Source organism: Schistocerca americana, chromosome 10 (assembly GCF_021461395.2).
Source record: "Schistocerca americana isolate TAMUIC-IGC-003095 chromosome 10, iqSchAmer2.1, whole genome shotgun sequence".
Classification (NCBI taxonomy): Eukaryota; Metazoa; Arthropoda; class Insecta; order Orthoptera; family Acrididae; genus Schistocerca; species Schistocerca americana.
In genome coordinates, this window is record NC_060128.1 from 191607214 (window position 1) to 191751392 (window position 144179).

A 144179-nucleotide genomic window follows, 5' to 3' on the forward strand; every position below is an offset into this window, starting at 1 on the left:
CTGAAGACCTCAACAACAACGACTATCAATGGACCACTCTGTATAATGAAAATATTGTGAATTGCTGGGTAATAGCCAAGGGACCTTTCGTTAAATGTATCGATAGCAGCGACGAAGTGACAGTAGGGATGCCGTTGTTTATCTTTGCGTATGGAGAGTGTCTGTCGCGTTGCGAGGCAGGGCAGCTTGAGTTGTAAAAGAGTGCGGAAGTGCGGTGTGCAGCTATGCTCGCCCTAGTGTAGACGCGCCTACTTCGCGGCCCCGCGAGTATTGAGAGCGCGGTAGGAGTGGAGAGGCGGAGGAAGCTGCGACTGCAACCACTGCCTGTCCCGTAGCTACCCCTGGCTCTGGAGACGACTCGGGGTTCGCACCTAGCAGCAGCAGCAGCAGCAGCAGTAGCAGCTCAGCATTGTCGTCCGTACAGCTACAACACCGTAAGACTGTTAAGAGAAAAATTATAAACTTACGTAAGCATTACTCACTGACATTTCTTTCACAAAGTATGACTAACTTTAAAAGTAACGCGCAATAGTAAAAACCAGTAGGGCACCTGTGTTGCCAGTCCTCAGACGTTATTACCAGCCAGGGTCCTTTTCCTTTCCATGCAATCACCGAGTGTCGTAGGAATAGTGTGAGCGTGTGGGTGCTATTCTGTCATTCTGCGCAATGGATTAACCTGAGATGTACCCTTCACCCTGTGGCTCCTGCAAGATGCAATTTCCACCCACACACTACTATAGAAGTCGGACAGACGCTCCTACCGTTCTAAAGAGAAATGCCTGAAAAACTTTCAGCAATAAATATCTTCTGGAGTCGTTCGCTGTAAGGAAATGACACAAAAATTCACAAAATTTCTTATGTAACTAGTGGGATACTTGGGTATTAGAGTAGTGCTAGTTAGTGTAAGAAAAACATGAAACTAACGAAAATTATTATTTATTTTGCTAAAATTCTGAGAAATCACAATAGCACTTTTAGTTATGAACTGAACAAGTTATTTCCAGGTTCTTTTCAGAATGTGAAGTTACCTCTTAAGGATAGGATTCGCTAATGAAATTTCTATACAAAGTTTAAGATTGTTATTGACTTGGCAGAATGGCTGAGAGCCGCACCTATTGAACTTCAATAATTATCCGTTAGAATGTTGCTACATACGGTTGAGGCTGTCGCGTGTGAAATGCAGTGAAGTGTGCTGTTGTGGAGGAAATATGGGGCTCACAACAGCTGTAGCACACAATACCGTAAGCTGCGATGACTGCTGTCTGCGCCGCTCGCTGCTGACATATAAATCTCGTTCTATCTGGATTCACCTTTGCCAGTCAAACTCTCCCTACGCTTTGATGAAGGACTCCTATTCGCCTCTAGTCTAACTATTGGCGTGGTACACCGGTCAGATAACGATTCCACCGCGATGCCACTCAAAAATTCGCTCGCAGGCGTTGAACTATATATAACTCTGTCCATTCACACCGCACAAAAAGTGTGGCGGCCAACACAGTGAACGACGCTTAATAACAAGGAATCAATATAGAGTCGCACTCCGATTCGCTCTCGACAGAGGTGCTCTCCCAGTGAAGTACTGACGAGAGACTTTGTTCCTCGCTCTTTGAGTACACATACGAGCGCACACGCTCTCGTTACGTGTTCTCGTTCCAAGAGTGACCATGGAACGGCCCCTCTCCACACCAGACGTGAAGGGGTATATCATTCCGTCTCTTCCGTTACTCCTTCAGCTCAAGGCTGCCAATCAGCATTACTCTTCTAAAACAGGATAATGACGTTTCGTTTAAGGCGACCAATCCGGAAATCTGTAGCATTGGCGTTTGGCGTTTGCTGTCTCCCTGTGCTAACCTCTGACACTGCGTGCTATGTTTGCACTTTTGAGTATTACTTTCACTCACTTAAAGTAATGTAAAATATCACTGGCAACATTAATAACCACAGGTACAGCACAAATTAAAAGTGCACATTTCATTTATTCTGTATTTAGCTTAGCATGTGACTTCTGCTGGCTTGGTATGTATCTTGTTGTTGTTATATTACAAGTAAAATCAGTTGCTCATTTGCTTAAAGTAAACTTAATGCAATGTTTCAATAATCTAAAGTGAATTGCTTGCCTTTTTATAAATTTTGGATGAAGTTATACTGAGGTTACTGAAAGTAATTTTTTTTCATAACAAAATTTTAGTTACCTTTACTTAACCAGTAAATCCATTCAATTTTACTTCCAAAATTTAGTATTTCAGAATAAGTAACTGCAGACTCAGTGTTTTATGAATACTTTCTCGTGAACTGGTGTGCTGTGAAAAAGCGTGACAACCTTCTGTTGCTACGCCAGTGATTATTGCCTAAATTTTTTGCCATTACCTTTCTGGAATTCATTGCCCTAGCGTTTAACTATCCGCTATTTAGCTAATCAGTGTTTTCTCTGTATTATCAGTAATTTTTGTAATAAACATTACGTGGTATCCTTTTTCCCCCTGTGTGGTTCGTGAGAGGTTGCAGTATATTCTACCCACTTCAAAATTTCCATCAGTATTTAGATTAGGTTTAGAGTAGATTGTTCCTTCGGGACGGTCTGCTGTACACTTTCCTCCAAATAACCGGTGTTACTCTCGATCGATAACGATAGCCTTACTCACTGTAAAATTTCATTATGCATACGCGATCGCAGTCAGTTATATCGCAATCCAGTAAGCCGATCAGGAAGGGGGAGGTTACAAGTCGATGATGTGAATCGAGAGTGGATGAGAGGAAAGGGCATACATGAGGAAAGGTGGAGAACAATGAATGCAAAGTGAGACAAGAGTGTCAGTTAAATTAGAGAAAGAAGAGAGACAAAGGCAGTGATGAAATGGATCTGAGATGCAGAGGCAGAGATGGATTTTTTCAGTATGTGTTCCGTGGTTTTGTAGTGTCTGGTTTACAATATTTACCTGTTCATTAACTATCTGAGTATTGCATGTTAGTCTACTGGTGGATCAGATCGTCGCCCATTTGAATGTGGGACGTCAGGAACACATTTCTGCCACGACCACGCGAAGACAAATGCACCGTATGCTGAGATCTACGTATAGTTTGTTTCAGATGGCGTTAACTCAAGCGCTCATTTATAATGCAGATTCCCAAATCCATAACTCCTGTGGTTGTTCGCAGCTGCAGGATCGGGCAACCATTTTTGTATTTGAGAAACAAAAGCTTTGTGTAACCTTTGTTCATTCCGCGCCTAAAATAACAACAGCAGTAGCCAAATGTATCAACTATCACATTGCATCATTGTTGCTAATTTCGTACTGGCCAAAAACAGTTGAGAGCCATCTTGGAAAAAAATACTTCAAATGGCTCTGAGCACTATGGGACATAACTTCTGAGGTCTATCAGTCCCCTAGAACTTAGAACTACTTAAACGTAACTAACCTAAGGACAGCACACACATCCATGCCCGAGGGAGGATTCGAACCTGCGACCGTAGCGGTCGCGCAGTTCCACACTGTAGGGCCTAGAACCGCTCGGCCACCCCGGCCGGCTTATATGTGCACTGTTGTAGCTAATTCGTAGAAAATACACACATGTGCATCGTTTGAACAAAATAAGTTAGGAATTGCTTTCCGCTGAATCAAAGCGTGATATTATATTTTATTCATAATTAATGATGCTACTGTACATGCTTTGAAAGGGGTTACAGGCTCGAGCTATAATGAATCAATTTTTGGAAATGTGGATGAGACATGTGGCAGAGGAAGATAGACAAGTCGGAGGTATGGATATGAATGAATGTGAATAAGATGATAATGGTACTCAGGAAGCTACAGTGAGGTGACAAGTCAACACAACGTGGCAGGACTCAGCCAGTCGTTGAAAGTCTCCTGCAGAAATATGGAGCCATTCTGCATCTATAGCCGTCCGTAATAGCGAAAGTATTGACGGTGTAGGATTTCGTGCACAAACTGATCTCTGTTGTGTCCCATAACTCTTCAATGAGATGCATGTTGAGCGATGTGAGTAGGCAAATCATTCGCTTTAATTGTCACGCATGTTCTTCGAACCATTTGTGGTTCGGTGACATGGCGCATTGTAATCATAAAAATTGCGTTGTTTCCTAACGTGAAGCTCGCGAATGGATGCAAATGGAATCGAACTAGCCGAACATGCAGAGGACCCAACCCATTCCACGTAAACACAGCTCACACCATTGTGGAGCCACCACCAGGTTGCACAGTGCTTTGTTGACAACTAGGATCCTGTGCGGCTGATCCCGGCGGAGGTTCGAGTCCTCCCTCGGGCATGGGTGTGTGTGTGTGTTTGTCCTTAGGATAATTTAGGTTAAGTAGTGTGTAAGCTTAGGGACTGATGACCTTAGCAGTTAAGTCCCATAAGATTTCACACACATTTGAACATTTTTGACAACTAGGATCCAGCGCTTCGTGGGGTCTGCGCCACACTCGAACCCTACCATCAGCTCTTACAAATTGAAATCGGGACAAGGCTGAGTAGGCCGCGGTTTTCCAATCGTCTAGGGTCCAGCCAAGATGGTGAGTGGTGCTGTATGTCGTGTCGCTGCCATAGCCCATTAGTGCCAAATTTCGCCGCACTGTCCTAACAGATACGTTCGTTGTACGTCCCACATTTCACACAATGTTGCTTGTCTGTTAGCACCGACAACTCTAGGCGAACGCCGCTAGTCTCTATTGTTAAGTGAAATCCGCCGGACACTGAATTGTCCGTGTGAGAGACAATGCCTGCAATTTGATATTCTAGGCACGTTCTTGACATTGTGGATCTCGGAATACTGAATTCCCTAATGATTTCCGGTCTTACCTGCTCCCGCTTCAACTACCATCCCACAGTCGAAGTCTGTTAATTTCAGTCAAGCAGCCTTAATCACACGAAACATCTCAGTACTAATGACAGCCCCGCCAATACACTGCCCATTTACACTTCGTGTACACAATACCACCACCATCTGTATAAATATGTGCATATCTCTATACCACGCCATCTGTATATGTGCATATCTCTATACCATGCCATCTGTATATGTGCATATCTCTATACCACGCCATCTGTATATGTGCATATCTCTGTACCACTGCCATCTATATATGTGCATATCTCTGTACCACCGCCATCTGCATATGTGCATATATCTATACCATGCCATCTGCATATGTGCATATATCTATACCATGCCATCTGTATATGTGAGTATCTCTATACCATGCCATCTGTATATGTGCGTATCTCTATACCATGCCATCTGTATATGTGCGTATCTCTATACCACGCCATCTGTATATGTGCGTATCTCTATACCACGCCATCTGTATATGTGCATATCTCTATACCACGTCATCTGTATATGTGCATATCTCTATACCACATCTTTATATGTGCATATCTCTATACCACCACCATCTGTATATGTGCATATCTCTATACCACGACTTTCATCATCTCACTGTATTACTCCTATGCTGTAACATAGAAGTGGAGGGATAACACATGGCACAGTACCGAATGATATGTGCAAGCAGGATTCCAGTAGTATAATACATTAAACTGTATGTATTCAGCGTCACGTTAGACCACAGTTACAGACAAGGACGGATTCTCTCAGACTTCTTTTCATGAATCACATGCAGAGTGAAATAGTAAAGCATACCAACAATCGTACAGATGAAGTAAAATCGTGCACCCATATTTTAAATGCTGGATTGAGCTTGACTGTACAGAACTACAGGCATTCTTTGGGCTACTAATAACAGCTGGTTAACACAAGTCACACGGGAAATCTTTCAGTGAATTTCTGTCAGATGAGTGTAACTTACCTGTTTTTCGAGCTACAATGAGCCTTTCAATATCTGGTGATATTCTGGTGTGCCTACGGTTCGATGGTAAACTTAAAAGAGAAGAAAATCAGTTTCTTGATCAAAAACAGAACCTGTAGAAGCTGTGTTTGAAATGTTCATTGATGCATGCATTCCGCTTGTATCCATGGGTCTTATATAGCAGTTCATTAGCACCTATATACTTTTAGGGGCGGCGACTACTCAGGAAAGTTCAGGATATAAGTCTGCACTGCTGTATATTCTGAAACCAATCATCTCATAAATTCACATCTGTATGCAGGTAAATCAGCTGAACTTGGGAAATAAATCAAGGGCGACGGACGAGTAGTGCATGATTTAGTTGATCACTGGAGGGAAGCGGTAGGAACATTTACCACTGATAACTTTTTGTACAATTTTACAACTTAATTGCAGCATGTAATAATGGAGCTGTAATTTCAAACATGTTCACGGGTATTACCACAAGGAGTTACTATTTTTGTGGGAATATTTTACACTTTATTGCCACTTAGTTGTTAGAATCACTTTGGGGTAAAAAAGACCCCTTATACATGTTTCTCCCTAGCTGATATCATGCTAGGATTAAAGGAAAATTCATTAACGTAACTGCTGTGACAACTAAAACGCCAGAAAGTAGGCGACAAATAATAAACATATGTCTGTAATTTACCTCCTGAGGCCCACGGTCCAGTATACTGGACTACGCACAAAAGCAATGCTTGAGACCCGAAGTTCAGTACACTGTACCAGCCGTTCTGAAAAAAGTAAAATTCCAAAAAACAGTCCTGTTTTAATATTATTTTAGGCATATCTGGCCCCAAAAAGAGTATATTCTAAATGAAATTAAAGAGAAACCCCTTTGGGCCTCAGGAGGGTATGGAAAACAGCAAATTTTAATGTCACTGAGCGAAATCGACTGTACAGTGTGACACTGGTAACTGCCGCGTACTTTGTATTTTACATGCAGCAGCAGGTGAGTTTCAGTCCTGGTAGCTGCCGGTGTAGTTCGCAGACGCTGGACACCCGAGTAGTCGCACACGCTACACGTGTACCGACTTGACAAACTCCCAGATGTCCTCGGCCAGCACTTTGGGTTCCTCGAAGGCGGCGAAGTGTCCTCCGTTGGGGAAGACGTTGTAGCGCACCAGGTTTGGGTGGACGTCCCGGGCCACCCACTCGGGAGTGAAGAGGATGTCGTGCTCGAACTGCGCCACGGCGGTCGGCGGGTACCTCTCGATGCTGCAACACACGAGTACAGCCGGTTACTGGGGGGCTCACGCGTATTTGGCGCGACACCAGCCTATCGACGTTTCGTTCCTTGTACCACGGTGCTGACAAGTGTGAATACCAAAATGAAACTTCCTGCAGATTAAAACTGTGTGCCGGACGGAGACTCGCGCTCGGGACCTTTTTTGCCTTTCGCGGGTAAGTGCTCTACCGCCTGAGCTACCCGAGCACGACTCACGCCCCGTCCTCACAGCTTTACTTCTGCCAGTATCTCGTCTCCTACCTTCCAAACCAGTTTCATATCAGCGCACACTCCGCTGTAGAGTGAAAATTTCATTCTAAGTGTGAATACTGTTGAACTATCAGTTTAAGAAGTCACGGTTACAAAATACTAACAAGAGTTCTATACAGCAGAATGGAGAAATGGTACAAGCCGACCTCGGGGAAGATCAGTTTGGATTCCAGAGAAATATAGGAACACGTGAGACAATACTGACCCTGCGACTTCTCGTGAAGATAGGTTAAGGAAAGGCAAACCTGCGTTTATAGCATTTGTAGACTTAGACAAAGTTTTTGACAATGTTGACTGGAAAAGTCTCTTTCAAATTAAAAGGTGACAGGGGTAAAATACAGTGAGAGAAGGCTATTTATAATTTGTGCAGAAACCAGATGGCAGTTATAAGAGTCGAGGGACACGAAAGCAAAGCAGTGGTTGAAAAAGGAGTAAGACAAGGTTGTAACCTGTCCCAGATGTTATTCAATCTGTACATTGAAGAAGCAGTAAGAGAAACCAAAGAAACATTTTAAGTGGAAATTAAAGTTTGTAACACCGTGGTTCAGTTTTCAGTGATAAAGGCTATAGAAAGAATAATTTAAAATTAAGAATAAAATTTTTAGAGGGGAAAATAGTGTAGATTCAGAGTTCAGTAATTGCAAATCAAAATTATAGTATATCAGCAAGTAGTTTAACGTCTAAGTACAGCAAAGCCACGGAAGCTCCGTCATGGAGAAGGCAGTTGTCGTTAAACTCTTGTGATGAAAAACCTATAAAAAGGCCTGATCGTCATTATTGCCGCTTTTTTTCCTTGATTGTTTCGTTAAAGGGCGGGGAACCCGTGTCAGTCACCGAGACAATAATTAGATTGGACTTCATCGTGTTGAGATTCACGATAAACTGTTAGAATATTACGGAGATTAAAAGTGATGCAGTGTACGCTCTCTGACTGTTGGTAGCAACGGAGTATTAAGGGGATCTTAGGACTTTAGTGCTAGATTGGAACTTTACGGACATATAGACGACAGAAACTGAAATTGTCTGCTGATACGAGTGAATTCAGAGGTACCGGTATTCAGATATTAACGTGTGGACTTTTGAAAGTGTCGTGTGCCGTTAGTTGCGAATGTGGACGTAGAGCGCGTGCATATCGGCATTTGCGGACTATTCAGATTCCTCCAGGCTAGGAACCTTTTAAATAGACCATCATCCATCACCATCTTAATCCTTGAATATAGAGTGAAAGTGAGATCAAAGAGTGTTGTACTTATTTCATTTACCTAGTACTAATCAGTGAAGGTTTTAGGGAACCAAAGCTATTCAGCAGTAAGTCAGCGCCATCTAGCGGAAAGCGTAGGCATTAACTAACACGCTAACTGAACTGAACGTTTGCGTGTTTTGCGGACTGCTTAGTATGAACTTTTGTGACTCTTTGACGTCCCCACCCCCTCCGAAAGGTGGCGCAGGCTGTCTTCATCATAAAAGGGGAGAGTTTTAGCCGGGAAAATTACTAAATAAAAGCGATATTTACAAGACTCGCAGTAATGGCAAGACACAAGGCCCGTACCTCATCGAAGAGACGTCGCTGTCACGTCGGGAAGTAAAGCCAGAAAACCTACCAACGATACGTATATACGAGCAGACGTCGACGTGGAGTACCTAAAAAGGGAACCACAAGAGAGTTGGGGATGCTTCAAGTTCAGAGAGAAGTAGCAAAACCTTTGAGGTTTGCCGATGACATTGTGATCCTGTCGGAGACAGCAAAGGACTTGGAAGAGCAGTTGAACAGAATGGACTGTGTCTCGAGAGGAGGATACGTCATGAACATGAAGAAAAGCAAAATAAGGATAACGGAATGTAGTCGAATTAAATCAGGTGTTTCTAGGGAAATTAGGTTAGGAAAGGAGACACTTAAAGTAGTAGATGAGTTTTGCTATTTCGGTAGCAAAATAACTGACGATGGGCGAATTAGGAAGGACATAAAATGTAGATTGGCAGAGGCAAGAAAAACGTTTCTGAAGAAGAGAAATTCGTTAACATCGAATATACATTTAGGTGTTAGGACATCTTTTCTGAATGTAGTTGTTTGGAGTGTAGCCATGAATGGATGATAAACAGTTTAGACAAGAACATAATAGTCGCTTTTGAAGTGTGATGCTACAGAAGAATGCTGAAGATTGGACAGGTAGATCTCGTCACTAATATGGAGGTACTGTATAGAATTGCGGAGACAAGAAATTTCTGGCACAACTTGACTACAAGAGGCGATGGGTAGATAGGACAAATTCTGCGACATCAAGGACTTGTAGGTTCGGTATTAAAGTGAAGTGTGAGAAGGGGGGGGGGGGGGGGGGTTGGGCGTAAAAACCGCAGGAGGAGACCAAGAGGAGGAGGCTTGCACAGGATAGAGTAGCATGGACAGCTGCATCAAACCAGTCTTCAGATTTAAGACCACAACAACAACAACGACAACAACAACAATACAGTGATCCGAAAAATTATCGGCCTGATAGTGGAAATGAGAATTTACGTTTTGAAAAACCTTTTACTTTTCAAGGAACATGGGAACACAGCAATCACTCGCAGTCACACTGCCTTTTTAATTATTCTTCCCTATACAGATTTCAGCTATAAATAGCCATGTTCCGTGCATTTGATAGAGCTCGCATCCAACAAACTCGCAGCAGCACGTGACAACATTTGACTTTACTGGTGTATGGACCTGCATGTACGCCAGTAAAGTCATATGTGGTCACGTACTGCTGCGAGTTTGTTGGATGCTAACTCAGTCAAATTTCTTGTCCTTCCTTAATTAACCTACAGTGGCTGTGCTTTATGGAATCAAAATAGGCTCTTATATTTCAACAAAATTTCGTTTAGCATGAGTACACTTCATCCAGTGGTGTTCCAGTAACAAACATCCCACATGCGTAGCGTTCATCTGGAAGCACTGCAAGACACTCGTATATAACTGTGATCGCTTCTCAGTTGGACGAAAAACTGGCTAGCAAGGTAGACTTTCAGTTTTGGAAAGATGTACAGGTCTGGGGAGCACATATGGGAGAAAATAGTGGATGTATCAACGCTTCACTTTGCTCAGACACTTACGTGGGCAGTTGCAAATGAGGAATGATCAGTTTTTTCAGACTGAGTCTGTAATTAATGAACAACCGTTGTTAAAAAGGAGTCTACGGATACCAGTGAGTGTATCCTGGCCCCTGTACAAAGGGTGGGATTATTCCTACGTGTCGATCAGGGGGGCCTGAAGATGGCGTAGTCCAACGCCGAAACTGGTAGCGAAAATAAAATTGGAAATATAGACGGCTGAAGGTGTTTTTGATTCGATACTTTATACTGAACATCATAGGTGTGAAACGATCCTGTCTAAAGATGGCCTTAATGGCTAACAGTCTGTGCTCCCCTATTCTTACAGGACATTTGTTTCTACACGTCCTGGAAAATTGGCTGACGTCGCAATTGGAGACAGATAGTGTGGACTTCTCCCACCACCAGGATGGTGCTCCACCCCACTTCCATAGTGATGTTCGTAAATTGAGAAACCGATGGATCGTGCACGGTGACTTCCATGATTCGCAGTTCATGCCGACACCACACCCTGCCACCCTAAAGCCAAGGTATCTTTTTTTTGTGCGATATTATGTGAAAGGTTCAGTGTTCACCCCTTCTCTACAACAAACCTACCCGAACTACGACCTCGCATCAACAGTGCTTCTGGATAAGGACATGGCCGGCCGGTGTGGCCGAGCGGTTCTAGGCGCTGCAGTCTGAAACCGCGGGACCGCTACGGTCGCAGGTTCGGATCCTGCCTCGGGCATGGATGTGTGTGCTGTCCTTAGGTTAGTTAGGTTAAAGTAGTTCTAAGTTCTAGGGGACTGATGACCTCAGAAGTTAAGACCCATAGTGCTCAGAGCCATTTGAACCATTAGATAAGGACATGCTGTGCCAAATGCGAGAAGAACGTAATTATCAGCTTGATATCTGCAGGATCAGTACTGGAGAGACACACATGGAGCACGTGCAGTAGTATGTGAGAAACCCTTGTGTGTGTGTGTGTGTGTGTGTGTGTGTGTGTGTGTAATAATATAGCAGCAGTAAATATGTGAAATCATTTATAGTAACCTTGTACTCTATTTCAGTGCAAAAACACGTCGTGCAAATTAAATAGAGCAACGAAACAAATATTTTCTCTCTCTATCTCGCCCTCTGTCACTAAGAACAATACAATATGGTTTAGATTTTAGCCTCTTCAAAGTTTCCACCCTTTGCGCTCAGAACAGCTGCACATTCTGGAGGTACGATTGTGTAGTGTTTTTGCGGATATTGCTGTCCAACACCTCTGCAAATTGCTGTATAGACCGTCACCATTAGGCGACCTTAGTCTTCTGACCTCCCTGCTAAGTTCATCCCCTAAGATTTCAGTGGGTTTTAAGTCAAGTGACTGACTTGCCGAAACGATATTCTTCAGTTCCCCGCATTTCTGTTTTCTACAATTCTCTCAGAATTTAGGAGGATCGTTAGCAATCCGCAGAACAAGCCCACAACCAGTAAGTCGACATATGTCATCAACTTCGATTCGAGTCAGGAACCGAAGAACAAATTCAGAACTGTGCTGGGGACGATGAGACTTCAGTTGCTCCACCGTGAGGATCTTGTACGGGTACCAGTGTAAAACATACCCAAAACTTCCCGTACTGTTGACCACGGGACGGGCAATCCTGGTGACACCGCACGACCGCTGTCACGTGCTGTGTGGCCAGCTACAGCAGCAGCAGCCTCGTCAGTAACTTCCACCGGGACAGGAGACGCCTCCCTCTTACAGGCGCCACACCAAGCTCACCAATGTTTTCGAATTTCATCATCACCTTCTTGAAACCATTTAAAGACATCGGACTTCTCCTCAGACTTTTCAGTCGGCGATGCCCTCTAGCCGGCCGCTGTGGCCGAGCGGTTCTAGGCGCTTCTGTTTGGAACCGCGCTGCTGCTACGGTCGCAGGTTCGAATCCTGCCTCGGGCATGGATGAGTGTGATGTCCTTAGGTTAGCTAGGTTTAAGTAGTTCTAAGTCTAGGGGACTGATGACCTCAGGTGTTAAGTCCCATAGTGCTCAGAGCCATTTGAACCATTTGAATACGCTCTGAATGCAGCACTGTAATTGCTACTGTTCACGTGAAACAGTTTCACTAATAGTGCACGGTCTCTCCTCTTGTCCACTCACGTTATGGTTTATCAAATGACAGTGTGGATCACATACCGTCATACAAACGGTGTTCAGCGTCAGGTCTGCTCCTGGTGCCCAAAACTGAAACTAATTTGTTTTTTGGCCTTAAATCTGTTCTGCATTTACGCATTAGCATACCTACTATGTTTCACTGGCATACGATAATTGCAGCCCACACTGGACCTTGTAATGGTTCTCTATTTACGTGACTTACGGCACTCCAACCCCAGTTCTCGATACCAGTAATATCGTACTACTTTTCTGCGAAGTAACAGACATATTTCTGTGACGATATTCACATTTGGCTTTATTAATGTATAGGTACTCGGATGTATCGATATATTACACTGATATGGTTCTTGTGTGTGTTCATTTCTGTGAGACTGTCATAAACTTTGACTTAATTGTAACCGTTTTGGCACGAATGTGCACAGAGCAGTCTTTGTTTCGCTTTGGCAGAAGAAGTTGTTATTTCGCTTTGTAAAAGAACAGTCAAGTCTTGTGTTTGGTGAAAGTGGAAATTAAATATATGAAGATTGATAAAAAACTGTTTTCTTGATGATGTGACAATTAAGAAGAAGTATATGTGAATTTACAAGAAGTTTCATAAAAATGTGGATCGTGAACACCAAGTCAAAAATTATTTCTACCATACCATTGTTCTGACCTGGGATTGTTTGATCATTAAGAATTTCCTGAAAAACGGATTTGTTAAGTCTTCAAATATTGCTAAAGTACAGATCAGGACCTTCTAGCAGTCAAAGTGGAGTCACCCTAGAATCAGCAAGATGAGCCATAACAACTTCGACGAAATCTACGTGGGAATCCATTCAAGATAAGTGCCAAAATTAATGGCTTTTTTACAGTTACTTCATTATTTCCATTCTGACGATATCATCCACAGTCAATAACTTTGTTGTTGCCTGATAAAGCGAACATATGCTGCGTGAGCAACATTATTAATCTGATTCCTAACCTACTTTGCAAGTGGTGGTATTGTTAGAACCTCCACGAGTAGTCTGCACTTCAATTACAATCACCTGCTACGCCATTATGACTGTAATGATGCTTCACATGGTGCATTATGAATGATGGGGAAAAAATAACGTGTACATCAATACGGGACGGCCATATTAGATCTATGGCAAAACATCTTCAGTTGGAAATTACACACGCATGACATGTAAAAACTGTATTTCGTGAAGGTTTGGTAAGAGAAGGGAGCCAGAACTTACACTCGCTTCCGGCCGACTCTGGCCGCTTTGCTGAATTGCTCAGAGTAGAGCCTGACGGAGGTGGTGATGCAGCCGGTGAGCCAGTAGATCATGACGTTGTCCAGCAGGTCTGTCATCTCGTACTTCTTGGTCAGACCTCCACACGGGAGGCACTTCCAGGAGGGGTTCGTCCAGGTGGAGAACTTCTCCAGGATGTACGCCGCCAGGCCCACAGGTGTCGTCTGCAGAGCCAGTCCTGCAAACGATGTGAACAGTGAATTGGCGAAAGAATATCGTGGGTGAAAACATCGACCTAGAAGCACACACTGAAAATGCTGGCTCACAGTCTGTGACAATTTCAGTTAACAAAAAAAGGAGCAATTTACAGTTCACATTTTTTACTTATATTCAATTATTAGTAAATAAAGTTGGAGGAAGAAAGAAATAAAACACAAAAAGGGAAGAAATTAGAACAGAGGGGCCTGGTGTGTGTTACATAAGGGATGGGATGACATACATAGAATAGGAAGAAAAGACAGAGACATGGAAGTTGAGAGAGAGAGAGAGAGAGAGAGAGAGAGAGAGAGAGACTGGCAGGGGAGGAAGTCGACGTCATTGTCGTCCTAATAAGTAGTGTCAACAAGAACATGGCACTGACATCAAGGAGGAGATGCATGTCAAACAGGACATGCTAGTGATGTGAAGGACATGTCAGTGACATCAAAGTGGCCATGCAAGCGATGTCAGGTGTACAAGCTGTTGGGGTCAAGGCTGACATGGCAGTGGTTTCAACGAGGACATGCCAGTGATGCTCGCGAGGACATGCCAGTGATGCTCGCGAGGACATGCCAGTGATGTCGGCGAGGACATGCCAGTGATGCTCGCGAGAACATGCCAGTGATGCTCGGGAGAACATGCCAGTGATGCTCACGAGAACATGCCAGTGATGTCGGCGAGGACATGCCAGTGATGACACTATTATATATGTTTAAATGAAAATGTTATTACTAATTGCACAATCACCTAATAGTTACTCTAGTCTCATCCATTATCGATTACAGCTTGGCACCTTAGCTCTCTCATCCATATTTCCAACCTCTAAATATCGTTTCACTCACTTCGCAACGCATGTCTTTGACTTTCTAAGAAATTTAGCAGTAGCTCTATAAATTGCGCCAGCCGAGGTGGCCGAGCGGTTCTAGGCGCTACAGTCTGGAACCGCGCGACCACTACGGTCGCAGGTTCGAATCCTGCCTCGAGCATGGATGTGTGATGTCCTTAGGTTAGTTAGGTTTATGAAGTTCTAAGTTCTAGGGGACTGATGACCTTAGAAGTTAAGTCCCATAGTGCTCAGAGCCATTTGAACCATTTTTTCTATAAATTGCGGCAGCTGGTGATCACGTGCTAATTGGCAACAGCACACTGTAAATATTGCGCTAAAATTATGCTACTTCTCTGCAAATAGGAGCTGAAAATCGCAGTAAATTACGCCATTTCTCTTAGAGTGCGTGCTGATATACAAATAAAGCGGACAAAGACTGATTTGTAGCCAGCCGGTGTGGCCATGCGGTTCTACGCGCTACAGTCTGGTACCGCGCGGCCGCTGCGGTCGCAGGTTCGAATCCTGCCTCGGGCATCGATGTGTGTGATGTCCTTAGGTTAGTTAGGTTTAAGTAGTTCTAAGTTCTAGGGGACTGATGACCTAAGATGTTGAGTCCCATAGTGCTCAGAGCCATTTGAACCATTTGAACTGTTTTGTAGCGCTCTATCCACGATAACTCCAAACCAGTGTCGAGTGCCGAAACGAAGGTCGACCGCTCTGCGATAAGGCCAGCTGTGTTTCCTTCTGCACGTGCGATGCACGTGAACTGCTGGCACCGAGGGTGCTACGTTGCTCGCAGCACCTGGTCCTGATTTTCTTTGTAACTGCGTGTAAAGTACTGTGCACCCAACGTGGTAAATATTGTAGGCGATCTGCTGAAGAGGACCTTTTGCAAAAGATCTCTGGAGGAGAAAGTGAGGGTAGAAGAACTAGGCAGATCCACTCTAAATTTAAATCCAGCAAGAAGAAGGCGTCGGGCGTGCTCACAGATTTAAGAGGTAGGTAGACGCCCTTCCAAGCTACCAGAATACACTACTGGCCATTAAAATTGCTACAGCACGAAGATGACGTGCTACAGACGCGAAATTTAACCGACAGGAAGAATATGCTGTGATATGCAAACGATTAGCTTCTCAGAGCATTCACACAAGGTTGGCGCCGGTGGCGACACCTACAACGTGCTGACATGAGGAAAGTTTCCAACCGATTTCTCATACACAAACAGCAATTGCCCGGCGTTGCCTGGTGAAACGTTGTTGTGATGCCTCGTGTAAGGAGGAGAAATGCGTACCATAACGTTTCCGACTTTGATAAAGGTCGGATTGTAGCCCATCGCGATTGCGGTTTATCGCATCGCGAAATTGCTGCTCGCGTTGGTCGAGATCGAATGACTGTTAGCAGAATAAGGAATCGGTGGGTTCGGGAGGGTAATACAGAACGCCGTGCTGGATCCCAACGGCCTCGTAAAACTAGCAGTCGAGATGACAGGCATCTTTTCCGCATTGCTGTAACGGATCGTGCAGGCACGTCTCGATCCCTGAGTCAACAGATGGGGACGTTTGCAAGACAACAACCAACTGCACGAACAGTTCGACGACGTTTGCAGCAGCATGGACTATCAGCTCGGAGACCGTGGCTGCGGTTACCCTTGACGCTGCATCACAGACAGGAGCGCCTGCGATGTTGTACTCAACGACGAACCTGGGTGCACGAATGGCAAACCATAATTTTTTCGGATGAATCCAGGTTCCGTTTACATCCGCGTTTGGCCACATCGCGATGAACGCACATTGGAAGCGTGTATTCGTCATCGCCATACTGGCATACCCCCCTGCGTGATGGTATGGGGTCCCATTGGTTACACGTTTCGGTCACCTCTTGTTCGCCATTGACGGGACTTTGACCAGTGGAAGTTACATTTCAGATGTGCTGCGGCACGTGGGCTCTGCCCTTCATTCGATCCCTGCGAAACAATACATTTCAGCAGGATAATGCACGACCGCATGTTGAAGGTCCTGTACGGGCCTTTCTGGATACAGAAAATGTTCGACTGCTGCCCTGGCCAGCGCATTCTCCAGATCTCTCACCAATTGAAAACGTCTGGTTAATGGTGGCCGAGCAACTGGCTCGTCACAATACGCCAGTCACTACTCTTGATGAACTGTGGTATCGTGTTGAAGCTGCATGGGCAGCTGTACCTGTACACGCCATCCAAGCTCTGTTTGAGTCCATGCCTAGGCGTATCAAGGCCGCTATTACGGCCAGAGGTGGTTGTTGTGGGTACTGATTTCTCAGGATCTATGCACCCAAATTGCGTTAAAATGTAATCACATGTCATTTGTAGTATAATATATTTGTCCAATGAATACCCGTTTATCATTTGCATTTCTTCTTGGTGTAGCAACTTTAATGGCCAGTAGTGTAAAATAAGCAAGAATATGCCACAGCAGGTAAAAGTCAGAGAACGAACCTTGTGTAAAGGGTACGACCTACAACGACATATTAGTATCAAAAGTGGTACCCCTTACAAGGCTGACAGCTGTTTATTGAGAAATCACCTCCCGTTCGCTTCTGCTCTACTCATCGAACAATTCTTCATCGCCAGAGAGTTTGTCTTACATTCCTATCCACGTCAAAAAAAAAAAAACTGTCGCACTGGTGTGGTGCCTGTTGCAATACATTTCACTGCACATTCTTCTGTTTCTCTAGAGCCTACATCGTGGTGCCCTATACATGAAATACATTTTCAAAATCTTAGGTGACTAGAACCTGACAGCTTATCCAGTCACAAGTACCACTTTCTTACCTATGGTATCCGGTTTCGAAGCCTGAAGGTGGAAGTACCCCATTTCGAGGAGAACGGTGTTGAGCCAGGGCTTCCAGAAAGGGAACGCTTTGTGGACGTAGCGGCGCTCCACGAACAGCGTCGGCCAGAGGGTGCCGATGAGGCCTTTGAGCATCGCCTTGGGCCCGCTGCCGTTGCACATGTTGACGTGGAGTCCCAGTACACTAGAAAGGAGACAGGGAAATAGGTACAGCTCTTACGTTAATGTCACGTGTCTGCTTTACCTGGAACCTTAGCAACATTTTTAAGTCTTTTAAAGATACCACCCAATAAGTAATTCAGAATGTAATTGATTATACGCCGAAGAAACAGGTATAGGCATGCGTATTCAGATTCACAGATTCTAACATTCTGCGTGGTGTCTGTTTGTTCTAAGTCGTGTCTCCCTACCACACGCTCTGAGCGTGTTTTTTAGGGAATTGACTAGTTTGAACCTGGGACCTGTTGCTGGTAAGGATACGCCAGACCACACATGACATGTAGAGTTCAGAAGAGTTCAGTGAGACTGACGATGGTATAACCAAATACTTAATGATTTCAGCGTCAGCTCCACTGCACTCCCTGTAAAAGAGTCTTAACACTAACTAAATTTAGTGGAAGGGGTTCAAGGCTTTCCTATTTTTAGTTAGCTGGTAAAATAACGTCGAGAAAGTATTTAAGTTTACCATTGGAATTTTTATTCTACTCACAAAACATTGTTTATAAATTGCGCGATTGATAAAAGAAATATATTAATACAGGATGATAAAAACCAACTGCGTTCAACAGAAATGTGAACGAATATTCCCTGAATGCGTTTCCAAGTTCTATAATGGATCGAAGGATGACCTATGCCATACCACATCTATAATCTAGGTTTAAGTTAAGTTTCATAAAGGAGAAAACTATCAAAGTGGTCTACAGTGACCCTCAATTATCTTTAATTACTTGTTTAACTTGTCGTAATTTACAGTGGCTGATGTGGCTTCTCAATACTTATATAACAGAAAAATCATCGCGTTTCAGATTTTAACTTCTCGTAGGAAATGTCAATTCCATGAGCTTTAATTGACGATCGACACTAGTATTACGCAAAAAGGGGATAAACAAATGAGACTTCTGCAGTTCTGAGTGAAGTCTTATGCGCTGTTATGCGGCATTGCGTGCGTTCATTACCTTGTAGGTGTTCGTCAGGGGGGCGGCGGGCAGCACAGCTCCGCTCACCTCGCCGTCTCGGAAGCAACAACTTCCTAACTTCTCCTTACTACAATTTATCGAAGTTGGTTGAAAAAAACTATCTGGCTGTGTTTTCATCTGACCAGTCAGACTCTCAATGCTAACCTTAAGCTCCGCCCACAAAAATTCTGTCTGTCCAATGAGAAACGTTATACTTTTCGTGGTGGGGCAATGTTTTTAAAGTTTGCAACGTAACAGAGACGCGTATAGTCTCACGCTAAAACTTTGAGCTGGTGTGGCCCTTTTAGTGTTATCGTAACATCTATACTGCTCTTATGGAGTGCTCTATCTTTTAACATGGGCTGTGGGTGGTCTTGGCGGTCGGCTGGCGACGTGAGTGTCCGTCCCTTATCGTAGGGCCTCCTAGCCTACACGATTCTGCTCTCGGCTTCTGTTCTCGTTTCTCCCCTCGGAACTGCGTCTGTCTCACGGTGGGAAGGTATGACATGCATTTAGGCATTCTTGTGTTAGTCTGTGGTATTCCATTTGCTCACTCGTTGATCGTATTACTTTGGTTTATTTAATGTGAGGATTTATTCGGAGCTATGTGACATACTGCCGGATTTGCTATAATGTCAGGGTTTTCATGAAAGGTGTTGGATTTGCCTGACACCTTACAAGATATATAAACAGGCTACCCCTATATAAGACAACAAGTATCTGGCGCAGTTATTAGATAGGTTACTGCTGCTACAGTGGCAGCTTACCAAGATTTAAGCGAGTTTGAACGTGGTGCAGGCGTACGAGCGATGGGACACAGCATCTCCGAGGTAGCAATGAAATGTGGATTTTCCCGTACGACTATTTCACGAGTGTACCGTGATTATCAGGAATACGGTAAAACATCAAATCTCAGACATCGCTGCGGCCGGAAAAAGATCCTACAAGAACAGGACCAACGACGAGTGAATAGAATCGTTCAACGTGACACAAGTGCAATCCTTCTGCAAACAGCTGCAGATTTCAATGCTGGGGCGTCAACATGTGTCAGTGTGCGAACCATTCAACGAAACATCATCGATATTGGCTTTCGAAGCCTTATGACTGCACGACACAGAGCTTTACGCCTCGCCTGGACCCGTCAACGCCGACACTGGACTGTTGACAACTGGAAACGTGTTGCCTGGTCGGACGAGTCTCGTTTCAAATTATATCGAGCGGGTGGACGTGTACGGGTATGGAGACAACCTCACGAATCCGTGGACCCTGCATGTCAGCAGGGGACTGTTCAAGCTGGTGGAGGCTCTGTAATGGTGTGGGGCGTGTGCAGTTGTAGTGATGTGGGACCCCTGCTACGTCTGGATACGATTCTGGCAGGTGACACGTACGTAAGCATCCTGTCTGATCACCTGCATCCATTCGTGTCCATTGTGCATTGCGATGGGCTTGGGTAATTTCAACAGGACAATGTGACACACCACACGTCCAGAAGTGCTACAGGGTGGCTCCAGGAACACTCTTCTGAGTTTAAACACTTCCATTGGCAACCAGAATCCCCAGACATGAACATTGTTCAGCATATCTGGGATGAATTGGAATGTGCTAGTCACAAGAGATCTCCAACTCCTCACACTCTCATTGATTTATGGAGAACCCTGCAAGATTCACGGTGTCAGTTCCCTCCAGCACTACTTCCGACATTTGTCTACTCCATGCCATGTCGTGTTGCGGCACTTGCCGCTTGCTCGCGGGATCCCTCCACTGTATTATGCAGGTGTACCAGTTACTTTGGCTCTTCAGTGTACGTAACTGTATCGTGTGAGATAGCTGATAATTCTGTGCCTGGACATTAATATACAAGTCCGAAGATACTTTCCTGGGCCACATAAGAAGTTATTTCCACATTTTTCGGTTACTCTGCATGCAAGATGACATGCTACATCCTCTCTTGAGGATGCTTCACTTGATAATCCATATTACAGTACTTCTGATAACAAGTACCAGTGTGATTTGAGTCAAACGCTTTTTGTAGGCTGAGAAATACTGCATCCATCTGCATCCCTCAGTATGCCACGTGAGCTGTCTGCTTTAGTGTGACAGAACAATACAAGGAAATTGTGCACCAAAAAGAACATTTCAAGAGTGGCGGAACATATGGTAAGGTGGGGTTAATCCGATCGGGTGTGTAAACCCGAGCGTCCTCTTTTTGTGAGAAACGGCAAAGCGGAGCGATTTCGCATTAGTGTTACCACATAGAGCATTCGAAATAACGAAAATGATAGCTTGGCCACATTTGACATTTAGACTAACAAAAAACAACAACTGCGTTTTCGATTGTTTCAATTTAATTTTTGTGCAGATTGTATCACTAGATTTACCTTGTTAAATAAAACGATCGGGAAACAAACGGTAAGTGATTTTTGTAGTGCATTTAGTGACCTATTCAGTGTATGTATCGTTTTTGTTGGAAATGTATAAATGGTTTCTATGTGTGTCAAATGAAACATGGTGTGGTGGGGTAAATCCGACCGCTAAATGATGGGGTAAATCCGATCGCATATTTTTATCCTTTATCTGTATGGAATTATTTATTTATGTAAACAAAGTGAATTTGTGTTTATTTTTAGGAAAATGATAGGAAATTTCAAACGAAAAACGACAAAACACAGTCAAAACGGTATTCGCTGAGCAGTTGCTGCAATGCAAATGGGAATGTCTTTACGAGCTGTAGCTCGTGATTTTAACATTCCAAGATCGACATTGCTGTTGCACCGCCGTGCAATGAAATCATCTTTTTTCAATTAAAATTTACATTTCTTTAACTTTTAGTACATTTAGTACTCTAAACATTGTTTTTTAATACATTTTGTTTATTTATGTAAAAACCATATTTGCTTATAATTATTTCCCAAAAAACCATTCATTTAGAACTATTTCTGTGCAAAATCAGCCAAACAAATAGGGAGTCTGATTTACCCCACCACTTTTGCAAATGGCAAAAATGGACATTTCTTAAAATACGGATATCTCAAAAACTATTGATGGTGTAACAAAAATATTTTGCAAACAGTTGCTCTTTTATATTTGCCTATAATTTAACGTATATTACGTTCCGACCTCGGATAAGCTTTTTATAGCCACAAGAAATTACTAGGTCCGATTTACCCCACCTTACCTTATACCTCACTTCCGTTTTACTCGACGACTTTCCGTCAATTACTACGAACTGTGACCTCTCTGACAGGAAATCGCAAATCCAGTCACATAAATGTGACGATATTACATAAGCACGCAATTTCATTACGAACCGCTTGTGTGGTACCGTGACAAAAGCCTTCCGGAAATCCAGAAATACGGAATCGATCTGAAATTCCTTGTCTATAGCACACAACTCTTCAATTGAATAAAGAGCTAGTTGTATTTAACAAGAACGGTGTGTTCTAAACCCATGTTGACTGTGTGTCAATAGACCGTTTTCTTCGAGGTAATTCATATTGTTCGAACACAATATATGTTCCAAAATCCTGCTGCATATCGACGTTAACGATATGGGCCTGTAATTTAGTGGATTACTCGTACTGCCTTTCTCGAATATCGGTGTGACCTGTGCAACTTTGCAGTTTTTGGGTACGGATCTTTCGTCGAGAGAACGCTTGTATATGATTGTTAAATATGGAGCTAATGCATCAGCATACTTTGAAAGAAACCTTCTTGGTATACAGTCTGGACCAGAAGACTTGCTTTTATAAAGTGATTTAAGTTGCTTCACTACTCCGGGAATATGTTACTCATGTTAGCAGCTGTCCTCGATTCGAATTGTGGAACATTTACTTCGTCTTCTTTTGTGAAGGCATTTCGGAACGCTGTGTTTAGTAACTCTGCTTTGGCAGCGCTGTCTTCGATAGTATCCCCATTGCTATCGCGCAGAGAAGGCATTGATTGTTTTTTGCCACCAACATACTTCACATACGACAAGATTCTCTTCGGATTTTCTGCCAGGTTTCGACACAAAGTTTCGTTCTGGAAACTGTTATAGGCATCTCGCATTGAAGTCCGCGCTAAATTTCCAGCTTCTGTAAAAGATCGCCAATCTTGAGGATTCGGCGCCTGCTTAAATTTGGCATTTTTGTTTCGTTGTTTCTGCTAGTGTTCTAACCCGTTTTGTGTACCAAGGAGGATCAGCTCCGCCGTTCGCTAATTTATTTGGCATAAATCTCTCAATTGCTACCGATACTGTTTCTTTGAATTCAGTCCACATCTGCTCTACACTTATATTATTAATTTGGAATGTGAATTTTTATCTGCTTTTTTGAATAGGTATAATTTCCGCTTATTTTTGAAGGATTTGGGGATTACAATATTCAGTCTCACTACGACAACTCTGTGTTCACTAATCCCAGAGGTCAAGTGTGTTTTCACAACCGTTTACTATTCGCGTAGGCTCATTAACTAACTGCTCGAAACAATTTTCAGAAAATGCGTTTAGCACAGATTCGGAACTGACATTTATTGTAGCCAACATATCGAGGGTAAATTAAAGTCAACACCAACTATTATCGGGTACGTGTTTGGAATCTAACTCAAGTTTTCTTTGAACATTTCAGCAACTGTATCATCTGAATTGGGAGGTCGGTAAAGGGATCCAATTATTATTTTATTCCGGTTGCCAACAATGACCTCTGCCCATACTAACTCACAGGAAGTATCTACTTCGCGACAAGTTAAACTACTTCTAACAGCAAACAAACAGCCCACCGCCAACCGTGTTTATCCTATCCTTTCGGAACACCGTTAGGCTCTTCGCAAAAATTTCGGCTGAGCTAATATCCGGCTTTAGCCAGCTTTCGGTGGCTATAACGATTTGAGCATCAGTGTTTCCTATTAGCGCTTGGAGCTCTGGTACTTTCCCAACACAGCTACGACATTTTACAACTGTTATACCAATGGTTCCTATATCTATGTTCTTCCTGTGTTCAGCCTGCACCCTCCTGAAGCCCTTCTTGGGTTTTCCCGAGCCCTCTAACCTAAAATCCCCCCAGTCCACGCCACACAGCCTCTGCTACCCGTGTAGCAGCGTCCTGCGTATAGTGGACACCTGACCTATTCAGCGGAACCCGAAACCCAACTGACCCTTGACGCAAGTCGAGGAATCTGCAGCCTACACGGTCGCAGAACCCCTCCACTCGGTTCTGTACCAGAGGTCCGCAATCTGTCCTGCCGACTATGCTGCAAATGGTCAGCTCTGCTTTCATCTTGCAAGCAAGACTGGCAGCCTTTTATCACTTCTGTTAGCCGATCGAAACCAGATAGAATCGCTTCTGATCCAAAGTGACGCACATCATTGGTACCGACATGATCAACGACCTGCAGTTGGCCGCACTCCGTGCTTTTCATGACATCCAGGAGGACCCTTTCCACATCTGGAATGACTCCACCTGATTTGCACATGGAGTGCACATTGGTTTTCTTTCCCTTCTTGTCAGCCATTTTCCCAAGGGGCCCCATAGCGTGCCTAACGTTGGAGCTCCAAACTACCAATAATCCCACCCTCTGCGATTGCCTGGATCTTGCAGGCTGAGTGGTTTCCTCTGAAACAGGACAGGCAACAGCATCCGGCTCAGTGACAGTGTCAGCCACAGGCAGCACCTGGAACCTGTTTGTCAGCCAAACCGGGGAGGCCTTATGTGCGGCCACCTGGGAAGTCTTTCGCCGCCTGCTTCGCCCCGGGGCGACCTCCCACTCGACCACAGGTGAGGGGTCAGCCTCAGTGCAGCAGTAACTGTGTTGGCCACCGGTGAGGACCGATGGGAGGACCCGGATGTACTGGACGTCCATTGGATCCCCACAGCCGTCCCACAACAGTGGTGCCCATCCACTGCAGCCTCAAGCCGTGTAACCGAGGCCATCACAGCCTGGAGCTGAGAGTGAAGTGTCACCAACTCGGCTCACATCCGCACACAACAATCGCAGTCCCTGTCCTAACTAAAGACCGTGGAAAACTAAGTTATGCAGATAAACGGATTATTGGCACGTCCTGTGCAACTCTGCTGTAGACCCTGAAGAAAATGTAGGAACTGTGTCTAATAATATGCAGATATTTAAAAACCTAAGTTCCAAAGCACTCAGGTGAAACTAAATAATTCGCCCCTGATTAGGAACTTGTGTTATGTCACAAAATCGGTTTATTTTCCGACGCAAACGAATCCGTGGGAACTGTGGCTATTAGAGATTAAATTAACATACAGAAACTCAAGTAACTAAACTATTAAAATAGACAGATGATATAATAAAATTCGCTCATGGTTAGAAACTCGTAAATTTCACAAAAGCAGTTACTTCTCTGTTGCTGCGTCTGTCTCGGTCGGCAACTATAAGGAATTAGCAGTATAATGGTGTATATGCGTGCTCTGAATATATTGCGAAAGGTGTCGCAAAACCATTGTATCCTCTCCTGAGGCAAAGGGGCCCACAACTGTACCAACTAGTCATCGGTATCCCAAGTATCAACAGTGGCAGTCCGATCTCGTCCCATACGTGTTCTATCAGGACAGATGTGGAAGTCTTGCCAACGACAGGAGTAATTCAGCATCACACAGACAATTTCTAGAGATACATGCCAAGCCTGGGCTAGCATTGTCCTGTTGAAAAATGTCCCCAAAATTCGGCTGTATGAGAGTTAACGCATGAGGACACACGACGTCTGTGAGGTACCGTTGTGTCATCAGAATTTACTCAGTCTCTACCAGCCATGACCTGATGTCGTGGCTAATAGCTCCCCATACCGTGACGTCAGCTCTGCTGTGCCCCTCCAAAACAATGGAAGATTGGGACTTCATCCCAGGTCACCACCATCGTTGCTGATGATGGTCATCCAGTGTAGTGCACATCCACTAGACACAATGCGGCACCATTCATCGTCAGTCGCTGCTTCCAATTCGTAGCACCACTGTAACTGCAGTCACTTGGGTTGTGCAGCCTATGCATGGGATTTTAATTCCCTAGTCTGGCCTCCAGCCAATGGAGCAGGATGAGACAGAATCTTGCAGGCAGTGCGTTGTCTGTTCTCAGATGGCAGGTTCAGGTGTGAAGGTGACTGGCATGGTGAGAGTGTTCCATCCCTCCACTCATGTTCCTACACAGGGAACTTTGTCACACCCGAAAGCCCTACAGATGAGGATGTTGCACAACTCGAATGACCAAATGGACGGCCCCCCTCTCAAACTCTTTTCAGGTGCTGATAACGCTGTCTCACATTCATTGACGTGTCTTCCACAATGACCATTCATCTTCTGACGCCATTCACCCCACTTATTCCTCTACCATTTCTGGTAACAATCACAACATGAACAATACAATCTGATGGCTGCTGTACCTCTCACAGAGAAGTGCAACTCTAATTGCTTATAAATCCGCCGATGACGTGTATGCTTCGCAAGTCAGTTCGACAGGTGACGATGTCTTCAGGGTGCTTCAGTCTGATGTCAGGCAGTGTACATAATTATTCCAACGTACAGGATCTGGGCAAAATAATCTGAACACCTGTGCTTACTTGGGAATGCTTTATTAATAAGGGGTTGGACCCACAATTTCCTGTTATACAGCTGCGATTCTTCTTGGAATACTGGCATATAATGTCTACAGTCTCCAGTGAAATGTTATGCCACACGTCAATCAGAACCTCATCTAACTACTATAGCGACGAGGGACTCTTTGCTCCAATACGTCACACAAGAGTTCGATAACGTTCAAGTCCGTGGACTGTGCTGGCCACAGAAGACGCTGCAGTTCAGTTGGATGCTCCTCCCACCAAGATGGTACTGTCCTGACTGTGAGAATGGGTGCTTTATCGTCCTGAAATATGGCATCATTGTTTTGGATCATCATTTGAATCGTGGCGTGCACCTGATCACCTAAAATGTTCACATAATCGTTGGTTGTAACACAGTCTCTGAGGATAATGATGGGACCAGCAGAATACCACGATATGACTGCCCACACCATCACACTTCCACCTCCATGCATAACTTCTGGGAACAGTCTTAATCGCGTTTTTTATTTATTTAGTGCCGACCAGTTTCAGCCCATCGCAGGGGCCATCTTCAGGGCAAACATCCCACTGGTCGACTGCTGGTGGCGTCACGTCTACCGAGATGTGGCAGGAGACTGACGACACCAGCAGTCGACCAGTGGGATGTTTGCCCTGAAGATGGCCCCTGCGATGGGCTGAAACTGGTCGGCACTAAATAAATACAAAACGCGATTAAGACTGTTTTCTTAATAGTTAATTTATATTAATCGCTGTTAATCCATAACCATGTTGTTCAAACTTCTAACTGCTGGAATCAGGCAATCAGGATTGTAGGCTTATTTGGCGTTCTCCAAACACAAAGGTGGCCCAGTGTTGGAAATAACGAAAACGTTGACTCGTCGGACCGTATGACGTGTTTCCACTGATCAGCAGACCAGCGTTTATGCTCCTGAAACCATGTTTTACGCTTCTTTCCGTAGGTTCCGTTACTAATGGTATCGGTATAGCAGCTCGCCCACGAATATTCGCTTTACGGAGTTCTCGGGCGGACAGTGTCGATAGATACGGCGTCTCGAAGATGGCTATTGAGCTCTGAAACCACTTTAACCGCCGTAGTCTTCTCTCGTTTGGCGCAATTCGTGTTAGCATACGACGATCTCTGTCATTTAGTTTTGATGTGCATCCACTGTTACGTTTACACGATGATGTCTTCCCATGTTTTGTGTAGGCTGACTGTTAAAACAGTTGCTCTTGAAACATAAGTTGGCGGTCTTGGTTACTGATGCTCCAACTAATCGGACCCCCACAATCTGCCCTCTCTGGAACTCTGTTATTTCTTTCATTGCACGTCGATCTCGGCCTCGGAATGCAAATACGAAGCGTGCGCTGCTCGTAAACAGCCTGCACTGATTCCCAGTCCATACTGAACTCGCACAGTTCAGCACGACACAACCGTCCCATTGTCACAATTCTTCACATGAAAGACGCGCACTTCATTCACCATTCAGTCCTCGCATTTCATATTTCTAATCCCAGCATTCTGGTATTCCGTAAAATAATAATTCAGGAAATTATAAAAATTTCTATAGGTTGCCTGATTTATTTGACGATTTTTACAGCTTGTCTCACACTGATCTGTGAGAGGAATGCCGCTAAAGCGGAGTTATTGAACGCAGTTTTCCGAAATTCCTTCACCAGGGAAGACGAATGGAATATTTCAGAATTTGAAACACAAGTAGCTACTAGCATGAGTTTCTTAGAAGTAGATACCTTAGGGGTTGCGAAGCAACTCAAATCGCTTGATAAGGGCAAGTCTTCAGGTCCAGATTGTATACCGATTAGGTTCCTTTCAGATTACGCTGATACAATAGCTCCCTACTTAGCAATCATATACAACGGCTCGCTCACCGATAGATCTGTACCTACAGATTGGAAAATTGCGCAGGTCCCACCAGTGTTTAAGAAGGGTAGTAGGAGTAATCCATCGAACTACAGACCTATATCATTGACGTCGGTTTGCAGTAGGGTTTTGGAGCATATACTGTAGTCAAACATTATGAATCACCTCGAAGGGAACGATCTATTGATACGTAATCAGCATGGTTTCAGAAAACATCGTTCTTGTGCAACGCAGCTAGCTATTTATTCGCACGAAGTAATGGCCGCTATCGACAGGGGACCTCAAGTTGATTCCGTATTTCTAAATTTCCGGAAAGCTTTTGACACCGTTCCACACAAGCGACTTCTAATCAAGCTACGGGCCTATGGGGTATCGTCTCAGTTGTGCGACTGGATTCGTGATTTCCTGTCAGGATGGTCGCAGTTCGTAGTAATAGACGGCAAATGATCGAGTAAAACTGAAGTGATATCAGGTGTTCCCCAGGGAAACGTCCTGGGACCTCTGCTGTTCCTGATCTATATAAATGATCTGGGTGACAATCTGAGCAGTTCTCTCAGGTTGTTCGCAGATGATGCTGTAATTTACCGTCTAGTAAGGTCATCCGAAGACCAGTATCAGTTGCAAAGCGATTTAGAAAAGATTGCTGTATGTGTGTGGCAGGTGGCAGTTGACGCTAAATAACGAAAAGTGTGAGGTGATCCACACGAGTTCCAAAAGAAATCCGTTGGAATTCGATGACTTGATAAATAGTACAATTCTCAAGGCTGTCAATTCAACTAAGTACCTGGGTGTTAAAATTACGAACAACTTCAGTTGGAAAGACCACATAGATAATATTGTGGGGAAGGCGAGCCAAAGGTTGCGTTTCATTGGCAGGACACTTAGAAGATGCAACAAGTCTACTAAATAGACAGCTTACACTACACTCGTTCGTCCTCTGTTAGAATATTGCTGCACGGTGTGGGACCCTTACCAGGCGGGATTGACGGAGGACATCGAAAGGGTGCAAAAAAGGGCAGCTCGTTTTGTATTATCACGTAATAGGGGAGAGAGTGTGGCAGGTATGATACGCGAGTTGGGATGGAAGTCATTAAAGCAAAGACGTTTTTCGTCGCGGCGAGATCTATTTACGAAATCTCAGTCACCAACTTTCTCTTCCGAATGCGAAAATATTTTGTTGAGCCCAACCTACATAGGTAGGAATGATCATCAAAATAAAATAAATCAGAGCTCGAACAGAAAGGTTTAGGTGTTCGTTTTTCCCGCGCGCTGTTCGGGAGTGGAATGGTAGAGAGATAGTATGATTGTGGTTCGATGAACCCTCTGCCAAGCACTTAAATGTGAATTGCAGAGTAATCATGTAGAGGTAGATGTAGGAGCTTGGCGCTAGAAATTTTCTTTATTTATGGGCGAGGGCAGCAGTGTTCCTAGCAGCGATGATGGCTCCCCGTTTCCCATCCTTTTTCCGATCACCAGGGTAGCACGTGGTGTCGTTTGAACATTGTGTGGTGGCCAAAGTTTCTCCTGTTCTCAGTTCTGCCTTACCAACCTTGTAACCGCTATTTCTGTTCGATTTTAACGTCGCGAGATCGCCTCCCTGTGAGATTCCGGCCCTCTGATTGGCCAGCTTAGGTGCGCGCCCGTTTTTAGCCAGTAGGCGCCAACCGCCTTCCGCAGGTGGATAGTGGACAAATGGTCAGTAGAAGCAGTTCCAGTGTGACCGTGCCGGAGACCGGAGGTGCCGCTTCCAGGAGATGAAGTTCGGTAAGTATGAGCGCCGACGTGCACTGTAGATTCGCGCCCTACGGCCCAGAGGGAAACTTACAGGTCATTGTGAATAGTTTCGCGTCTGCCGGGTTTTATTCCTTTAGTACGGGAGGCTACCTAGCGATTCACCCACAGTAGCATCTTTCTTGGCCTTTGGCTGATTCATGGTGGTGGTCGTTGCATGCCTACAAATCCTTCCTTTCCCAAATGGGATTCTATTTGGTAATACGGCGATCGTTACTAAAATTCCTTTTCTCCTGCTATCGTAGCTTGCTATGAACGTACGTTGGGGCAGGGTGCTGAACTCTAATCTTTCTTCCCCCACCCCCATTTGGTTGTATTATTGTTTAATTTTCAACTGTTTAATAAATGAGTCCTTTAATCTTGCATTCTGTCTCTTCCATTGCGTGAAATCACCCCTAGTGTCACAGAATAGTGCAGAACTATAACTATGTATAAGGTCGTGCAGATCTCGCGCCATTAACGATAGTATAAAGATTCAATATCGCGCGCCTGGCACGAGAATTGCATGCATGGCACCGATAATAGTAATAATCATTTTCTATTATTCCCCATTGATAAACTGGGAAGTGTTCACGGCTCAGTGTGAGTACGTGAGCACTAAATCCACTTGATGTGGTGTTACCTGTTACCTGAAATGCTCCTCCATGACACTCACAAGAGGGATATTGGGTTAATAATTAAATCACTAAAGACCAAGACTTCTCATGAATATGACGGGGTATCTAGCAGAATACTGAAGTATTGTTCTATGTATGTTAGCCCAGCACTTAGTCATATCTGTAACTTTTCCTTTAGGAGTCGTCGGTTTCCTGACCGATTAAAGTACTCGGTAGTGAAGCCACTTTATAAAAAGGGAGACAGGGATAATATTGACAATTATAGACCTATTTCTATGCCATCGGTGTTTGCTAAAGTTATCGAGAAGGTTGTATATACAAGGTTACTGGAACATTTAAATTCACATAATTTGCTGTCAAATGTACAGTTTGGTTTTAGAAATGGTTTAAGAACTGAAAATGCTATATTCTCTTTTCTCTGTGAGGTTTTGGACGGATTAAATAAAAGGTTGCGAACGCTAGGTGTTTTCTTTGATTTATCTAAGGCTTTTGACTGTGTTGACCACAAAATATTACTGCAGAAGTTGGACCATTATGGAGTAAGGGGAGTAGCTTACAATTGGTTCGCCTCTTACTTTAAAAACGGAAAGCAGAAGGTAATTCTCCGCAATATTGAGAGTGGTAGTGATGTTCAGTCCCAATGGGGCACTGTTAAGTGGGGTGTTCCCCAAGGGTCGGTGCTGGGACCACTGCTGTTTCTTATTTATATAAATGATACGCCTTGTAGTATTACAGGTGATTCAAAAATATTTCTGTTTGCTGATGACACCAGCTTGGTTGTGAAGGATCTTGGGTGTAATACTGAAACATTATCAAATAATGTAGTTCATTAAATAAGTTCGTGGCTTGTGGAAAGTAATTTGATGCTAAATCACAGTAAGACTCAGTTTTTACAGTTTCTAACTCACAATTCAACAAGAACTGATATTTTGATCAGACAGAATGGGCATATTATAAGAGAGACGGAACAGTTCAAGTTCCAAGGCGTTCGGATAGATAGTAAGCTGTTGTGAAAAGCCCATGTTCAGGCTCTTGTTCACAAACTAAATGCTGCTTTATTTACCATTAGAACAGTATCTGAAATAAGTGACAGTTCAACACGAAAAGTAGTCTACTTCGCATATTTTCATACGCTTATGTCATATGGTATTATTTTTTGGTGTAATTCTTCTGATTCAAAAAGGGTATTTTTGGCTCAAAAACGGGCTGTGATGTAAGATCGAGAACCTCTTGTCGACCCCTATTCAATAGTCTGGGAATTCTGACATTGCCCTCACAGTATATATTTTCTTTAATGTCGCTTGTTGTTAGTAATATTAGCTTATTCCCAAGAGTTAGCAGCTTTCACTCAGTTAATACTAGGCAGAAATCAAATCTGCATGTGGAATGCACTTCCTTGACTCTTGTACAGAAAGGAGTGCACTATTCTGCTGCATCCATTTTCAATAAGCTACCACAAGAACTCAAAAATCTTATCAGTAGCCCAAACGCTTTTAAGTCTAAACTGAAGAGTTTCCTCATGGCTCAGTCCTTCTATTCTGTCGAGGAGCTCCTGGAAGAGCTGAATAATTAAGCAAATTCCAGTGCTGCATTGTTGATTTTCTTTATTTAAACTTACGAATTGTCGCCTGAATACGTTTCTTGTATTTCATTTTATCTGTTTCTACTATCGTGTTATAATTTCATGTATTGACTCGTTCCATGACCATGGAGACTTCTCCTTAATTTAGTCCCACGGAATAATAAATAAATACATCTACATCTACATGATTACTCTGCAATTCACATTTATGTGCTTGGCAGAGGGTTCATCGAACCACAATCATACTATCTCTCTACCACTCCACTCCCGAACAGCGCGCGGGAAAAACGAACACCTAAACCTCTCTGTTCGACCTCTGATTTATTTTATTTTGATGATCATTCCTACCTATGTAGGTTGGGCTCAACAAAATATTTTCGCATTCGGAAGAGAAAGTTGGTGACTGAAATTTCGTAAATAGATCTCGCCGCGACGAAAAACGTCTTTGCTTTAATGACTTCCATCCCAACTCGCCTATCATATCTGCCACACTCTCCCCCCTATTACGTGATAATACAAAACGAGCTGCCCTTTTTTGCACCCTTTCGATGTCCTCTGTCAATCGCACCTGATAAGGATCCCACACCGCACAGCAATATTCTAACAGAGGACGAACGAGTGTAGTGTAAGCTGTCTCTTTAGTGGACTTGTTGCATTTTCTAAGTGTCCTGCCAATGAAACGCAACCTTTGGCTCGCCTTCCCCACGATATTATCTATGTGGTCTTTCCAGCTGAAGTTGTTCGTAATTTTAACACCCAGGTACTTAGTTGAATTGACAGCCTTGAGAATTGTACTATTTATTGACGATTCGAATTCCAACGGATTTCTTTCCGAATTCGTGTGGATCACCTCACACTTTTTGCTATTTAGCGTCAACTGCCACCTGCCACACCATACAGCAATCTTTTCTAAACCGCTTTTGCAACTGATACTGGTCTTCGGATGACCTTACTAGACGGTAAATTACAGCATCATCTGCGAACAACCTTAGAGAACTGCTCAGATGGTCACCCAGGTCATTTATATAGATCAGGAATAGCAGAGGTCCCAGTACGCTTCCCTGGGGAACACCTGATATCACTTCAGTTTTACTCGATGATTTGCCGTCTATTACTACGAACTGTGACCTTCCTGACAGGAAATCACGAATCCAGTCGCACAACTGAGACGATACCCCATAGGCCCGCAGCTTGATTAGAAGTCGCTTGTGAGGAACGGTGTCAAAAGCTTTCCGGAAATCCAGAAATACGGAATCAACTTGAGATCCCCTGTCGATAGCGGCCATTACTTCGTGCAAATGAAAAGCTAGCTGCGTTGCACAAGAACGATGTTTTCTGAAACCGTGCTGATTACGTATCAATAGATAAATAAAAAAATAAATAAATAAAGTAGTGGCCTCTGTTTTACTTTGCCGATTCTACATCTACATCTACATCCATACTCCGCAAGCCACCTGACGGTGTGTGGCGGAGGGTACCCTGAGTACCTCTATCGGTTCTCCCTTCTATTCCAGTCTCGTATTGTTCGTGGAGAGAAGGATTGTCGGTATGCTTCTGTGTGGGCTGTAATGTCTCTGGTTTTATCCTCACGGTCTCTTCGCGAGATATACGTAGGAGGGAGCAATATACTGTTTGACTATTCGGTGAAGGTATGTTCTCGAAAATTCAACAAAAGCCCGTACCGAGCTACTAAGCGTCTCTCCTGCAGAGTAATCCACTGGAGTTTATCTATCATCTCCGTAACGCTTTCGCGATTACTAAATGATCCCGTAACGAAGCGCGCTGCGCTCCGTTGTATCTTCTCTATCTCTTCTATCAACCCTGTCTGGTATGGATCCAACACTGCTGAGCAGTATTCAAGCAGTGGGCGAACAAGCGTACTGTAACCTACTTCCCTTGTTTTCGGATTGCATTTCCTTAGGATTCTTCCAATGAATCTCAGTCTGGCATCTGCTTTACCAGCGATCAACTTTATATGATCATTCCATTTAAAATCACTCCTAATGCGTACTCCCAGATAATTTATGGAATTAACTGGTTCCAGTTTCTGACCTGCTATATTGTAGCTAAATGATAAGGGATCTATCTTTCTATGTATTCGCAGCACATTACACTTGTCTACATTGAGATTCAATTGGCATTCCCTGCACCATGCGTCAATTCGCTGCAGATCCTCCTGCATTTCAGTACAATTATCCAATGTTACAACCTCTCGATATACCACATCATCCGCAAAAAGCCTCAGTGAACTTCCGATGTCGTCCACAAGGTCATTTATGTATATTGTGAATAGCAATGGTCCTACGACACTCCCCTGCGGCACACCTGAAATCACTCTTACTTCGGAAGACTTCTCTCCATTGAGAATGACATGCTGCGTTCTGTTATGTAGGAACTCTTCAATCCAATCACACAGTTGGTCGGATAGTCCATATGCTCTTACTTTGTTCATTAAACGACTGTGGGGAACTGTATCGAACGCTTTGCGGAAGTCAAGAAACACGGCATCTGCCTGTGAACCCGTGTCTGTGGCCCTCTGAGTCTCGTGGACGAATAGCGTGAGCTGGGTTTCACACGACCCTCTTTTTCGAAACCCATGCTGATTCCTACAGAGTAGATTTCTAGTCTCCAGAAAAGTCATTATACTCGAACATAATACGTGTTCCAAAATTCTACAACTGATCGACGTTAGAGATATAGGTCTATAGTTCTGCACATCTGTTCGACGTCCCTTCTTGAAAACGGGGATGACCTGTGCCCTTTTCCAATCATTTGGAACGCTACGCTCTTCTAGAGACCTACGGTAAACCGCTGCACGAAGAAGGGCAAGTTCCTTCGCGTACTCTGTGTAAAATCGAACTGGTATCCCATCAGGTCCAGCGGCCTTTCCTCTTTTGAGCGATTTTAATTGTTTCTGTATACCTATGTCGTCTATTTCGATACATACCATTTTGTCATCTGTGCGACAATCTAGAGAAGGAACTACGGTGCAGTCTTCCTCTGTGAAACAGCTTTGGAAAAAGACATTTAATATTTCGGCCTTTAGTCTTTCATCCTCTGTTCCAGTACCATTTTTGGTCACAGAGCGTGGTTTAGACAAAATATCAAAAATCACAGCCCCTACAGCAGGGAATAGTAACCTGAAAGGAACGAGCCACCGCTTTTACACATTATTTTCACTATCCTCTGTACGAAATAGTGTTCTTGCCTACGGGTATGGGGACTTTGTGGACGTACTGCACAACTACAGATGGACTGAGAAACCGCTCACCAGCTGGGAAAGTACTGCGCGAAGGCGGTCCCGATGCCGGAGCCCCAGTCCCCACCCTGGATGTAGAACTTGCTGTGGCCCAGTCGCTGCATGAGGTTCTTCATGACGGCCGCCATCTGGACGCAGGCGAGCCCGGGTTTGGCCGCGCCCTGCGAGAAGCCGTAACCAGGCAGGGAGGGGGCCACCACCTCGAAGACCAACCGCTCGCCCTTCCTGGGTGTGGTGAGCAGCGGCAGCAGCGAGTAGAACTCCCTGACGGAGCCCGGCCAGCCGTGCAGCAGTAGCAGCGGCACCACCACTGTGCCCTGAGGGACCTCGGCCGGCTTCGCGTGGATGAAGTGCAGCTCGAGGCCGTTCACGGTCGTCTTGAACTGCGGGAACTGGTTCAGGAACTTCTCGCGCTCTCTCCAGTCGTACTGCGTCCGCCAGAACTCCACCAACGCCTGCAGGTACTCGGAGTTGAAGCCGTACTCGAAGCCGACCCCTTCCAACGGCGGCGTCAGCTTCGGAGTGGATTTCAGCCTTTCGTGCAAGTCTTGTATGACCTGCGTCAAAAAAATCGTGTGGATAAAAAAAATCCTACGTCAAGATCGCAAATTTTCTTTACTAATTACTCGGCCATCTTAAGATCAATCTAAAATGTTGTTCGGTGACTGACACTCGTTACACACGTCATAATTTTTTGAGCCAAGTCGCCCTAGTTAAATAAAAAAATTTAGAGTCAAGGTCTTAGCAGAGCATCGACAGACTTGAGGAAAAGCTGGAGGATTGGAGGAAGGCACTAGAAGAAAGAGGGATGAAAATTAGCAGGACAAAGTCAGAATATTTAGCACTGGAGGATGGGCAGATGAGGTCTTGCAAGATCCAGGATGATGAGCTGAAATCGGTCTGCAAGTTTAAATACCTGGGGTCGTACATACAGAGGGACGGAGGAATGGAAAGCGAGATACAACACAGAATAAATTGCGGTTGGAACAACTGGAGGAAAATGAGTGGAGTGTTGTGTGACAAGAAGGTGAGCACTGGGTTGAAAGGGGAAGTGTAAAAGTCGTTGGTAAGGCCTGCTATGATATACGAGGCAGAGACATGGCCAATCACAGTAGGCCAGGAAAGGAGGATGGAAGTGGAGGAAATGAGGATGGTGGGGTGGATGTGTGGGGTAACAAGGAAGGACAGGATTAGAAATGAATTTGTTAGAGGAGCTGTGAAAGTGGGACCCATGGGGAAAAAGATACAAGAGAACATACTAAGGTGGTACAGACACTTACAGAGAAAAGGGGAAGAGCATATCGGAAACAGAGTTGAAGATATAAAGATTTAAGGAGAGAGAAGGAGGAAGACCGAAGATGAGGTGGAAGGATAAGATATCCGGGGACCTAAGGGAGAAATCATGGAAGAAGGAAGAGGCAATGGATAGAGAAATATGGAGAAGCATTCCAGAAGAGCAACGCCGACCCTACGTGACGTGAGACAAGGAGACAGTAAAGAAGACAGAAGAAGAAAGTCTTAGTTGGTTCTGTAAATTGACAATATTAATCACTAATCAAATGTTGTTACAAGGAAAATAGTTTTATAAAGGACTCTGGTCACGGATACAAGATATTTCCAGGCAAACTTAGGTGCTCCAAGAACTACATCTTCGTTACATCAGTAATGGTTCCAAAAGACAGACAGTATGATGTGTTTTCTCTATCTGTATGGCATGAGAGGTGAAGACACTGTGAAAGCGCTTTTGCACCACACTCTCGACTGCGCTGCATCTGAAAAGGCAGGTCATTGACATTTTATTATATTCTACTAAGTGAAATGGGTGATTTGAGTGAGTTGCTAACGTAAGTTTAGTATACTCCTGTAGAATATAGAGTTCCTAAACTTGAAAAAAACATAAGCTTGGATTATAGCTACTGTTGATTCTAGGATTAATAGGAGCATTTGTCCAATAATTAGTAATGAAATTAAATTTATTGCTATAGATGGTCCTGTGTTTCCTAATAAGATCAATAATGAGTGTCCAACAATTATATTTGCTGCTACTCGTACTGCTGATGTACCTGGTCAAATGACATTTCTCATTGTTTCAATTAATCTATAAATGATATTAATGCAATTAATTAATTTAGTCTGTAACTGAAAGAAAATGTGGTGAGTGCTTTTTTGTGAATAATTTGGCATAATTTATTGTCTGTGGTGTTATATTCTTCTAAAAGTGAGATTTTGAAACAAAATGTGGTGAGTGCTTTTTTGGAAAGAATATAATATAATTTATTGTTTATTGTGTCACGTTCTTCTAAAAGTACTTTACAATAACTCTTGCTTAACCCTTTCTCCGTTAAAATTTGATTGAAAAACAAAAGTTCGAAAACAACCTTCCTCTGTAATAAATAACACACTTATACTACCAAAAAAATTTCATGCCGATGTGTTATGAAAATCAGTTGGAGTGGGACACAGGCATCCTACAAACCTAACTAGATCGATGTTTTCATGTAAGCCTAGGATCTTCAGAATTAATTTTTTAATTTACTATGATTTTGTCAGGATGTAAATTGTGGAAGAAAGTATAATAAATCATTACTAAAACATATTTACTCTCCTGGCAATCAAATCTGACGATGGCTTTGACATTAAGTCTTCTGGGGCATATACGCCCCACCACAAACGAATTATCTGGAAACCAACAGAATTATTTAGGTGTGTAGTAATGATTCAAAACAATGTGTATGATGTATATTAAAAAACAGTTAATTCACACAGTCTTGGAATGAAGAAGATGGGGATTCAATCTTATTTTCGTGGAACAAACTTACTATACCACCTACAAACACATGCTACTCTCTTTCATTGCTCACAACTTTCTACCTATCTACCACATGGTCTGTAGCACTTTCCAGAAAATCCTGAAAGCATCTCGCTACGTGTTAAAATTAGACAGATGTGAGGTACAGACATCCCAATGCTCAAAGCTATATATTGATTCACTGGGACATGTGTGTGCCATCAACCATGGTGGGGTTAAATCCTTTTAAAAATATTCGTTTTTCACTAAGAAAGACATTGAAGTTAACTCAGAATTTTTGTGGGAATTGTACATAAGAATATGGAGAAATGCAAATTCGATATGTCACGTTTTAGTAGTATTTAATTAAATTAAGTTGCTTAGTTTCGCAAGATAAAAGCATATTCAACCAGATGATGATGATAAAAGTAGTAGGTAAACTCTTTTTTTACTTTCAAAGGTTCTTAAACACTATTGTTTAAAAGACAAGACACTAAATGTATTTTGAGTTTCATCCTAATATTAAACATTAAAGTTGCATTTGTTCAAAGATAAATTCGTTAATAATTTAAACTTCATTAAACCGTAGTATTTTTAAAATTGGTCTCTTCAGGACTGTAAGCAGAATTATTTATGAAAGAAAAATACTGAAGGTCTGTTTGTACTGGATCCCTTCCCATTTTTAAATACTAGCACTGTATTTTAGTCGTAGATTTCAGTTATCAGAGCGATAGCTGAGGCAAGAGTGAATTGCGATGTCGAGAGAACGTTCCCCCCTCCCCCAGAAGAATTACGGCAGCTTTGACAATATTCAGAGAGGTTTACACGCGGATATTACTTGTAAAAGAGTTCAGTTTAATCAAAAACAGTTCTCGAAGTGTAAATTTTATTAACCTTGGTGAGCTGTCAGTTACACAATATGGCAGCCAGGATCATGTAGTTCAGCAGGTGTGATCAGCCACTCGTAACAAGAAACGACGAAAGTTCACGCATTTAGAAGCAGGGGAACAATACACAGAGGGTCGTTACAACTTTAACTCGTTCCAGTGTTGCGTATCATTTCTTTAACTGTTTGATTCAGTTGAAAGCTATTGAATGAGATGCATAATGCTGTTCAGCGTTTTTTTAAAAAAAATTATGGTGCTTTCAACTGAGGAACGTGTTATTCTTGTCCATCATGTGTTTACAAAAGGCAATAAATAACCGAATTTAGTGCAGGAGGCATTATTGAAAAATTCCCGAAAATAGCTGTGCCTCATCGTGAAGTGGTTCGTCGACTTACGGAGATATTTCGAGCGACAAGTTCAGTGTTAGATGCCGAATGAACTGGAATACCGCCTGAGCTAAACGAAAAGAAGTTGTTGGATGTTTGTGGCTCTAGGCAGCATAATCATTACGTAAGCTGGCACAAGAAAATGATATCGGGTTTACAACCGCGCATAAAGCGGGTAAGCAAACACTGCAGCTGTTGCCGTATAACGTGATAACAGAGCAAGAATTAAAAGATACGGATTCAAAAAAAGTGAGCGCATTACCGCAAATAGTTTACATCTTTTATTGCGATTAGCTGCCATTGATATTGTTGCTCCGGCCGTTGTGACCGAGCGGCTCTAGGCGCTTCAGCTTAGGTTTAAGTAGTTCTAAGTTCTAGATTCCAGAGGACTGATGACCTCAGATGTTAAGTCCCATAGTGCACAGAGCAATTTGAACCATTTATTTGATATTGTTGTTGTCAGCTTCTATTCAGGTAGTTCCTGGTTCCACCTCCCTGGTCATGTTGACACACGGAAAAAAGAACAGTGGAACGCCATGCTGTGCTTGAAACGCTATTGCATCATCAGAAAATTGGGAGTGTGGCTGACAATAGTTAATGCACCTTTATTTTTTGAAGAAACCGTGAACAATGAATGTTATTGTTTAATTATCAACGATTTCATTGGGCAGCTAAAGTAAGACAAGTCAACAAGGTTACGAGAGTGTTTCTGCTAGACAGAGCAGATAAGCCGATATTAACATCTCACTTAGACGGTGAATTGGCGTCACTCAACTCTAGTAAGATGGATGTAGAGAAATTATGGGCAAGGTTTAAGCAGATTCAAAATCGTGGTCTGGAGAGTTACATGAGTAGTAAGTGGAAAAAGGATAGGAAAGACCGACGGTTTAATAACGAAACTCGGCGGATGCTGAGGAAGCAGAGAATGTTGCTTTCTCGGTACAAAAGAGAACGCATAAATGACGACAAGCCAAGGTTAGTAAAGATTCGCGTGTGTGTGAATAGATCTGCAAGCGAAGCATACAGCTACTACCACCGTCACAACTTAGCAAAAGGTCTGGCAGAGAAACCGAGAAAATTCTGGCCGTGCGTAAAATCGCTAAGCTTGTCTAAGGCTTCCATTCAGTCCCTTGTTGACCAATCTGGTATGGCAGTTCAAGATAAAAAAACGAAGGCTGAATTTTAAATTTAACGTTCAAAATATCGTTCACATAGGAGCCTCGTACAAACATACCGTCATTTGACCACCGGACAGATTCCAGTGTGGACGACATACAAATGAGCATACTGGCATAGAGAAAAAACAGAAGCAAATAAGTCACCAGGTCCGGATAGTAAAATCCCTGGTCGATTTTACAGAGAGTACTCTACCGCACTGGCCTCTTATCCAGCTTGCATTTATCGTGAATCTCTCGCCCACCGCAGACTCCCAGGCGACGGGAAAAAAACGCAGGTGACTCCAGTACATAACAAAGGTAAAAGAACGGGCTCGCAAAATTACAGCCCAGTATCCAAAATTTCTACTTGCTGCAGAATCCTTGAACAGATTCTCATTTCGAATATCATAAACTTTCTCGAGACTCAGAAGCTTATTCGACGTATCAGAAAGGTTTTGGAAAGCATCACTGGTGCGAGAATCAGCTTGCGCTTCTCTCACACGATATACTGAGAAGTATGGGTATGGGGCAACAGACAGGTTCCATATTTCTACACTACTCACCATTAAAATTGCTACACCACGAAGATGACGTGCTACAGACGCGAAATTTAACCGACAGGAAGAAGATGCTGTGATATGCAAATGATTAGCTTTTCAGGGCATTCACACAAGGTTGGCGCCGGTGGCGACACCTACAACGTGCTGACACGAGGAAAGTTTCCAACCGATTTCTCATACACAAACAGCAGTTGACCGGCGTTGCCTGGTGAAACGCTGTTGTGATGCCCCGTGTAAGGAGGACTTCCGACTTTGATAAAGGTTTGATTGTAGCCTATCGCGATTGTGGTTTATTGTATCGCGACATTGCTGCTCGCGTTGGTCGAGATCCAATGACTGTTAGCAGGATACGTAATCGGTGGGTCCAGGAGGGTAACACGGAACGCCGTGCTGGATCCCCACGGCCTCGTATCACTAGCAGTCGAGATGACAGGCATCTTATCCGCAGGGATCGTGCAACCACGTCTCGATACCTGAGTCAACAGATGGGGACGTTTAAAAGACGACAACCATCTTCAAGAACAGTTCGATGACGTTTGCAGCAGCATGGGCTAGCAGCTCGGAGACCGTGGCTGCGGTTACCCTTGACGCTGCATCACAGACAGGAGCGCCTGCGATGGTGTACTCAACGACGAACCTGAACGTCATTTTTTGGGTGAATCCAGGTTCTATTTACAGCATCATGATGGTCGCATTCGTGTTTGGCGACATTGCGGTGAACGCACATTGGAAGCGTGATACTGGCGTACCACCTGGCGTGATGGTATGGGATGCCATTGGTTACACGTCTCGGTCACCTCTTGTTCGAATTGAAGGCACTTTGAACAGTGGACGTTACATTTCAGATGTGTTACGACCCGTGGCTCTGCCCTTCATTCGATCCCTGCGAAACCCTACATTTCAGCAGGATAGTGCACAACCGCATGTTGCAGGTCCTGTACGGGCCTTTCTGAATACAGAAAATGTTCGACTGCTGCCCTGGCCAGCACATTCTCCAGATCTCTCACCAATTGAAAACGTCTGGTCAATGGTGGCCGAGCAACTGGCTCGTCACAATACGGCAGTCACTACTCTTGATGAACTGTGGTATCGTGTTGAAGCTGCATGGGCAGCTGTACCTGTACACACCATCCAAGCTCTGCTTGACTCAATGCCCAGGCGTATCAAGGCCGTTATTACGGCCAGAGGTGGTTGTTCTGGATACTGATGTCTCAGGATCTATGTACCCAAATTGCCTGAAAATGTAATAAACATGTCAGCTCTAGTATAATATATTTGTCCAATGAATACCCGTTTATCATCTGCATTTCTTCTTGGTGTAGCAATTTTAATGGCCACTAGTGTCGATTCCGGAGAGCGTTTGACGCGGTGCCCCAATGCAGGCTGTTAACGAAGGTACGAGCACATGCAATACGTTTGCGGATCTGTGAGTGGCTGGAACACTTCTTGAGTATTAAAACCCAGAATGTTCTCCTCGACGGCGAGTGTTCATCTGAGACTAGGGTATCGTCAGGAGTGCCCCAGGCAAGTGTGACAGGCCCGCTATGGTTCTCTGTATACATAACTGATTTCGTGGACGGGGCGAGCAGTAATCTGCGGTTGTATGCTGATGATGCTGTGGTGTACGGTAATGTGTCGAAATTGAGTGACTGCAGAAAGATACAAGACGACTTGGACAAAATCTCCAGTTGGTGTCATGAATGGCAGGTGGTCCCAAATGTGGAAAAATGAAAGTTAATGAGGTTGCTGGGCGTAAGGTAGCATGTGAGGGATGTGGTAGGTAAGGCTAATGGTCGGCTTCGGTTTTTTATAGGAAGAAATTTAGTAAACAATGCTTCACCTGTAAAGGAGACCACATGTAGGACGCTGGTGCGACCTGTTCTTGAGTACCGCTAGAGTGTTTGCGATCCGTACCAGGTCGCAATGAAGGAAGACATCAAATCAGTTCATAGGTGGGCTGCAAGTGTTACGGAGATGCTTCGGAAACTCAAATGTGAATCCCTAGAGAGAAGGCGACGTTCTCTTCGAGAAACACTATTGAGAAAATTTAGAGATCCGGCATATGAGGTCGACTGCTGAAAGATTCTACTGCCACCAACAAATATCGCGCGTAAGGACCACGAAGATAAGATACGAGAAATTAGGGTTCATACGGAGGCATGCAGACACTCGTTTACTCGTCGTTCTGTTTGCGAGTGGAACAGGAAAGGAAATGACAAGTAGTGATACAGAGTACCCTCCTCCACGCATCGTATGGTGGCTTGCGGAGTATCTATGTAGGTGTAGAGGTAGTTGAAATCAACTACTCAATGTTTCAACAAACTGGCGTACTGTACACACAGCTGACGACAGGAAGCGTTTTGTGGAAAAGTTTTTTGGGGAACGTGTCATTTCAACGAAACCGATTCCCCTCTCGCTCGCCGCACCTTACACCGCCAGACATTCTTCTTTGGGTCAGCAGCGAAATGTGTAGTGTTTAGCAGTCGTCCACCCGCGCATAACTGTGTATGTGAAAAGCATATCACTATCAGATCTGCAGAAAGTGTTTTCCAACAAAATTAAGCGGTTTGAGACTCGTCCATCCGCCTGCGGATGTCACTTCCAACGTATGTTGTAATTGTACACCAACTTTCCAAACACCCTGTGTGCAAGACGTCCAGCTATCAAACGTAACTGTTTGATCTGAGGGAATCACGTTTTCCTGGAGACATATTGAGTCTCAACTTTATCTTCGACACGGATAGAAGCTGAGATAAAGAATTAAAATTTGCACAAATGTCAGCACTTTTAATCTGAGTCTCCTGCTTGCAAGTCAGATGTGCTGATCACTACACCACCCTGACATTGCGACTAATTCACGGATTACCCTAGTCCTGCGCCCTCCTTAACACAAACTTCAATCTGTACTGTAAGATTGCAAGAACTATGCCCCTTACATGAAGTCAATAAAGATCACCGAACTCACGTTGAGCGAACAGTAGGGCTGAACAAAAATGCCTGACAAGGCACAATGCATCTTGTAGAGGGTATAGTATGGACGTATTGGAATAACTAATGTTGGGTGATGGTTTTAAAGTAATTCACACGACATGAAAAACTTTGTGGAAACGCGTCGCTTTACTGGAGGCTAGTTTATCCCAGGGAAGTATACAGAGTTGACCGTGGCCATCCGGGGAGCGGCGAAGGGAAGCGACAATAGGCAGCATAGGGCGGCACAAGCTCTGAGAAAGTGGTAACGGGGCATGGGCTCCAGCTTCCTTAAGATGGGTGACAGTGAGTGGGTGGTTGGCCCCCTTGCTGGTGTACCGGGAAGCAGATGGAGAACTTGTACGCCTGTTGATAAATGTTCGTCGTCCCGTTTTCAGTGAAACATGCGAGAAAGCCGCGCAAAGCTACGGTGGAGTGGTCAACAGAGGCCAAAATGTGTGTGTTCGTGACTATAGCAACTTCACGCTGAATTCACGGTCTGCAGAGTCTGAAGTAAATCAGGTGAAGAGCGACAGAATGAAATACGCCAGCCTCCGATAGGAACATAGGACTGGGGAATTTGAAGTACTCTCCTGGGAGTCAGAATTCGGGAAAACTTGGTGTTTTGTGCAGACGTTAACCTTCATGGGTGGCCTGGGAGGAGCTAAATAGCAGAAGTTGAAAGGAAGGGAAATTTTGTGGGAATTTGTTCACTTCCCAGAGCAGGCATTGGTCGGCACTGGGAAGCGACGCATAATTAACGTGACTTCCGCTGCAATTGGCGTAAGTGATTTTGCTGGAGGGGAAACCGAGGCGAAGAGTGGACTGGCAGAAGTCTCCGTAGAGGTCTTCCGTTCCCAGCTTGCCTAGAGTGCGGATGTGGCGGTCTTAGCTTGCCTGAGAGAGAGTGAGCATCTTTGCAGTTTAGGACTTAGCAAACGGAACGATTGAGCTTGGAGATAGAAAGTTTTCGTTCAGCTATGTACTGAGCAAGATAGCTAGGAGTGAATAGACGAGCGCAGCCTTGCAGCACCACGAGGTCGGTCGACGTCCACATAACGACGTCGCCCCGCCACGCTGAATTCAGTGATATTGCGCCCGCTCCGGCCACTGATTAATTTGCTGGATCACGTCGGCAAAGTTTCTATGAGGGTTTCATGGGCCATGTATTGTAGAATTCTTTTCGCACTTCACCTTACGACTGGGTCAGTCGATAGGTTTTACTTTTGATTTATCGCGCTTTACTCCACGCAAACGCAATTTATTACCACTGCCTGTTAGGAGAGTCATGTAATGTGATGATTGAAGGTCGTGAGTTAGAATAAATCTGTGCTAATCGACTGCATCTGTTTTCAATCAAGTAGTTGAAATCCCAAGTCACTATCTGGTGTTCAATAGCTGAATATAACACCAATGTGCACCCCTTTTTAATTAAAAGGGATCAATTCTGAATCAATTAATGTCAACACTGTCTCCGCAGTTCAATCAGGAGTCACAGGGCCTTATTACTTTCTTTGCATTATCCGACATTGCGGCAGTTTTGCACTCTCTGTTGATCTGTTAGTCAATTACCTGGGGTGAACACACGCCAAAACCAGATAAGTGACGGGTGGGGTGTTACAATACCTCGGTCCATCTCGAATTTTCCCTTCTTTTAAATAGTCAGTATTGCCGAATGTCTCCAATACTGGAATAGCATCTCAACTTCGTTCATGATGGGGAAATCCCGCCTGTACCTCAGACATAGGTGATCTATTGATGCGATGGACACATTTCCCTAGAGACATATTGAGCCTCAACTTTATCTTCGATAAGGAGAGAAGCCAAAGTAATGAGTTAAAACTTGTGCTAAGGTCAGGACTTGAGCCAAGGTCTCCTGCTAGTTAGAACGGTGATCTAGAAGATGACATACCTGCCTAGTAAGCAGGGGGCCCACGTTCAAGTCCCAAATGTTAATTCATTACTTCAGCTTCTGTCCTTATGGAAGGGAACTTCTGTTTAGTGCAACAGCCATCATTCTACCTGGAGGATGTTCACTATATCACATCCTGTTAAAAACCACTAATTTTATCCCTCGTCCACTTCCCCCACATTTGTACTTGATCTTGACAGACAAAGTGGTAGACAGGGTAGGCAAGGAAGTCCCAGCTGTCTCTCGGGTTGATTATAACAGTGTCTCTGAAGACTGAGATACTGCAGCATTCAATCATCTGCAGTGTTTTCCTGCTTTTTTTTTCATCAGTGTTTTGACTGTTCTGATGCGGCCCTCCATCAATTCCTCCTATGCCAATATTTTCATCTCAGATTAGCACTTGCAACCTACATCCACAATCACTTGCTGGATGTATTCCAATCTCTGTCTTCTTCTACAGTATTTACCTCCTACAGGTTCCTCCAGTATCATGAAAGTCATTCCCTGATGTCTTAAATGATGTCTTATCACTCCGTCCCTCCTCCTTGTCAGTGTTTTCCACACGTTCCTTTCCTCGCCGATTCTGCGCACAATCATCTCATTCCTTACTTTATCAGTCCACCTAATTTTCAACATTTTTTTGGAGCAACACATCTCGGATGCTTCGATTCTGTTCCGTTCCGGTTTTCTCACACTCTGTGTTTCACTAACATACAATGCCGTACTGCGTATGTACATTCTCATAGATTTCTTCCTCAAATTGCCTGTGTTTGATACTAGTAGACTTCTCTTTGCTTGGAATGCCCTTTTTGCCAGTGCTAATCGGCTTTTGATGTCCTCGTTGCTCCGTCCGTCATGTGTTATTTTGTTACCTAAGTAGAAGATTCCTCAACTTCGTTATCACTAATTTTGATGTTACGTTTCTCGATGTGCTCATTTCTGCTACTTCGTCTTTCTTCGATATACTCTCAGTCGATATTCTGTACTCATTAGACTGCTTATTTCATTCATCAGATCCTGCAACTCTTCCTCAGTTTCACTAAGAACAGCAATTTTTTCATTGATATCCTTTCACCTTGAATTTTAATACCATTCTTGAACCTTCTTTCTATTTCTGTCATTGCTCCTTAGATCGAACAGTCTTACACCCTTTTTAATCCGAATAGTCCGTTCTTGGTGTTCCATTCTAATTGTTCCCTCTTGGTTCATACACATACTGTATGTTACCTATCTTTCTCCATAGCTTGCACCCATTTTTCTCAGAATTTGGAACATCTTGCACCATTTTCCATTGTCGGAAGTTTCTTCCAGGTCTACAAATCCTACAAATGTGTCGATTTTTGCTTAGTCTTGCTTCCATTGTCAACCGCAACGTCAGAACTGCTTCTGAGGTGTGTTCACATTTCCTAAAGCCAAACTGATCGTCATCTATCACATCCTTGAATTCCTTTTCAGGTCTCCTGTGTACTATTCTTGTCAGCAACTTGGATGCATGAGCTGTTAATCTGATTATTCAATAATTCTCGCACTTGTAGACGAAATTTTTCCGAAAGTCATACGGTATATCGCCAGTCTCATATATTCTACACAACAACGTGTTTAGTTGTTTTGTTGCCACTTCCTCCCTAGGATGTTAGAAATTCCGATGGAATGTCATCCATCCCTTCTGCCTTATTTGATCTAAAGCCTTCCAAAGCTCTTTTAAATTGTTATATTCCTCATCCCTTGTCTATCGACTACTGTTTCTTCTTCTATCACGCCATCAGACAAGTCTTCCCCATCACAGAGGCGTTCAATGTAATGGTTTCACCTATTCGCTATCTCCTCTCATTTAAAAGTGGAATTCCCGTTGCATTTGTGGTCACCGTCACAGAAAATTCTATTAACAGCCGATAAGGTTATCTGTTGATACCTAAACACCTTCCACTGTGATAAGTTTCATAAGTGTTCCTCCCTGATAAAAGAGGCGGCGGTGTATTTAACTGATGCTTGATACGGGTACATACTTACAGGTTACGGGTTGTATGATTTCTTCCAGAGAATGTGACACATCACACGTCCTTAGCAACTGGCATCTGACAAACTGGGGCCACAGCAGGTTCAGATACTGCGATGCAACTCTTGTGTGTGACTGGTACGTTGGAGGGAAGTTCTTGGTGAAGACTAAAGTTTGTACACCGGCGGAAAGTTAGCTGTACGCAGTTTGCAGCCGTTGTTCATTACATTTAGATATGGAAGCAGTCGAATTAGAAACTTGTGGCAGTAAGGACATTTTTCTGGTTTTCTTTAAGGGGGAGTGGAAGTCGGATATGCTATCACACTTCTGACGTTCGATGCGGCTCTCCACGAATTTTTCTGCTGCGCCAAGACCTCCAACTCAACAAACTTTTTCAATTATTTGTTGGATACATTCCAATCCCCGTCTTCGCCACATTTATCGTTCTCTACGGCTCCCTCAAATGCAAGTTATTCTTAAATGTCCTAGTTATTCTTAATTGTCCTATTGCTCTCTCTCTTCTTGTTGTCGGCTTTTCGACAAGTTCCTCTCCTCGATGATTCTGCAGGGAACTGTTCCCTTCCTATCCTATGAGTGCATCTAGTTTTCAGCATCTCTCTGTAAAACCATATCTCAGACACATCGATTTATTTAGCTACTTTCTTGCGTGCTTTTCAGGGTTCCGTACCTTAACCTGAAAAAACGGAGTCCTTAAAGGATCGCTTTGTTATCCGTCTCTCTGCCTCTTTCTATTCTACTGTTAAGAATCCTTTGTCTCAGGAACGGATTAACGTATCAACTGCAAACTTACGTCACACATTGATATCTGTGATCCGTTGGCGATGCAAGAGTTTTAAGCTTCTAAGTCACTCCAATCAAAAGATGCATCCATTTATGTCACATATTCTGATACTCAAAAACTCACTCATCAAAACCTGTAGGGCACTTCTCGTTGACATAGAGTCATGAAATTTGACATGAAGCAATTTGTCACAGTACAAGTAGAAGAAAGAATTCGAAATTTGGTTACTTGTAATTATATCACACGAAAAAATACTTTTTGACATTGTTTTATCCATATGTCTGTCTTTTAAGACCTCTTTTTCTCTGGAAGAGGTTGGCGAATCACGTTCAAATTTATATCGACAACTGAAGTCTGAAGTTCCTTGGCGGTGTGAAAAATATAATCGGCGATTTATGTCTCATATTTTGATAGGCGCGAATTCAGTCACCAAAGCCTGTAGGGTACTTCCCGTTGAGCTAGAATCATGAAATACGGCAAGAAAGAAGGTTTCACACTACAAGTAAAGTAAAAAAGATCTGTAACTTGTTTAATTGTAATTAATCACATAAAAAAATCTTTTGACATATGAACAGACATTCCATACATCATCCGTTAAAAGCATAGTAGGACAACACTGCTGCACGCAAGCATAAAAGATAAGTTGTCATGTTTTACTGAGCAAATAAAAATGTTCTGTTATTACACTACTGGCCATTAAAATTGCTACACCACGAAGATGGCATGCTATAGACGCGAAATTTAACCGACAGGAAGAAGATTCTGTGATATGCAAATGATTAGCTTTTCAGAGCATTCACACAAGGTTGGCGCAGGTGGCGACACCTACAACGTGCTGACATGAGGAACGTTTCCAACCGATTTCTCATACACAGTTGACCGGCGTTGCCTGGTGAAACACTGTTGTGATGCCTCGTGTAAGGAGGAGAAATGCGTACCATCACGTTTCCGACTTTGATAAAGGTCGGATTGCAGCGTATCGCGATTGCGGTTTATCGTATCGCGACATTGCTGCTCGCGTTGGTCGAGATCCAATGACTGTTAGCAGAATATGGAATCCGTGGGTTGCTATACCAAGAAGAAATGCAAATGATAAACGGATATTCATTGGACAAATAGTAACGCAGTTTGGGTGCATAGATCCTGAGAAATCAGTACCCAGACCAACAACCTCTGGCAGTAATAACGGCCTTGATACGCCTGGGCATTCAAACAAACAGAGCTTGGATGGCGTGTACAGGCACAGCTGCCCATGCAGCTTCAACACGATACCACACTTCATCAAGAGCAGTGACTGGCGTATTGTGACGAGCCAGTTGCTCGGCCACCATTGACCAGACGTTTTCTATTGTTGAGAGATCTGGAGAATGTGCTGGCCAGGGCCTGCAACATGCGGTCGTGCATCATCCTGCTGAAATGTAGGGTTTCGCAGGGATCAAATGAAGGGTAGAGCCACATCTGAGATGTAACGTCCACTGCTCAAAGTGCCGTCAATGCGAACAAGAGGTGACCGAGACGTGTAACAAATGGCACCACATACCATGACGCCAGGTAATACGCTAGTATGACAATGAGGAATACACGCTTCCAATGTGCGATGTCGCCAAACACGGATGCGACCATCATGATGCTGTAAACAGAACCTGGATTCACCCAAGAAATGACGTTTTGCCATTCGTGCACCCAAGTTAGTCGTTGAGTACACAATCGCAGACGCTCCTTTCTGTATTTCAGCGTCAAGGGTAACCGCAGCCATGGTCTCCGAGCTGATAGTCCGTGCTGCTGCAAACGTCGTCGAACTGTTCGTGCAGATGGTTGTTGTGTTGCAAACGTCCCCATCTGTTGATTGAGGGATCGAGACGTGGCTGCACGATCCGTTATAGCCATGCGGATAAGTCATTTCGACTGCTAGTGATACGAGGCCGTTGAGATCCGGCACGGCGTCCCGTATTACCCTCCTGAGCCCACCGATTCCATATTCTGCTAAGAGTCATTGGATCTTGACAAACGCGTGCAGTAATGTCGCGATACGACAAACCGCAATTGCGATAGGCTACAATCCGACCTTTATCAAAGTCGGAAACGTGATGGTACGCATTTCTCCGCCTTACACGAGGCATCAGAACAACGTTTCAAAAGGCAACGCCGGTCAACTACTGTTTGTGTATGAGAAATCGGTTGGAAACTTTCCTCATGTCAGCACTTGTAGGTGTAGCCACCGGCGCCAACGTTGCGTGAATGCTCTGAAAAGCTAATGATTTGGAAAACGGCCTTGCTGTGCTGGTACTGCGAACGGCTGAAAGCAAGGGGAAACTACAGCCGTAATTTTTCCCGAGGGCATGCAGCTTTACTGTATGATTACATGATGATGGCGTCCTCTTGGGTAAAATATTCCGGAGGTAAAATAGTCCCCCATTCGGATCTCCGGGCGGGGACTACTCAAGAGGATGTCGTTATCAGGAGAAAGAAAACTGGCGTTCTACGGATCGGAGCGTGGAATGTCAGATCCCTTAATCGGGCAGGTAGGCTAGAAAATTTAAAAAGGGAAATGGATAGGTTGAAGCTAGATATAGTGGGAATTAGTGAAGTTCGGTGGCAGGAGGAACAAGACTTCTGGTCAGGTGACTACAGGGTTATAAACACAAAATCAAATAGGGGTAATGCAGGAGTAGGTTTAATAATGAATAGGAAAATAGGAATGCGGGTAAGCTACTACAAACAGCATAGTGAACGCATTATTGTGGCCAAGATAGATACGAAGCCCACGCCTACTACAGTAGTACAAGTTTATATGCCAACTAGCTCTGCAGATGACGAAGAAATTGAAGAAATGTATGATGAAATAAAAGAAATTATTCAGGTAGTGAAGGGAGACGAAAATTTAATAGTCATGGGTGACTGGAATTGGTCAGTAGGAAAAGGGAGAGAAGGAAACATAGTAGGTGAATATGGATTGGGGGACAGGAATGAAAGAGGAAGCCGCCTGGTCGAATTTTGCACAGAGCACAACATAATCATAACTAACACTTGGTTTAAGAATCATGAAAGAAGGTTGTATACATGGAAGAACCCTGGAGATACTAAAAGGTATCAAATAGATTATATAATGGTAAGACAGAGATTTAAGAACCAGGTTTTAAATTGTAAGACATTTCCAGGGGCAGATGTGGACTCTGACCACAATCTATTGGTTATGACCTGTAGATTAAAACTGAAGAAACTGCAAAAAGGTGGGAATTTAAGGAGATGGGACCTGGATAAACTAAAAGAACCAGAGGTTGTACAGAGATTCAGGGAGAGCATAAGGGAGCAATTGACAGGAATGGGGGAGATAAATACAGTAGAAGAAGAATGGGTAGCTTTGAGGGATGAAGTAGTGAAGGCAGCAGAGGATCAAGTAGGTAAAAAGACGAGGGCTAGTAGAAATCCTTGGGTAACAGAAGAAATATTGAATTTAATTGATGAAAGGAGAAAATATAAAAATGCAGTAAATGAAACAGGCAAAAAGGAATACAAACGTCTCAAAAATGAGATTTGACAGGAAGTGCAAAATGGCTAAGCAGGGATGGCTAGAGGACAAATGTAAGGATGTAGAGGCCTATCTCACTAGGGGTAAGATAGATACCGCCTACAGGAAAATTAAAGAGACCTTTGGAGATAAGAGAACGACTTGTATGAATATCAAGAGCTCAGATGGAAACCCAGTTCTAAGCAAAGAAGGGAAAGCAGAAAGGTGGAAGGAGTATATAGAGGGTCTATACAAGGGCGATGAACTTGAGGACAATATTATGGAAATGTAAGAGGATGTAGATGAAGATGAAATGGGAGATATGATACTGCGTGAAGAGTTTGACAGAGCACTGAAAGACCTGAGTCGAAACAAGGCCCCCGGAGTAGACAATATTCCATTGGAACTACTGACGGCCGTGGGAGAGCCAGTCCTGACAAAACTCTACCATCTGGTGAGCAAGATGTATGAAACAGGCGAAATACCCTCAGACTTCAAGAAGAATATAATAATTCCAATCCCAAAGAAAGCAGGTCTTGACAGATGTGAAAATTACCGAACTATCAGCTTAATAAGTCACAGCTGCAAAATACTAACACGAATTCTTTACAGACGAATGGAAAAACTAGTAGAAGCCAACCTCGGGGAAGATCAGTTTGGATTCCGTAGAAACACTGGAACACGTGAGGCAATACTGACCTTACGACTTATATTAGAAGAAAGATTAAGGAAAGGCAAACCTACGTTTCTAGCATTTGTAGACTTAGAGAAAGCTTTTGACAATGTTGACTGGAATACTCTCTTTCAAATTCTAAAGGTGGCAGGGGTAAAATACAGGGAGCGAAAGGCTATTTACAATTTGTACAGAAACCAGATGGCAGTTATAAGAGTCGAGGGACATGAAAGGGAAGCAGTGGTTGGGAAGGGAGTAAGACAGGGTTGTAGCCTCTCCCCGATGTTGTTCAATCTGTATATTGAGCAAGCAGTAAAGGAAACAAAAGAAAAATTCGGAGTAGGTATTAAAATTCATGGAGAAGAAATAAAAACTTTGAGGTTCGCCGATGACATTGTAATTCTGTCAGAGACAGCAAAGGACTTGGAAGAGCAGTTGAATGGAATGGACAGTGTCTTGAAAGGAGGATATAAGATGAACATCAACAAAAGCAAAACAAGGATAATGAAATGTAGTCTAATTAAGTCGGGTGATGCTGAGGGAATTAGATTAGGAAATGAGACACTTAAAGTAGTAAAGGAGTTTTGCTATTTGGGGAGCAAAATAACTGATGATGGTCGAAGTAGAGAGGATATAAAATGTAGGCTGGCAATGGCAAGGAAAGCGTTTCTGAAGAAGAGAAATTTGTTAACATCCAGTATTGATTTAAGTGTCAGGAAGTCATTTCTGAAAGTATTCGTATGGAGTGTAGCCATGTATGGAAGTGAAACATGGACGATAAATAGTTTGGACAAGAAGAGAATAGAAGCTTTCGAAATGTGGTGCTACAGAAGAATGCTGAAGATTAGATGGGTAGATCACATAACTAATGAGGAAGTATTGAAGAGGATTGGGGAGAAGAGAAGTTTGTGGCACAACTTGACCAGAAGAAGGGATCGGTTGGTAGGGCATGTTTTGAGGCATCAAGGGATCACCAATTTAGTATTGGAGGGCAGCGTGGAGGGTAAAAATCGTAGAGGGAGACCAAGAGATGAATACGCTAAGCAGATTCAGAAGGATGTAGGTTGCAGTAGGTACTGGGAGATGAAAAAGCTTGCACAGGATAGAGTAGCATGGAGAGCTGCATCAAACCAGTCTCAGGACTGAAGACCACAACAACAACAACAACAGCTTCTTCTTCTTGTCGGTTAAATTTCGCGTCTGTAGCACGTCATCTCCGTGGAGCAGCAGTTTTAATGGCCAGTAGTGTACCACGTTGGTTCCGCCACAGTTCTCCGCCTGTCCTGTTTTACCTGCCTGCCCAGCCTACAACGTCCGTCATCTGTAATGAGGGGTGACCGCCCAACCCCACGACGTCTGTATGTGTGTTCGCCTCTGTTTCGCCACGCGTCGAAGACACTCACCACAACACTCCTCGAACACCCTACAAGTCGTGCAGTTTCCGAAATTCCCGTGCCGAGCCTGCGAGCCATCACAGTCTGCCCTCGGTTGAGCTCAGATAGATCGTGCGCCTCCCCGTTCTACAAACGGACAGCACACTCGCTGAAGCTACATGAACAGTGCGTGTCTCTGACTAGCAGGCATTCCTCGCATACGCACAATTAAATTTGTACGGAACCCTCCGTGTGCCAGTCTTACAAACGTCTCGCCAATGCCTTATTATTTGCGATCAATTATCACTTCCCTCACGGTTAGTGCGTCACTTAGATGAACAGGTAACATCCACATCTGACTACCGTATGATAAAACGTTTCTTTGAAAGACGGAAGTTACCTGATGGCAGTATTACTTTTTTTTCAGTCATCTGGCTGGTTTGACGCGCTCCATCTGTGCCAATCTTCAATTTGCACTAAGCTCACAGTATAACTTGCATCCAAGGTCTTCACTTGTTTATTGGATGTATTCCAGTCTCTGTTAGAGTTATTACTACGTACAGTAGGCACTAGTACCATGGGAGCTATTAATTCTTAACACACATCCAGTCGTCCTCTCACTTCTCCTTGCCAATGTTTTCCATGTACTCGCCTCGTCGCCGATTTTGCAGAGAACTTCTTCACTTCTTATCGTATTTATTCATTTAGTTTCATGCAGCACCACATTTCAGACGCTACAAGTCGCTTCTTTTCCGGCTTTCTAATAGTTCGTGTTTCACCATCATAAATGATCTGCTCCAAACGTACTTTCTCAGAAATTTCTTCCTCAATTTAAGAGCGATGTTTGATACTAGCTGATTTCCTTGGTTCAGGAACGCTTCTGTGCCTGTGCTAGTCGCTTTTTGTGTTCGTCCTGCTTCCTTTACGTCGTGTTATATTGCTTCCAAGGTAGCAGAAATTCTTTATTATGTAGTACAATCCAGATTGCTGCTATAGTAGCTTAGTATTATTATTGTGATGGATTGCAATATGCGAGTTACATAATATTTTTTATGTTATTATAATGCTACATAATCTTATTTTTTTTTAAATCTGGTGTTTACGTTCATATATCATCAGTGGTCGTTATCATTCTGTGTTCTATTACAACGTTGTGAAGGTGCACGAGTCTTACGCTGTAACCTGTTTCGTGCTTTGCTGCTGTTGCTAGTCGTCCTTATAATTTGACGTTTTGTCATCAGATCTCACAGACTGAATTAGATACGTTACGATACAATATGTGATCAAAAGTATCCGGACACCTGGCTGAAAATGACTTACAATTTCGTGGCGCCCTCGATGTCGGTCGGTGAGGCCTGACACGAGGTCGGCGTTCCAAAACTTCCCAAAGGTGTTCTACAGGGCCGCGCGGGATTAGCCGAGCAGTCTAGGGCGCTGTAGTTATGGTCTCTGCGGCTGGTCCCGGCGGAGGTTCGAGTCCTCCCTCGGGTATTGGGGTGTGTGATTGTCCTTAGGATAATTTGGGTTAAGTAGTGTGTAAGCTTAGGGACTGATGACCTTAGCAGTTAAGTCCCTTAAGATTTCACACACATTTTAACACTTTTTTTGTTCTATAGGATTTCGGTCAGGACTCTGTGCAGACCAGTCCATTACAGGGGTATTATTGTCGTGTAACCACTCCGTCACAGGCCGTGCATTATTAACAGGTGCTCGATCGTGTTAAAAGATGCTATCGCCAATCACTATCACAGCGGAAACACAGGACGTAGGGATGTTTAGCAGTTTGGAAATTTCGCGTACACACGTATGGCACAAGTGACACCAAACAAGCTGACCTCGTTCGAAGTCCGTGAGTTCCGCGGAGCGCCCCTTCCTGCTCTCTCACGATGTCTAATGAGTACTGAGGTCTCTGATATGGAGTACCTGGCAGTAGGTGACAGCACAATCCACCTAGTATGAAAAATGTATGTTTTGCGGGATGTCCGGATACTTTTGATCACATAGTGAATATAGCACAACAAAACGACTTCAATCTAAAATAGTAATACTACTACGCAAACGAAATGGCGCACCCGGCAACCAAAAATTCAGAAGGACATAAAGTACTCCAGACAAACACAAACAATCTAAAGCAACGTACACATCTGTAACATATTTAGATAGAAAACCGAACAAATGAAACGCGGCAAGGAAGAACGCAAGTAACCAATCTGCACGTAAAACCAACAACAATATGCGCCTTACACTTCACTCAGGATAAACGAAATTACTGATACACACAAACCTACGCATATACAAAGTCTGACGTCAGGATTTCAATAAATTTTACATATGACAAAAAAAAAATGGCTCTGAGCACTATGGGTCTTAACTTCTGAAGTCATCAGTCCCCTAGAACTTGTTGTTGTTGTTGTGGTCTTCAGTCCTGAGACTGGTTTGATGCAGCTCTCCATGCTACTCTATCCTGTGCAAGCTTCTTCATCTCCCAGTACCTACTGCAACCTACATCCTCCTGTATCTGCTTAGTGTATTCATCTCTTGGTCTCCCTCTACGATTTTTACCCTCCACGCTGCCCTCCAATGCTAAATTTGTGATCCCTTGATGCCTCAAAACATGTCCTACCAACCGATCCCTTCTTCTAGTCAAGTTGTGCCACAAACTCCTCTTCTCCCCAATCCTATTCAATACCTCCTCATTAGTTATGTGATCTACCCACCTTATCTTCAGCATTCTTCTGTAGCACCACATTTCGAAAGCTTCTATTCTCTTCTTGTCCAAATTGGTTATCGTCCATGTTTCACTTCCATACATGGCTACACTCCATACAAATACTTTCAGAAACGACTTCCTGACACTTAAATCTATACTCGATGTTAACAAATTTCTCTTCTTCAGAAATGATTTCCTTGCCATTGCCAGTCTACATTTTATATCCTCTCTACTTCGACCATCATCAGTTATTTTACTCCCTAAATAGCAAAACTCCTTTACTACTTTAAGCGTCTCATTTCCTTATCTAATTCCCGCAGCAACATCCGATTTAATTCGACTACATTCCATTATCCTCGTTTTGCTTTTGTTGATGTTCATCTTATAACCTCCTTTCAAGACACTGTCCATTCCGTTCAACTGCTCTTCCAAGTCCTTTGCTGTCTCTGACAGAATTACAATATCATCGGCGAACCTCAAAGTTTTTATTTCTTCTCCATGGATTTTAATGCCTACTCCGAATTTTTCTTTTGTTTCCTTTTCTGCTTGCTCAGTATACAGATTGAGAACTTTCAAGTACTTAAACCTAACTAACCTAAGGACGTCACACACATCCATGCCCGAAGCAGGATTCGAACCTGCGACCGTAGCGGTCGCGCCGTTCCAGACTGAAGCGCCTAGAACCGCTCGGCCACCTCGGCCGGCTTACATATGACAGACAAGGAGTAACTTCGGTAGTCGAGAGCACACGAGAATCAGCGAAACTACTCTATCTACATTCGTCAACCATTTAAACAATGATAACCACAACGCAGAACGAACCTAAAGGCTTAACAATGAACGTACTTAAAGAGAGAGAAATCTGCATACACACAATGCATGCCCTGATGAAATGTTAAATGAAAAAATCGATTTCAAACATAAACTTTTCATACATTATTGAATTCCTAACCGAAGATAATGGATAGACACGAACAGCTAGCCACAGACGCATCGATTACAAAGAACATTCATACAGCACAGAATGATATTATCACCACATCTTTGCCCAACTGTACGACTGTCGATTCCTCCGTTCATCTGGTTTATGGTTCCCAGTTTTGGTATAAGTTCATCGGTAATCTTATTCCTGCTACTTCTCATTACTCTCATCTTACTTCGGTTTCACTCAGTCGATACTATCTGCTCATTTACTGTTCATTCCAATAGCATGAGCTGCAATTCTTCCTCACTTTCACTCAGGATAGCAACATTCTCAGTGAATCTTAACATTGATACATTTTCACCTCGAATTATTTTTCCGCTTGCTAACCTCTCTCGTAATTCCGTTACCGTTTCTTCTATGTATGGATTAAACGGCAGCTGCCTCATACCCTTTCTAATCTGAGCACTTTGTTCTTGATCTGCTATTCATATTTTTTCCTCTCGCTTCTTGTAAACATTATCATTATCCATCTTTCACTGTGATTTCGGACATATTGTTCCATTTTACGTTGTCGAACGCTTTTTCTAGCTCGAAAAATCCTATAAAAGATAGCTTTCGCGGAAAACAGTATCAGCCTGGAAGACTGTTTCCACTTCGTATCATTCACTGTGCACTGGAGTGACAGACTTCCCCGCAGATTAAAACTGTGTACAGTTCAGAATCGAGACTGGAACCGAGAACATTCTCGAAAGTCTTGGAAACACTGCGACCGATATCTTGCTACTCTCAATGTCCATAATGGGCAAAAATCGTAGAGATTCTCGGTTTTTGAAATGGATGAATTGTCTACGGGGTGCGACGGTTAAATCCGGACTAATTTCGGTTTGAATTTCCGGCCACATCGTAGTTCCGCTGGAGGACGCGATTGGCGTTCTTGAAAGCCATAGGCGTCTAGTAAACAGTCAGAACCTCAAAATGGCAGAGATGTTACGGACACGTACGGAGTACAACAGAAGAGCCGCGATTATAGAAAGTTTTCGCACTGGGCGTTCACCCACTGAAATAGTTCGATTCTTTGGGTACCCGAGATCAACTACTTACGATATAACGGCCAGGTATAATGCTTCGGAGAAGTGTGGGAAAGGTTCCGCTAATTCGGCGAGGAAACTTCTTTTGAGTAAACGCGTTCCACGAACTGCGGCAGTCACCGGAAAGGCTCAGGCGCTGGTTTCGGAGGACCCGGGGCAATCGCTGAGGAAATTGGCGTCTGTGTTGAATGTCAGCGAGCGGAAAATGAATCGGATAGCAGAGAAGGACCTCATATGAGCCATTTAGTCCAAAATTGGCTCTCGGATAACGTTGACATGTTCTGGTCAAAGGGATTCCGGGTCCCGAATAGCCCGGATTTGAACCCCCTCCGCTACTGTGGTTGGGGCGTAGTCGAGAGATTTCTAAGTCAGACGACTCGGCTTAATGTCACGTCTGTAAAGACCGCTGTCGAAGCAGCAATAGCCAATATGGACAGCGCTGCGAAACGTCTCTGTGAAATCGATTCATAAGACGTTCTTCGAATTTGGTACAACTTATTCACTTTACTACCTGATTTTAGCTCAATTCATGAACTCTTCCAGAAAGACTGAGGACTGAAATAAGGCCTATTGATTATTACACTCCTGGAAATGGAAAAAAGAACACATTGACACCGGTGTGTCAGACCCACCATACTTGCTCCGGACACTGCGAGAGGGCTGTACAAGCAATGATCACACGCACGGCACAGCGGACACACCAGGAACCGCGGTGTTGGCCGTCGAATGGCGCTAGCTGCGCAGCATTTGTGCACCGCCGCCGTCAGTGTCAGCCAGTTTGCCGTGGCATACGGAGCTCCATCGCAGTCTTTAACACTGGTAGCATGCCGCGACAGCGTGGACGTGAATCGTATGTGCAGTTGACGGACTTTGAGCGAGGGCGTATAGTGGGCATGCGGGAGGCCGGGTGGACGTACCGCCGAATTGCTCAACACGTGGGGCGTGAGGTCTCCACAGTACATCGACGTTGTCGCCAGTGGTCGGCGGAAGGTGCACGTGCCCGTCGACCTGGGACCGGACCGCAGCGACGCACGGATGCACGCCAAGAGCGTAGGATCCTACGCAGTGCCGTAGAGGACCGCACCGCCACTTCCCAGCAAATTAGGGACACTGTTGCTCCTGGGGTATCGGCGAGGACCATTTGCAACCGTCTCCATGAAGCTGGGCTACGGTCCCGCACACCGTTAGGCCGTCTTCCGCTCACGCCCCAACATCGTGCAGCCCGCCTCCAGTGGTGTCGCGACAGGCGTGAATGGAGGGACGAATGGAGACGTGTCGTCTTCAGCGATGAGAGTCGCTTCTGCCTTGGTGCCAATGATGGTCGTATGCGTGTTTGGCGCCGTGCAGGTGAGCGCCACAATCAGGACTGCATACGACCGAGGCACACAGGGCCAACACCCGGCATCATTGTGTGGGGAGCGATCTCCTACACTGGCCGTACACCACTGGTGATCGTCGAGGGGACACTGAATAGTGCACGGTACATCCAAACCGTCATCGAACCCATCGTTCTACCATTCCTAGACCGGCAAGGGAACTTGCTGTTCCAACAGGACAATGCACGTCCGCATGTATCCCGTGCCACCCAACGTGCTCTAGAAGGTGTAAGTCAACTACCCTGGCCAGCAAGATCTCCGGATCTGTCCCCCATTGAGCATGTTTGGGACTGGATGAAGCGTCGTCCCACGCGGTCTGCACGTCCAGCACGAACGCTGGTCCAACTGAGGCGCCAGGTGGAAATGGCATGGCAAGCCGTTCCACAGGACTACATCCAGCATCTCTACGATCGTCTCCATGGGAGAATAGCAGCCTGCATTGCTGCGAAAGGTGGATATACACTGTACTAGTGCCGACATTGTGCATGCTCTGTTGCCTGTGTCTATGTGCCTGTGGTTCTGTCAGTGTGATCATGTGATGTATCTGACCCCAGGAATGTGTCAATATAGTTTCCCCTTCCTGCGACAATGAATTCACGGTGTTCTTATTTCAATTTCCAGGAGTGTATATGTGTGTTTTAATTTGGGGTTGCGGTTTTGTTTTGTGGGAAACGCTGAGTTGGTCATCGTCTGCTGGGAGCAGACGATGTTGCTTCTCGTTCGAAGGAGAGCACAGGATGACCAACTTCGGTTTCCAATACCATCTTAGTAGAGGGCTGGGTCGAAGGCTGTTTTAGTGTGTGAGGTTGGTGACGGAGGGCTACCCCTCTGGTAGCTTCCGCTGCACGAGGAGCTAGGTAATCTCGATAGAGGAATCGGCACTAACCGGTGAACCCTTGGTGAGAACGGATCGTAGCTCTTAAGGGGGGTTTCAGGTGATAGGAATCAGGTTGAGTTAGGACTTCGTTATGTGTAACTGTTGAAATATTTAAGAACTTCAGCTTAACTGAAGGATGTGAAATGAGTTATTTTTTTAATGATTTTTAATCTTATATTTTGTGGAAATTGCTTTTATCTTTGTGTGTCGATTTTGTGCCACGTGTTTGGTAATCAATGACCCTTCTGGTCCACCACGTCACCGCAATACGTTTTATTTTAAGTGTTTGCTAGCTTAATGCGCTACAATTTCTGCAAGAATATCTGTTCTTTCGCGCGCTTTCTACAAAGCAGCACAACAGTTTGAGTCAGAATGCACCACGTGCTCTAGTTCGGCCGTTTGCAAGCAGCAGACGCAGTTAGTATGTTAAATAATTATCGCACAGCCTCGTGTATTGGTTAAACCTCTGTCCAGAATAGTGCATGCGTAGAATCGTAATGCAAATCTCACTGAGATATTTTTATGGTATTAATGCAAAGGAGATGATAGTGTAATTGTCACCCATCACCGTCTACTGTGTTTCTTCTTCCTGTAGTTAAATAGTTTTCATTCTCACGTAAGTCTTACTTAAATATTTAGAGTCAGGCACCAGTTATGTGTAGTTGGGATTCGCAACCAAATGTTTAGTTACAATAAATAATCTATGTGAAAGATAAATTCTTTGGTGTCGATCTTACCCCCTTACTCCGATTTCCAATCCTGAATTAATCAAGTTGCTTCATGCACGACATGGAGTGGTATTTATCTGGCTGCTTAAAGAAATTTGCGTACTTGTAATTAAATTTTTAAAGTAATTAAACTAACAATTTTCCAGCTCCGTTTTTTTCTAAATGGTTAGGAAGGGCTTGGGCTGGTGGCGACCCTGAATTTCTAAATTTTTATCATTACTTGTGTGAGAGAAGCAGCTAGAAATGCGAGATAACGTATATGGCTCGATGAGCAATGTCGTAAACATAGTGATACGTTACAACTGTTTTACAGAGTGCGTGCAGTCACTTCAGGCCAAGATTGGAAGCGGTTATTGCGGCTGAAGGGGATTACATCGAATAATGTTACTCCTGAAATGTACTACTACTTATATGGAAAAGGATTTTCATTTGTATTTTGTTTTAGTAATTTGCTTTTAAAAAAGTTTCATTTGCACGGATTTAAGCGCCCCAGCCTGTATACAGCTTGAACATCAATAAAACCGACAAACAGCAGGGATGGATTCCTAACTAAAAGTGGAGAATGATCACGTGTCCGGAAATGCGTCGTTACCACGATATATGACGGTGACGAATGACAGTTCCCCTGACCCCGTGCCGTGTGTTCGTTGTGTGTTGCAGGCTGTGTGACTGACGCAGCGTACTGTAGGCATTTGAATGACGCGGTATTCATCTCGGGAACAAGACAAAATGGTGTCATCAGTCCCCTTGAACTCAGAACTACTTAAACCTAACTAACCTAAGGACAACACACACATTCATGCCCGAGGCAGGATATATAGAACGTGAGGCAGCTAAGTCATAACACCCCTTGTATCTCCCCAACCGTAATAGATACAAAATGCCGTTTGGACAGTGAATTGCAGGGAAAGGGGCTACTTGAATACATCAAATTTCATGTTTTTGCTATTTTTTATCACAGGGATGTGAGGCCATCTTTGGTTTCTTAAATGGAACGCTATGTTAAATTGTAGCGTAACATGATGGGCTTAAAAAGACGATTTCAAATATGTGTATATCATATTATTTAGGCGAATAGTTTGTTCTTGTATCGTGTTATTCCTTCGAAGCGGCGTTGTACAATGCGACCTTTCCTGTTGACCACTGAGGAACTTAACAGGGAAGGCGTTGTTCTCCTGCTTATCGATAACGCCGCAAGGTGACGCACGAGGTAGCTGAAGAGAAGGGTATAAATGTGCTGCTGGGGTAATGAGACATCGCATTTCCGTCACAGTTTCTTGGAGCAGCCATGTACACCAACGAAGAAAAGTTGGATATGCTTCTAGTGTATTGAGACGGGGTACTTATGGAAAGGCAGATTTCGGTGTGGGTGGGACTCAGTTACCGTTGTTTGCTCAGATATTATTTAAAAAAAAAAAAACATTGCGTACACTTTATTTGGAACCAATTGCATGTAAGGATGACAATAAGGAACAATTATCAAATTTGACTGTTAAGACAATATGCAAATAAAAATTCTTCCGACAAATTACGTTAATGGCTGACCAGAAATTCAAATTATTTGTCAGCTGAAGGCCCCAATAGTAATTACTAAAAAAAAAACAATTTGGCGGCTGAAGGCCTAGATATAAAATTCTTACTAAAATATTATTTAAAAAAGAACAATCATATTAAGAGACAATATCTAATTAAAAATTCTTAAGACAAATTGCATTCACTACTGAAGGCTTTATTGTCAATAATCACAATCTGATAAAATCAAGAGAGAAGTAGGCCTCAGACAGAGTTCCAAGGATCGACTTGGTAAGGTCGCTCAACTTCGTAATCGATGAGACAGGCAGCCAGCAGTCGTATCCACTTAACCGGGTGGCAACTCAAAACTAGTGACAGTTTAAACGCCGGTCAACACTGTTGCAACATCTACCTAACATCAGATAACCAACACAACGATGGAACAACCCAGGCAAGGCGGAACCTGCGGACAGCACTGCGTCTTCTGAACCTGGAGTTTAGAACGTCCAGAAGCAGAAGGAACCACTACGACCAAACTAGTCCAAAAGAAACAAAATACCCGAACTACAATCAAGGAAGCTGTCGAACTACACGCCTTACCGTACAGCAGTGGCAATGCGAGGAAAGGTACACTGCCGCGAAAATACGCTAATCTCCAGGGCAGGTAACTGGGCCTTAGCGGCCACTAGGCAGAAAAATACCGCTGCTTGAACTTCACCAATAATAACACAAGGAATTCAATGATTAATAATAAAAGGTGGAGGACGGCTTATTAATTTCGCCAACTTCAAACACTCCACTCATTGTTCTTCGTCTCAGCGACGACAAACGGCGTCATCGCAAAATAGTGGAGGTTTCACTACTGGGTTCATGTTTACTCAACTCAGATGTCCTGGGTCTGGTGGAGAACGAGGTTGTCGCCTTCGCAACTACAGCCCCTCCATCCGGCAGCGCTCGCGTGTCACCAGCGGTCCCAGCATGCCCTCGAACTGTCAGACCTCCTGCTGCTCCGTCCCAACTGAACTACCCAACACACTCCGACCCCGAAAACACTTGACGTCCCTCCAATGACAGTACCACCGTACTAGATATTGATAAACGCTGCTGCTGCCATTCGCGGACAGACAATGCTAGCAAATGTCGTGGCGCCAGTAAACACAAGAAGAAAACGAGACGTCACTATCCCTATTACACGATGCCAACCTACCAACGGCACCAACGCGAGCCGCAACACAGCTCGTGATGAAGGCAGAAGAAATGCTTTTAGAGCAATAAAACGATATGGAGAGCTGTATCCTGATCAGGAGCATCCTACGGACCAGCTTCTTGCACGTATTTGCAAGAAACTACTTGAATCTGGATCATGGAACGCCATACACAGGACAAAGCAGAAAACTGCAACTAGCGAGGTACATGAAGTGGGCGTTCTAGCGTAGGCGCATAACGACCCTACTGTTTTGTTGCGACATATCGCCTTGGAATGTGGTATAAGTCAGAGAAGTGTGCTACGCATATTGCACCGGCATAGATTTCACCCATTTCACCTCTCACTACATCAAGAACTCTCCGGTGCGGATTTCGAACGGCGCCAGGAATTTTGCCGGTTTGCTCTGCAGCGCCTACGATATGATCCAACGTTTTTTCAATGCGTGCTTTTTACTGATGAAGCGACTTTCACCAATGTGAATTTGCATAATATGCATTACTGGTCAATAGAGAACGCTCATCGGCTTCGACAGGTACAGCATCAGCAACCGTTGAGTGTTAACGTGTGTGGTGCGGCATCGTCGGAAATGTCATTCTGGGTCCGTACGACACTCCGGGTATACTAAACGGCAATAACTATGCGCAGTTCCTGCGAAACGTTCTGCCCATTTTGCTGGAAGAGGTACCACTAACTACGCGTCAGTGCATGTGGTTCCTACATGACGGATGTCCTGCTCACTCTTCTCGTGTGGCTACAGAGCTGTTAAATGAAAAGTTCCCGGACTGTTGGATAGGACGACGTGCTGAAGTGAAGTGGCCAGCCCGGTCTCCTGATTTGACCCCTCTTGATTTTTTTCTGTGGGGAGCAATCAAACATAAAGTGTAAGCTCAAACTACGCCAGGCGATATGAAGCAACGTATCATCGAAGCGTGCGGTGATATCTCACGTGATACCCTCGCAACCATTCACAAATCATTCGAATTGCGACTACAAATATGCATTGCAGCAGAGGGGAAGCATTTTGAGCACATGCTTCAGTAAAGATTTGTATCATGTACCGTATGTATTTTGCATCTTGTGTGTATATGCTCCGTATTGTGATCAATATTAAATATTTTCAAATAAAAAACAAATATGTACGAAATAATTGTGACCAATAAGGGCCTCCTCATTTACATTTATATTTCTGTTACTTAAAATGTATTAACATCTTGTAGTCTTTTAATACCGTATGTTGCCTACTATTTTGGTGTCACAGTTGTCAAATAACTGAATAATATTTGCGGGACATCATCAGTTAATTTTTGCGCAAAATATCGCAGTATGTATTACTGTTGTCGGGTAAGTGGGCGTGTCTGTGTAAGGACGGAGTCGCGACGTTTACCGTGTGCTCTACACAACAGGCAAGGTCGCATTGGACAACACCGCATCGAAGGACGAACACGATACGAGAACATATCTGTGTCTCAAAAACTATTCGCCTAAATATTATGATGTACACATATTTGAAACCGTCTTTTCAAGAAAATCATGTTACGCTAAAATTTAACATAGGGTTCCACTTTAAAAAAGCCAAAGATGGCCTCATATCTCTGTAATAAAAAAAGTAGCACAAACATGAAATATGATGCATTCAAGTATCCCTTGTGCCTGCAATTCACTGTCCAAACGGCACCTTTGTATCTATTACGGTTGGGGAAATATATATACACTCTTACTTGCACATGGCGAACGTATTTTTTTATTCGGAGAAATAAATGAATAAGTTAAGCATCCATCTTTCCTGGAGCAACAACTGATTTTGGTCGACTTCAGTGAAATTCTTCTCTGATGGCCTCGCGACAACGAACAAATTCTTCAGACAGACTGCAACTTGTTTCATCAGTTTTGCCAAAAGCTGAACGGAGTGATTACAATCACAGCTGTTGAATCAGGCCTCTGTGAAAACCACAATAAAAAAAAGTCCATCGACTACCTTCACATTTCCCTTCTCTTTCACAACACTCTTTCTACAAACGCTCACTGTAAACAAACCACTTTGCCAGTTTCTCAGCTGCCATTGTTTTAACACTAACAAATGAGAAATTGTGAACCAATAATACTTCCACACACCGTCCAATCGTGGTTTGTGGAAACTTCAACGATCGCCCACGTAGTGGCTGGTTCCACGAGCTCTGGCACCGTTGGCCGGCCGGGGTGGCCGAGCTGTTCTAGGCGCTACAGTCTGGAACCGCGCGACCGCTACGGTCGCAGGTTCGAATCCTGCCTCGGGCATGGATGTCTGTGATGTCCTTAGGTTAGTTAGGTTTAAGTAGTTCTAAGTATAGGGGACTGATGACGTCAGCAGTTAAGTCCCATAGTGCTCAGTGCTATTTCTGGCACCATGTTGACTGCAGTACTGGAATATCTTCGTTAATGAACGTGTGCCGAATGATTTTCAAACCGGCTTGACAGCTTGTAAACAAACTAAATAATAGAGCAGCTGGCGATCTTATCTCGTGAGTGCTCGGTGAAGGAAACCTACCATACTAGAGTACAACACAGGCTTTATCATGTTTACCGTTAGCACTGAAAAACGTCAGCAGATTTTGCTATCTCCAGAACGTCAAAACAGAGGGCTTCCAGATGTATGTTCCTATTTATCTCAGTACTTACTTGTCCTCCCTATAGCCAATTATACATGGGGTAACAGTAGAAGTTATTTAGTTCGTTAGTCCTTGTTCCATAGGTCATATTTGCAATGATCATTATGTTTTGAAACAGAGCAAAAAAAAAAAAAAAACACACACACACACCAGACCTCTGCATATGCAGGGAGAACCAGTGCCCCACCGACAAGCTTTCAGAGGTGATAGTATGCACCATACAAGGAAAAAAAGTCAGTAAACACAGCCTCTAAAATGCATACATTAAGATCTATGAGCACTTGTGTGGAACACGTCTTTTACTGCAAGCTCTTTGCTTTCGAAATTTTGGGAGGAGGTAGTATGGAGCAAAGTTCCAAGAAAATCCAGTGAACATGGGCTATAAAATGCTTACGTTGGGAGCTATGAGCACTTGTACGATACAAGTGCTGTGTTTCGCAATAGCGAACAAGAACAAATGTTCACAGCTCTTTAATATATGCGTTTTAGAGTCGACGTTCAGAAGATATTTTTTTCCCTGTTTTGGTGAAGTAACCGATGAGCAAAGTTCTTAAAAGTATTTCTGAAACTCCCTATGATTCATCGACAGATATCTGCAATTCGCTTTTGCGAGGTGTAGCTGGAGTCAGCCCACACTCTCCACCTCTTTTATGCGACGCCCAGTCCCGACGGAAAGCGTCGGTTTGTTTCCACTTGCAAACAGAACTGGTTTTAAAATGGAATTCTGCTTGCGCATTCGGTAGGGCGGTAACAACTTACTGTAGTGCGATGATCGTTTTACCGACGTGTGATAACAGGGACAGTAAAACAAGAAGAACAGCCAGTACTGCAGCAGCAACATCGCTGCTCACTCGTTGCTGCAGTCGCACTACGCAAAGTTGTTACCGCTCTGCCGAACGCGCACGCAGAATTCCACATTCAAAGTCATTTCATTTGTAATGGGAATGAAAGTAATGCTTTGCATCGACACTAGACGTCCCGTGAAAGAGATGGTGACTCCAACTACACACACACTAACATATATTACTACTGCCCAATAAAACTGCTACACCAGGAAGATGACGTATTACAGACGTGAAATTTAACAGACAGGAAGAAGAAGCTGTGATATGCAAATGATTAGCTTTTCAGAGCATTCACACAAGGTTGGCGCCGGTGGCGACACCTACAACGTGCTGACATGAGGAGAGTTTCCAACCGATTTCTCATACACAAACAACAGTTGACCGGCGTTGCCTGATGAAACGTTGTTGTGATGCCTCGTTTACGGAAGAGAAATGCGTACCATCACGTTTCCGACTTTGATAAAGGTCGGATTATAGCCTACCGCGATTGCGGTTTATCGTATCGCAACATTGCTGCTCGCGTTGGTCGAGATCCAATGACTGTTAGCAGAATATGGAATCGGTGAGTTCTGGAGGGTAATACGGAACGCCGTGCTGGATCCCAACGGCCTCGTATCACTAGCAGTCGAGATGACAGGCATCTTATCCGCATGGCTGTAACGGATCGTGCAGCCACGTCTCGATCCCTGAGTCAACAGATGGGGACGTTTGCAAGACAACAACCATCTGCACGAACAGTTCGACGACGTTTGCAGCAGCGTGGACTATCAGCTCGGAGACCGTGGCTGCGGTTCCCCTTGACGCTGCTTCACAGACAGGAGCGCCTCTGATGGTGTACTCAACTACGAACCTGTGTGCAGGAATGACAAAACGTCATTTTTTCGGATGAATCCAGGTTCTGTTTACAGCATCCTGATGGTCGCATATGTATTTGGCGACATCGCGGCGAACGCGCATTAGAAGCGTGGATTCGTCATCGCGATACTGGCGTATCACCCGGCGTGATGGTATGAGGTGCCAATGGTTACACGTCTCGGTCACCTCTTGTTCGCATTGACGGCACTTTGAACAGTGGACGTTACATTTCAGATGTGTTACGACCCCTTCATTCGATCCCTGCGAAACCCTACATTTCAGCAGGATAATGCACGACCGCATGTTGCAAGTTCTGCACGGGCCTTTCTGGATACAGAAAATGCCCGACTGCTGCCCTGGCCAGCACATTCTCCAGATCTCTCATCAATTGAAAACGACTGGTCAATGGTGGCCGAGCAAGTGGCTCGTCACAAAACGCCAGTCACTACTCTTGATGAACTGTGGTATCGTGTTGAAGCTGCATGGGCAGCTGTACCTGTACGCGCCATCCAAGCTCTGTTTGACTCAATGCCGAGGCGTATGAAGGCCGCTATTACGGCCAGAGGTGGTTGTTGTGGGTTCTGATTTCTCAGGATCTATGCACCCAAATTGCGGGAAAATGTAATCACATGTCAGTTCTAGTATAATGTATTTGGCCAATGAATACCCGTTTATCATCGGCATTTCTTCTTGGTGTAGCAATTTTAATGGCCAATAGTGTATATATATATATATATATATATATATATATATATATATATATAGTAGAAGAATTCTTGAATAGCATGTAGCCAAATACACATGCACATGCACGCACGCAAACACACACATATATATCACTGTCCAAACGTCATCTTTGTATCTTTTACGGTTGGGGAGGTATGGTTATACATACACACTCTTACTCGCACATAGCGAACATATTTTTTATTCGGGAAAATAAATAAGTTAAGCATCGATGGTTCCTGGAGCAAGAACTGATTTTGGTCCACTTCATGGGAATTAGTATGTTTTGGTTTAGCGACGAATCCCGCTTTCATTTGGGTGGGTCCGTCGATACGCAAAACTGTCACATTTGGGGGACTGAGACTCCGAATTTCGCGATCGCGTCTCTTCACCCTTAACGGGTGACTGTGTAGTGTGCAGTGTCCAGTCGCGGAATAATCGGTGCGTATTCCTTGACGGTACGATGGCTAACGGACGGTACGTGAATGTTTTGGACACTGATTTCGACAAGATGCGGTTCATGCAAGGGGGAGCTCGAGCACATCCAAGCAGGAGAGTGATGTCCTGGAGGAGCACTTTGAGGACCGCATTCTGGTTCTGGGATGCTGAGAGGCCACTGGCATGGGCCTCGATTGGCCGCCATATTCTCCGGATCTGAACACATGCGACTCCTTTTTGTGGCGCTATATTAAAGTCAAGGTGTACAGCAATAACCCCCAAAACCATTGTTGAGCTGAAAACAGCCATTCAGGAGGTTATCGACAGCATCGATGTCCCGACACTTTAGCGAGCGGGTTATGGAGAATTTCGCTACTCGTCAGCGCCACATTATCGCCAATGATGGCAGACGTGTCTAACACATCGTGACCAAAATCCGAGTGTCTGTAGAGACGTTTACATACTGAATGCACGCCTTAGTTCGTAAGTAATTTATGTTTTTTTCATATAGTTCAATAGTTGTCACCTCGTGTAGCTTCGCCGAGCGTGGTAGCCGGGCAGTCTTGGCGCCTTGGTACGGTCCGCGCAGCTCCCCTTCTCGGAGGTGCGAGTCCTCCCTCGGGCATGGGTGTGTGTGTGTGTTGTTCTTAGCGTAAGTTAGTCTAAGGTAGGTTAAGTAGTATGTAAGCCTAGGGACCGATGACCTCAGCGGTCTGATCCCATAGAACTTACCACAGATTTCCAATTTATATTACTTCTGTGCACTTGACTGTACTCGCAACAAGTTTCGTAGACAGTATCCATATATGTCGCTAAATGCACCTACCAAGTATTTCGTGGTACCACAAATATTTCAAGAGGTATGACTTCATAAACTGTGAGATGCGCATACAACTGCTGCAACGTTTAAAGTCGTTACTTCTTTTCTACTAACTCTATTCTCAGCACATTTTGCAGACAGTATCCGCTTAATGTAGCTAAAGAATTATATCACTGTATGACACATAGATTAGCCGGCCGCTGTGGCCGAGCGATTCTAGGCGCTTCGATCTGGAACCACGCTGCTGCTACGGTTGCAGGTTGGAATCCTGCCTCGGGCATGGATGTGTGTGATGTCCTCAAGTTAGTTAGGTTTAAGTAGTTCTAAGTTCTAGGGGACTGATGACCTCAGATGTTAAGTCCCATAGTGCTCAGAGCCATTTGAACCATTTTGTTACTTGTAAGACATTCATACAGTCGAGTCTAATTAAGAACATCCCTGACACTCGGCAGCGCTTTTGACAGCTTTGAACTGCGAAGTGCGAACGGCTGTAGGCGAAAACGGAAGCCATCTTTAGAGTTACAAAGAGGCGTTGCCATGGAGAGGTTGCAGGCACGCGAAGCAGAAACTGTACGGGGTCGTGTTTCTTAATTTGGATACTGTGGTCGCAGATCTGTAAATTACACGTATTTCTTTGTACGACTGTTTCATAATTTCAAAAGTGTTTCCACGAATACATGGAAATGAAATTTTTTCGATGCTCCACTACAAAGACAGTCCATTTTTTCTTTGCGTTTCTAATACAAAATTGGTAAAATTAAATCCCAGGCAATGCCGGGTTTGTCAGCTAGTACACATACACACAAATGGTTCAAATGGCTCTGAGCACTATGGGACTCAACTGCTGAGGTCATTAGTCCCCTCGAGCTTAGAACTAGTTAAACCTAACTAACCTAAGGACATCACAAACATCCATGCCCGAGGCAGGATTCGAACCTGCGACCGTAGCGGTCTTGCGGTTCCAAACTGCAGCGCCTTTAACCGCACGGCCACTTCGGCCGGCACACATACACACACATTTTGTTTCCAGATCTGTCGATATGAGACAAGATGGGCAGCTTACGCTGTCTGGGATGTCGATGGTGAAGGGCCGGATGGACTCGTCCACCTGCTTGGGTTCTCCAGGTCCCCACCAGGCCTCTTCCAGCTTCCGCTGGTCGAACGACTCCTCTTCTGGAGCAGTTAGCCTCTTCCAGAAGTACACCGCCAGTATCACGGCCATCACGAACAGTAGCACCATCTTCAAAGGTCACGTACACGGAAGCTTCTGGCGTGTACCTGCAACAAGTAGCAAGAGCCGCTTGTACACTCTCCGTCTGAGAATTCAGCAGTTTCAACAGGCGCAACATTTCTACCGTGGCGTTATATTCTTTAGAGAAAGAGCGAATAGAGCCAACTATAAAACAATGGTTAGACCATCCATCCTGGGAATCGAGAATTTGAACGGTTTTTGCTTGTTATCAATATTTCTGCTGGCAAGATATCAAAATATGTGAAACAAGTGGGTCTCTGAGACCGGGCGAAAATTTTTCAAGGTTAGTCATAGCGGAATGCTGCTATACTCCATCTATTCTCCTTCAACTATCAACCTTGCAATGTTTTGCTGTCGGTTGCGTCATCGCCTTCGTTGTTTGTTGTCGACACGTGTTACTGATAGGTGTTAGGGTCTCCTAGACCGTGCTTCGTTAAGGACGTTACTATTTTCTTCAGTACGATACCGTTGTACAACACGCGTTCTCAGGAACATGGCAGTTTTAATGTTCCCGAGTTTGACGAAATTTTTTATCGGTGTCCAGAGGAAGATGTCAGGAGTATAGATCAAGAAATAGACGGAAAAGACGACGATTTTACAATAGCTAGTGATCACAGTTCTGTATCGAACAAGAGCATCATTCCGGGGGAGAACAAAATAGTTGTGATGAGGCTCTGTCTGTTTCTGCAACAAAATACTTGGAAGTGTTAATTAAAATTAATCATTTTTGCAGACCTTTTTTGGGACAAGTTTAAACCCTGGAATTTAGTTTCACATGGAAATTTTCTTGCTAAAGAGATAGTATAATTTTTCAGGATGTAAAATTCAATTCTCTAACAGTTCATTTATGTTAACCATTTAAAACAACCACAGAAAATTATGTGATTTTGTGTCATAAATAGCTGAATGCTGCAGGCTTTATTTAGTGCAATAAAATAAACAAGAAATATTTAAACAGTAATTAAACAATTGCGATAAAAATAGGCCAGTTACATTGCTCTCTACATTGTTTTTATTGCGTATATCACAATGAGTTCATTCCGGCATGTTGCCATCGTCATGCGTTCTGTAAATACATTGTCAATAGCCTTGATAATATGAACTATAGCTATGTTTGGAGAGGTATTACACATGACTGGTGTTTTTTCTTTACATGTAATATCGATGCCGCCAGATGCTGTCTTTGTTGGACTTTGTATTTACAAGTTCCTTGTATGTTCTTTGTGGGCGTAATTCTACATCTGACTTTTAGATATAAGATTAGTCAGTTTTTTGTCCTTTTTTTTCCTCTTGACAACTTGGACCGAAGATATTACATATTTACATAGTTACTACCAGAAGTTGGTGATGTGTGAAAATTCGGTTATGTTTTGATTATTTTCTTAGGTTTATTCTAATTATGTTTTTTACATGACATGTCTTTTGATTGCTTTCGTGTAGAAGCGTACATTGTTTACACTGCCAAGGGACTTGATACATCATACCGTTCCTGAGGGAAAAGAGTCTTAGCGGAGCGCAGACAGACAGTCAGATAACAAATAACAAAAAAAAAGTATTGTTTCGTGTGGTATAATTACAGATTCAGAAATTTCGGATTATTTCGTCTACTTGTACTCTGGAACCTTGCTTTTCGCCAAATTTCATGATTCTAGGTCAACGGGAAGTATACTGTAGGTTTTGATGAATGAGTTTCCGAGCATCAAAATATGTGACACAAATGGCTGTAACTTTTGATTACCTTGACTTGGAAGCTTGAAGTGTTTATAACACCAAGGAACCATAGACTTGAGCACGTAAGACAAATTTCAACTTGATGGGCCATCAAGAAAAAGAGATCTTAACAGACGAACAGACAGACAGTCTGATGACAAATTAAAAAAAATGGGCAGATGCGAGAAGTTTCCATACAAATTTAATGATGTATACAGACAGTTCACACATCCTGGAAATTGCGCGTATTGACCATGTTTGCCTGTTATCGGCATTGATAATGGCAAGAAACGGGCCCCAAAGATTCCAAGACTTACGAGAATGTTTCAATTTCCAGTTGTACACTGGATAACAAATAACATAAGAAATGTTTTTGTCGTGTGTTGTAGTTACAAATTAACGATTTCGGATTTTTCCGTTTACTTGTACTTGTAAGTGTACTGTCATATCGCTGGTTTAGTTGTGGAGTATCTTTGCAGGCAGCCGCGTCTATGTAGAGTCGAGCGCGGGACACTGAACTGTTATGTTGTGTGGTGTGTAGCTTTGCACGTGAGAGGCATTGTTAGTATGGAAGTTGAAGTGTTTGCTACAAGTGCTGTTACAGTAATCTGTAGTTGTGGAGTATCTTTGCAGGCAGCCGCGTCTATGTAGAGTCGAGCGCGGGACACGGAACTGTTATGTTGTGTAGTGTGTAGCTCTACATGTGAGAGGCATTATTAGCATGGAATTTGAAGTGTTGCTACAATTGTTGTTACAGTACAGTGATGAAATATGGAAATGATTCAGAGGAAAGTGCGTCAAGAAGTAATTTAAAACTGAGCAGTGCCGCCGATAACGTATTTGTGTATCCTCTCGTTGCGTGTCATACCGTACAGCATCAATCATCCGCGCCGTGTTCGATCTCTCAGAATGTAACACGCCCGGGAGTACAAATGGGGGTGGGGGACCCTTTTAACTGGTTGTCGTTCTGGACCGCGCGCCCTATCCACTCCACTTACCTGGTAGTCCCTCGGCGGTCGTGCTGTTCTGCTCCACACTGCTGCTGGCTTGCCTGAAATTATCTATCGAATTATGCAAGCGGGTTTAGGGGAGCCACTCAACGTTAAGACACAACACAGTTCGATAACAACAATTGTAGCAACACTTCAAATTCCATGCTAATAATGCCTCTCACATGTAGAGCTACACACTACACAACATAACAGTTCCGTGTCCCGCGCTCGACTCTACATAGACGCGGCTGCCTGCAAAGATACTCCACAACTAAACCAGCGATATGACAGTACACTTACATACTGTGAGACATTGCTTCTTGCCCAGCTAAGTGATTCTAGGTCAAAGGGAAGCGCTCTATAGGTTTTATTTTCATGAGTGAGTTTTGTAGTATCAAAATATGTTACGTAAATGGCCGTATGTCCTGATTGCACTGAATAAAAAGCTTCAATTATTTACACCACAAAAGGAGTGTAGACTGCACTACATGGCATAAATTTCATGCTGATAACACTACGCTTTCTTAGCAAACGGATTATGAACAGTCGGACAGGCAGAGCGACAGACTAACCAACCAACCGACAGACTAACCAACCAACCGACAGACCAACCAACCGGCCGACAGGCCGATGACAGACAACAAAATGGTCCCGTGATGGTTCCGTTTGCACCGACTGAGGTACGAACACCTAAAAAACAGCTACAGACAGCTTAGGAATAGCTTATATTACACCCCCCACTCCCCCTCCCACCCGAAGATGTTGCTCTCACTTATAACAATCGGTTATTATAACTAACTTAAAACAGAAACCCAACAGAAGAAAACGCACTTTTAACGGAATCTAAACGCACTCCTGCACGGTTTATACTGATAAGCCGAAACATTATAACGTTATGGTTCGCTTTGAGAACGCCTTACAACAGCGAATCTGCGTCTTACAGACTCGACAAGTGTTTGGTCGGCTTGAAGTGGTATGTGGTATCAGATGTCTACGTAAGGACCATGCGGTTCGCGTAAATTACGGTGCTTTGTGGGGGTGGACGTGGCGCCCGGTAGCGTCTCAGATGTGCGGCATTAGATTCAGATCGGATGAATTCGGTGGCCGAGCCATCAACGTGGGTTAACTAACCTCCCCTTCGAACCATTATGGCAGGATTCTGGCGCTCTGACAGAGACAGTTATCCTGCTGGAAGATGTCATGGCAGTAGGGAAAGAGATCAGCGGAAAAATGCTCCTCCTATAGGAGCAAAAAAATGACAAGAGTCTCCCGTTTGCTTTAAAAAACTCTGACTTAAAAGTGGGATACCTCATACTACTTTCCTCAGTACCTTTAAAAATTTTCCCAAAAATTCTCTGAGCATTTCTTCAATAGAGGATATGTGTTTCACAGTAGCAAAGATAAATAAATGTTCGTAGCTCCTCGCGTATGCGTTTTAGAGCCCATATTTATTGAACTTTTTATCTTGTTTTGGTGCATACTACCACCCCTGAAAATTGCCTATTCCACAATCATAGCAACAACACTGGTACATATATTTCAGTGTCAGAGGCAACACAATGAGTTTCGCTTATAGCTTTCAACTCTTTCTTTCCCGGCGTCCCTCACCTCAAATTGATACGTTCACCCTTCTCCATCATCTCTGTAAGTCCGTAATATTATCAAGGAATCGCTCTGTATACATACACACGCGCACACACACACACATATATATATATATATATATATATATATATATATATATATATATATATATATATATATATATATAACATTTCCGAACCGGGGTTCGTATCCTCACTTTGAGCCTCAAGATGCCATCTACATCCCATCTAAGTGTGTCAGAGTAATTTTGAAACACCCTACATATTCCTTCCTCCTACGTATACCCCGCGAACATACCACGAAGATAAAATTAGAGAGATTCGAGTCGACAAGGAGGCTTACCGGCAATCGTTCTTCCCGCCAACTATTCGCGACTGGAACAGGAAATTGGAAGAAGTGACAATGGTAAACAAAGTTCCCTCCGCCACGCACCGCGGCACCCTTCAAGCACAGCGGTTCGTCGACCATATTCCAGGTCCTGATTTGTTGCCCTTCATGGCAAGCCATCCTGGGCCTACATTTCAGCAAGATGATCCCCTCCTACACACAGAGAGGACTGCCTCTCTTCGCGCTTGCGAAACCCCACCTCGACCTGCAAGGTCGCTGGGTGTCTCCCCAACTGGTAACGTTTGGAGCATTATGGGTGGAGTCCTCCAACCAGCTCGGAATTTTGGCGGCCTGACGCGCCAGTCGGTCAGAATTTGGCACGATGTGCTTCAGGAGAACATCCAACAATTCTGTCAATCAGTGGCAAGCCAAATAACTGCTTGCATAACGACAAGAGGTGGAGCAACGCGTTCTTGACTTTGTGAAGCTCTTTTTCTAGAATAGATCTTCCAGTTTTTCTGAAATTGTAATCATTTATTCGTCTGTACATGTACATTGCACCCACCGATTTCCGTCTGATTTGGATAATTCCTTCGTTGTGCGTCGCTTCTTTTTTGTCTTAGATTGTATTTCCAGTGCAATGCCGATACAAACACAACTGGGCGTAAGAAATCATATGGAATGCTATTATTCTGTAACCACTCCGGAGACCAGAGATTCCTTGTACCAAAATACTCAGGAAGTGTCCCTGAACAAACCGCGAAATTTTGTAGGTGGCGTTTTTAGTTCGCCCTGTTGATTGCAGCAGTAACAAATTGGTGGAAGCCCACAGAAAGGGCCTGCGACTATGTCGTTACAAGACAGACAGGTAGGAAAATCCGACAATGGAATAAAGAGTCGAGGCACAAGTTCGGGCTAAAGGAGGAATGAAGAAGGAGTCGTAAGTGTCCCCTTCAATGGAACCGCCACGGCACGCACCTTAACTCTTTCGTGAGCAGCGGACATATTTGTCCCACATACAAGTTTATTTCCTTGAGTTCACAAGGGTATGAACGTTCTCACATCTCTTCCGTGTCGCGATCGAGTTTTGAGTGTATCAAGATTTGGAGCCAAAAAGCTCATTGTTTGGCACCTAGTGCACGAGATATCACTTGTTTCTGTTGTGCAACGTGTGCTTGTGTTTTGGCGGTTTTACGTTATTTTTTTCCGTCTGCAATTTATTTATTGTCTTTTTTGTATTGTTTGCTAGAAACACGCATATTTATGCTCATTTCTGTTGATAAAACTCTTGTAATTTCGTTTAATGGTTCTGTCTTACGCCAGTGTACGTGAGATTTTCTAAATGTGCCTTTTGTTGATAGTTGTGTATACATTTTTACATTTAGTTACTTTATTCGGTGGTGCAATTTCATTTCGTTTCCCTTGGTTTGATATGGAACGGAAACTCCGCAATCTCTCTCTCTCTCTCTCTCTCTCTCTCTCTCTCTCTCCCTCCCCCAGTTGAAAGCTGCCTTACAAAGGCAAGGTGAAAAGAAAATTGGTCACATCTTTCTCGATTGTTACAGTTCCACGTGATAAAACTGTTCGCTATTGCAACGTCCAATGGAAAATAAAGAAGGACGATATCACCATTGGAGTGACCTAGGACCAATAACGTATCTTTCTCTCCGCTGAGGAAAGCGTTCTGCAGCACCCATTGCAGCTGTTTGCTATAGACAGAGGGCAGGACATAGCTCAGGTTGCGCCCTCTCTATTTTCTTCCGGTGAGGAATCATACGTCTTGCGGGTGGTAAGCAGTTGACAAAACTGTAACTGGCTTATCATCTTGCCATCTTACTACACATACGCACCCTTTTGTACGGATGATGATGTGCGCTTGTAAGCAATAGGAAAACATTTTCCAACAAGAATCACAAGGAGACGATGCAGGCAATGCAGCAAACGGAAGCAAGAGGTAGGTACTAATTTCATATGTACCTACTGCAAAGTACCACTATGTGAGCCGTGCGTGGCCCGCGTTCAAGCCATATCTCTCTTTCACATTCTGTGTTACTGTATTGCCACCTCGTTTCGTTAATTCAATTACTGGTGTTACTGAGTTGCTGCCTTGTCTGCCCGTGAGCGGCAGCAGCAGCGCTTATCGATATGCCCCGCCGTATTGTCTTTGCTGGACTGCTATTACTTCCCGGGTTGTCCCGTGTTGAGTGGAGAGTTCGTATCTGGCAGTGAGTTGGAACGCGCCAGCAGTGCAGTTCGGACCTTGCAGTCGGACAGTTGGGACGCGGCAGAAGTTGGGTCGGGTTGGAGCGGCAGTGAGGTTCGGATAGCCATGACTCGCCCGACCGTTGCCGGCACACATGGTTTCAACAGGGACGGTCTTGGTTGATCGCCGGTTGCTCGTCTTACTGGACGACGAGATTGCTCGCCGATCGTTCATGGGTTGGAGACGTGTGTGTCTCAACTCGTGGTTCGTCCTCGCCACTGCACAGTCACTGCCGTCAGCATCTTCTAGTCCTCGTGCAGATGTTCGTGGGGCTGTGTGTAGTTTATGTGATTTTCACGGACAAGTTTATGTAAGTGTTGTCGGCGTACTGCTTCTCACTTAGTCGGTCGTTTGATTAAACGACGTGGGTTTTTGGGTCGTCCACCCCTTATGGGTTATCTGGGATCCGTTCTTGTTTGGTTCCACAGTCTCTGCTGTCAGCATCTTTGGAATTTTGGCGCAAGTGCGGAGCGGAACCTTGGTGCAAGTGTGGAGCGGAAATCACCTTGAGCATTGGTCTGTTGACGATCTGTCGGTTGGGTTCACGTCGGATTGAGGGTGGTTGGCCGACTGCCTTCCTAACCTAAGTGAACGTTAGTGTTTCAAGTGTTGGCCGACACCCGAAACTTCTGAGCGCCGCTAGCTGCACTGCCTTTTCTTATTTTCTGTTCAAATGTTCAAATGTTCAAATGTTCAAATGTGTGTGAAATCTTATGGGACTTAACTGCTAAGGTCATCAGTCCCTAAGGTTACACACTACTTAACCTAAATTATCCTAAGGACACACACACACACACCCATGCCCGAGGGAGGACTCGAACCTCCGCCGGGACCAGCCGCACAGTCCATGACTGCAGCGCCCTAGACCGCTCGGGTAGCCCCGCGCTGCTATTTGTATGTTGTGTGTATTTGTATGGCTCATAGCCGATGGTTTGAATTAAAGTTGAATTGTTTTTAGTTGTGTTTTAAGTCATGGGCCTTCACCCACATCAAAATTAAATTTCTTTACTTGTCAAGTCTCAGATTGTTTAGGCATTCAGCCTGATTAAAGTATTGTTTAAAGATAAAGCCTTGCGCCTTCTGCCTTTAAAGGTTATTTTAGTTGCGTTTTAAGTCATGGGCCTTGAGCCGTTTTGAAATTAAAGTATCTTGCTTGTCAAGTGTTAGATGTTTTGGGGCCTTCAGCCTAATTTAAGATAAGGCTTTGTTGTTTAAATTTATTTTTCTTTGAGTTTTAAGTCATGGGGTCTTCATCACTTTTTAAATTAAAGTATTTGTCTTTCAAGCATCAGACTGTTTGGGGCCTTCAGTCGAATTGAAAAATAAGGCTTTATGCTGTGTTTTTTTTAATTTAATTTTACCTTGAGTCTTAAATCATGGGCCTTCAGCCGTCTTTAAATTAAACTTGTTTGCTTTTCAAGTGTTAAATTTGTTGGGCCTTCAGCCAAGTTATAGAACTTACTTACGCAAGGCCTTTTGCCTGCTAAATATTCTGTTTGGGGTCTGAATCTTAACTTAATGGCTTTTAGCCGTTTCTAAATGGTTCAAATGGCTCTGAGCACTATGGGACTTAACATCGATGGTCATCAGTTGCCTAGAACTTAGAACTAGTTAAACTTAACTAACCCACGGACATCACACAACACCCAGTCATCACGAGGCGTTTCTAAATTTAAGTGGTTGTGCCCTTAAGGCATAAGATAGTGTGGCGTATTCAGCCGATTACTAAGTTCAAGAATTTGCACTGTAATGTTTGGTCAGATAAAGTTATATGTGTTAGAGTGTAACTGAGAGCAGCTCATTTTGGCCCCTTTCCACAATTCCAAATACCTGTCCTGTCCTGCGGATTTAGCAGAGCGTCTCACTATGTATTCAGCCATGTTTCGAAAAACTTCCTAAACATGTTACGGAGTGAACAAATAAGTTTGTCTGACATGATAATGGTACTTACTTTCTTCTTTTTACAGATTCTATTCTATAGTAAAACATTATTTTAAGTGGAATGTATTGTAAGGTGTCAGGCAAATCCAACACCTTCCATGAAAACCCTGATATGATAGCAAATACGGCAGTATGTCACATAACTCCGAATAAATCCTGACATTAAATTAACCAAGGTAATACGATCAACGAGTGAGCAAATGGAATACCACATACTAACACAAGAATGCCTAAATGCATGTCATACCTTCCCACCGTGAAACAGACGCAGTTCCGAGGGGAGAAACGAGAACAGAAGCCGAGAGCAGAGTCATGTAAGCGAGAAGGCCCTACGATAAGGGACGGACACCCACGTCGCCAGCTAACCGCTAGGACCACACCCCAACCGCAAGTTTTAGCGTGAGACTTTTTCGCGTCTGTTACGTCAGGACCACCCCCAGCCCATGTTAAAAGATAGAGCCCTCCAGAAGAACAGTATAGATCCTACGATAACACTAAAACGGCCACACCAGCTGCAAGTTTTAGCGTGAGACTATACGCGTCTCTGTTACGTTGCAAACATTAAAAACATTGTCCCACCAGAAAAGTATAACGTTTCCCATTGGATAGACAGAATTTTTGTAGGCGGACCTTAAGGTTAACATTGAGTCCCTGATTGGTCAGATGAAAACACAGCCAGATAGTTTTTTTTAAACGAACTTCGGTAAATTGTAGTAAAGAGAACTTAGAAGAAGAGTTACTTCCGAGACGGCGAGGTGAGCGGAGCTGTGCTGCCCGCCGCCCCCCTTACGAACAGCGACAAGGTAATGAACGCACGCGATGCCGCATAACAGCGCATAAAGCTTCACTCAGAACTGCAGAAGTCTCACCTGTTACATCCCCTTTTTGCGTAATACTAGTGTCGATCGTTAATTAGAATTCATGGTATTCACATTTGCTACTTGAAGTTAAAATCTGAAACGCGACGATTTTTCTGTTATATAATTATTGAGAAGCCACATCAGCCACTGTAATTTACGACAAGTTAAATAAGTAATTAAACATAATTGAGGGTCACTGTAGACCATTTTGATAGTTTTCCCCTTTGTGAAACTTAATTTAAACCTAATTATAGATGTGATATGGCATAGGTCATCCTTCGATCCATTATAGAACTTGAAAAACTTAGAAACCCATTCAGGGAACATTCGTTGACATTTTGTTGAACGCAGTTGGTTTTTATCATCCTGTATTAAAATATTTCCTTTTATCAATAGTGCAATTTATAAACAACGTTTTGTGAGTAGAATAAAATTTCCAATGGTAAAGTTAACTGCTTTTTCGACGTTATTTTACCAGCTAACAAAAAATAGGAAAGCCTTGAACCCCTTCCACTAAATTTAGTTAGTGTTAAGATTCTTTTACAGGGAGTGCAGTGGAGCTGACGCTGAAATCATTAAGTATTTGGTTATATCATCGCTAGTCTCACTAAACTCTTCTGAACTCTACATGTCATGTGTGGTCTGGCGTCTCCTTACCAGCAACAGGTCCCAGGTTCAAACTAGTCAATTCCCTAAAAAACACGCTCAGAGCGTCGTTGCGCGAAAGTGGTAGGGAGACACGACTTAGAACAAACAGACACCACGCAGAATGCTAGAGTATACATTGACGGAAAAGAAATCGCATCACCAGGGAGTTGTGCCACATAAACGGAAGTTGGTAGGCGTGTTTCTAGATCTGAAAGATGACGTCTATTCTGATTTGGCGCCAGTAGTGTAAGAGCGGCACCAGTAGAGCCACTAAGAGGATGGAAATTAGGTTGGCTTCAAGTGCACACTGTAACGGTGCTGAGCTATGGCTGCCTTTGAGATCGGACGCTGTGAATTGATGTCAATCAAGATTTCGTTAAGTAGCAAAGACGCTATTATCGGCACCTCACTGAGTTAAAGCGAGGTCTGTTAGTAGGTCTGTGAGAAGCTGGATGTTCCTTCTGCGATACTGCACAAAGGGTTGACAGGAATGTAGCCACTATATATGACTGCTGGCAGCGGTGGTCACGGAAATCAACGATCACAAGAAGATCGGGCTCTGGATGGGCACTTAGGACTACCGAGAGGGAAGACCTCGTGTTCGCCGTATGGCTCTGGTGCGTCGTACCGCATCTCCAGCGGCAATCTGAGTAACAGTTGCCACTACAGTGGCAAACGAACTGTTAGAAACCGGTTCCTTCAACGACAGCTCCGAGCGAGATGCCCTGTAGCGTGCATTCCACGGACCCCAAACCACTGCCGTTTGCCACTTCAGTGGTGTCAAGCAAGAGCTCACTCGAGGGCAGGTTGGAGGTCTTTTGCATTTTCTGATGGAAGTTGGTTCTGCCCTCGGTGCAGGCGACGGCCCTTCGTTGGTTAGGAGGAGGTCAGCTTTGGGCCCGCAACCAACCTGTCTGCATGCTGGACACGCTGGACCTACACCTGGAGTGATGGTCTGGGGTGCGGTTTCGTACGTCAGCAGGAGCACTCTGTTGGTTATGCCACGCACCCTGACTGCCAAACTGTACGTCAGTCTGTTGATTCTGCCTGTTGTGTTGCCATTCATAAACAGCATTCAGTGACTGTTTTCCAACAGGATAACACTCAGCCATATACCGCAGTTGTAACCCAACTTGCTGCACAGAGTGTTGACATGTTACCTTGGTCTTCCCTATCACTAGATCTGTCTCTAATAGAGCACACATGGGACAGCATCAGACGGCAACTCTTGCGTCATCCACAGACAGCATAACCGGCTCTGTACTGACCGACCGAGTGCAACTGGCATGCAAGTCCATCCCACAAACTGATATCCAGCACCTGCACAACATAATGCACACACGTCCGCATGCTTGCTTTCAACATTCTGGCAGCTGCGCCGGTTATTAATATACCAGCGTTTCACATTTGCAATGGCTTACATAGCGCTTACATTAGCCTGCGATCTCGCAATGTTAATCCCTTAAATATGTTATCTAAAGCACGAGTGGCCTACCGGGACCATCCGACCGCCGTGTCATCCTCAGTGGAGGATACGAACAGGAGGGGCCTGGGGTCACCACACCGCTCTCCCGGTCGTTATGATGGTATTCTTGACCGAAGCCGCTACTATTCGGCCGAGTAGCTCCTCAATTGGCATCACGAGGCTGAGTGCACCGCGAAAAATGGCAACAGCGCATGGCGGCCTGGATGGTCACCCATCCAAGTGCCGACCACCCCCGACAGCGCTGAACTTCGGTGATCTCGCGGGAACAGGCGTATCCACTGCGGCAAGGCCGTTGTCTAAATATGTTATCTAGGCGAATGTATTACCGAAATGTCGTTACTCTACATTATTTTTCGGTGCTGCGATTTTTTCTGTCAGTGTATGTCCTGATGAGGACGAATACATTTAAGCGGACCGTTTATTCCTCGACGAGTCCAGCGAGACATACACGTCCGACTTAAAATAATTATGAAACTATAAACAACAATCGAAATTTAGAAACATGGCCTGACTTCGTACCCGTTCCAAAAGAAGGAAACAAGTTTTTACAGATACACGCAAAATTTTAATTCATTCAGTCACGAAAGATTTAAGCGCTTTCTGGAGATCACTGTGGAACCTAAATCTCGCCAGGCGGACGTGGATTTGAACCGGCGTCCTGTAGTTTGCGAGTTCAGTGCCTCAGCACACCGCCTCTCGGCCAGCACGCTCGGTTGTGACTTCCACGAGACGTGCAGGTTACGTGTTGGCGCTTAGCACTGACAGGGTGAGGTAAGGATTTGAGTAAGCAGTCCAACCAATTGTGCAAGTCATCTCCGACTTTATTTACAGCAGTGGCGAATAACCCAGATAGTGTTAAGCCACCGCTGGGTCTAGATAAGATAACGTTATGCAACTCATGCTCTTTGACACATATCAGAGAATCAGAGTTCATTCCAGATCATGGGAAAGCCGTTCCGATAAGGAAGGTTTCGAGAGTCACCGTGTTAAAGCATATCTCTCGAGCAGCTGTAGCAATCACAACTTTCGCCCTTCATCCGAGCACTACTCGGCTTCCCGACTGCCAGCAAGCCTCCGATTTGATTCCGCTCCGTCGCCTCGCAAACATATTACGTGAATGTGGAACATACGTGTGCCAGTTTATAGAAAATAAGACGGATTAAAATATTAAGACATATTATATCGTGGCCTAGCGAATTTCTTGGAGAAAACTAGACCCCATCATCCACATGTGGGACATGCTTGATAGTCGTGTTCGTGATCGTCCTGTACCACCACAGAGTGTCCAAGAACTCTCGTGGGCTGTCATTAAAGAGCGGCACCGAATACCACAGGGTGATCTCTGTAGACCTATGCGCCTATGGAGCTACTTAGGTTTTAGGCGGTGATAAACGCTGATGGAGGGCATGAATGTTACTGAAGCTCTCAAAGTCCAGTGAAAATCCCCGTGGGTGACGGTGAATGATTGTTTCCACACTGTTTTCGACACCTGTTGGACATTTCAGTCCTTTTTATGTAAGCGATCAAAGATGTAATGACGATTTGTTCAGTGCTTATATTGTGAGAGGTAAAGATATAGTTTGGTAACATATACAGTCCTCAGTTACTGCGCAGTGGAGTATGGCAGACGCCAAAAATTAAGTTCCGCTAATTTTTCTGAGCGGTGTATGTATACTGCGTCAATGAGACATTTGGAAAAGGAATTTAAGTTCAGAAATAAGAAATTGGAGGTTTGCCGATGACACTGTAGAGACGGCAAAGGAGATGGAAAAACAATTGCAGGGAAAGGATATTGACTTGAAAAGAGATTATAAGACGAACATCAACAAAAGTAAAACAAAGGTAAGTAGATGTAGTCTACATCTACACCAACATGGATACTCTGCAAATCACGTTTAAGTGCCTGGCAGAGGGTTCATCGAACCACCCTCACAATTCTCTGTTATTACATTCTCGTATAGCGCGCGGAAAGAATGAACACCTATATCTTTCCTTACGAGCTCTGATTTCCCTTATTTTTTTCTTGGTGATCGTACCTCCCTATGTAAGTCGAAATGGTTCAAATGGCTTTGAGCACTATGGGATTTAACATCTATGGTCATCAGTCCCCTAGAACTTAGAACTACTTAAACCTAACTAACCTAAGGACATCACATAACATCCAGTCATCACGAGGCCTATGTAAGTCGGTGTCAGCAAAATATTTTCGCATTCGGAGGAGAAAGTTGGTGATTGAAATTTCGTGAGAAGATTCCGTCGCAACGGAAAACGCCTTTCTTTTAATGATTGTCAAATCCTGTATCATTTCTGTGACACTGGCTCCCATATTTCTCGATAATACAAAACGTGCGCAGCAGCACTCCAAAAGAAGACGGACAAGCGTAGTGCAGGCAGTCTCCTTAGTAGGTCTATTACATTTTATAAGTGTGCTGCCAATAAAACGCAGTCTTTGGTTTGCCCTCCCCAGAACATTTTCTGTGTGTTCCTTCCAATTTAAGTAGTTCGCAATTGTAATACCTAGGTATTTAGTTGAATTTACGGCTTTTGGATTAGACTGATTTATTGTGTAACCGAAGTTTGAGTTCCTTTTAGCACTCATGTGGATGACCTCACACGTTTCGTTATTTAAGGTCAACTGCCACTTTTCACACCATTCCGATATTACTTCCAAATAGTTTTGCAGTTTGTTTTGATCTTCTGAAGACTTAATTAGTCGATAAAGGACAGCGCCATCTGCAAACAACCGAAGATTGTCTCCCAAATCGTTTATACAGACAAGGAACAGCAAAGGGCCTGTAACACTACCTTGGCGAACGCCTGAAATCACTTCTGCTCCACTCGATGACTTTCCGTCAATTACTACGAACTGTGACCTCTCTGACAGGAAATCACAGATCCAGTCACATAACTGAGACGATATTCCATAAACACGCAATTCCACTACGGGCTGCTTACGTGCTACAGTGTCAAAAGCTTTCCGGAAATCCAGAAATACGGAATCAATCTGAAATCCCTTGTCAACAGCACTCGGCGCTTCATGTGAATAAAGGGCTAGTTGTGTTTCACAAGAACGATGTTTTCCAAACCCATGTTGACTGTGTGTCAATAGACCGTTTTCTTTGAGGCAATTCATTATGTTCGATCACAATACATGTTCTAAAATCCTGCTACATATCGACGTCAACGATATGGGCCTGTAATTTAGTGGATTACTCCTACTACCTTTCTTGAATATTGGTGTGATCTGTGCAATTTTCCAGTACTTGTATACGGATCTTTCGTCGAGCGAACGGTTGTATATGATTGTTAAGTATGGAGCTAATGCATGAGCATACTCCGAAAGGAACCTAATTGGTATACAGTCTGGACCGGAAGACTTGCTTTTATTAAGTGATTTAAGTTGCTTCACTTCTCCGAGGATATTTACTTCTACGTTACTCATGTTGGCAGCTGTTCTCGATTCGAATTCTGGAATATTTACTCCGTCTTCTTTTGTGAAGGCAAGTCGAATTAAATCAGCTGATGCTGAAGGAATTAGATTAGGGTATGAGATCCTAAAAGTACTACATGAGTTTTGCTACTTGGGCAGACGGGCAATATGAGGGAAAGCATTACTAGAAAAGAGAAATTGGGGAAGTGAAATGTGGACGATAAACATTTCAGACAAGAAGAGAATAGAAGCTTTTGAAACGTGTTACTATGGGGGAATGCTGAAGATTAGGCGGAAGGTGAGGTAGGTAATGGAGAACTTCTAAATCGAACTCAGAAAGAAAGACATTTACAGCACAACCAGACTAAAATAAGACATCCGTTGACAGGACACATCATGGAGCATCGAGAAATCGTCAGTTTTGTAATGGAGTGAAGGGTAGCAGTTAAAAATTTGAGGGGAAGGCCAAAATTCGAGTATAGCAAGTAGGTGCAGTAATTAAGCAAAGATGAAGGGGCTTGCGCAGAGATGTTTAGGATGGTGAAATGCAGCAGACCAGTCTTCGGACTGAAGACCATAACAACATCTACCGTATATGAACCGGCAGGTAAACCAGCGCTATGTAGTTGTTCCTAAGAGACGCTCCTTAACCTTGAGGTATCCCTGCGGCTAACCTCAGGAACTGTTAATATAATGGTGGTTTGATAGGCCTGGAAAAAGTCAAGAAAATGTTTCTTTCGTAAACAACGCACCTTACTTCTCGACATAGTCTCTTTTGAGGATACACACTTGGCCCAGCGATTCGCTCATAAGAAAAATATGTTGTGTAAAACTCTGCTAAATACTCGTTGACTCCAACTATCACTTCCTCATTTAATGACAGTTTCTTCCCAGCAAGCCAAAAATTCAAGTTAGGCAACAGGAAGAAATTGTTTGGCCGTTCGTTAAGGGTTTTAGCTGGTTTCTCATATTTTGGTTATTTATAGAGTAGGCTAATTATGTTTATTTTAACATTTCTTATTAATTAACAAAATTGTGACTAATAATAACCTGTTAGAAAGCACCTGACGGCTACATATGTAGTTTCGTCTTAACGTATTTATACATTCTTGTCTTTGGACGAAAACAGTGTCATGCCACAGTGTCAACGTGGCATTGACGTCGAAACCTTGTAATCAATGAAGACGCGGATGTTGTGCGAGTATTTTAAGGACAACAGTGATCCAGTTTTAGATGACAGTGATGCAGGTCCTGATGGCGCATCAGGAGTTCATCAGATGTTGAAAATACCGCAAGGTGGCTTAACATTATATTCCCATCAGTCTGACCTCAAGATGTTTAGACACAGCTTTTGTTAAAATTTTCACGATTTCATTACTGGTAGCAGCATACAAAGGTAATGAACTATACAGGGTTTTGTCACTCAGGCAGCAGCAGCCGGCCGAGACACAAGCAGCAGCTTGGGAGTAACTGATATTGTCACTTAAGAGTTCCTAAACAGGAGCGGATTTTATCTCATCATCTGTGTGCTTTAATGGTTTAGTTTCTTGAGTTTCTGTGTGTTAATTTAAGTTCTCGCACTTTTGTTTGCGTCCGAAAGTAAACCGATTTTGTGACATACTACAAGTTCCTAATCAGGGACGAATTATTTACTTTCACCTGAGTGCTTCGGCTCTGCGTACTAATCTATTAGACATAGTTCCTGCGTTTTTGTAAGTCTACACTAGAGTTGCGCAGCATGTGCCGATAGTCCGTTTATCTACACAGTTTAGTTTTCCACGGTCTTTAGTATGGACAGGGACTGCAATTGTGTGCGGATGCGAGCCGAATTGGAGACACTTGACTGTCAGCTTCAGCCTGTGATGGCTTCGGTTACACAGCTTGAGACTGCAGTGGATGGGCCGGCTGTGGGGATCCAACTGAGTCCTCCGATCGGTCCTCACTGGTGGCCAACCCAGTGTCTGCTCGCACCGAGGCTGACCCCTCACCTGTCGTAGGGTGGGAAGTCGCCCCGAGGCGTAGCAGGCGGCGAAAGACTTCCCAGGCGGCCGCACGTAATACCTCCCCGGTTTGTCTGACAAACAGGTTCCAGGTACTGCCTGTGGTTGACACTATCACTGAGCCGGATGCTGTCGCCTGTCCTGTTTCAGAGGAAACCACTCAGCCTGCAAGATTCGGAAAATCACAGAGGGTGAGATTATTGGTAGTTGGCAGCTCCAACGTTAGGCACACTATGGGGCCCCTTAGGAACATGGCTGACAAGAAGGGAAAGAAAACCAATGTGCACTCCGTGTGCAAATTAGGTAGAGTCATTCCAGATGTGGAAAGGGTCCTCCTGGATGTCATGAAAGGCACAGGGTGCGGCCAACTGCAGGTCGTTGATCATGTCCGTACCAATGATGTGTGTCACTTTGGATCAGAAGGGATTCTATCTGGTTTCGAGCGGCTGACAGAAGTGATAAAGGCTGCCAGTCTTGCTTACGAGACGAAAGCAGAGCTCACCATTTGCAGCATAGTCGACAGGAGCGATTGCGGACCTCTGGTACAGAGCCGAGTGAAGGGTCTGAATCAGAGGCTCAGACCGTTCTGCGACCGTGTAGGCTGCAGATTCCTCGACTTGCGCCAAAGTGTGGTTGGGTTTCGGGTTCCGCTGAATAGCTCAGGTGTCCACTATACGCACGAGGCGGCTACACGGGTAGCAGGGGCTGTGTGTCGTGGACTGGCCGGTTTTTTAGGTTAGAGGGTCTCGGGAAAACACAAGAAGGGCTTCAGTCACAAAGGGTGCAGGCTGAACACAGGAAGAACGTAGGTACAGGAACCATTGCTATAACAGTTGTAAATTGTCGTAGCTGTGTTGGGAAAGTACCAGAGCTACAAGCTCTAATAGAAAGCAATGATGCTCAAATCGTTGTAGACACTGAAATCTGTCTAAAGCCGGATGTAAGCTCAGCCGACATTTTTGCGAAGAACCTAACGGTGTTCCGAAAGGATACGCTAAACACCGTTGGCAATGGCGTTTTTGTTTGCTGTTAGAAGTAGTTTATCTTGTCGCGAAATTGAAGTAGACAGTTCCTGTGAGTTAGTATGGGTAGAGGTCGCTCTTGGCAACCGGAATAAAATAATAATTGGATCCTTTTACCAACCTCCCAATTCAGATGATACAGCTGCTGAAAGGTTCAAAGAAAACTCGATTTCAAACACGCAGCCGGCACATATGATTATTTTTGGTGGTGACCTTAATTTACCCTCGATATGTTTAATTCTGGTGGTATGCATTAAACAACATCCGAAATTGAGCTTAAAGCTGAGCCGTGCACGTCTCGTGTTCATGCCATTTATTGTCATCTTCTATTATGGTACTGCCACCTCGTTTTGTTATTCCATTTACTGGCGTCACTATCTTCCTGCTTTACTTGACCGTGAGTGGCAGCAGCAGCGCGTATCGATAATTGCACTGTCGTAGCATCTCTGGAGTGACAGATATTATTTCCGGGTCGTCATTGGAAGTTAGTTGGAGACGGACTAGGACGACGATCGGGACGCAGCAGCATTGCAGTGGGGGCGGAGCCCCAGTGAGGTCCACACAGCCAGTACCAGCAGGGACGACCGTTGGTTTTTGGTTCGGTCGGCCGTCTCATCGACGACGTGTATTTGGGTCGGTTCCTTCCTGTGCAGAGATGTTGGTTGTGTTCCCTCTGCATAGTTGGGTCCGAGCCAGTGTCTCCGGGACGTCGTCAGACTGAAGGAAGCCAGTTCAGTTGGAGGAGGGGGACCAGGAGGGCAGTAGGGACACAATAGCAGTGCAGACGGGGATGGAGACCCAGTGAGGTCCGAGCAGCCAGTACCAGGGCGGACGACCGTTGGTTGGTTGTTCTTTCGGTCATCTCATCGACGACGAAGAAAGTCAGTTCAGTTGGAGGCGGACCAGGAGTGCAGTCAGACTTGGAGCAGTGTGTCGGCAGAGTAAGTCGGAAGGCAGACAGTGCGAGTACGCGCCGGGACCGTGGTCGACACAGACGGAAGGCCGTTGGTCGGTCGGTTGGTCGGCTGGTCGTCACATGGCTATACGTGGTCTGCTGAGCTCTGACACCAGTATCAGTCGGGAAGAGTTGGCAGCCAGCAACAGTCGGGTGCTGATGGTGTTACTATTCGCCGGGACCGCTGTCGGCGAAAGCGGGCTGCCGTTGGTCGTTTGCTCGGCTGGTCCTCAGGACGAACACCATTTTCCGATTTGGGATGTGGTTGGACGTTGTTGGTTCGTCGGAACAGAGCAGCGACGCAGCCTCCACAGCGCGAAGCCAGGCCGGGGCTTTTGGTGGCGGGCACACCCTTTTCTATCTGGAGACGATAGCTGTGCGAGCGACTTCTCGCTTTCTTCTAATGGTTCAAATGGCTCTGAGCACTATGGGTCTTAACAGCTGAGGTCATCAGTCCCCCTAGAACTTACAACTACTTAAACCTAATTAACCTAAGGACATCAAACACATCCACGCCCGAGGCAGGATCGAACCTGCGACCGTAGCGGTCGCGCGGTTCCAGACTGAAGCGCCTAGAACCACTCTGCCACCCCGGCCGGCTTCGCTTTCTTCCGAAGCAGGATCCGCAAGCTGAGTAATTAGTTTCCTGTTCTTAAAACTCGACTGTTACGAGTTCTTCGCTATTTGTGGATTGTTGTTTTCTCAGCCCATGACACGTGTGATAACAAGTCGTGTGTTTTGTTGCATAGAATCTGCAGCCTCCAGTTGTGACTTGTAGTTTGGGATTCTTTTAAACTCGTCTTGGGTGATGTTTGATGCCTTGATCTTGGTGAGGCCCAGTTAAAGTTATTGTTATCTGGGTTTATTCTTCGTCGGCCGATATTTTCCATTATCTGTGCAGCTGGATCTGACCGTTGGTCAGTCGGTCCGTCGTGAACTGTCCCTTGGTTGTGTTGCCTTCCGATTAAGAGGTTGTCAGTCGGGCTGCCTGTCTCACCTAAGCGTGCGTTAGTGTTTCCTTCCCAGGCCGACCATTGGAACCTTATGAGCGCCGCTCCTTGTGTTCTGCATAGTCATTTCCTTTCATTTTCAAGTACCGTGTGTGGCCTTTAGCCGAGTTTTAGCTTATTTAAACTGCAAAGCTGTTCTTTTAGGCCTTAAGCCGTAAAATTGTTTTCTGCTTGGTGTGTGTGGCCTTCAGCCGAGTTTTCATCTCTCTTAAATTAGAAATTCAAAATCTTTGCTTTGTCCTTACGTCATAAGATTGTTATTCTCTAGTATGTGGCCTTTTAGACGAAATATTTTAAGATAAGCCCTTCAGCCTTTTGAAATAGGAAGCTCTTCTTCCTAGGCCTTTAAGCCGTTAAATTGTTTGTTGATATGCGGCCATCAGCTGAGTTTTCAGCTTGTTTAGAATTAACATTGAAAATCTTTGTTTTGGCCTTAAGCCGTAACACTGCTCTTGCTTAATGTGAGGCCTTCAGCCTATTTTTATTGAAGAAAAAAATTATTTTTGAAAGAAGCGAAATTCCAGAACAACTCCTGTACCTCAATTCCTTTCTTAGGCCTTGGGCCCTGGATTTTAGTATGTGGCTTTCAGCCGATTTAAATCAAATCAAAGGAGCTCCTTAGTTAAAACCTTGAGTTTTTAATTTTTTCTTATGTTATTTTGTGTTTTAACTAAAAAAAATTTATGTTGAGTGTAACTGACAGCAACTTATTTTGGCCCCTTTCCACAAATATAACCTCACCCTTTCTGTCCTGCTGGTTCAGGGATTGCAAACGCATCCTCTGAAAAATATTTCGAGCAGTTAGTTCATGAGCCCATGCGAATCGTAAACGGTTGTGAAAACACACTTCACCTGAAACTTCCTGGCAGATTAAAACTGTGTGCCCGACCGAGACTCGAACTCGGGACCTTTGCCTTTCGCGGGCAAGTGCTCTACCAACTGAGCTACCGAAGCACGACTCACGCCCGGTACTCACAGCTTTACTTCTGCCAGTACCTCGTCTCCTACCTTCCAGACTTTACAGAAGCTCTCCTGCGAACCTGCAGAACTAGCACTCCTGAAAGAAAGGATACTGCGGAGACATGGCTTAGCCACAGCGTGGGGGATGTTTCCAGAATGAGATTTTCACTCTGCAGCGGAGTGTGCGCTGATATGAAACTCCCTGGCAGATTAAAACTGTGTGCCTGACCGAGACTCGAACTCGGGGCCTTTGCCTTTCGCGGGCAAGTGCTCTACCAACTGAGCTACCGAAGCACGACTCACGCCCGGTACTCACAGGTTTACTTCTGCCAGTACCTCGTCTCCTACCTTCCAAACTTTACAGAAGCTCTCCTGCGAACCTTGCAGAACTAGCACTCCTGAAAGAAAGGATATTGCGGAGACATGGCTTAGCCACAGCCTGGGGAATGTTTCAAGAATGAGATTTTCACTCTGCAGCGGAGTGTGCGCTTCGGTAGCTCAGATGGTAGAGCACTTGCCCGCGAAAGGCAAAGGTCCCGAGTTCGAGTCTCGGTCGGGCACACAGTTTTAATCTGCCAGGAAGTTTCATATCAGCGCACACTCCGCTGCAGAGTGAAAATCTCATTCACATTTCACCTGTTAGCAATCAATAATCCTGAGTTAATAACGAGCATCAAAACGGATACAGGGATTAGTGAACACAGGGTTGTCGTAGCGAAAGTGAATATTGTAATCCCCAAATCCTCCAAAACTAAACGAAAAATGTACCTACTCAAAAAAGCAGGTAAAAATTCACTTGATGCCTTCCTGAGAGACAATCTCCGCTCACTCCAAATTAATAATATAAGTGTAGACCAGATGTGGCTTGAATTCAGAGAAATAGTATCGGCAGCAATTGAAAGATTTGTACCAAATAAATTAACAAACGTCGGAGTTGATCCTCGTTGGTACACAAAAAACGGGTTAGAACACTTGCAGAAACAACGAAACAAACATGCCAAATTCATACAGACGCAAAATCCACAAGATTGGCGATCTTTTACAGAAGCTCGAAATTTAGCAGAGACTTCAATGCGAGATGCTTATCACAGTTTCCACAATCAAACTTTGTCTCTAAACCTGGCAGAAAATCCAAAGAGATTCTAAAAAAAATCAAAAAATGGCTCTGAGGACTATGGGACTTAACATTAAGGTCATCAGTCCCCTAGAACTTAGAACTACTTAAACCTAACTAACCTAAGGACATCACACACATCCATGCACGAGGCAGGATTCGAACCTGCGACCGTAGCGGTCGCGTGGTTCTAGACTGAAGCGCCTAGAACCGCTCGGCCACACCGGCCGACTAGAAATTCTGGTCTTACGTGAAGTATGTTATCGGTAAAAAACAACCGGTGCCTTCTCTGCGCGATAGCAATGGAGATACTATCGAAGACAGTGCTGCCAAAGCAGAGTTACTAAACACAGCCTTCCAAAACGCCTTCACAAAAAAACACGAAGCAAAGTTGTGAGGACGGGGCATGAGTCGTACTTGGGTAGCTCAGTTGCTAGAGCACTTGCCCGGGAAAGGCAATGGTCCCGAGTTCAAGTCTCGGTCCGGCACACAGTTTTAATCTGCCAGGATGTTTCACGAAGTAAATATTTCAGAATTCGAAACAAGAACAGCTACCAACATGAGTAATGTAGAAGTAAATATCCTCGGAGTAGTGAAGCAACTTAAATCACTTAATAAAACAAAGTCTTCTAGCTCAGACTTTATACCAATCAGGTTCCTTTCAGAGTATGCTGATGCATTAGCTCCATACTTGACAATTATATACAACAATTAAAATCGCTCAAAAGAGGAAAGGCCACTGGACCTGATGGGATACCAGTACGATTTTACAGAGTACGTGAAGGAAATTGCCCCCCTTCTTGCAGCGGTGTACCGTAGATCTCTAGAAGAGCGTAGCGTTCCAAAGGATTGGAAAAGGGCACAGGTCATCCCCGTTTTCAAGAAGGGACGTCGAACAGATCTGCAGAACTATAGACCTATATCTCTAACGTCGATTAGTTGTAGAATTTTGGAACACTATTACGTTCAAGTATAATGACTTTTCAGGAGACTAGAAATATACTCTGTAGGAATCAGCATGGGTTTCGAAAAAGACGATCGTGTGAAACCCAGCTCGCGCTATTCGTCCACGAGACTCGGGGGGCATAGACACGGGTTCCCAGGTAGACGCCGTGTTTCTTGACTTCCGCAAGGAGTTCGATACAGTTCCCCACAATCGTTTAATGAACAAAGTAAGAGCATATGGACTATCAGACCAATTGTGTGATTAGATTGAAGAGTTTCTAGATAACAGAATGCAGCATGTCATTCTCAGTGGAGATAAGTCTTCCGAAGTAAGATTGATTTCAGGTGTGCCGCAGGGGAGTGTCGTAGGACCGTTGCTATTCGCAATATATACAAATGACCTTGTGGATAACATCGGAACTTCACTGACGGTTTTTGCGAATGATGCTGTGGTATATCGAGAGGTTGTAACAATGAAAAATTGTACTGAAATGCAGGAGCATCTGCAGCGAATTGACGCATGGTGCAGGGAATGGCAATTGAATCTCAATATAGACAAGTGTAATGTGCTGCGAATACATAGAAAGAAAGATCCCTTATCATTTAGCTACAATATAGGACGTCAGCAACTGGAAGCAGTTAACTCCATAAATTATCTGGGAGTACGCATTAGGAGTGATTTAAAATGGAATGATCATATAAAGTTGCTCGTCGGTAAAGCAGATGTCAGACTGAGATTCATTGGAAGAATCCTAAGGAAATGCAATCCGAAAACAAAGGAAGTAGGTTACAGTACGCTTGTTCGCCCACTGCTTGAATACTGCTCAGCAGTGTGGGATCCGTACCAGATAGGGTTGATAGAAGAGAGAGAGAAGATCCAACAGAGAGCAGCGCGCTTCGTTACGGGATCATTTAGTTATCGCGAAAGCGTTACGGAGATGATAGATAAACTCCAGTGGAAGACTCTGCAGGAGAGACGCTCAGTAGCTCGGTACGGGATTTTGTTAAAGATTCGAAGACATACCTTCTTCGAGGAGTCAAGCAGTATATTGCACCCTCCTACGTATATCTCGCGAAGAGACCATGAGGATAAAATCAGAGAGATTAGAGCCCACACAGAGGCATACCGACAATCCTTCTTTCCACGAACAATATGAGACTGGAATAGAAGGGAGAACCGATAGAGGTACTCAAGGTACGCTCCGCTACACACCGTAAGGTGGCTTGCGAAGTATATATGTAGATGTAGATCCGTTCGCTCGACGAAAGTTCCGTACCCAGAGACTGGAAAGTTGCGCAGGTCACACCAATATTCGAGAAAGGTAGTAGGAGTAACCCACTAAATTACAGGCCCATATCATTAACGTTGATATGCAGCAGGATTTTGGAACATATATTGTGTTCGAAAGTTATGAATTATCTCGAAGAAAACGGTTTATTGACACACAGTCAACAGGGATCTAGAAAACATCGTTCTTGTGAAATACAGCCAGCTCTTTATTCACATGAAGTGTTGAGTGCTATTGACAAGGGATTTCAGATCGATTCCGTATTTCTGGATTACCGGAAGGCTTTTGTCAGTGGACTACGTAACGGCTTGTAGTGAAATTGTGTGCTTATGGAATATCGTCTCAGTTATGTGACTGGATTTGTGATCTCCTGTCAGAGAGGTCACAGTTCGTAGTAACTGAGGAAAGTCATCGAGTAAAACAGAAGCGATTTCTGGCGTTCGCCAAGGTAGTGTTACAGGCCCTTTGCTGTTCCTTGTCTGTATAAACTTTTTGTTAGACAATCTGAGCAGCCGTCTTAGGTTGTTTGTAGATGATGCTGTCGTTTATCGACTAGTAAAGTCATCAGAATATCAAAACAAACTACAAAACGATTTAGAAAAGATATCCGAATGGAGCGAAAATTGACAGTTGACCCTAAATAACGAAAAGTGTGAGGTCATCCACATCAGTGATAAAAGGAACTCGTTAATTTCCGTTGGCAACGGCCTTGCCGCAGTGGATACACCGGTTCCCGTGAGATCACCGAAGTTAAGCGCTGTTGGACTTGGCCGGCACTTGGATGGGTGACCATCCAGCCGCCATGCGCTGTTGCCATTTTTCGGGGTGCACTCAGCCTCGTGATGCCTATTCAGGATCTACTCGACCGAATAGTGGCGGCTACGGTCAAGAATACCATCATGACGGCCGGGATAGCGGTTTGCTTACCCCACGCCCCTCCTATCCGCATCCTCCACTGAGGAAAACACGGCGGTCGGATGGTCCCGGTAGGCCACTCGTGGCCTGAAGATGGTTTTTAATTTCGGTTACACGATAAATCAGTCAAATCTAAAAGCCGTAAATTCAACTAAATACCTAGGAATTAAGATTACGAACAACTTAAATTGGAAGGAACACATACAAAATGTTGTGGGGAAGGCTAACCAAAGACTGCGGTTTATTGGCAGGACACTTAGAAAATGTAACAGATCTACTAAGAAGACTGCCTACACTACACTTGTCCGTCGTCTTTTGGAGTGCTGCTGCGCGGTGTGGGTTCCATTCCAAAAAAAAAAAAAAAAAAAAAAAAAAAAAAAAAAAAAAAAAAAAAAAAAAAAAAAAAAATTGCTCTGAGCACTACGAGACTTAACATCTGAGGTCATCAGTCCTCTAGAACTTAGAACTACTTAAACCTAACTAACCTAAGGACATCACACACATCCATGCCCGACACAGGATTCGAACCTGCGACCGTAGTAGTCGCGCGGTTCCGGACTGAAGCGCCTAGAACCGCTCAGCAACCGCGGCCGGCGGTTCCTTACCAGATAGGTCTGACGGAGTACACGAAAAAGTTCAAAGAAGAGCAGCTCGTTTTGTATTATCGGGAAATATGGAAGAGAGTGTCACTAAAATGATACAGGATTTGGGGTGGACATCATTAAAGCAAAGTCGTTTTTCGTTGCGACGGAAACTTCTCACGAAATTCCAATCACCAAGTTTCCGCTCCGAATGCGAAAATATTTTGTTGACACCGACCTATATAGGGAGAAACCATCACACAATAAAATAAGGGAAATCAGAGCTCGCACGGAAAGATACAGGTGTTTACTCTTTCAGTGCACTATACGAGATTGGAATAATAGAGGATTGTGAAGGTGGTTCGGTGAACCCTCTGCCAGGCACTTAAAAGTTGTAGACGTAGATGTAAATGTAATAGTTACGCTGCAACTACTGTGGAAATGCAAAGTGCGGTTTTCACAGAATGGATTGGTAGTCAGGGTCTCGTACTGACAGCCAGTCAACAGATTGTAATAGTAGTTATAAAGCGTACTTTTTTTTGTACAAACGTACACTTATTTAAATGGAACAATGCCTATTGGCAAGACAAACTAAAAGTAGGATAAACTAGAATGTCACTGGCGTTTGTTGCAGGATTCTAGTGCGAGTCGTTTACGAGATATCGTATTTTGGAAAGTTCCCACAATGATACTTGCGCAATACCTTTGGGAGTACAAAAGAACAACAGCAAAGTTATGTGGGTTCTCACCAGTAACGAGGCAACTGTCCATCACAGGTTGTGTTCATAGAGACCACCGACGGAGGCCAATACGCCCTTCCAGTCTGGTACGGAACAACTGCTGCACACGAGCCGGCCCTTGGTGGCCGAGCGGTTCTAGGCGCTTCAGTCTGGAACCGCGTGACCGCTACGGTCGCAGGTTCGAATCTTGCCTCGAGCATGGATGTGTGTGGTGACCTTAGGTTAGTTAGGTTTAAGTAGTTTTAAGTTCTAGGCGACTGATGACGTCAGATGTGAAGTCCCATAGTGCTGCACGCATGCCAGCATTTCAGCGGAGGTGCCTAGCTGGCCGCAGTCATACGTCGTTCCATTATATCCGGTGTAGTTGTACACAATGTGATCAAAAGTATCCCGACACCCAAAAATCATACGTTTTTCATATTAGGTGCACTGTGCTGTCACCTACTGCCAGGTACTCTGTATCAGCCACCTCAGTAGTCATTAGACATCGTGAGAGAGCAGAATGGGGCACTCCGCGGGACTCAAGGACTTCGAACGTGGTCAGGTGATTGGGTGTCACTTGTGTCACACGTCTGTACGCGAGATTTCCACACTCCTAAACATCCCTAGGTCCACTGCTTCCGATGTGACAGTGAAGTGGAAACGTGAAGGGACACGTACAGCACAAAAGCGTACAGGCCGACCTCGTCTGTTGACTGACAGAGACCGCCGACAGTTGAAGAGGGTCGTAATGTGTAATAGGCAGACATCTATCCGGACCATCACACAGGGATTCAAAACTGCATCGGGATTCACTGCAAGTCCTACGACAGTTAGACGGGAGGTGAGAAAACTGGGATTTCATGGTCGGGCGGCTGCTCATAAGCCACACATCACGGCGGTAAATGCCAAACGATGCCTCGCTTGGTGTAAGGAGCGTAAACATTGGACGACTGAACAGTGGAAAAAGGTTGTGTGGAGTGACGAATCACGGTACACAATGCGGCGATCCGATGTCAGGGTGTGGGTATGGCGAATGCCCGGTGAACGTCATATGCCAGCGTGTGTAGTGCCTTCAGTAAAATTCGGAGGCGGTGGTTTTATGGTGTGGTGGCGTTTTTCATGGAGGGGCCTTGTTGTTTTGCGTGGCACTATCACAGCACACACCTACATTGATGTTTTCGCAGCCAGCATTTTGACACTTGTACACGTTTTTTTTCTGTGGGGAATGCTGAAAGAGGCTGTCTACAAGGACATACACTATGTGATTAAAGGTATCCGAACACCTGGCTGAAAAGACAAGTTCGTGGCGTCCTCCATCGGTAAAGCTGGTATTCAATATTGTGTCGGCCCACCCTTAGCCTTGATGACAGCTTCCACTCTCGCAGGCATACGTTCACTCAGGTGCTGGAAGGTTTCTTGGGGAATGGCGGCCCATTCTTCACGGAGTGCTGCACTGAGGAGAGGTATCAATGTCGATCTGTGAGGCCTGGCACGAAGTCAGCGTTCCAAAACATCTCAAAGGTGTTCTGTAGGATTCAGGTTAGGAATCTGTGCGGGCCAGTCCACTACAGGGATGTTATTATCGTGTAACCACTCCGACACAGGCCGTGCACTATAGACAGGTGCTCGATCGTGTTGAAAGATGCAATCGCTATCCCCAAATTGCTCTTCAACAGTGGGAAGCTTGAAGGTCCTTAAAACATCAATGTAGGCCTGTGCTGTGATAAAGCCACGCAGAAGAACAAGGGGTGCAAGCCGCCTCCATGAAAAACACGACCACACCATAAAATCACTGCCTACCAATTTTACTGAAGGCACTACACACGCTGGCAGATAGCGTTCATCGGGCATTCGCCATAGCCACACCCTGCCATCGGATCGCCACACTGTGTACCGTGATTCGTCACTCAACGCAACGTTTTTCCGTTGTTCAGAGCTTCAATGTTTACGCTCCTTGCACCAAGTGAGGCGTCGTTTTGTATTTACTGGCGTGATGTGTGGCTTATGAGCAGCCACTCGACCATTAAATCCCAGTTTTCTCACCTCCTGCCTAACTGTCATAGTACTTGCAGTGGATCCCGATGCAGTTTTGAATTCCTGTGTGATTGTCTGGATAGATGTATGCCCATTACACATTACGACCCTCTTCAACTGTCGGCGGTCTCTGTCAGTCAACAGACGAGGTCGGCCTGTACGCTTTTGTGCTGTACGTGTCCCTTCACGATTCCACTTCACTATCACATCGGAAACAGTGGACCTAGGGATGTTTAGGACTACGTATTCGTTTCTCTGAGGCACAGCGATCGATAGTTTGGACCAAATAATACTTTGTAGTACGTATATTTATTTTTAAATACCCTGTACATTTAAGATACGCGTATGCGAGTAACGCCGCGGGTAAGAAGCTCATCCTAAATCCCTGTAACGCAGTGAAATCTGATATACATATTAGCTTCACAATCTGGAAAGAAATACTATAGAGGTAAGAACCACCACCAACCTATAAGGGTGAGTGTGATAATGTGAAGAGAGAGACAGACAGCGAGGAGGAAGGAAGAGATAGGCATAGATAGGAGGAGGAGGAAGAGGAGATGGACAGAGATGGGGAATGGGGAAATGGACAGAGAGGAGGGAGCAGAAGCGATGGATGGAGAAAGGTATGAGGAGGAAATGCACAGACGCAGGGGAAGGAAGAGATAGGCAGAAAGATAGGTGAGGAGGAAATGAACAGAGGGGGGAGGAGCAAGTGGTTGGAGAAACAGAAGAGAGAAAGGAATAGGAAGGAGATAGCAGTGAGAGGGGGAGGATGAGAAGGAAAAAGAGAGGAAGAGATTGACAAAGAGAGGGTTAGGAGGGGATGGAATTTGAGGGGGAGGAAGAGGTAGATAGAGGGGTAAAGAGTCGATGGTTCTGGGTAGAGGGGTGGAGGAGATGAACAGACAGCGAAGAGGAAGGAGGAGATAGGCATAGATAGGTGCAGCAGGTGAACTAATAGAAGGTGGGAGTAAGTACATACCCGGACAACGCCAGGTACTTAGCTAGTGTAAAGCTCTACGTACTGGCCCCACAAACGTCCTTAGGACAAAATTAAGATAATTACAGCACACACAGAGGCATTTAAACAGTCACTCTTCAGCGCCCCTTTCGTGAATGGAGCGGGAGGAAGCCGTAATAACTGGTATGATGGGAAGTGCCCTGTGCCGTACACTTCCAGTGGTTTCTAGACCATCAATGAAGATGTAGACCCCCCTTCTAACCCAGTATCCGCACCTCGTACGACACCCTGCCTGTTATGAATATACACCATGTGATCAAAAGTATCCGGACACCTGGCTGAAAATGACTTAAAAGTTCGTGGCGCCCTCCATCGGTAATGCTGGAATTTAACATGGTGTTGGCCCACCCTTAGCCTTGACAGCTTCCATTCTCGCAGGCATACGTTCAATCAGATGCTGGAAGGTTTCTTGGGGAATGGCAGGCCATTCTTCACGGAGTGCTGCACTGAGGAGAGGTATCGGTGTCGGTCGGTGAGGCTTGGCAAGAGTTCGGCGTTCCAAAACATCCCAAAGGTGTTCTATAGGATTCAGGTTAGGAATCTGTGCGGGCCAGTCCACTACAGGGATGTTATTGTCGTGTAACCACTCCGACACAGGCCGTGCACTATGGACAGGTGCTCGATCGTGTTACAAAGATGCAATGGCCGTCACTAAATTGCTCTTCAACAGTGGGAAGCAAGAAGATGCTTACAACATCAATGTAGGCCTGTGCTGTGATAATGCCACGCAGAAGAACAAGGGGTTCAAGCCCCCTCCAAGAAAAATACGACCACACCATAAAACCACCGCCTACGAATTTTACTGATGGCACTACACACGCTGGCAGACCACTAAACATTCACCATACCCACACGCTGCCATCGGATCGCCACATTGTGTATCGTGATTCGTCACTCCACACAACGTTTTTCCACTGTTCAATGGTCCAATGTTTACGCTCCTTACACCAAGCGAGGCGTCGTTTGGCAGTTACCGACGTGATGTGTGACTTACGAGCAGACGCTCGAGCATGAAATGCCAGTTTTCTCACCTCCCGTCTAACTGTCATAGTACTTGCAGTGTATCCTGGTGCAGTTTAAAACTCCTCTGTGATGATCTGGATAGATGTCTGCCTATTCCACATTACGCCGCTCTTCAACTGTCGGCGCTCTCTGTTAGTCAACAGACGAGGTCGCCCTGTACGCTTTTGTGCTGTACGTGTCCCTTCACGTTTCCACTTCACTATCACATCGAGAACAGTGGACCTAGGGATGTTTAGGAGTGTGGAAATCTCGCATACGGACGTATGACACAAGTGACACCTATTCACCTGACCACGTTCAAAGTCCGTGAGTTCCGCGGAGCGCCCCATTCTGCTGTCTCACGATGTCTGATGACTACTGAGGTCGCTGATACGGAGTACCTGGCAGTAGGTGACAGCACAACGCACCTAATATGAGAAACGTATGTTTTTGGGGGTGTCCGGATACTTTTGCTCACATAGTGTAGATTCCAATGCGATGCTTATGTCCGCCATTTTGATGACGTCGCCAGTCAAAGCAGACCAGCAGGTTCAGCATCTCCCTATTTATTGGGCCAAATTACGGTACTCCAATAATTGAGAACCGGTCCTCCTATTATAGTGGAAGACCTTTAGACAAACTGAAATGAGGAAAGTTCTTACCCGACTGAGAGAGTTGCGAAGTGCGTTGAAGTCGAGTCGCGAGTGAGCACAAGGCGGCGCAGTGCAGCCCGTTTACGGCGTTATCTCACGGCGAGATACGAGGAGCCGAGATAAACCACTGCCGGTTGCGATACAGCCAGCCAACAGTCCAAGAGCGGCGGCACTTCGCCTTAGGAATGTGCGCTCTGCGGCACGTCTTCCTACTCCTACTGCCACATTGCTTTCCTAAACCCTCTTTATTTTCTTCCTTTATTGTAATTTCATCCCCCCTCAGCCCTCGTAGTAACTCCGCCGGGGGTCAGTTGCCTTGCAACAGCCACTGCCCGGATTAAGGAGGAGGCTTGGACACTGGGCTAACAACCCAGTCACTTAAAAAATTTGTTACCAAAAACGAACTTGCCTCGGACGTGGATGGATACAATGGAACACTTAAACTGCAAAGGACAAACGGCCTACGATTTAGAAATTTTAATCTTGGAATGTTCAGAGCTTGTATAGAGCAGGAACCATCCAGACTATGGTCTCAGAAATTAACCGATATAAACTGGACCTGGTGGCGGTACCAGAGACAAGATGGCTAGGAGAAGGAACTCGCAAAGAGGATGGACACACACTGTTCTACGGCGGATGTGTAGATAAATGCGAATTCGGCACTGGTTTTGTAATACACAACAAAGCAGCAAGTTCGGTGAAGGAATTCAAAGCTGTTAACAAGAGAATATCCTACATAGTACTTGGAAACCAAGTGTCAGACATCCACATTCATCAATGTTCATGCCCCAATTGAGGACAAAACAGATGAGGAAAAGGAAGAGTACTATGACCAACTAGAACAAACAATTGAGAGCACACCAACTAGAAATATCAGGATAGTGATGGGAGATTTTAATGGAAAAGCAGGAAAAGAAGAATTCTACATACCGGCTATAGGAAGGCACAGTTTGCATGATGAGACCAATAAGAATGGTCAGAGGATGAAATCAACTTACCTGTCTCAAAGAACACAAGAGAATACATAATGGAACATAGTGTTCACCGGATGGAAGAACCACCAACCAAATAGGTCAGATCTTGGTGGGCTAGCGCTATAGCCATAGAGTCATGGACGTCAGGCCGTATAGAGGAGCCGACTGTACGCCAGGCCCCTTCCTCATTGTGTGCAGGTTCAAAGTCATTTTCACCTACGTGCATAAGATGAAGGGGACACTAGAACCTGCTTTGAATGATGAGAAACTACGACAAAGTGCCATTAAAAAACACTATGCTATAGAAATCAAAAACCGTTTTGAGGTCCTAGAGACCCTGGAACCAAGAGAGAACGTGGAGGAAAGGTGGAAAGAAATAAAGTCCACGGTACTAAGTGTAGCGGAGGATATACTGGGAAAAAAGAAGATAATGAAGGAGAGGGAATGGTCCAACGAGACATGCCAGAAGGCTATAGAAAAGAGAAGGAAGACGAGGGAGGATGGGCAGAAAAGGGAAAATTTTATGAACATCAGAAGGGAGATAAATCGAATCCTAAGAGCAGAGAAGAGAATGTATCTATCCAGTTTGCTAGAACCAGTTGAGGCAGAGAGCCAAAACAAGAACTCAAGGCAATTCCTTCAATACATAAAAAATCGGAAACGTGGATCTCAGAGCCCAACTTTTTTCATTAGAGATAAGAATGGCAACTTGATGAATGACAAGGAAAGAACTGTAGGAAGATGGAAGGAATACTTCTCAGAACTGTTGAATCGCCCAGACCAAGATGAGACATCGCCTGCAAACACTACAAAGGAAAGACGATGAAAAAAATGGGAAGTTAATGAAGAAGACGTGAAAATCGCAGTCAAAGGACTCAGAAACAACAAATCCGCGGGGGAGGACGGAATAACATCAGAATTAATCAAGGAGGGAGGTGAGAGCTTGCACTTAGAGATATATAAAGTGATCCAGTTGATATGGGAGAAGGAGACACTACCAGAAGAATTGAAATTGGCTATAATATCCCCAGTATACAAGAAGGGAAGCAAAATGGAATGCGGTAATTAGAGAGGAATCAGCTTGTTGAATGTAACGTATAAGGTGCTGTCCATCGTTATCCTCAGAAAATTGCAACCATTCATAGAGAACAACATACAGGAGTACCAAGGTGGCTTTCGACCAAACAGGTCGACAATAGACCACATTTTCACACTAAGATAATTGTTTGAAGAACACTGGGTATATGATGAAGATGTCTACAGCCTGTTCATCGATTTTCAACGTGCATACGACAGCATCCACAGGAATAGCCTATACAGTGCAATGCGTGACTTCAGAATCCCTGAGGAGCTAGTGAGAATGGTGCAAGCTTGTATGGAAGGGTCCAAGGCAGCAGTACGTTTCCGAGGAGCCACATCAGAAACATTCGAGACGGAGACAGGCCTCAGACAAGGAGATGCTCTCTCATGTGTTGTGTTCAATGTCAGCTTAGAGAAAGTAATAAAAGAGTGTAGGGAACAGGAGTGGGCTGGAGTAGAGATGGAAGGTAACTTCAATTGTCGCGCATATGCAGATGACGTAGTACTATTAAGTGAATCAAAACACGAGTTGAAAGGAATGTACCAGAAATGGACAATTATGCACACAAGGTAGGGCCCAATGTGAATCGAGACAAAACAGAGTTCATGCAATTAGGAAGAAGACAAGAACAGGAATAATTTCTTGAGATAGATGGCAAGATGTTCAAGAGAGTACACCAGTTCAAATACTTGGGATACTGGTTTACCACGCAAAACAACATAAAAATGAAAATCAGGGAAAGAATAGCAGTGGGAATGAAATGCATACGTACCCTCGGAGAGATGCTCGGCTCTAAATCGATCTCAGTGAACACTAAGATGAAAATCTACAACACAGTGATATCCCAGCAGTAATGTACGGTTCGGAAACATGGAGCATGACTGAGCGATAAAAGGAAAACTAGTAATATTTTAAAGAAAAGTAATGAGGAAGCTACTGGGACAAGTTTTAGATAACGGAGAACGGAGGAGAAGGAAAAACGAGGAACTCTACCTTCAGATGCGACAATCAACTATCCTACAGAAGAGCAAAAGAATATAATGGGTGGGCCATGTAGCCAGTATGCCAGGCGAAGATGGCACTAACAGGGAAACCAAACACCAAACGCTCCACTGGACGACCAAGGCAGCGCTGGATGGACGACCTGGCGAAGGACCTAGGAGTCCTGAGAATTGAAGACACCTGGAGGAGCCGGCCACAAAACAGGAAGGAATGGAGGCAGTTTGTGGATGCAGCGCTTGGTCTGCAGGGCCTGTGATCTCATCCCACGTCGTCGGCGGGGAAGGGGAGGGGGGAGAGGGGGAGGGGGGGGGGGGGGCAGGCAACGGTACTGTTAACCTGATACAAGATAACTTTGACAAAATTTCCAGTTGGTGTGATGAATGGACTCTAGCTCTAAATACAGAAAAATGTAAGTTAATGCAGATGTGAAGGAAAAATAAGTAGTTAATGTTCAAATACAGCATTAATAATGTCCTGCTTGACACAATCATGTTGTCTAGAGTGGCCGGCACGAAAACAGATCTTCAAGGACATCTCGCCGTCTTACAGCATTGCCAGTTTTTTTATAGTAATAATTTCAAATGTTTGTAAAAATTCAAAAAAAAGTTAGGCAACTCTATTTTTAGTCTTGAATATGATGGAGTACTTTTCGAAAGAAAATTCTCACTAACTGCTAGTAAAAAAATGAAACTTTGGAGGACAAATTTTTACTTCAACCTGTGGTAGTAACAGACTCACTAAGGTAATTGGACTGAAAAAAAAATACTAACATCCCCAAAGTTTACTGATGCATATGCTGCATCTTTTACTTCCGAAACATAAAAGTATTCTGAGATAAAAAATAAATTATTATAAGAGGTGTGAAACTGTGCCGACTGCGTAGTGACAAATGTAGTCGCTGATGAATTTTCGTTCTATAGGACTGCGAAGAAATTTCCCGCGAGAAGGTTGTTAAGAAAACTATCAAATTATTTTTGGTAACATTTCAGACATCATTATTGTATCGTATCACGTACAGAGGCCGACGCCGAGAGTTTTGTTCGGACGGATCGCTTTAATATGACCGAGAATATTCCCTTCTTCCCGAAAATATTTTACTTTCTCCTAATACATATCCTTCGTCATTGCATCAGTCACTCAAAACGCCAATATACGCTACGCAAAAGTAATTGTAGTTATTTTGAAGCCAGTATTTTCACTGGAGTCGAGCAAAATATTTGTTCGAAAGGTTTTGTGAAACCCAAGTTTTATCTAAATTTACTGTAAGCCTATTATTCTCAGCACCTAATACGTACTTGGTACACAAAAACCTCGTTCTTACCACTGCAATGCCGCTATTTTGAGTTACAAATTTCGTCAATCATTACAGTTTCTGAATTAAAAACCAAGTGGGCGGAGAAAACAGTGCATTGAAGTGACTGGTCAAAATCGTCAGTTTTATCACAGACATTACCCTGTATTTCTCTAGCCGCCGTATACTATCCTCTGTCATACTAAAGTAATACATTTCTACGTTCTAGTTTTTTTGTACAAGTCGTCGAATATCATAGATTTCTTTGCTCGTCTCGAATGTAAAGACATTCGATACAGGTTTTTAGGAAAAACTATTGTTAATTAATGCAGAACTGACAATCTTATTTTAATTGACGGTTACTGTCGAGTAAACTAATCGCCACCACTTGTGATTTATCAGACGTCTACTGCAGGGGAAAAACATTCGCAGTATGTCCTCTATTACTGAAATGAATAGACAAACATTTAAATCAAGTCAGCTTTTAACATAGACGGCACTTACCTAAACTGGAGGATCTTCTGGCTCCATGTCTTCAGCTTCACTTGCGCTTGTTTCCGCCAGGTGTATCATCACAGATTCCACTATGGTGTCTCTTAAACCCTGGTTCAAGAAATCAGTTTCTTGTAATGCTTCTGCGTGTTTTACGCACCTCTCCCATTCCTGCTGAGTAACATTGTCAAAATCTTCGTGTGTTCACTTCTCGACATCAGCAAGTTTGAAAGTAGCATTTCTTTTCGCTACTTCTCGCTTTACTTGGGCTCACATCAATTCAGTGGGATTATACTGGCAGTCAACGGTGGTCAACGTACCTCTTGGTGTCCCATTTCGTCTGTCAGTGATCTAATTATTAAGTCTTTTTAGCACCTACGATTTCTTCCTTAGACAGGAGTTCAGCCTTCGTTTCATCGACTGAAAATGAAACATTCTTTCTCTTTAACCACTCCATAATATCTGCATGGCACCAATTTGAACGTGGCACCTTTTCTATCTGAATAAAGTGATAGCTGGCGTTATCCATCACTATAATTGACCCTGCTTCCAGCGTAGACAACAGGCGAATATACCCATATTCTTAAAAACTTCTCCATTCATTTCTGAATGGTAATGGATTCGCAGGAAATTTTCGCTTCCACAAAAAACAAGTTTGGCCTCTGGTATGAACCCTGTGGTTAATGAGCCAACGTGGGCGATGATTAATCGGCCACCTCTACCTTTCAAACCACCGTTTCCTTTGGAGTCGTGCCATATATACTGATTGGTGTGCTACTGTGGAACCGAAGTTTCATCCAAGGACACTACAGGCCTGGTGTCTTCAGCACGCAAGAAGTGCATTGAACCCAAAAACTTGGCTCTTGCTGCTGCAATGTCTCTCCGTTCCATTAAGAATTTCCGTCCATCATTACACTTCTTGAATCGGAAACCAAGGGAGCGGAGAAGACGAAGAACAGAGATCTCTGGGCCCGAGTAATTAATTTTTTCACGGACGTCAGACCGTATTTCCCCCCTGCGTGTCTGGGGATTAGAATAGGCCCGAGGTATTCCTGCCTGTCGTAAGAGGCGACTAAAAGGAGTCCCTCCCCCTCAAGGGGGTAGTTAGCGCCTGCGTCCGGAGACGGACGGTTACACGACCACTATTTGCGGTCATTTTGCTTTTTCACTTCTCGTTTCTTCCTTCCTTTGGTTGCTTCCTTTCTTTGCTCTTCTCCATCTCACTGTCTTCCTTACTCTTTCCCTTGTCTTCTTCTCCTTGCCTTCTCAGTGCCTTCTTCTCCTTGCCTTCTCTGGTCTCCGCCTCGGCGTTTGAGACAGTCTGTCCTCTCTCTCCCTCTCTCTCTTCTTTTTCCTCTTCTTCCTTCCTCCCTGTGCGCACCTGAAGGCCGACCCACGCGTTCGCACGCGTAGCCGGTGACGGGGTAACGCGTAATTCCCCGCCATAGGTAGACAAGTAAGGCACGCACGTACCCCCTGGTAAAGTCCAGGCCCGGGGAGGGGTGATTGCCTGAGCTGATACCTTCTGAACATGCCGATTGGTCCCTCCGTCTGTTTCTCGGGAGGTGTGACCTGAGGTGTAAACATTCACCTAAGGCGGGAGTGCCCTCTGAGAGGGTCCCCACAAGGAAGGAGCGCGCCATCGGAGACGCTGGCAATCATGGGGGATTCCTCCGCAATGGATTTCACTCCATCTCTCTCTTCTGCCCAAAAACGGAAACTTGACCAGCCACCAGTGACAAAAGTACTACCGCCTGCCCCACAGTTCCTCGTCGTTTCTCGATCTGAGGACGGAAAGGATTTTTCCTCTGTCAACCCTTTCGTTATCCAGAAGGGCGTAGATGCCATAGCCGGATCTGTCAAATCTTGCACCAGGTTGCGTAACGGCACCTTATTACTAGAAACTGAGAGCGCCTTTCATGCACAAAAACTGCTTCGGGCCACACTCCTGTACACGTTCCCTGTCCGGGTGGAGGCTCACCGCACTTTGAATTCGTCTCGTGGTGTGGTCTATACTCGATCACTTGACGGATTGACTGACGAGGAGATTCAGTCTTTCCTCGCTGAGCAGGGCGTGACGGCTGTCCATAGGGTCATGAAAAAGGTCAACAATGACCTTGTACCGACCCGGACACTTCTCTTGACCTTTGACAGTGTTCAGCTGCCGTCGCGTATCAAGGCGGGCTACGAGGTTATTTCTGTTCGCCCCTATGTCCCGACACCTACGCGCTGCCACCAGTGTCAGCGTTTTAATCACACTCACCAGTCCTGTTCCAATGCAGCTAAATGTGTCACTTGGGGCAGGGATGCCCATGAGGGTGACTGTCCACCTCCGTCTCCTCATTGTGTGGACTGTCGGGGTGACCATGCAGCGTCCTCCCGCGACTGTCCCATCTACAAGGAAGAACGCTGTATCCAAGAAATTCGGGTCAAAGAGAAAGTGTCCACCTCGGCTGCTCGCAAGCTATTTGCTAGTAGGAAGCCCGCGCTGCTCCCAGCGGGAAAGTACAGTACTGTCCTCACCTCTCCTCGGACTACCAGGGAGGTGGCGACGCAGACATGCGATCTGACCTTCGGCACCACGGTCGTCCGTTCGGCCAGTGCTAAGATCGCTCGGTCGACGTCTCCTCTTCCTCCCGTCACCCCTTCAACACAAGCACCTTCATCAGCTTCTGCCAAGACGAAGACCCAGAAATCAGATGCACGGGCCTTCAAGAAGAAACCGTCCCGTGCAGACTTCCTACGTGCCTCGCACTCCCAGCCGTCGACCAGTACTTCCACTAAAAGACCTTCCAAGAAGGCTCATAGGAAGCACAGTTCTCCTTCTCCTCCTCCACGGCGCATTTCTTCTCCTGCGCCACCCAGCGGTTGCCGCCCCAGGCCGTCATCCGTTTCGCCTGGCCGCACCGCTGGTAGCCGAACATCTGGCCGTTCACCGGCGGAGGAAGCTCCTCCTCCCGGCCATCTTAACGAGATGGCCGATGAACCTATAGAACCAATGGACGATGGCTGTCCGCCTACTGATAGCAGCGGCAGTACTCGCTCGAAGCCAGGCCTTCGAGGTGACCCCTTCTTTCATCTTCCTTTTCTTCTTACGATGGCACTAATTCACTGGAATATTCGCAACATTCGCTCCAACCGAGAGGACGAAGTTGCTGCACCGCTTGCACCGTCCGCTCGTTGTAGCCCTCCAGGAAACGAAGCTACGCCCAAGCGATCAAATTGCCTTGGCATACTACACCTCTGTGCGTTTTGATCTACCCCCTGTGGTAGGTATTCCGGCTCATGGAGGGGTTATGTTGCTGGTCTGGGATGATATTTACTATGATCCCATCACATTGCACACCGGCCTGCAGGCAGTTGCCATCCGCATTACTCTCCCCACTTTTACATTTTCCATTTGTACCGTTTACACTCCATCGTCGTCTGCCGTTACCAGGGCAGACATGATGCAACTTATTGCTCAGCTACCTGCACCATTTTTGTTAACTGGAGACTTCAATGCCCACCATCCCCTTTGGGGCTCTCCAGCATCCTGTCCGAGGGGCTCCCTGTTAGCAGACCTTTTCAACCAGCTCAATCTTGTCTGCCTCAATACTGGCGCCCCTACTTTTCTTTCGGACGCATCTCACACCTATTCCCATTTAGACCTCTCTATGTGTACTACCCAACTTGCACGCCGGTTTGAGTGGTATGCCCTTTCTGATACATATTCGAGCGACCACTTCCCGTGTGTCATCCATCTCCTGCATCATACTCCCTCTCCGTGCTCAGCTAGTTGGAACATCTCCAAAGCAGACTGGGGGCTCTTCTCTTCCAGGGTGACCTTTCAGGATCAAACTTTCACAAGTTGCGACCGTCAGGTCGCACACCTCACGGAAGTCATTCTCACTGCTGCTGAATATTCCATCCCTCACCCTACTTCTTCTCCACGTCGCGTACCGGTCCCCTGGTGGACCGCAGCATGTAGAGACGCTTTCGTGCTCGTCGACGTGCTTTACGCACCTTTAAACGCCACCCTACAGTGGCGAATTGTATCAATTATAAACGATTACGTGCGCAGTGCCGTCGTATTATTAAAGAAAGCAAGAAAGCCAGCTGGGCTGCTTTCACAAGCACCTTCAACAGTTTTACTCCTTCTTCTGTTGTCTGGGGTAGCCTGCGCCGGCTATCTGGCACTAAGGTCCACTCACCAGTTTCTGGCTTGACGGTCGCGAATGACGTCCTTGTGGCCCCTGAGGATGTCTGCAATGCCTTCGGCCGCTTTTTCGCGGAGGTTTCGAGCTCCGCTCATTACCACCCTGCCTTCCTCCCCCGCAAACAGGCAGAGGAGGCTAGGCCACCTAACTTCCGCTCCTCGAATCGTGAAAGTTATAATGCCCCTTTCACCATGCGGGAACTCGAAAATGCACTTGCCCGGTCACGGTCCTCCGCTCCAGGGCCTGATCTATTCATATTCAGATGCTGAAGAACCTTTCTCCTGCGGGTAAAGGTTTCCTTCTTCGTACTTATATTCGCATCTGGATTGAGGGACATGTTCCCGCATGCTGGCGCGAGTCTATTGTTGTCCCGATTCCTAAGCCGGGGAAGGACAAGCACTTGCCTTCCAGTTATCGACCCATCTCGCTTACCAGCTGTGTCTGTAAGGTGATGGAGCGAATGGTTCACTCTCGTTTGGTTTGGCTGCTCGAATCTCGGCGCCTACTTACCAATGTACAATGTGGATTTCGTAGGCGCCGCTCTGCTGTTGACCATCTGGTTACCTTGTCAACCTTCATTATGAATAACTTCTTGCGGAAGCGCCCGATTTGGAGAAGGCTTACGACACCTGTTGGAGGGCGGGCATTCTCCGCACCATGCATACATGGGGCCTTCGCGGTCGCCTCCCTCTTTTTATTCGTGCATTTTTAATGGATCGACAGTTCAGGGTACGTGTGGGTTCCGTCCTGTCAGATGCCTTTCGCCAGGAGAATGGGGTGCCACAGGGCTCAGTTTTGAGCGTCGCTCTCTTCGCCATCGCAATCAATCCAATAATGGATTGCCTCACAGCTGATGTATCAGGCTCCCTTTTCGTGGACGATTTTACCATCTATTGCAGCGCGCAGTGTACACGTGTCCTGGAGCGCTGTCTTCAGCGTTCTCTTGACCGTCTTTACTCCTGGAGTGTCGCCAATGGCTTCCGTTTCTCTGCCGAGAAGACGGTCTGTATTAACTTCTGGCGCTACAAAGAGTTTCTCCCACCGTCCTACGACTCGGTCCCGTTGCTCTCCCATTCGTGGAGACAACAAAATTTTTAGGTCTTACATTTGACAGGAAACTTAGCTGGTCTCCACATGTGTCTTATTTGGCTGCCCGTTGTACCCGTTCACTAAATGTCCTCCGTGTTCTCAGTGGTATGTCGTGGGGAGCGGATCGAACCGTCCTACTTCGCCTCTATCGGTCGATCGTCCGCTCAAAGCTGGATTATGGGAGCTTCGTATATTCCTCTGCACGGCCGTACATCTTACGCCGCCTCAACTCCATACAACATCGGGGTTTACGTCTTGCGATCGGAGCATTTTATACTAGTCCCGTCGAGAGTCTTCATGTTGAAGCCGGTGAATTGCCACTGCCCTACCGGCGCGATATACTGCTTTGTCGGTATGCCTGTCGGCTACTGTCAATGCCCGACCACCCGTCTTATCGTTCCTTTTTTGACGACTCTCTCGACCGTCAATACGGGTTGTATGTCTCTGCCCTGCTACCCCCTGGAGTTCGCTTTCGTCGCCTCCTTCAACACCTTAATTTTTCACTCCCTGCAACCTTTAGAGTGGGCAAGAGCCACACGCCACCTTGGCTCCAGGCTCAGGTTCGCGTTCACCTTGACCTCAGCTCGCTCTCAACGGAGGTTACCCCCGGTTCGGTATACCACTCCCATTTTGTCGAACTTCGTTCGAAGTTCATTAATATGACCTTCATTTATACAGATGGCTCTGAGACCAATGACGGGGTCGGTTGTTCTTTTATTGTCGGGGCACAAAGTTTCAAATACCGGCTCCATGGCCATTGTTCGGTCTTCACAGCTGAGCTCTTTGCCCTCTACCAGGCTGTTCTGTACATCTGCCGCCACCGACATTCTGCTTGTCTGCTCTGATTCCCTGAGAGCCATCCAGAGCCTCAGTGATCCGTATCCAGTTCACCCTTTCGTGCACTGGATCCAACGCTCTCTTCAGCAGCTGGTGGACGACGGTTCTCCGGTTAGTTTTATGTGGGTTCCTGGCCATGTCGGTATCCCTGGGAACGAAGCTGCAGATGCCGCGGCCAAGGCTGCGGTCCTCCAGCCTCGGACAGCTTTTTGTTGTGTCTCTTCATCAGATTGTAGCAGGGTCATTTGTCGGCGCATTTTACCGCTGTGGCATGCCGATTGGGCTGCACTTACGGACAACAAGCTTCGGGCCTTGAAATCTCTTCCCGCGGCTTGGACGTCCTCCTCCCGCCCTTCTCGGCGGGAGGATGTCGTTTTGGCCCGGTTAAGAATTGGACACTGCCAGTTCAGCCATCGCCATCTGCTGACGGCTGCGCCGGCACCGTTCTGCCCATGTGGGCACTTGCTGACGGTCCGCCACATTTTAACGTCCTGTCCCGATTTTACTACACTGCGTCTTGATCTTGGCCTGCCATGTACTCTCGATGCCATTTTAGCAAATGACCCAGGAGCAGCTGCTCGCGTTCTTCGTTTTATCAAATTGACCAACCTGTCTAAGGACATTTAATTATGCTGGTTTCTTTTTAATCCTATGCCTGTCGATCTTTTATCGTGTTTTCCCTTTTAGTTGCTGTTTTAAACTTGTGCCTCGCGGTGCATTCCTAACGTAGTCTGGGCGCTAATGACCGTTGAAGTTGTGCGCCCAAAAAAAAAAAAAAGACCGTATTTTTTTAGCCGTCGGATACTCTCCTCTGTCGTAATATCGAAGTGCAGTTCTACGCACGAGCTCTTTGTTAACATCGTCAAAGACGGTTGAGTACCGTTCACGTTCGTATCCCTTTCTTGGAGAATCGAAACACTCATTCATGTCTGGAGATTCTGCCAATGATACCGATTTGCTTCAGTCCGGAACCACGCGGCTGCTACGGTCGCAGGTTCGAATCCTGCCTCGGGCATGGATGTGTGTGATGTCCGTAGATTAATCTTCACAAGGATTTAAAGTCACTTATTCTTGTACAAAAAGGTGTGCATTACTCAGGAACACACATTTTGAATGACTTGCCAGCAGCCACAAAAATCTAAACAACGAATGAAATTCAGTTTAAGAGAAGCCTAAAGGATTTTTTGGTGGTCAACTCCTTCTACTCCATTGATGAATTTCTCAGTAGAGCCAACTGATATATAACTTCTGCACCATTTCGGTGCAGTAATGTGTTCATTGTAAATAAGTTTGTGTGTGTGTGTGTGTGTGTGTGTGTGTGTGTGTGTGTGTGTGTGTACGCTCTAACTTCTGCACCATTTCAGTTCAGTAATGTGTCCATTGTAAATAACAATTGCAGTAGTTCTTTTACATGTTTATTACCTTATAAATAAAAAAACTTTTTTTTATTTTAAACTCAGTACATTAGTGTTCGTAAAATGATTCTTTGATATAGTGTTCGTTAAAAAAATGACGATCATTCCACTTGGGACATGTGGAATTTACATTATCTTATTTGTTTCAGCTGTAAATATTTGTCATGTATTATTGTTTTTCTGACATGTTCTACAGCCTGGAGGACCTCCTCACTACGGATCAATTGGAATGAAAGTAAATCTAATCTAATCTAGATAGGTTTAAGTAGTTCTAAGTCTAGGGGACTGATGACCTCAGATCTTAAGTCCCATAGTGCTCACAGCCATTTGAACCATTTTGACACAGATTTGCAAATACGGCCTACAGTTGAATTGGAGACAGCACACGCTTTAGCAGTAAATTTAGGAATCTGCGCAAAATTTAAGCTATTCCTCGCTTCTTCATTGTCAGTCAGGTCAGTAAAAAAACTTGAGTACATTCGATATGATAATTTTTCGATTGTTTACGAATGTCTTTCCGCCCTTTACGAACACTGACCGTAGGAGTACTACAAGTAGGCCGTTACTCCTGCATTGTTGTCCACCACCGAACACACGTCAAAGCACCTTTCTGAAGACAGTAAGACACTGAGATCAGACGTGAACACTCGATATAGCACGGTAACACTGAACTTTCAGCTGTTCTGACCTACCGCTCCGCTAATTTACCTACATGGCAACAAAGCGGAGACGCCGGCGAATCACAGCCCACAGCCCCTGCTGGCGGCAGGCAGAGGCCGTGACATTGAGGACTTTATTTTCATGCCGGCCACTATAGATATCTGGGCATAACGTTGCAAAACGATATGTAATGGAAAGTGTGTGTGTGTGTGTGTGTGTGTGTGTGTGTGTGTGAGAGAGAGAGAGAGAGAGAGAGAGAGAGAGAGAAAGAGAGAGGGAGGATTGTGGTAGGGAAGGCGGTCAACTTCGGTTTACTGGCAGAATTTAGGGAGAGTGTGTTTCACCTGTAATGGAGACCACGTATAGGACACCAGTGCGACCTGTTCTTGAGTACTGCTCGAGTGTTTGGGATCCGCGCCAGGTCAAATTGTAGACAGACATCGAAGCAATTCAGCGGCGGGCTGCTAGATTTGTTAGCGTAGGTCTGAACAACACACAAGTGTTACGGAGGTGCTTCGAGAACGCAAATGGGAATTCCTTGAGGGAAGTTGACGTTCTTTTCGAGGGATACGGTTGACAAAATTTAGAGAACCAGGCATTTAAAGCCGACTGCAGAACGATCTTACTGCCGGCAACATACGTTTCGGGTGAAGACCACGAAAATAAGGTAAGAGAAATCAGGGCACATACGGAGGCATACACACAGCTGATTTTCGCTCACTCTGTCTGCGAGTGGAACAGGAAAGGTACAAGCCGTCCACGCTGTGACACACCGAACAGTGGCTTGCGGAGTATGTATGTACACTTTATTCTCTAATTACGAGCTAAACACAAAATAAGGACACACATTGTAAAAGGAAGCAGGCAAAAACGAATACAAACGTCTCAAAAATGAGATCGACAGGAAGTGCAAAATGGCTAAGCAGGGATGGCTAGAGGACAAATGTAAGGATGTAGAGGCTTATCTCACTAGGGTAAGATAGATACTGCCTACAGGAAAATTAAAGAGACCTTTCGAGAAAAGAGAACCACTTGTATGAATATCAAGAGCTCAGATGGAAACCCAGTTCTAAGCAAAGAAGGGAAAGCAGAAAGGCGGAAGGAGTATATAGAGGGTCTATACAAGGGCGATGTACTTAAGGACAATATTATGGAAATGGAAGAGGATGTAGATGAAGATGAAATGGGAGATATAATACTGCGTGGAGAGTTTGACAGAGCACTGAAAGACCTGAGTCGAAACAAGGCCCCGGGAGTAGACAACATTCCATTAGAACTACTGATGGCCTTGGGAGAGCCAGTCCTGACGAAACTCTACCATCTGGTGAGCAAGATGTATGAGACAGGCGAAATACCCTCAGACTTCAAGAAGAATATAATAATTCCAATCCCAAAGAAAGCAGGTGCTGACAGGTGTGAAAATTACCGAAATATCAATTTAATAAGTCACGGTTGCAAATCACTAATACGAATTGTTAACAGACAAATGGAAAAACTGGTAGAATCCGACCTCGGGGAAGATCAGTTTGGATTCTGTAGGAATGTTGGAACACGTCAGGCAATACTGACCCGACGATGTATCTTAGAAGATAGATTAAGGAAAGACAAACCTACGTTTCTAGCATTTGTAGGCTCAGAGACAGCTTTTGACAGTGTTGACTGGAATACTCTCTTTCAAATTCTGAAGGTGGCAGGGGTAAAATATAGGGAGCGAAAGGCTATTTACAATTTGTACAGAAACCAGATGCAGTTATAAGAGTCAAGGGGCACGAAAGGGAAGTAGTAGTTGGGAAGGGAGTGAGACAGGGCTGTAGCCTCTCCCCGATGTTTCCAGAATGAGATTTTCACTCTGCAGCGGAGTGTGCGCTGATATGAAACTTCCTGGCAGATTAAAATTGTGTGCACCGACCGAGTTCAAGTCTCGGTCGGTGCACACAGTTTTAATCTGCCAGGAAGTTTCATATCAGCGCACACTCCGCTGCAGAGTGAAAATCTAATTCTGGAAACATCCCCCAGGCTGTGGCTAAGCCATGTCTCCGCAATATCCTTTCTTTCAGGAGTGCTAGTTCTGCAAGGTTCGCAGGAGAGCTTCTGCGATGTTTGGAAGGTAGGAGACGAGTTACTGGGAGAAGTAAATCTGTGGGGGCCGGGCGTGAGTCTCCCCGATGTTATTCAGTATGTATACTGAACAAGCAGTAAAGGAGACAAAAGAAATATTGCGAGTAGGAATTAAAATTTATGGAGAAGAAATAAAATCTTTGAGGTTTGCCGATGACAGTGTAATTCTTCCAGAGACAGCAAAGTACCTGGAAGAGCAGTTGAACAGAATGGACAGTGTCTTGAAAGAAGTAAGATGAACATCAACAAAAGCAAAACGAGAATAATGGAATGTAGTCGAACTAAATCGGGTGATACTGCGGGAATTAGATTAGGAAATGAGACGCTTAAAGTAGTAAATGAGTTTTGCTATTTCGGAAGCAAAATAACTGATGGTGGTCGAAGTAGAGGATATAAAATGTAGACTGGCAATGGAAAGCGTTTCTGAAGAAGAGAAAGTTGTTAACATCGAGTATAGATTTAAGTGTCAGGAAGTCGTTTGTGAAAATATTTGTACAGTGTGCAACCATGTATGGAATTGAAACATGGACGATAAATAGTTTGGACAAGAAGAGAATAGAAGCTTTCGAAATGTGGTGCTATAGAAGAATGCTGAAGATTAGGTGGGTAGATCACATAACTAATGAGGAGGTACTTAAAATAACAGGGGAGAAGAGGAATTTGTGGCACAACTTGACTAGAAGAAGGGATCGGTTGGTAGGACATGTTCTGAGGCATCAAGAGATCAGCAATTAAGTATTGGAGGGCAGCGTGGAGGGAGGCCAAGAGATGAATACACTAAGCAGATTCGGAAGCATGTGGGTTGCAGTAGTTACTTGGAGCTATCCATGCTACTCTATCCAGTGCAAGCCTCTTCATCTCCGTCAAACCAGTCTCTGGACTGAAGACCACAATAACATTTTAAAAGGGGGTGTTAAATAATACTGTTTTCATGAGTAGTTCAAAGTCTGTGATAAAAATATGGACAGACAGCACAGTTAAAAACACTAGAAAAACATTTGAATAAAAGGAAGCACATGAAAAACACTTCACTTGACAGAAGAGACAATGACCATTAAAAACAGAAGCCGCGCGGGATTAGCCGAGCGGTCTCGGACGCTGCAGTCATGGACTGTGCGGCTGGTCCTGGCGGAGGTTCGAGTCCTCCCTCGGACATGGTTGTGTGTGTTTGTCCCTAGAATAATTTTGGTGAAGTAGTGTGTAAGCTTAGGGACTGATGATCTTATCAGTTAAGTCCGATAAGGTTTCATGCACATTTCCTTTTTTAAAAACGGAGCGCTGTACTCTTTCACTAAAACTGGAAAGGGACCTGCCATGTGACGGTAGATTGTCGGTGAAAAGAAAGGTGGGTATGGAGGGAAGATAGCGCAGTAGTGGTGATGAGAAATGGGGGCTGGCAGGAGGTGCTGTTGAGGTAGGGGTTGCTGTGGGGGACAAGAGGAAAGGGGTAGTTAGTACTCGTATCTACAGATTTGAAAGTAGAAGGGGGCAGAGAGGGACAGGAAGAGGAAAAGGAGGAGGTGTGTTATGGTGAGAGGACGAAGAGGGAGGCGCTGGGGAGATGGATAGGGTGGGGTGGATTCAGAATTGGTAGGATCAGTTTATATGAGGGTGGAGTTTCTGGGGGGAAACAGTTTTTTTTTTCTGGGAGAGGACATAGAGTGTGTGCTGGAGGAGGTTCGGTGGAGGGTTGGTAGACGTGTGGCAGCACACTAGAATTCCAAAGGAGAGGGGGGGGCGGGGGGGGGGGGCACAATAGAATTGATAGAGTCGAGCTGGTGGATGCTGTAGCTTGTGAGTAGCAAGACATGGGAAAGAAATGAGTTGGAAAGGAGACATGTGGGAGAAGGTAAGCGCGTGCAGAAAGACAGGCATGGCATTCGAGGATCTGGAAGGGGGGAGGGGATATCCATGCAGCATTTGCATAGCAAAAGATTGGGCAGATCAGGAGAGATTTGTACGTCTGAAGGACAGAGGAGGGTTCAAATGGCTCTGAGCACTATGGGAGTTAACATCTGAGGTACAGAGGAGGGTTGCAGTCCCTGTGTTCGACCAGTTAGTACTTGTCACGATTTCAAGAATACTGCGAAAGTTCCGCCGTCTTCTGCAACTTTGTCTTGCGCGAGTCGTTCACTAAATAAAGTCTCACAGTCTTTTTCTCAGGTCATATTTGTTTCTAAAAGCTAGAATTTGGTGCTCTTCTCGATCGACATTTCTTTTACATGCACATGATGTCCGTAATTAAAGTTCCAGTTTCAAAACGCTGTAGAAAGACAGCTACTGCTGTGTATCACATCAAACTCGAACTGAATATTATTGACGCTGGGGGATACACAGAGAGAGACGCGCGGCTTTTCCTCACCATCCGAAACGCACAACATTTCTGACTCCTTGATGGATCGCGCGCTGCTGGTAAAGCTCTTTCACAAGAATGTCGGTTGTACGTCTGTAACCCTGCAGAACTTCCGGACATTTGTGGATATGAAAAAAAGGCACTGGTCCGTTGTCTGCTTAAGGTCTGGTACAAATGATTACAAAATTCGAAAAGATATTGTCCTTTCCAAGTGTAATGTGGCAGAGAGTGGAAAGAAGCTCATCGCATATTTGCCGAAGATGTCGCCACAGCATTGTAGGAGGTGTCGAACAGTGGTGCACAAGTATGCAGGACATGGGGGAATTGCCCGAACGCTGGGCATGCTTAAAATCCTACGAAACGTGCTGCATTGCTATCCATACAAAATAACCAACGTTCAGTTGTTTCCTGCTGACCTGCCATAAAGACGAACCTTTGGTCTGGAATTTCTTGCTCGCATGGAGGTGGACAGTGAATGGCCATGGAACATTCTGTGGAAGCCCATTGTCAAGGACATGCCAATACGTAGAACTGCGGAATATGGGCAACGGAAAATCCGCGCGCACATCATTCAGTACCACTTCATTCTTCAAAGGCGAGCCCGCATCTCGTGGTCGTGCGGTAGCGTTCTCGCTTCCCACGCCCGGGTTCCCGGGTTCGATTCCCGGCGGGGTCAGGGATTTTCTCTGCCTCGTGATGGCTGGGTGTTGTGTGCTGTCCTTAGGTTAGTTAGGTTTCAGTAGTTCTGAGTTCTAGGGGACTGATGACCATAGATGTTAAGTCCCATAGTGCTCAGAGCCTTGATGACTTCCTGACAAATCTATACTCGATGTTAACAAATTTCTCTTCAGAAACGCTTTCCTTGCCATTGCCAGTGTACATTTTATATCCTCTCTACTTCGACCATCAGTTACTTCGCTCCCCAAATAGCAAGTGTCTCATTTCCTAATCTAATTCCCTCAGCGTCACCCGAGTTAGCTCGACTACATTCCATTATCGTCGTTTTGCTTTTGTTGATGTTCATCTTATATCCTCCTTTCAAGACACTGTCCATTCCATTCAACTGCTCTTCCAAGTCCTTTGCTGTCTCTGACAGGGGGTGTGGTTAGGATCATTTTTACGCAAGATGGCGCTCCTTCGCACATTGCACAGTCAGCTAAGTGGCTGCTGCAGAGGCGTTTCGGAAATGTTAGAGTTATCAGCTGGCATTTCCCTATAGCCTGGCCGTGAGATGACCTGACTTCTGGCTGTGGGGTTATGTGAAAGACGTTGTGTTCAGTACTCCAATTACGAACGATACTGATTTGAAGCCACGCATTGCGCAACACATTCTGAAGGTGACCCCGAAGACACTCCGATCTGTTGGGGAACACGACGCTCCTCAATTTCAACTTGTGGCATAAAACGGTGGACAGCATACCGAACATATCTTGCACCAGTCTCGCGACAATTAAGAACCGATTTTCCATATCCGATGTGGTTCGTCCTTGCTGTGGTGGATGGGCTTACCTATGTATCAGTGCCACAACTGTTGACTGCCGAATGTGTGCCGTCGTGCACACTGAACACTACAGCTGGCGTAATGTGCAACTCGAGCTATAGCCGTCCTCTTGAGATTCATCTGTCATATGTCGCCAGTCCCATGTCTTTTACGACGTTTACAGCGCCATCTATTGCTAAAATGTTCCGTGACGTATCCCCTTGTGTCAAAAATATGCTGTTCAAATTTGATGTCATCCTGCGTAGTGGCTCTCTTCCTACACTTATCGATACGCGCTGCTGCTGCCGCTCACGGACAAGTAAGGCAGGGCAGTTTGTGACGCCAGTAAATGGGATAAGAAAACGAGGCGGTAGTACCGCAACAGAAGATCACAAACAATACACGGGATAAAGGCGAGCCGTGCACGGCTCATATAGCAATATGGATCTCATGTAGTACGTTAAACAGTTCATCAAAACGAACTACTTTTCCAGCAGACACCGTGCTGCGTGTTTCTCATCGCCTCCGATGCTGTTGACATCGTATCGCTTCAAACGACTCTAGTAAACAGATTTTTTTATTGGAAACGGTTTTTGCATTTTTTCACAGAATATTATACTGCTCAGCAGTTACATAAAAATTGTTGTCCTTCTACTTCATAAAATCTGTTACGCATAACATCACTCATTCTGATGCAAAGCTGCAGAAGAAACACCACTAAAATCGAGCAAACGTATAGTTGTGGCGACCACGGCGGACAGAGCCATCACTCCGACGCCATCTCAGACGCCGTCGCAATCTGTTCCACCGCGCGACCGTGGCGCGGGGCGCGGACAGCGGAGAGAGCGCGCCGCGGGCGGAGGGTATTTAAATCGGCCGCCGCCGCGACCGAACCCAGTTCCCTCTGAGCATCCATAGCGTGCGGATCTCCGTGCCGGCACGTTCACAGGAGCTCAGTCCGTCAGTTCACCTGATGATGGCGACATGTATGATCGCCGAAATATTGTGCCCGCTGGACACTGTAGACCGGCAGTACACCCGTGGATATTTTGATTACCACTAAAATGAGTTGCAAAGATGACCGTGCACACCATGCCTGACACTGACTGAAACTGAGCAATGCGAGCACGTGAGAACTGAACAGTAGTAGGGAAGGCAAACGGTCGACTTCGGTTTGTTAGGAGAATTCTGGGAAACTGTGGTTCGTGTATAAAGCAGACCGCATACAGGTTGCTAGTGCGACCTATCCTTGACTACTGCTCGAGTGTTTGGAATCCGTACCGAGTCGAATTAAAGGAAGACATCGAAGCAATTCGGAGGCGGGCTGCTAGATTTGTTACCGTTAGTTTCGCACTAGATGCAAGAGTTAAGTGTTGCTTCGAGAACCCAAATGGGAATTCCTGGAGGGAAGGTGACGTTCTTTTCGAGGAATAACACTGAGAAAATTCAAAGAACTGGCATTTAAAGCCGACTGCAGAACAATCCTACTATGAAATTAAGATAGGAATAATTAGGGTTCAACAGGCATATAGGCAGTTGTTTTCCAGTTGCGCTGTCTGTGAGTGCAACAGGAATGGAAATGATAAGTAGTGGTACAGGGTGCCCTCCGTCATGCACCGTCCGATGGCTTGCGGAGTATCTATGTAGATGTAGATACAGATACCTGCCCAGCCCACCGGGACAGCGCAGCGGTAAGCACGTTGGACTCGCATTCGGGAGGACGACGCTTCGAATCCGTGTCCGACGATCCAAATTTAGGTTTTCCGTGATTTCCCTAAATCGCTCCAGGCAAATGCGGGGTGGTTCCTCCGAAAGCGACACGACCTATTTCGCGTTCTTCCATGACCCGATCTCGTGCCCGTCTCTGATGACCTCGCTATGGACGGGACGTTTGATCTTCCCCAGTCTCTTCTGTATCTGCCCAGTCTGCGAGCTGGTTCACCCGCAGTGCGGCGTTTGTGGTAGTGTCTTCCTGCCCTTCCGACTTTTGTTTTAGTGTCTGGAGACGCTCGTTCCACGGTACTAGTAAACTACAGCCCGTTTGTCTTACGACTGGCACTGTGCTTTTCATTACCTCTTGTATAGTGGTGACTACTTCTCTAGCTTTCGTGTCCACTGTGTCATGTACCTCCATTGCAACTGGACACACAGCTCCAATCAGCTTTCCTGTCTGTTCCCCTTGCTGCTGTAGTGGTATTGTTATCAGTAACATCACCATCGTTATCGGACACTGAACATACTGATTGCGTCTCGTTGCTGGTGTACTTAACGTACGACCAGAGTCTCTTTAGATTTTCTGCCAGATTCCGAGACAGGGTTCCGTTTTGGAAACTGTTCAAAGCGTCTCGCATTGAGGCTCGCGGTAAATTCCGACCTTCCGTAAAACATCGCCAATGCTGATGATTTTGTGTTCTTTTAAATTTGACATACGTTTTCCGTTGCTTTTGCAACAACGTTTTGACCTGTTTTGTGTGCAATGGGGGTTCAGTACCACCTCTTACTAACTTACGTAATACACAGGACGAATCACCTAAAACCTGCACCGCAAATGTTGCGGAAATGGATTGGATTGGTAATCAGGAGCTCTTACAGTTACCCAATCAACGGATTGTAATAATACTTAGAAAGCGTATTTTTTGTGGAAACACGGGCCTTTTTTAAGTGGAACAATGCCTGTTGACACTAACAGACTAAAAGTAGGGTAAATTACAATGTCAGTGGTGTTTGTTATAGGATTCTAGTGCGACTCGTGTACGAGACATCGTATTTCGAAAGTTGCCACACCGACACTCGTACAATAACCGTGGCAGTACACTGAACCATCAATTAGGGCGATTCACAAACAACAACTTAAGCACACATTTTATTCCAAAAACGTTATCGTGGCAGTAGGGGCCAGGAGGCGCTGGTCAAAAAATACACATTGATAAGGTTATCTTTTATTTTAAAGGGTTACTCAGTAATAAATTTGTAAGTCTGGCATTGTTTAAAAAAAAAAAGAATTTCCGATAGCTGACAAATTTTCTCTATGAAAAGGAGATTACCATGTATGACATTAACAACTTGCCAATAATGAGATTTTAACTTGACACACACACACACATATATATATATATATATATATATATATATATATATATATATATACTCCTGGAAATTGAAATAAGAACACCGTGAATTCATTGTCCCAGGAAGGGGAAACTTTATTGACACATTCCTGGGGTCAGATACATCACATGATCACACTGACGGAACCACAGGCACATAGACACAGGCAACAGAGCATGCACAATGTCGGCACTAGTACAGTGTATATCCACATTTCGCAGCAATGCAGGCTGCTATTCTCCCATGGAGACGATCGTAGAGATGCTGGATGTAGTCCTGTGGAACGGCTTGCCATGCCATTTCCACCTGCCGCCTCAGTTGGACCAGCGTTCGTGCTGGACGTGCAGACCGCGTGAGACGACGCTTCATCCAGTCCCAAACATGCTCAATGGGGGACAGATCCGGAGATCTTGCTGGCCAGGGTAGTTGACTTACACCTTCTAGAGCAAGTTGGGTGGCACGGGATACATGCGGACGTGCATTGTCCTGTTGGAACAGCAAGTTCCCTTGCCGGTCTAGGAATGGTAGAACGATGGGTTCGATTACGGTTTGGATGTACCGTGCACTATTCAGTGTCCCCTCGACGATCACCAGTGGTGTACGGCCAGTGTATGAGATCGCTCCCCACACCATGATGCCGGGTGTTGGCCCTGTGTGCCTCGGTCGTATGCAGTCCTGATTGTGGCGCTCACCTGCACGGCGCCAAACACGCATACGACCATCATTGGCACCAAGGCAGAAGCGACTCTCATCGCTGAAGACGACACGTCTCCATTCGTCCCTCCATTCACGCCTGTCGCGACACCACTGGAGGCGGGCTGCACGATGTTGGGGCGTGAGCGGAAGACGGCCTAACGGTGTGCGGGACCGTAGCCCAGCTTCATGGAGACGGTTGCGAATGGTCCTCGCCGATACCCCAGGAGCAACAGTGTCCCTAATTTGCTGGGAAGTGGCGGTGCGGTCCCCTACGGCACTGCGTAGGGTCCTACGGTCTTGGCCTGCATCCGTGCGTCGCTGCGGTCCGGTCCCAGGTCGACGGGCACGTGCACCTTCCGCCGACCACTGGCGACAACATCGATGTACTGTGGAGACCTCACGCCCCACTTGTCGAGCAATTCGGCGGTACGTCCACCCGGCCTCCCGCATGCCCACTATACGCCCTCGCTCAAAGTCCGTCAACTGCACATACGGTTCACGTCCACGCTGTCGCGGCATGCTACCAGTGTTAAAGACTGCGATGGAGCTCCGTATGCCACAGCAAACTGGCTGACACTGACGGCGGCGGTGCACAAATGCTGCGCAGCTAGCGCCATTCGACGGCCAACACCGCGGTTCCTGGTGTGTCCGCTGTGCCGTGCGTGTGATCATTGCTTGTACAGCCCTCTCGCAGTGTCCGGAGCAAGTATGGTGGGTCTGACACACCGGTGTCAATGTGTTCTTTTTTCCATTTCCAGGAGTGTATATATGACAACAGTTAAAAACTCTTTTAAAAATACCTCTGTGTAAAGGATATTGCAAGGTTTGACGTTAACAATAAGAAGATTTTAAACTTGTTACGTAAATAAGGGAACAATTCCAAAAAAACTTAAGTAGCTAGCTTGTACTAAGCAAAAATAGTTGTCTCTCGCCAGTTACATAACTTATATTTGTTACAAGATAAATGTGAATAAACCAGCACAAAAACCTTCAAATTAAAGGCAGTTCCCAAAAAAAAAAAAAAAAAAAAAATTCCTTAGCTCGGTGAGCGAGTGGCACGTGTAAAGGGGCCCAAATCACAATAGGCGGAATAGTTGCTGGTGGTCTAGAGGGCCACAGCAGATCAGCCCCAAAACTTGGATTACAAGCCGCCGCCGCCTCCCCGAGTTACTCAAAACAAGAAGATGTAGCAAGGGCGGTTCCCGCACAGACTCCGAACCACAGAGACCCGCGACACCGAACCTAAATTACTCAATCGAGGTGTGAATGAAAACGGCCCGACCAAGAAGCAGTTACCACATTCACGCTGACAGGCAAACGAAAACTGTGGTGGGAAGACCACAACAAAACCACCGGTAAAGAAACTCATACACTTCACTAGAACTTGAAAAACCATACTCAACTTCTCGCACTCCACCCCAGCGCCGGGAACACGCTGCACTTCCGTATGCACGTCAGAGCCAACCGCTGCCAGTGGTTTCAACGGCCGATAAGAAAGACATATGGTCCCACGCGCTGATCTCCTGCACCGCGGCTTCTAAGCTTCATAAGCCAGCGAGGGACATGCGGGTGAGGCAGACTCAGCCCCTGACAGGCGAGAGGTCGGCCAGAGCACGTGGCGAGCAGCTGACGACCCCCAACAGCAGGGCCCCGCTCGCGCCACCACCTCTCTCGGTCACCGCCCAGTACGTACCACTCGATGGTCACGCGACCCTACACTTGCTCCACCTCCCGCCAGAGGGCGGTAGCGATCCAAACAGCGCGCCAAACCGAAAGCGCCACCGCAAACACTAGACGCGAAGCGAAAGCACTCCGCCTGGCGCGCTTTTCGAAGAGCCGGACACAACTACGGCTCACACACACTAAAGAACAACACAAGCTCATGCACAAGTTACTTGAATTCTGGCCAGTAACGAGAGAATTGACCATCACAGGTTGTGTTCAAATTTAGCAGCTGCAACACGCTTCCAGCCTGGTACTGAACGACTGCTGCACACGTGCAGATGTCAGAGCAGGCTGCAGTCATACGTCGTTGCAAATCTTCGGGTGTAGTTGGTATGTCGCTGTAGACAGCGTCTTTCAGCTTCCCCCCACAGAGAAAAGTGTACAGGCGTCATATTCGGGATAGGGGCTGGCCGAGGTATATAGGTCGTCTGCGTGCAGTCCAACGATTTGGAAAGAACTCGTGAAGACATGCTGTAGTACTTGGTGCACTATGGGCTGGACGGCCGTCATGTTGGTACCAGAGGGTCCTCCTAGTGTGCAGAGGAACACCTCCTAGCATCCGTGGAAGATGTTCTGTTCCGAGGCTGTGATATCTGTGCGCGTTCAGTGTTCCGTCTATGAAACACGGGCCTACGAGCTGACGGTTCACTATCCCACACTACCCATGGACGCTTATGTTCCACCTCTACAAGCCAACGGGGATTGTCAACAGTCCAACAACGCACGTTTCGGCACGTTAACTGGCCATGATGGGTAAATGATCATCATCGCTAAACAAGAAACATGGTACATCTGAAGTACATCTACATCTACATCTACACCCATATTCCGCAAGCCACCTGCCGGTGCGTGGCGGAGGGTACCTTGAGTACCCCTATCGGTTCTCCCTTCTGTTCCAGTCTCGTATTGTTCGTGGAAAGAAGGATTGTCGGTATGCCTCTGTGTGGGCTCTAATCTCTCTATTTTATCCTCACGGTCTCTTCGCGAGTTATACGTAGGAGGGAGCAATATACTGCTTGACTCCTCGGTGAAGGTATGTTCTCGAAACTTCAGCAAAAACCTGTACCGAGCTACTGAGCGCCTCTCCTGCAGAGTCTTCCACTGGAGTTTATCTATCATCTCCGTAACGCTTTCGCTATTACTAAATGATCCTGTAACGAAGCGCGCTGCTCTCCGTTGGATCTTCTCTATCTCTTCTGTGAACCCTATCTGGTACGGATCCCACACTGCTGACCAGTATTCAAGCAGTGTGCGAACAAGCGTACTGTAACCTACTTCCGCTATTTTCGGATTGCATTTCCTTAGGATTCTTCCAATGAATCTCAGTCTGGTATCTGCTTTACCGACGATCAATTTTACATGATCATTCCATTTTACATCACTTCTAATCCGTACTCCCCGATAATTTATGGAATTAACTGCTTCGAGGTGCTGACCTGCTATATTGTAGCTAAATGGTAAGGGATCTTTCTTTCTATGTATTCGCAGCATATTACACTTGTCTACATTGAGATTCAATTGCCATTCCCTGCACCATGCGCCAATTCGCTGCAGATCCTCTTGCATTTCAGTACTATTTTCCATTGTTACAACCTCTCGATATACCACAGCATCATCCGCAAAAAGCCTCAGTGAACTTCCGATGTCATCCACAAGGTCATTTATGTATATTGTGAATAGCAACGGTCCTACGACACTCCCCTGTGGCACACCTGAAATCACTCTTTCTTCGGAAGACTTCTCTCCCTTGAGAATGACATGCTGCGTTCTGTTATCTAGGAACTCTTCAATCCAATCACACAATTGGTCTGATAGTCCATATGCTCTTACTTTGTTCATTAAACGACTGTGGGGAACTGTATCGAACGCCTTGCGGAAGTCAAGAAACACAGCATCTACCTGGGAACTCGTGTCTATGCCCCTCTGAGTCTCGTGGACGAATAGCGCGAGCTGGGTTTCACACGATCGTCTTTTTCGAAACCCATGCTGATTCCTACAGAGTAGATTTCTAGTCTCCAGAAAAGTCATTATACTCGAACATAATACGTGTTCCAAAATTCTACAACTGATAGACGTTAGAGATATCTTGTCTTAGTGTCCACGCACACAAGTTAACACAATTCTCGTAACCGTTTCCACGCAGTTCTTGAGAGATGTGATAGGGATGGAACCTGTGTCGATGGAGAATGCTGAGAACGCTTACCTGACTCGTGCCGCTTCCTCGTACGATTTTGGGGGAGTTAACGTGCGGATCAACTGCGACAGCAGCAAAAGCATTAATTTCCCCCTCTTCTGAAGTCACTTGTTTCCTTCTGTTACGTTGCGTACGCGTTACACCATCACTTTCACACAACTGGAAGGTTGATAAATGACTGTCGAGATGGTTGACGCCTATTATTGGGATATCTTGCCGTCTGCATCGTACAAGAGCGATCCGCATTCTTCCCACACTTTCCATACACAACGAGCATGTCGGCCTTTTCGGCATTGGTAAATCTCATAGTCCACTCACGACCTACTGCTTGGACTTCCACACTCAAGGATCACCCAAAAACGCTGTAAGCAAGCTCGACAGCATCGTACCTGGCATATACGCGGCTTGAATGACACAAACCAGTGTCGGTGTGGAAACTTTGCGAAATACGATCTCTCGTAAACGTGTCGCAGTACAGTCCTACAACAAACCCCACAGCCAATCTGATTTACCCTACTTGCAGCCTGTTAATGTCAATAGGCACTGTTTCATTTAAAAAGGGTAAGTTTGCACAAAAAATGCTCTTTCGTAGTGTTATTGCAAACTGTTCACTGAGTGACCCCCTGAATAGCGACCCATTCTGTGTATCCCCCTCACCAACAGCGCTTTCCAATCTCTACGTTGCCGTCAATACTATTTCTTCGAATTACTATTTCTTCGAATTTAAACCTCATGTGGTCCACCCAAACATAGTCAGTCTGGAAGGAATGGAGACTGTCTCTCAGGAAGCCATCAAGCGATTTTTAACTGCTTCGTTGAATATACATATTTTGCGTTCATTTTTGGTGGATTTGGATTTTATGGTATTCAGTTCAGCTACAAAGACATTGTGGTCTCTAATTCCTGTACATGTAATGGTTCTCCCTGTCTTTTCAAGATTATTTGTTCCTAAGAGGTCGAGTATTGCTCAAAATAATTTTCTGAGAAAGCACTCAGTACTATTTCGGATGACGTTTTATGCCCACCACAGACTTTAAACATGGATTTGCCCCGACAGATCGAGGGCAGATTGAAGTCACCACCACTCCGGCTCCTTGCCATGCTGAATCTTTCACCAGCCTAATGTGTAGATTTAGAATTTCGAAAGAAGCAATCTCAAACATCGTCCGAGAAATCTGTGAAAGCGTAATTTCCTGGGCGAAAGGCTTTGTAGAGGTAAGAAATAATTTTATGTTTATTAACACTTTGTTTTATTTTAATAACATTTTCAAATAATAAAGCTTCGTCAGTTACGTTTATGTATATTTTTTCAGATTTTTCTGACAATATTTGTACAGTTTGGTTACGGGTGGTCTCTGTTTTTGGATGGGAGTTCAGCAACGTTGCGAAGGATGAGAGGAAGAGCCATAAGAGAACGAGAGAGAGCTATTTGCGTTATAGGATGTTGAGGGCGAGTAGTGGATTGGAGGTATTATCACCACAGCATGTGTGGAACTCTGCGCACCTATTCGATATCCTTGCATGATGTACAGTTTCTAACATTAGAAGAGTTTCCCGCCGAGCTAATAAGACGTCTACACGGGTTCTGCCCACCTTCATCGCAGTCTGCGAGCGACTCGCCGTGTGTTCCGTACCTCGCACCAAAATTTGTGACGGGTGGTGTATGGTGATCAAACCAGTCTGACTTTATCGGTGAACCACATTTTTTTCCCTAGTACATCATTTTGTGTTCTCTCCTGCACTGTGATTTTAAATTGTGTATTTTTTCTCATTTTCGTGTAGTATTTTTTTTTGGAAAATGCTCCGTAACACCCCTTCGCTTGCTTCCTGTTGTTGTAGTATTGGGACGCCGCACCTCAAAAACATGTGACGGTATGGAATTCTTCAGTTATTTTCAATGTTGTCTCCACCACAGGCAACTAGGGACTGACTCGGAAAACTTTCAGCTTACGAACAGTTGCGCAATGTTGTTACGTGTTACCAGTTTCGACTTTTGTACCGCGGCGGTAGGCGAGTCAGCGTGACTGCCGAACCCAACTGATAACGTCACTCGCCATACGACTTCCTCGTCATCCATCATTCGTCGGCAGCGCCCAGTTCTCTGGACGCGACGCGAGGTGTCTCCGTCGCACCCACTAACACCGCTTTGTAACACTTGGTCACGGGGACAGCGTACGGCTACAGAATTCCCACGCGGATCCATGAACGGCAGTGCCTTTCGAACACGGATCAAAATTCATTTTTTTCTGCGTGGACCCCACAGTGTCAATAACTTTGGAGAGCGATACTTTCCCACCACACCGTGTATAATTTTTTTTTTTTTTAATTTTTCGCAGTACCGGATTCAGATATTGCCCGTAACACAGAACAATACAAATTTCATTAGTTTCGTATTAAATGTATCCACCAGGGAGGCGGTTTTCTTACGAAATATACCAGTTTATGCTATGGTAAGGATTATTTCTTTTAACCGTCTCAGTTATTTACATCTACATGGATACTCTACAAATTACACTTGAGTGCCTGGCAGAGGATTCATCCAGCCACCTTCACAATAATTCTCTATTATTCCACTCTCGAACAGCGCGTGGGAAAAACGAAATCCTATACCTTTCCGTGCGAGCTCTGATTTCCCTTATTTTATTACAATGATCTTTTCCTCCTATGTGGGTCGGCGTCAACAAAATGTTTTCGCATTCGGAGGAGAAAGTTGCTGACTGAAATTTCGTGAGAAGATTTAGTCGCAACAAAACACGCTTTTGTTTTAATCGTGTCCACCCTAAATCCTATATCATATCCGTGACACTGTGTCCCCTATTTCGCGATAGTACAAAACGTGCTGCTCTTCTTTGAACTTCGTCGATGAACTCCGTTTATCCTATCTGGTAAGGGTCCCAGACTGCACGGTAGTACTCCAAAAGAGGACGCACAAGCGTAGCGTGAGCAATCTCTTTAGTCGATTTGTAACATTTTCTAAGTGTTCTGCCAATAAAACGCAGTCATTGGTTTGCATTCCCCGGTCGACCCTGCACAGCTGTCATCCCTAACTGTGAAGAGCGTCTTGATCAACTCATCCGCGCTGATCGGCGGATAACGACCAGAGAATTGTGTGCAAAGCTGAAGTTCGCTGAAATGCCTTGAAAACAATGTTGGAACATCTTGGTTGAAGCAAAGTTTGTTCGAGATGGGTCCTGCAGATGCTTAGAGAAGAACAAAAAACTCATCGAACAGAAATTTGTCGGGACCTGCAGTATCAATATGAAGCTGAAGGTGACAATTTTCTGAATAGCATCGTCACTGCAGATGAGACATGGAGTCAGAATCCAAAAGACAGTCCACGGAATGGCGACATGCAAATTTTCCGTAAAAGAACAAATTCGAGCCTTCTGCAGGCCAAGTGATGCGCACAGTCTTCTGGGATAGCCAGGGATGTCCAGGAGTCTGGAGAACAAACGCTATGCGGGAAAAGATATATTCCATGCACAACGTAATATACAGACTGGCATCTTAATATTATTTCTTTCCGCCTTACATCTAATGTTACTATTTTATCTTTATTATTCTCTATATGGGCACCTATAACGTTTGTTTTGCCCACAATTGATTGCTAACATCGTTTCTCCACGTTTGTCTCGCGCTGAAATTGTGAACACATTGTCGTACACTAAAGATGTGGACATATTTTCACATATGTTTCTATTTTACACTCTAAGATACTACACTTGACATTCCACATTATATCACATCGATTAACGAAATTATAATGAATATAGACGATGTCAATCGTTTTAGTTCAGTCCATGAAATGTGTCTCGGCACATGTACTAACTATTCTGTAACGGCGCATATTTCCGACACCGATTAATTTATTATAACTCATTTTTCACGTAACTGTTGCTAGGAGACAGATATTTGAAATCATCTCGATAGTTGGAAGACCTTTGCATTTTTGTTCTCTGACTGACAGTTCAAAATTTTCCACGCAAATTTCACATGTGACAGTTCATTGAGTGAGTGTATACAGTGCGTTTCATGGGAAATATTGCAAGGTTTGTTTTTTTAGTGCTTCTGGCTGCTTGTGACATTTAAACAACGTGGTAATACATTTGTTCTCATAAGCATTTTCGTGTCATCCACCTTTCCACGTATGTTAACAGAAGCGGTGGTGGTCAGTGTTTAACGTCCCGTCGACAACGAGGTCATTAGAGACGGAGCGCAAGCTCGGGTTAGGGAAGTATTGGGAAGGAAATCGGCCGTGCCGTTTCAAAGGAACCATCCCGGCATTTGCCTTGAACGATTTAGGGAAATCACGGAAAACCTAAATCAAGATGGCTGGAGACGGGATTGAACCGTCGTCCTCCCGAATGCGAGTCCAGTGTTGTTAACAGAAGTAAATACTCTCTTGGTGTAATGATGCAGCCAGTTAGTTACCCGGTTTGTGTTTAGCTGCTTTTTGCTACTCTTCGGTACCGTGTTTTAAGACACCCTTGAGAATGGACAATGCCCGAAATAGTGTGAAAAATAGAAAAGTTTATACACAGGGTGATGGGCAAATGTCGTTCTTCAAAACGGATCATAACAATGTCCGCGACAAAGATGAAGAAAGCCATAGTATCAGAATAGAACAGCTAAGCCCTTGCAGTGTTTCACGTCGTTTGTGCAGGGTGTGTCATAACTGAGGACGAAGTCTTTCGCCACAGCACTGTCGTATAAGGCATTCTCAGACTTGTTGCCACGTCAGTTTGGGGTAAAACCTCGAACTGTCGACGATTACCTCCATCGCCTTCGTCAGGAGCGACTGACTATCAAAGCTGCTGCTGTGTTGGCCTTATACTGCCCATATAAGGCTTCTGATTGGTCAGTAATTACGTGCGCATTCAGTATACCGCTAGCCGACGCACACTAGTTTGTGACGGTCATTCCAAAAGTAATGCCTCCTGTTTTTTTTTTTTTTTTTTTTTTTTTTGTGGCGACTTTGGACGTCCGCGCCAGGTGTCGTCGGTGTAGTGCTAACGCTTAAGCCTTCCTGTTTCGTTTGCACGTGGTTTCGTTGTTCTGCGGTAGTCGGCGGCAGCAAAGGGGTGTTTCAGAACCCAGTCTGATATAGACGCTTGTGTAAAACAGTGATGTGTGACTGAATGCTGAAAAGGTTCCGTCGATCGAAATTCATCGACGCTTGCTAAACGTGTATGGAGACAATACACGTGAGTAATGTGAGGCGATGGGTGCGGCATTTTCAAGGTGGGGAACGGGTGTCCACCCGGCTCTGTACCAGAGGTTCGCAATCGGTCCTGTCGCCTATGCTGCAAATGGTCAGCTCTGCTTCCGTCTTGCAACCAAGACTGGCAACCTTTACCACTTCTGTTAGCCACTCGAAACCAGAGAGGATCTCTTCGCATCCAAACTGACACACACCACGAGCTGCGGACTGTGTGTGAAATCTTATGGGACTTAACTGCTAAGGTCATCAGTCTCTAAGCTTACACACTACTTAACCTAAACTATCCTAAGGACAAACACACACACACACACACCCATGCCCGAGGAAAAACTCGAACCTCCGCCGGGATCAGCCGCACAGTCTATGACTGCAGCGCCTTAGACCGCTCGGCTAGTTTAGTTTGTGATAAAATTGAGAGGCAGAAGATAGTTCCAGATCTGAAGACGAAAATTATAGAAGATATATGTGAGAGAGCTTTTATATATAAAATCAACTGAAAGGAGGACTCATGGAAGAGATATTTATTAAAGATATCAACAGATCTCGTAAAACCGTTTACGAAGCTGGACGGGCAATTCTAACAACAAATGTTCAGGAGGTTCATGTTGTTCTAAACACATCAAGTGTGGAAACTACAAATGGGACGCATTTGTTGTTACATAATGATGCTAATAAGAACCTTGTAATATTCTCTGAAGGTGAAAACCCGAAAATTGTGTACCACAATGCATGTTGATGAAACTTTCAATTGTCACACACATTTTTTGTCAGCTATTTTCGATCCATGGTCTTGTTAATGGGCGTCATATTCCAATGTTTCTTTCTTTATTGAAACATCTCTTTTCAACAGTTATTGATAAATATGAAAATCTAGGTCTGAAGTTATCTCCGTCAAGAAAGTATTGCGAAAGATAGAAGCCAAGTGAGGACTCATGTAAGAATCCCAGGTTATAAATGCCCTCATACGCAGAGCTGGTGGAGAAAGGTACAAGCATTGGGACTTGGACATGACCACTATTCCAGAAATGAAATCGGGAAGATTCTGTCCTGCATACGAAGAGCGTACATCAAGTAATGTCACACATTTTTTTTTTCTGAAAGCGGGTTGATTTTATTCGAGATTCCCCCTCTCTTTTGGTTACAAAACTCTATTTTTCAGTATAATCTTCGCTCAATACGACGACCTTACTGCGCTGGTCGACGTCGGAGTCAATGTTTTGCTGCATCAGTAACCTCCCTGTAGCTGGCTGCAACCTGTGCTCTTCATGGCATCTGCAAGGACCCTTTCCACGTCTGGAATGATTCCACCCGGTATGCACACGGAGTACACATTGGTTTCCTTACCCTTGTGGTCAGTCAAGTCCCTAAGGGGCACCATAATGTGCCTAACATTGGAATTCCCAACTACCAATAATCCCACTCTCTGCGATTGCCCGGATCTTGCAGGCTGAGTGGTTTCCTCTGAAACAGGAGAGGCGACAGCATCCGGCTCAGCGACAGCGTCAGCCACATACAGCACCTGGAACCTGTTTGTCAGGCAAACCGGGGAGGCCCTACGTGCGGCCGCCTGGGAAGTCTTTGGCCGCCTGCTTCGCCCCGGGGCGACCTCCCACCCTACCACAGGTGAGGGGTCAACCTCGGTGCGAGCAGTAACTGTGTTGACCACCGGTGAGGACCGATCGGAGGACTCTGACGTTGGGTCCCCACGGCCGGCCCACAACAGTGGTGCCCATCCACTGCAGCCTCAAGCCGTGTAAACGAAGCCATTAAAGCCTGACGCTGAGAGCGAAGTGTCACCGACTCGGCCAGCATCCGCACACAACAATCGCAGTGCCTGTTCATACTAAAGACCGTGGAAAACTAAACTACGCAGATAAATGGACTATCGGCACGTGCTGTGCAACTCTACTGTAGACCCTGACGAAAACGCACGAACTGTGTCTAGTAATATGCAGATATTCAAAAACCTATCTACCGAAGCACTGAGGTGAAATTAAATAATTTGCCCCTGGTAAGGAACTTTTAATATGAAACTTCCTGGCAGGTTAAAACTGTGTGCCGAACCGAGACTCGAGTCTCGGTCGGGCACACAGTTTTAATCTTCCAGAAAGTTTCATATCAGCGCACACTCCGCTGCAGAGTGAAAATCTCATTCAGGGAACTTTTAATATCTCACAAAATCTGTTCGCCTTCTGACGCAAATGAAAACGCGAGAACTGTGGCTATTAGATTTTAAATTTACACGCAGAAACTCAAGAAACTAAACTATTAAAGCACACAGATATCATAAAATTCTCTCCTGGTTAGGAACTCGTAAATGTCACAAAAGCGGTTTACTAATCTGTTGCTGCGTCTGTCACGGTCGGCTATTGCTGCCTGACAATCGACAATATAACATGAGAATCAGCTCAATTGTTCAAGGAAGTCCTCAACCGAATAGAACTAGTGACCCTAGACGAAACTCTTCAGTTTCGATTTGAAAGCGCGTGGATTACTGCTAAGATTTTTGAATTCTTGTGGTAGCTTATTAAAAATAGATGCAGCAGTGTAGTGCACACCTTTCTGCACAGGAGTTAAAGAAGTCCGATCCAAATGCAGGTAGGATTTCTGCCGAGCATTAACAGAGTGAAAGCTGCTTCTTCTTGGGAATAAGCTAATATTGTTAACAAGAAATGACAGTACGGAATATATATATTGAGAGACCAGTGACGAAATACCCAGACTCGTGAAAAGGGGTCGACAAAAGTTTCGTGAACTTACACCACTTATTGCCCGAAGCCCCGTTTCTGAGCTAAAAATACCCTTTTAGAACGGGAAACAGTTACGCCAAAACATAATACCATACGACATAAGCGAATGAAAATAACAAAGTAGTATAATTTTTGTGTCAAACTGTGGTGTCACCGCCAGACACCACACTTACTAGGTGGTAGCCTTTAAATCGGCCGCGGTCCGTTAGTATACGTCGGACCCGCGTGTCGCCACTGTCAGTGATTGCAGACCGAGCGGGTCTAGAGAGACTTCCTAGCACTCGCCCCAGTTGTACAGCCGACTTTGCTAGCGATGGTTCACTGACAAATTACGCTCTCATTTGCCGAGACGATAGTTGGCATAGCCTTCAGCTACGTCATTTGCTACGACCTAGCAAGGCGCCATTATCATTTGCTATTTATCTTGTGATGCATGTACCGTCAGACCGATGTTCACCAATTACGGATTAAAGTTAAGTATTCCAGAAGCTACGTACCTTTTTTACTAGACTCAACTCCTTTACTGTTCCAGACCTCACGCCAGCCTGCGTGAGCTTAAACGCATGCCTTTCGGCTATCTCCTAGTGGCTTGGCTGTATTGCCAAGTCACAACACAAACGATCACTCACTTCAGATACCATTCGAATATTAAAAATGGTAGCATTATGTATTTATACAAGATCCTGAACGTGGGCTTTCCACGACAGTTTACTATCTATCTGAACATCTAGAAATTTGAACTGTTCATCTTTAGTAATCATATGCCCATTCTGTGAAATAAAAAGTCGGGTTTTGCTGAATCGTGTGTTAGGAACTGTACAAGCTGAGTATTACTGTGATTTAGCGTTAGTTTATTTTCTACAAGCCATGAACTTAGGTCATGAACTGCACTATTTGAAACAGAGCCAATGTTGCAAGAACATCCTTTAGTATCAGGCTATTGTCATCAGCAAACGAAATATTTTAGAGTTACCCATAATACTAGGGGGCATATCATTTATATAAATAAGGAACAGGAGTGGTCCCAAAGCTGAACCCTGGGGCACCACCCCATTTGACTCTCCCCTCTCAGACTCCACATCACAGCCATTCTCAACAGTGTGAATAACGACCCTCTGCTGTCATTTGTTAAAGTAGGAGGAGAACCAGTTCTGAGCTGCTCACTGTATTCCGTAATGGTCCAATTTCCGGAGCAAAATTTTGTGATCAACACAGTCAAACGCCTTAGTTAAATAAAAAAATATGCCTAGCGTTAGAAACCTTTTGTTTAATCCATCCAGTACCTCACGGTACATTTGATAGCAAATTATGTGATATAAAGTGATGCATTATCCTAATATACATAGCCTTTTCAATAAGTTTAGTATACACTGATGACACAGAAATAGGTCTAAAACTGTCTACATTATCCCTTTCTCCCTTTTAATTATGCGGCTTTACTACTGTGTACTTTAATCGTTCTGGAAATTCACAATTCTTGAAGGAAAAATTACCAATATGGCTCAGTACAGGGCTAACATGTGCAGCGAAGTACTTTAATCTTCTACTAGGTACTCAATCATAACCATGAGAGTCCTCAGTCTTCAGTGATTTAGTTATTGACTCGCGACTATTCTTCCTCCGTTGGTGCTGCACGCGACAGTCTGCAACGGGAAAAGTTACGTGTTGTGAAATATTTAACTGTGCACTATTACATAAAGCCTGTACTATTTGCATCCAATGGCTACAGAGTACATGAAAAGGATAAAAAAATGAAGATGACTGATGATGCCTAGTATGAAGAGGAGAAACGTGTTTAAATAGAAACACATAAAACAGTTAGCTCTAAAATACATTGTATGTATCATCTACACCAGGGGTTCCCAGCAAAATTTTCTCGAGGACCCCTTCATCGAGCATGATTGGTACCTTGTCATATCACAGTATCAAGTACCTAAAAAAAGCCAAATTAAGAGTCTTTTTATACGTTTTCTATTTTTGATACTTTGAAAAAACATTGACATGTTCATTACTGAAAAAATATTGTAGCTTAAAACTTCTTCAATTTAGCCATCATTGTTATTGTCAAATTTTTGATTATTGCTCAAAATATTTGTCTTCAAATCTGGGTGTTTAGTATAACAAATTCCTTAAAAAAATAAAAATTGAGTATGAACTGAAAATGACAGGAAAAAATTAAAACTGAGTGTATTGGTCTTTCAAGTGTACTACACTTGAGATTGCATTGTGTAGAGGTGTGAAAAATAAGAAAACACAAATTTCATGCAAGGTATTATTTATTTGAAAAATACAGTAACAACAGAGTACTCCATCAGTATGTAGTTAGTTTTAATTTTCAGTTTTTAATGAGATGAGCTCAATCTGACCTTTGAGTCCATTATTTCTGAAATACTAGGTTCCAAATTTGAAACTTTCACTCTCAAATCCGACCGCATGTCGAGCCGATTTCTATATTTGTTTCTCATGAAACACATGGAAGAAAATGCTTGCTCACACCGATATGTGGTTGCAAATGGAAGGATCTTTTTATTCTAATAGCATCTTGCGGACCCCTCTGGCATAGCTCGCGGACCCCAGGGGGTCCACGGACCACCTGTTGGGAACCACTGATCTACACTGTCCGGACTAAGCTACCCGAATTGACCACCAGATGTCACTAGAGGCGTGGAAGGAACCGGCGAGCACTGAGTTGTCAGTGGAGAAGCAGTAACAGCGGAGGAGAGAGCTCGGTGACCAGGAGCGTCGACTAGCCTCTGCGTAACAATTCCACCAAACAGATTTCAGCCCTTTACGGCTGTCCAACTCGACTGTTGGTGATGTAACCGCGAACTGGAAGCTTGAAGGAGAACCGTAGCTGAACCGCACCAGACAGACGTCGTCCACTGTTGGTCAGGGACTGTCGGGCATTCGGAAGTGTGCTCGTGCAAAGTCGCATGAAACTAACACAAGGGATCACTCGTCAGGTGCGAATTGCCACCAGCAGTACAGACAGCTCGTTGACAGTGTGTGGCGTAGCAAATTAGCCTCTCCTTCACAATCACAAGACCAAAGCTACACTGTACTACTGCTAATGGACACTCGTGCTCATAAATTAAGGATTGTTGAAGAATGTGGTGCCACACAAAACTGGCGCTAACAGCATAGGCACATAGGGAACACACGCGACACAGATCTGTAAGTCCACGGTATTGGTGATAAGTTGATAAAACCGTCCCGAAACACATGTGCTAAAAAACGCCACTGTTTCCTGCGCATGTACTCTCACATCAGTATGGGATATGATCACCATGCACATGTAGACAGGCCGCACTACGGGTTGGCATACTCTGGATCAGATGGACGAGCAGCTGCAGGGGTATAGCCTCCCATGCTTGCACCAGTGCCTGTCGGAGCTCCTGAAGTATCGTTGGGGTTTGAAGACGCGCAGCGATACGTCGACCGAGACCATCGCAGAAGTGCTCTATGGGGCTTAGGTCTGGAGAATAGGTAGGCCACTCCATTCGCCTGATATCTTCTCTTTCAAGGTACTCCACCAATGTGGCAGCACGGTGGGGCCGTGCGTTATCATCCATCAGCAGGAAGGTGGGACCCACTGCACCCCTAAAAAGCGGACATACTGGTGCAAAATGACCTCCCCATACACCTGACCTGTTACAGTTCCTCTATCAAAGACATTCAGGGCTGTAGATGCACCAATCATAATCCCACCCCACACCATCAAACCATAACCTCCATACCAGTCCCTTTCAAGGACATTAAGGGGTTCGTATCTGGTGTCTGGTTCACGCCAGTTGAAAACCCCCGCGAGAATCACTATACCTGGACTCGTTTGTGAACATAACGTGGGACCACTGTTCCAATGACCATGTACTGTGTTCTTGACACCAGGCTTTACGAGCTCTCCTGTGACCAGCGGTCAGTGGAATGCACCTTGCAGGTCTCTGGGCGAATAAACCGTGTCTGTTCAGTCGTCTGTAGACTGTGTGTCTGGAGACAACTGTTCCAGTGGCTACGGTAAGGTCCTCAGCAAGGATACCTCCAGTACTCCGTGGCCATCTGCGGGCACTGATGATGAGCTAATGGCCTTCTTGTGCTGGTGTACACTGTGGACGTCCCGTACTGTAGCGCCTGGACACGTTTCCTGTCTGCTGGAGTCATTGCTACGATCTTCAGCTCACACTTTGTAGCACACAGAGGGCCCGTGCTAAGACCTGCTGTGTTTGACCAGCTTCCAGTCGCCCTAATACTCTACCCGTCATAACGTCATCAATATGTGTTCTTTGAGCCATTTTCAACACCCAGTCACCATTAGCACGTCTGAAAACATCTACACACTTACTCGCTGCTCTGTACTCTGACACGCACCAACATACCTCTGCGTATGTGGACTGCTGCCAGCGCCACCGTGCGACTACCGCAGGTCAAATGCAGCGCACGGTCATAACCCGAGGTGATTTAAACCCGCAAACCGCCCACCAGAGCATTGTTTCACCATGTATCAGCATTATCCGTAATTTATGAGCATGAATGGATATCATAGTTTAAGTAATTTCATCTTTCACTTTGTTAAATAATTGAGGCACGCAACGTCTCGTGCACTTCGCACTTCTTTGTTGGGCCTTGCCGTATGTACACGGTTACAATTATTGAACTATATGAAACAAAATTGTCATAACTTGTGAATGGTTTGCGTTAGGACTTTCCAACTGCACGGTTGGCCACGGGGCACTGGGAATTAGTATGCGCATGTACGATTTGGGTTAGCGACGAAGGCCGCTTTCATTTGAATGAATTCGTGAATAAAGAAAACTGGCGCATTTGGGTGACTGAGAATCCGCATTTCGCGATCGAGAAGGCTCTTCGCCCTCACCGGGTGCCTCTGTGGTGGGCAGCGTCCAGTCACAGAATGATCGGTGCGGTTTTGCTTGGTGACGCGGTGGCTCCAGAACAGTACGAGCTCTGGTCCTACAGCCGAACCACCTGGCCCGCGAAACCAAGTTAGGCGCTACCCGAAGATCGCTGAAGTGCTCCGTCTATCTTTTCTTTTTACAGCTGTTTGTTACTCTGCTGGTTAATAACACTTGTTAAGTAATGGAATGGTAGCACGCTATTGAGAGATGTTTTAATCTGCTGTCCAAGTATATACGCTGTTCAATTTTTCAAATATTAGCCGGCCGGTGTGGCCGAGAGGTTCTAGGCGCTTCAGTCTGGAACCGCGCGACCGCCACGGTCGCAGGTTCGAATCCTGCCTCGGGCATGGATGTGTGTGATGTCTTTAGGTTAGTTAGGTTTAAGTAGTTCTAAGTTCTAGGGGACTGATGACCTCAGATGTTAAGTCCCATAGTGCTCAAAGCCATTTGAACCATTTTTTTTTCAAATATTGATAATAGAAGATTACCATTTCGGCGCGCAGCA

At 44.9% G+C, this 144179-nt stretch overlaps 1 protein-coding gene and 1 pseudogene across 1 annotated transcript; one reads left to right on the forward strand and one right to left on the reverse strand.

Moving 5' to 3' along the window:
- Positions 1 to 6307: 6307 nt before the first annotated feature.
- LOC124552447 (juvenile hormone epoxide hydrolase 1-like) lies at positions 6308 to 104131 on the reverse strand. Its single transcript, XM_047126725.1, has 6 exons — positions 104089 to 104131; positions 72406 to 72620; positions 35594 to 36138; positions 17711 to 17913; positions 13824 to 14058; positions 6308 to 7088 (listed from the first exon to the last, which is right to left on the reverse strand). Exons 2-6 carry the CDS (start codon positions 72580 to 72582, stop codon positions 6890 to 6892), a joined length of 1359 nt encoding a protein of 452 aa, XP_046982681.1. The 5' UTR covers positions 72583 to 72620; positions 104089 to 104131; the 3' UTR covers positions 6308 to 6889.
- Positions 97851 to 97967, forward strand: LOC124552846 (annotated as a pseudogene).
- Positions 104132 to 144179: the final 40048 nt, after the last annotated feature.

Coding starts and splice junctions, on each gene's coding strand:
- LOC124552447 (XM_047126725.1), bottom strand. CDS start 72,582: ATGGTGCTACTGTTCGTGATGGCCGTGATACTGGCGGTGTACTTCTGG. Junction 36,139..72,405: donor CCATCGACATCCCAGACAGC/GTAAGCTGCCCA, acceptor TTTTTGACGCAG/GTCATACAAGACTTGCACGA. Junction 14,059..17,710: donor TTCGAAACCGGATACCATAG/GTAAGAAAGTGG, acceptor CATCGTTTGCAG/GACTGGCTCTGCAGACGACA.